At 44.3% G+C, this 144,179-nt stretch overlaps 1 protein-coding gene across 2 annotated transcripts; it reads right to left on the bottom strand.

Annotated features, from left to right (window-relative positions):
• Nucleotides 1-26,347: 26,347 nt before the first annotated feature.
• GOSR2 (golgi SNAP receptor complex member 2) lies at nt 26,348-89,843 on the bottom strand. 2 transcript variants are annotated; one of them, XM_069237980.1, is made up of 6 exons: nt 89,644-89,843; nt 67,091-67,155; nt 65,177-65,285; nt 60,288-60,420; nt 58,833-58,973; nt 26,348-29,053 (listed from the first exon to the last, which is right to left on the bottom strand). In XM_069237980.1, exons 1-6 carry the CDS (start codon nt 89,670-89,672, stop codon nt 28,892-28,894), a joined length of 639 nt encoding a protein of 212 aa, XP_069094081.1. In that variant the 5' UTR covers nt 89,673-89,843; the 3' UTR covers nt 26,348-28,891. The 2 variants fall into 2 exon arrangements, with proteins under 2 accessions (XP_069094081.1, XP_069094080.1); XM_069237979.1 differs by lacking the exon at nt 58,833-58,973 and having other exon boundaries at nt 89,644-89,785.
• Nucleotides 89,844-144,179: the final 54,336 nt, after the last annotated feature.

The following is a 144,179-nucleotide window of genomic DNA, read 5'->3' as shown; positions in this document are numbered from 1 at the left end:
CACTCCTATAGAAGGTCAGGTAACAAGTGAGGAATATGATAGAAAATGGCAATCACGTCCGCGGCGGTCCATACCGTCACCGCCGGTGTAGATCACCATTGGCCACTGTAACCCCATAGGGCCCAATATTAACCAATGAGGAGTTGCACGGCGGTTGCCGACCACCTCCCGCCACGGCGCACAACGTCAGCGGAATTACCTCACTTCCACCTGTCCCTCGACACAGGACAGGCGGATGTGACTTTGGGGGGGAGGGGGGGGCAGCCCTATGGATTCATGCTGCGTCACAGGAGAAATAGACACATACTGGACAAATCACACTGACCCATTACAAGTTTACAGATTGCAAACTCCTGTTATGGCTCCACTATTCAGTTTGTGACAGCCTCCTCACTCTTGTGTCCCTTAGATACCTACCACTGCGGATGAATAGGAGATGGAGACATACCCCCGTGTACAGACCCCTGGTGGACTTGGCAACACTGGAGGACAGGCCTCACCTATAGACTTGACAGGGCCACAATCACAGAGCTGTGTGCCCAATTGGAGCTTGACCTGATATCTGCTATCCGTCACCTGGCTGGGATCCCCCCTCTTGTGCAAGTGCTATCTGTACTCCATTTCCTGGCAACTGGTTATTTCCAAGTGACAGTGGGCTTGGCAGCAGGAATGTCACAGCCAGTGTTCTCAATAGTGCTCACAAGAGTGTTGTCTTCCCTGATTAAACACATGTGGAGCTACATTGTTTTCCCCCAGGTGGAGGATTAGGCCACAGTGAAAGCTGACTTCTATGCAATGGGACATATCCCCAACATTATTGGGGCAATTGATGGTACACATATTGCATTTGTCGAAAGAGTTTTCACTCAATGAATGTCCAGATGGTGTGCTTGGCAGACCAGTACATCTCCCATGTCAATGCTAAGTATCCAGGGTCAGTGCATGATGCCTTTATCCTGAGGAACAGCAGCATCCCAAATGTGATGGCCCAACTACAGAGGCACAGGGTGAGGCTAATAGGTGAGCCCTGGTTCCCACCCAGTATATGTTGGGGTATGAGTATGGTGTGGGCCATATGGGATAGTGTGTGGCTAAATGTTGTCCCTCGATATTTGCAGGTGACTCTGGTTACCCAAACCTATCATGGCTACTGACCCCTGTGAGGAATCCCAGGACAAGGGCAGAAGAACGTTATAATGAGGCACATGGGCGAACAAGAAGGATTATCGAACATACCTTTGGCCTCCTGAAGGCTAGGTTCTGGTGCCTCCATCTAACATCTAACTGTGCTACTCATTCGAGAAGGTCTGCCAGATAGTAGTGGCATGCTACATGTTGCACCACCTGGCCCACAGACGCCATATCCCTTTTCTGTAGGAGAAGGAGACTGGAGATGCCCGTGTGGCAGCAGTAGACCCTGTAGACAGTGAGGATGAGGAGGCAGAGGATGAGGACAATAGAACATCAGTTATACGCCAATACTTCCAATGACACACAGGTAGGACAGTGTAACTTTAGATTTCAATGACTTTGGTTGTAATCTGTGTGGCAATGGCGTGCTGATATTCCCCACTTCTATGCCCACCTACTGTTACCTCTGGCAATTCATTTTGCAGATGTTGGTGACTTGACATATACTCCTGGCGTGATCACTACAGCCAGCTACAGGTCATTAATCCCTGCTCATTCTATGTACAGTTAATTTGCAATGTTTGTACCTGTTTCAAATAGTACATATTTGATATACATGACATACTCCAAATGGATTTTTTACAATGGGTGTTTATTGAAGTGCTAACATATGGGGGAAAGTGCAATGGGATGGGGTGATGATGGAGGAAAGTCCAGGGTATTGTTCCAGTCTGTTTGTAGCACAGGTACATTGTCCAAGGGGACATAGGAAGGGGAGCAATGGCAGTTCCAGGTGGACAGGGTGACTGAGTGGGACACAAGGGGGTCAATCAGGAGAGTCTCATTTCCTGGAGGGGGTCTAGGCAAGTGTCTCTGGCTTCTATCTGAATCGCAGGGAACATTTGCGGGGTGGTTCCCCTTCTGCAGGGGGAGGGGTGCTGGTGTCCTGTGAGTCCTGTGGCGGGGCCTCCTGGCCACTAGTGGCAGCGGAAGTGGAAGGCTGTTCAGATGTCTGGCTAGTGGCAGGGGCCCGCTGGTGTGAGAGTGCCTCCCTTATAATGTTGGCCATGTCTGCCAGCACCCCTGTTATGGAGATCAGGGTGTTGTTGATGGCCTGCAAGTCCTCCCTGATCCCCTGGTACTGTCCCTCCTGCAGCCGCCTGGTCTCCTGCATGTTGTCCAGTATCTGGCCCATCGTGTCCTGAGAATGTTGGTAGGCTCCCAGGATCTCGGAGAGTGCCTCCTGGAGAGTCGGTTCCCTGGCCTGATCTCCCCCTGGCACACAGCACTCCTCCCAGTTTTCCTGTTGGCCTGTGCCTCTGTCCCCTGAACCGTGTGCCCACTGCCACTGACCCCAGGTCCCTAATTGTCTTGGGGGAGAGGTGTGGCCTGGGGTCACTGTAGAGGCGGACACACTGCTGATTGACGTGTCCTGGGGACAGAGGTGTGGGTACGCTGGGTGGGTTCTTTGGTGTTGGATCCTGATGGGGGAGGCTCTGTGGTGGTGTGTGACAGGGCTTGGGTAACTGGCTGTCCAGTGGTCCCTGATGGGCCAGGTAGGTCGTCCAGATCCTGAAATCCAGAGTTACTGTCATCACTGTGGGCCTCTTCTGTTGGGGACTGGATATTGCTGGTACCTCCTCGCCGCTGACATTGGCTGGGGTACCTGTGGGGATGTAAATGATGTGTTATGGTTAATGTGTCTGGCATATTGTACATCCATGGCTTCCCCTTATGGTTGGATTTGCCCTGCAACCTTTCACTTGTGTATGTTAGTGTATGGTGGGATTGTTAGTTCTCTATGGTGTGCATGCTTTGGTGATGTGTGTCCATGCAGGGCTGTGAGGGGTGTCCATGCATTGGTAAAGCATGCAGGGCTTGCCTTTGGGATGAGTGGGATGTGATGGTGGAGTGTGTGGGATGTAATGGAGTGATGGGAGTGAGGGTGAGGGTGAGGGTGAGGGTATGTGATGGCATGCAGGTAGGGGGTGATCATAGTAGAGAGCTGACTTACCAGAGTCCAGTCCTCCTCCGACTCCGGCCAGGCCCTCTGGATGCAGTATTACCAAGACTTGCTCCTCACATGCTGTGAGTTGTGGGGGAAGAGGTGGGGGTCCATCGCTAGTCCTCTGTATAACAAGCTGGTGTCTTGCTGCTATGGAATGTGCCTTCCCCCGTAGGTCGCTCCACCTCTTCCTGTTGTCATCCCTAGTTCTGGGGTGCTGTCCCATGGCGTTGACCCTGTCCACGATTCTCCGCCATAGCTCCATCTTCCTGGCTATTGATATCTGCTGCACCTGTGTTACAAATGGCTGTGGCTCTACCCTGACAATTTCCTCCTCCATGACCCTTAGCTCCTCCTCTGTGAAATGGGGGTGTCTGTGTGGTGCCATGAGTGTTATGTGATGTGTGTTGGTGAGGGTGTGTGGGGTAATGTGCTGGGGTGTGTGATGTAGAGTGCGTGAGTGGTGTATAGATGTGAGTAGTGTGTGGCTCTAGTTGTGTCAGTGGTCTTGGTGCCTCTTTGTTGGCAATGCTTTGTAATCATAAAGGGTTGTGGGTTGTGGGTAATGTGGTGTGTGTTTTATATATTGGTGTGGTGTGTGTATGGGTGTCAGGTGTGTGTTGTTTGAATTGTCCAATGTGGTGGTGTTTTGTATGTGGGTGGCCATTGGGAGCGCTGCGGTATGCACCGCCAATGGTTTACCGCCGTTAAATGTCCGCCATGGTGATTTGTGGGTCATAATGTGGTGGGCGTTGTTCTGTTGGCGTAACAGTGTGGGTTTTGATACTGCCACTTTAGCACTAACCTTTGGTCTGGTGGATTTGTGCATGAATTCTATCGGATTGGTGTGTGTGTGTCATAATATGGCGAACGGATATCCGCCACCGCAGCAGTAAATTGGCAGCCGTCACCATGGCGGTAAGTGGGATTTACCGCCAATGTCATAATGAGGGCCATAGTCTTCGTCATGCTGGTGAAGGTTAGAAGAAGACGGTACTGAAGGAAAGGATACCTGTAGTCACCCAGAGCTTGTAAAAATCACAGGTGGCAAGGAGCATAAACTGAAGCCATGACAAGCATTGAGGCGCCAGGCCCTGACAGCATTACAAGCAATGGCAGGTTTGAAGCACTAATTTGTTTTTTGATGTTGTGACCAAAACAAAGAGAAAAGTAGGAGGGTTTATTAAGTGCTTTTTCATAAAACCTGGAGTGATGTGGGCAGTCAAAAAGTAAAAGACCGAAAAGTGGAGTTTTGAACTTGAGGTTCAAAGGTTTATTAGAGACGCAGTAGAAACGCCAAATGGCCAGGATTCAACACACCATTACCCCGGGGTCTTCAGAGCCCTTTCTACAAGATCTGTGGTGACTACTGGCCACCATCAGTCCCATCCAGTCCTATGCATTTTCCTCATCTTTGAGCAAACCACACGGCTACCCAATCCTCTCATGGGCTGTCTTACCCTCATTCCTGCTCAACCGGATACATAGGACTACCAGTCGACAAAAACATGCACATCAATAATCACTCAAACCCAATAGGGCTGGCAAATGTTTGTTGGATTGCAGTAGTATTTTAAATGTATAGTCAATCAGAGCTTCAGTAAATATTTTATATTAACCATGAGGATGAAAAATTAGACGAGTGTTTAGTTGCTAATATTCAAAAGATAGGCCATGAGAAGGTGTTGATGGTGTATATTTAATTTGTGCTCTGTGGATTTTAGCAACACTGCAGATCGGGTTCCTCGCACTACGTTAAGAAGCAGTGGGGCCAGGTGTTTTTTTGAATATATAGATAAAGTAGAAGACGCATATGTCATGTTTTTGACATTTTTATTGCAGTAAGAACCATTACAAGGGCAATATGTTGTGTTCTCTGTCTGAATGCTCTTTTGCCCATATCTGGAAAGTTCAACATTTGATTGTGTCTTTTTGTTGGTAGAAAATGTGCACGTGTTTAGTGTAGACATGGGGTTATGTAATGTTTAGTTGTACTATTGAAATCTGTAGAGTGTTATCATGTGTTTGTTCCATCTGTGAGCTGGTGGACAGTGGACGTTCAATGAGAGACAGTTGACTTAGTTGTCTCAACCTGGAGCTGCTGTTGAGGACACTAGTGCTGACCAAATAAGAATCAACATCTCCTCTTCAAGTTTAAGGCTCCATTACGTGGGTTTTTCGACACAACATAACATTGGCGACTAGCGAGAGCGGCTGTCAGCGACATACGATGAACCTACGTGTATCTTGCTACAAATAAAATGCGTCCTCGCAGGCCAACCAGATACTTGCTTGACAGAGTGTCCCTTCACATGCGGTAAGGTGACGTTTATTGGATAATTATAGCCCCCTTTGGCTTAAGGGATTCTACAGGAACAGCACAACACTTACTGCTGAACTTCCTATTTATATAGTACTATAGCGTGATATTTTTACTTTAATTCATTCACGCCAGAACGCTTTTGTCAGCTATGAGATGTTTTTATTAGACGTTCAACATGGTTCGAATCACATAATCAAAGGAAGCTGACAGCGCTTGCACTGTGAGAGTAAGTTAGTGCGCATGGAGACTTGTAAGTATTTTAACGCGAGGATCGCGAAGGTGCGTGGATCTTTACTAACAAGGCATTCGAACTGTGCGCACGGACACTCACTCATGTCATGCCTTGATCTGATTGAGTGAGGTAAGTTATTTTCAAGCTAGCGCGCGAAAAGACTGGCTGAGTGAAACTAAGTCAGCTTACGTATTTTCAGCGAGTAACGTTACAGTGACTCGCACACTTGATGTTTCATTGTGAGTCCAATCGCAGTGGCTCGCACACTTTAAATTTAAAACCCACTTTTGCCTCATGGGGAGTTTTGTTTCACTGACGCGCATGCTGTTATTCAATCAAGTGCAGAGACTCGCACACGAAATATTTCATTATGAGTCCAATCGTCAGTGATGTAAAGATGGGGGGCCCTAGGCCCTCATGCTACTAAAATGAGGTGATGCGGACACATGGTTACTGTTCTGGTAACTGGCCTCGGGCACGGCGCCCGGCCCTTTTTATTGGCAGGGTCACCCGACTGGTGACGCCTGTGTTGGATGGGTGTGGGCTGTGTGTGTAAAACCAGCCCTCAGCCCAGTGGCTGGTGAAACACTAGAACAAGTCCAGCCGGACTCTACAAGTGACTTGTACACTGTAAAATTAACTTTTGCCTCATAGTGAGTTTCCCTTCAGTGACATGAAGTTACACAAAAGAAAAGAAGAATACTTTATCCTCCCTTCCAGCTACTGCGATGTCAACCCATAGCATTTAACATGACTGTTGCATTTTTCCATGTAGGTCTATGGTGGGGCATGATACATTGATTTTCATTGGATATTGTGTGTGATGAAATAACAGCTGATTGGGTAAAGTTATCTGAATGTAACTTCAGTTTTTATTGGTGGTTAATTTTGTCAAAGCTTAAAGGACAATATTATAGAATATGCTATTCAGTGAATAATTGTAGTATATAGATGCATTGGTTATTTTTGTTTTAAAAAACTACTTTAACAAATAAACGTTATTGCTTTTACTCTCAAGTCAAGATATATTTTCAGTGTTTTCTCGTTAGGACAGTATATTTCTGCTGTCATGCAAACTGCAAACTTACCGGTCTTTCTTCCTGAACCAAGGATTACCGCACTTAAATGGCACCATTGGTATAAATCCTTTGAAAGTTAATTAATAAGTATTGATGGGGTTAGTTTGCCGGCCAGTAGAAAAAAGGCAATTTTATACAATTGTCTTGGGACAGAAGGACAAGGAATTTTCAATCATCAACAGGCACAACCTCCATCATCAGACCAGTGAGATGTATTTACAGAGGCGGTGAAGAGACTAGAAAACCATTTTAAGGATGACCTTAGTATTATTGTAGAAAGGCACAGATGTTTCAGAAGGAAACTGTTGCAAACTGAGTCAATTGCCAGCTTCATAGCAGAGTTAAGATTACTAGTTTCCACCTGAGAATTTGTAGGCCCATTAGGTCAATATCTCAGAGACCAATTAGAAGTGAATTGTTATGACAGTAGAGTTCAAGAGAAAATGCTATGTTTCAGAAATCCCACATCTGAAGATAGCGAGGGGCATTGAACGTTCCCTAATAGCATCAAAAGAATTAAGCACAATGAAAATTATACAGGTGGAAAATGTAAACTCAGTGGTGTCCAAAGCTAAAGAACCTATACTGGTTCAACTTAAATCAGGAACACAAACAAGGCTATAAATTGCTTTATGTGCAGGTCCGGGTTGCATGTAGCTAATGCTAGTAATTGTCCAGCGGTTGGGAAGATATGTATGAAATGTAAAAAAAAACAGGTCATTTTGCACAGGTGTGTAAAGATTTGCAAAAGGTCATGTTAGTAGAATCACATGAACCTTTATTGCATGACCATATAATTTGGATTTCAGAAAGAAATTTGTATTGTTAGTCAACACGTTATCTGAATGAGAGTTGCAGTGGATTCTGGTTTGCCTATTACTATTACATCATGACATCTTTTATTTGAATTGGTAAAAAGTTACATTGTTACCAACTGATTTTAAAACTACTGCATTTGGGGGTCAAGACATAGATATGATGGGTTATTTTGAGGGAAAAATCATGTATCAGCACAAAACCATAACAAAAGCACAAGTAGCTAAGAGAGGTTACAATATTTTGAGATAGGGAGACCAAGGCAAATTTGGAATGGTACTTAGACCGGGCACAGATCCCCCTATCACATTGGCAGATAAAGTTTAGGTGATGTTAGATTTGCTGCAGGATGTTCTTGATAAGCATGAAGCTATTTTCAGTGACAAACTAGGAATGGTAAAGGGGTACGAACATAAAATCATACTTAAACCAGATGCTGTTCCTGTTGTACATGAAGTACGCAGTGTTCTACTGAGCATGAGATGGAGACTTAAAGAACATTTGCATAATCACTTATCGAACCAGTAGACTCGTCCCAATGGGTATCACCTACAGTGGTGACACTTAAGAAGACTGGGAATCTTAGACTTTGTGTGGAATTGAGATCTCTGAACAAGAACATTCAAGTGAACTGTTTCCCATTGCCTAGAATTCAGGATATGCTGGCACAGTTAGGGGGAATAAAAGTATTTTCCGCAGTTGACCTCAAAGCAGCCTGTCATCAGGCTGAACTCAGTGAAGAATCTCATTCCCTTACAACCTTTATTACACCATTTGGTGCATTCTATTTTTTATGGATGCCCTTTTAACTGGCTTTGGCGGAGTTGGTTTTTGAAAAGCTCATGTACCAACTTTTAGGGGTCAAAAGTGGTGTGTTGGCATAGCGGGTCGATATACTGATTTGTTCTGATTCAGTTTAAGAGCATCTGTACAAATTAGATAAGGTGTTAGTCATTCTTGAGGATCATGGCATCACAGTAAAGAAGGAAAAGTGCAAATTTGTGGCTGAAACAGTAAATTATCTGGGGCACAAAATTTCAGCACTGGGGATTTTACAAAAGGAAGATCTCTTAATGGCGATTGACAAATGTTCGTCACCCAAGACCCAAGGTAATTTCTGGGTCTCAGTGAATATTATTCACGGTTTGTACAAATTTTTGCAATGCTGACTAAACCAATGAGGAAGCTATTGAGTGGAGCAAGGTTTGAGTAGAAGGAAAAACAAGCATTCAAAATGAATGTATGATGGAACAACAAATGCTGGAACCACGCATGCCTGAACAACGCAGCTGGAACAACGACCGCGTTGATACCACAAATGCCTTTACTACGCTGGCTTTTACAACAATTTTTCGTTGTAAAACCATTCCGAGTAAAGGCATGTGTGGGAGCAGCATGTGTGGTTCTAGCATGGGACCCCTCCCACCTGCCCTAAGACCCAGAAGTACCCCACCCCTAATACTAAAACTACCCTGACCCCCCCACCTCTAAAACAAAACTACCCCGATACCTCCCACCCACTCTGAACCATAAAACTTTCCCGTCCGCCCCCACCCTCCTAAAATCAAACAACCTCCCACATAAGCACATAAAAAGGCAGTCGTTGTTAAAGCTAGTTTGGCTCCGCTTGTGTTAACAACATAACCGTTGTTCCAGATGTTTCCCGTTCATAACACTTAAATCTCTCATATTGAAAGCTCCGGCTTTACAACCTTTCAGGAAAGATGTGCCATTTATAGTTACTGTTGATGCTAGAGGAATAGGTATGGGGGCCATTCTCAGCCCGATGATTTAAGGCAAGGAAAACACGATTATTATCAAAATTGTATGAATTTAACATCAGGATGAGATGCAGCTGGGGATAAAAATTGTAGGGTGGATTTTCTTTCCAGGTGTGCTGTATCCTGTGCCCCAGAGGAAGTGAGATGTGATGATGAGGATGTCGTGATTGGGATGATTGATGGGTTGTCTGTGCTGGATGAAGTCATTTCAAGACATGTTGGAAAGAGATAGTGTGCAAGGATTACTGTCAAATTCTTCTTAAAAAATAGGTCTGTGAAGGTTGGCCTGTAGAAAACTGGCTAGCAGAAGAAATAAGACCATATTTCAAAGTAAAAGAGGAGTCGAGTGTGGATATGACCTGGTGATGAGCAGAAAATGTGGCTCCGCCTAGTGAACTGAGAAGCAGGTAAGTGAAACAAGCCCACAAAGGTCTGGTAGGGATTACTGGCACTAGGAAGCGTTTGAGTCTGTATTACTGGTGGCCAGGAATGGATAGTGAGGTAGAGATGATGGTGAGTAATTGTAGTGAATGTAAATGTGCTGACAAAGGTGTGTGTACTTGGAATGTGCAGTTATGTCCTGTACAATTTACTGAGAGACCATGGGAGGAGCTAGGAATGTATTTTATTGGACCTATTGGGGGTCAGTGTGAAGGGAAGAGATATATCCTGATTGATGTGGATTATCATTCCAAATGGATCATATAAAAAATTCTTCAGAGAACTAAACACAGATAATGTGAATGGATTTTTGAAAGAAATATTCCATAATGAAGGAATTCCTGTGTTTTTAGTCACTGATAATGGTGTTCAATTTGTGTTGCATCGTATGGTTGAGTTCTTGAGGAGTTTGAATGTGAAACATTTAACTACTGCTTTATACAGTCCGCAAGGAAACGGTTTAGTTGAGCGAGTGAATAGGATGTTCAAGGAAATAGCCAACTGTTTTGGGAGACGTGTACAAGATGTTGCGGCGGACAGGATTTGGTGTTATAACACGCTGCATTCTACCACTGGAATCACTCCATTTGTTTTGTTGAAAGGGAGACATTCCTTTAACAAGCTGTCTCCTAAATAGGTGGTGCAGGAAACTAAGGGGAACGAGTCAACTCCGGATATCAGAAAAGTGAGGGAGAGAGTGGAGAGATTTCAAGCCGCAAGAAAAACAATATATGACGATCTCAAAAGAGTGAAGGGTGTACAATTTTGTGTAGGAGAGAGTCAGAGTGCGGAAGCCCCATGGAAAAGGAAATTGGGGGTGGGGGGGGTGTCAACATTTTACCCTGATACTAAGGTGGAGAGAGTTTTCAGGCACTCTGTTAAGGTGGAAAACGGGAATTGGTGCAATGAAAGAGATGTTGCTAAAGTTACCTATGGATATGAGACTGATTTTAAGAATCTGCATGCAGCAGTTGTTGATGGGCAAGGATTCAGTTTTGATGTATATATAAGGAGGAGGGAGGATGATTGTGGTGAACAAGGAAATCTGATGATCAGTGGTGAAGTTGGTACTCAGAATATTGGACTAGGTGAAGAAGCTGGTGTACAAAGTGGTCTGCATCAACATGTAAGTATAGATGTATAAGGGGTATATGCTGACAAGATTGTAGTTGCTGCCCCCACTTTGGGGTAAAGCTCAATATGAAATGGTTCACAGACCTAGAAGATATGTTAATAGACAAATATTTAAAGGAGTATGAAACGTTTTAACTTTATGTGTAGGGTTGAGGAGAAATGTGTTAGTATTTTTATTTTATCTTGGATCCCAAACATGTAACACGTATAAATGTTTTAAGCTATTGATTTTGTGATTAGCTTTGTTTTAGTGTTAAGGGGGAAGATTTGTTATTTAATGTTAAATTGTACTATTGAAATCTGAGCAATGTTATCATGTGTTTGTTCCATCTGCGAGCTGGTGGTCAGTACACGGTCCATGAGAGACAGTTGGCTTGACTGTCTTAGCCTGGAGCGGCTATTGAGGGCACTGGTGCTGACCAAATAAGAATAAACATCCCTTCTTCAAGTTTAAGGCTGCATTACATGTGTTTTTCAAAACAACACTTGGTTTGTGCACATTATCATGAAAGTAAAGTTGCTTAGATCAGTGGTTCAGTGGTTCCCAACCTGTGGTCTGGGGACACATTAGATCCCCAGCTTTTATTAATGGCTCAGTGGGGAGGAGGGGGGGGGGGGGCAGATTCCAATAATTATTAAGTGGGGGTCCGGGCTCCAGTAATAATATAGTGGGGGTCCACAGAAGTAAAAATGTTGGGAACTGCTGGCTTAGATCATAGGGGATATTTGCGTTGTCTCGTGTACGTGTGGCTGTAAGGAAGTACTATTCCATTTTGCTCTGTAATTGCTGGTCAGTTAACCATTGTGAGGCCAGAGCTTAGTAAAAAGCAGCTGCAAGCAATGCTTGTGTGCAAAGAAGAGAGGTCTTCTCCATCTAAGCTCCTAGGATCTGGAACAACGTCGGACTGGCCTTACACCCAACCTCCTTTCATAAAGAAGACCCACCTCTTCAAGGAACACTACAGCTCAAAGAAAAGGAAACACGGTCAGGACATATTTACCTCTTGCAAACAATCATGAATTGTGTCCATATGTTCACAACATTGTTTAGAGCTAATTTACGCTCATGAAAAGATTGCACTATACAAATCCACAACACACAATACATGTTTCTGTGAGAAAAATAAAAAACCTTTCGTCTCGATTAGTGTTGGCCTAAAAGGTGGAAATTAAATTGTGCGCATATGTTAAAATAAATAAACACACCATGTTAACAATAGATGAAACAACAACACTATCAACTGAGAAAGTGCTCAAGATTTTGTAAGCTTTTAAAATGCCTATGTCAACAAAGTATCTTCTAAATGTGGGCTATCGGCTTGCAGAGTGGCAGATAGGAGAGTATTATTGCTGTGCAAACAGTAAAGGTCCTGGAATAATAGTGCACTTTGATAGCAGCTTGCGATATTCGGGTCTTGGACGTTCAAATATCAGAAATGCGAAGCAATGTTTGGTGCTGATTCAGATAGCAAAGTCAATAATGACATTCATGACTTGGCGGAATGGTTAATGTAACCAACACAGCAATAACCGGAAGTAGGAGAATTTAGAGTACTTCAAAAAGCGAGTTAGAGGAAGGATTGTCTAAGAACAAGAACTGTCGGAAACAAATTCTGGCCTATGATGTTACGGTTTATGTTGCTATATCAAAGCCTCCAGGGCTGGCCACCATGTGACCTCCTTCAGACTATTGACTCCTTGAGCAGAGACACTACACTAATGACTTATTTGCATGGCAGACCCCAGTCCTAGGGTTAGAGAGCTTTGCATTGAATGTTGGCAAGGTTGATGAGATGGAGTATTTGACCTAAGAGGTGTGTTGGTTTGGTGACATTCTGTATGTCGCTTGATTTTTTTTCAAGCTTGAGTTACCTGAGAGATTGAATTCCTCTAGTACGTCCTTGTTCTGTCTGGGAAATGAAAGGTGGAGGACTGAGTTGCAGAGAGTGTGTAGTGGCTTGTGAGGCGGTTCTCTGAACTGATGGCTGTTTGATTGCTCAACATGCCAGGCTATAGTCTAGTTCCGTCCTTCATATGTGTTAGGACTGCATGCTGGATGTGGTACCCGGTGAGGACAAAGACATCCAGGACGTGATGATGTCAGGGTGAGCCAAGTTTCTGTGATCAAGAGTGCATCAACCCTAGAGTACTGCAGAGTATAAGTTAATGAGCATGATTTGTAGCGTGCTGTGTAGGTTGAGGGCATGTGGAGTTTAGTAGTATGTGTACAAGGCGGTATCTATGTATTGTGAAGATACAATGTGTGTTATTGTGGTTTAGATCTCAGTGGGATTACCAGTGAGGGGTGCTGGGCTAGGTTTCTTAAAACTCGTTACTATCAGAAAGTGTTTTTATCTCAAAATTTGACTGTATTGATAACTTTTTTTAAAGTTGAAAGCAGAAGGATGTAAATAGGCATTTCTGTTCGTGTAAGGTGGTGAGGAATTTGTAATCCACAAGCTGTATAGTACACTGCGAATAATGAGTTGATGGATTGTTAATGTTGAAGGTGAACTGCATTCTTTCCTCAATTTCATGTAACCACTTTATCATAATCCATCAATTTCTAAGCCAATGATGTAATCTGAATGGAACTTCCATCTATATAGCACTTTGTCTTTACCCATTTCATTTCTTGGAAAGTGATCACTTTTGAAATAGTACACAAATAGGTTTGCATGTGAGTGCAACATTTGAGTCCATAGCCAAAATTAGTATAGTACAAACATAAATAAGATATTGTAACACTAACTCTTTACCTCTACGGTACTCGGAGGTTTGTGTTTCATCAGAATCCGTTCAGCACTCTCTATCCCTTCCTTGTGTGTGATGGAGGTGTATAAGTAACTCCACGTTTTCAATTATCAAACTTTACTACTATGGTCTATGCAAGAAGTGAAGTTTCAGATTAAAGGCCTCTGAATTCACCAGGTCTAATATCATCAGTTCAATCTTTGGTGGGTCTTAGTTAATAATTATAGCACTAGAATAGTGTTGTAGAGTTTTTGTAGAAATCCATATCCTTTCTTCTGCTTTTGGTAACACTACTTCCTTGATGCGAAAATGACTTTACAAGTAGTGTAGGTGAATATATCAACATCATGAAGTTGGGAGTCAAAGTTTTTGTGATCAGATGGATGAGACCGGAGGTCAGTACCAAACTATTTATATATCCTTTAGCTTAGAACGTGTGACCATATTCTGACAGATGGATGCAGATATGCATGTGTACGTATTTGTGTATGTTTGTGTCTGTCTGTAAGGCAATTGATGGTAAAGTGCCTGCTGGGTGCCAAGTGGGCATTAATGAGAGCTGCAGTAAGACAAGTTACTCAATGTTGCCTATAAGAATTCTGCTAGATCATCAAATCACAAATTAGCGTATCCTGTGAAATTTATTTAACTCACCAGGAACATGAGTACGAGTGACAAATTACCTGTTGAATTCAAAAGATGGCAACCCATCTGAAGGATCGTACATCTCCACAAGTCACTGTTACACTGAGCTGACTGTAAGTTTGTTCAATGGAGCATATAGTAAGGTACACAAGCACCAACTGAGCAAACCTGTAAATGACTTCGCTGCCACCCCACACAGCCTCTTCAAATTCAGGGTGGAACCATTACCAGATAATGACAGGGAGAGACCAAGCTTGAGACTTAGCTTACCTATCTCTTAGTCATTAGTAGCACATACAATATATGCCCCTCAGTTAAATCCCACACATCTGTACTGTGTGAGATTAAACAAAGTACATTAATGAAAATATAATTTATCCATGGGCTAGGCTTACAAGATGCCAGTGTTAAGATGGGTGCTCTCATGTTATTGCTGTACGAGTAACTTACCTTTGATAACACCTTATCTCATAGAGACTCACGCCGCAGATTACTTCCCTTAGAATAATCCCAGGCGTCAGACGATCTGGATATTTCTCTGAGCAGTACCACTGCATGCCTCTAGGTGGTATCCTTCGGCTCTACGTGGTACCCTCTTCATTGAAGTGACGTGCACAGTCCCGATACAAGCTACCCCAGCGGTCTGTCAGTTTCTTTTTGCAACTTTCCACACCAGGAGTGCAGGGCCACGAAGAACAGTGACCACTGGTGTGGAAAATTAGGGCCCTGAAAAGGTAACAGTCCTGTCCTTAAAAGTTTTTTCACAGAGCAAAGAGGATGGGTGAGTCGGTAAGGAATCTGCGGCTAGATAGAGTCTGTACCCGATGTTACCGTAGGTAAGTGACTTGTTAAACTGTTAAAGACTTCTAGCCGCAGATTCCTTACCTTAGAATAGATACCCAAGCAACACCATCCCTAGAGGTGGATCTGCAGACCAAATTCACATGAGGAAGTCCTGCAAAACGGAATACCCATTTAAAAAAACATGACTATCCAGGCAGTAGTGCTTTGTGGACATGTGAAAGAAAGCCCATGTTGCTGCCTGGCAGATGTCTAGGCCCGGAATTCCGCGGTCTAATGCAGTGGTCACTGCTTTCGCTCTGGTGGAGTTCACAGGAAGCCCTTGGGGTTGCTTCTTAACCAGTGCTTAGCTGATCTTCATACAGAGCATGATCGATCTTTAGATGGCTTCTGCATGGCCTGTCCTTTCTTCGCTCCTACATACCTCACAAAGAGTTGGTCGTCCACCTGGAACTTTCGTGTGCTGTCAAGGTAAAAGAACAATGCTCTTTTTGGGTCCAGACAATGAAGTCACTGCTCTTCCTTGGAGGCATGTGGTGGAGTGTAGACAGAGTGATGTATTAGCCTACGTGAAAGGGAGTGATCACTTTCAGTAGAAAGAAAGCTCTCGTATGAAGCATCAGTTTTTCTAGGTAGATGTTCAAGTAGGGAGGCTTGCATGACAAAGCTTGAAGCTCACTGACCCTCTGTTCACGAGAAAGGCCGTCTTGATGGGAAGGAACTTGAGTGGACGATTGTGCTAGGGCCCATAGGGAGCACACTTAAGAAAAGTGAGGGGGAGATTAAAGCTCCACTGGGGCACAATGAAATGGGAAGATGGAAACAAATGCTGCAAACCTTTCAAGGACCTATTTACTGTAGGGGATTGGAAGAGGGGTGTCTGGTCTGTGCAACAGAAAGGATGAAAAGCAGAATATGAGAAGGGGGGGGGGCAGAAAGGGGTTCCAGTTGTCTTTCTGTACACCATCCCACAAATTTTCCCCAACAGTAGGTGTATACCATCTTGGTGGATGGACGCCTGTCTGCAAAGATAAAATTACAGACTACGGGAGGAAGGTCAAAAGCTGTCAACTGTTGCCGCTCAATCTCCATGCAAGCAGATGGAGAGTTAACAGGTTCAGGTGGAGGACCCTCCACCACTGCTGCAAGAGAAGATCCTCCCAAAGGGGCAGCCTGATCAGAGGACTGATGGCCATGCTCAACATCTCAGGATACCAAATTCTCTGTGCCCACAAAGATGACTTGGGACCTGTTGTTCCAGAACTTCTTGAGAACTCTGTGCAGGAGTGGTATGGTCGTTAAGGCATACAGGAGACCTGAACAACACATAAGACAAAAAGCATCTCCAAGCGACAGACACCTTGAAAATTCCAGTGTGCAAAACTGATTGCATTGTGCGTTCTCAGCAGTGGAAAACAGATCTAATCAAGGCTCTAACCACTGCTGAAAGAGATCTTGCTCCACCTCCAGATGGAAACCCCATTTGTGTTTGACGAGCCATCTTCGGCTGAGCTTGTCTGCTATGGTTTTCAGAGAGCCCGCCTGATGTTGAACCACCAGGGATATGCCGTAACGTTCCAGTGATGTCAAGAGACGCAGGGCCCCTTGACAAAGGGTCCACGATCCTCCCCTGCTGTGTTTGTTGCAGTACCACATGGTGGTGGTGTTGTCCGTGAACACCTGCACTAGCCTTTCCTTGATGGAGGGAAGAAAGGCTTCAGCTGGTTGATGTGGAGCCTTGATTCTGCTGGAGAATAGAGCCCTCTGATCTTCACCTCTCCCAGATGGTTACCCCATCCCAGGAGTGACACATCTGTCACTACTGTCAGATCTGGCTGGGGAACAGAGAAGGGCCTGTGACAACCCAAGGGTGGTTCATCAGCCTTCAATGCAGACCTTTTGCAGTTCCCTCTGAGATCTGGACCATATCTGAGAGGTTTCCCTGATGCTGCACCCACAGGAACTTCAGATCCCACTCCAGAGCCCTCATGTACCAGGGAGCATGTGTCACAAGCAGGATGCAGGAGGCCATGAGTCCCAGCAGCCTCAGAGTCAGTCTCACTGAAATCCAGGATAGAGTGAGGGCGAGGCTGAAACATCAGTATCATATCCTGAATGTCCTGGACTTGCCATTCGGGAGTTGCAACATGCCCAGAACAACTATGACGAAAAGGAGCGTTGATAGTGAACCCCAGCAAATGCAGGAGGTCTGCCATAGTCTGGAGATGGGAGACGACAGCCAGGGGTGTGCCCGCCTTCAACAGCCAGTCATCAAAATAGGGGAAGAATGGTACAACTGAGGTCTGCAAATGAGCAACAACCACTGCCGTCACCGTGGTGAACAGCCAAGGGGTGCACATAGGGCTAAAGGGGAGCATGGCGACGTGAAAGTGCTTGTGGCCCACTGTGAACCGCAGATAACACCTGTAGGCAGGCAGGACGTGAATATGAAAGAATGTGTCCTGCAAGTGCAACGCTACTATCCAGTCTCCCGGGTCGAGGACAAACAAGACCTGAGCTAGTGTGAGTATTTTAAAAAAACTTCTAAAGAAAAGAATTGAGAGGGCACAGGTCTAGGATAAGACAAAGGCCTCTGTCCTTTTTGAGCACCAGAAAGTAGCAGGATTAGCAACCACAACATACTTATGTCATTGGCACCCTGTATGACTCCCTTGGCCAAGAGAGCTGTCACTTCCTGGCAGAGAAGGGACAGGTGATTCTCCATCAGCCTGTTGCAGGTTGGTGACATGGGGGACAGAGGAGTTGGGAAGGGAGTATCCCCTTCAGACGATCTGCAAAACCCACTGGTCCAATGTAATGGATCGCTTTTAGGGCAGGTGATGGTGAAGACTGCCACCTAGTGGGTGCTCATGATGGTAGGAGGACAGGTTAGTAGGGTCCGGAGGCTGCAGCTGCGGGGAAGGGTGGTTGACTGACCCAACTGCTTGCTGGCTGCCTGACCCACGGGGTCTGTGGGTACCCTGTCCTTGGCAACGCAGAGGCTGGGAAGCATGCACAACGCAGTGGCTTGGGGGGGTATACACATGCCTGGAAGCACTTTCTGTGGCCACGAAAGGAGTGAGATGAGATTGTGGGTGGCAAAGGGCCATGGAAAGGCCTAAAGACCTGGCCGTAGACCTGGTGTCCTTAAAGCCCTCTTGCACTGAATCCACCTTGTCGCCGAAGGGACAGGAGCCATCGAAGAGCATGTCCATGAGCGACACTTGGACATCCCCAGAGAAGCCAGTCATCTCAACCAGGCCTGGCGTCATAAGGCCACTGACTATGAAACTGCTCTGCCTAGTGATTCAGTTGTGTCTAGTCCACATCAAATTGTGATCTTAACTGAGTCCCTCCCGTCTGCAACAGCCTGGAAATGTACAGCAAAGGCCTCCTCCTGCGCAACTGTATCCCACACAGCGTGGGAATAGCAGTGTTCAGGGGCCGCAGTGCCAGGCTGGTTGAAGAAAACATCTTCTTCCCTAAAGTGTAAAGCTTCTTGGATTCCCAATCCAGTGGTGCGGAAGGGAATGTGCCACTATTTATGTTGGAGGTGAAGGCTTGGACCACAAAGCTGTCTGAGGTGGAGTGCTGTGAGAGGAAGTTTGGGTTCCTAGAAGCGGGGCAGTGGGCAATCGTCCTGTTCACAGGAGCCCCTTTGGTGGGCATGGACCAGGCCCCAGCTAGGACATCAGTAAGTGCCTCATTAAAAGGGAGAAGCAGTTCTGATGGAGACACTCCCTGCTAAAGCATTTCTGTAAAGACATTCATCTTTACTGCCACAAAGGGGAGGCTGAGGTCCAAGACCTCGGCCACCATTGCAAAGGGCACATCCCCTTCTGTAGTCACAGTAGGGTAAGAAATCATGCCAGTAGCTGGAGAAGTGTCCAGTCCACTGGCCTCACCCAGATCTTCACACCAGTCCATAGTATCATAAAGCTGGTATCCTTCCCAAGTCCTAACCCATAAGAATAGGACTCTGGATACGGCCTGGAAGGCGTGGCTCCAGTCGGCATCGTATGACGACCCTCCTGCTCTGTGTCACAGCCAGGGATTACAATGGTGACAGCGGCGCCAGTGGGTGCAGGGAGCATCAACATCTGGACCAACACCGGGGAAGGTTGAGTTGGCACGAATGGAGTTGGCCCGGATCCAGAAATGGATTCCAGGGGCCCGACTGGTGCTCAGGCCAGAGCCACAGCACAGAACCAAATGAGGCCCCTCACATCCCCGAGAGAACTAGTCGACCAAATATGAGGCGCATGGCCTCATAGATCTCTTAACTGGGAAGGCTCACTCTGGCTCCCGGAAACTCTGGGAGGTGCGGAAGCAGCCCAGGCATTGGCTCTACAGCAGAATGTGCCTCGAATGTGGACGCTCCCTCGTCTCATCACCCAACGGATGGGGTGAAGTGGAAGATCTCTTTGACTTCTTCTTCTTGTGGTGGTACGACATACCAAAGTCACCAGATGACTTAGATTGTGGCAAGGATCTTGGACTCCGCAACTGCTCCGGGGTCCTTCCTCTCGACCGGGGCCTCGATCATGGCGCCGTCGCATGTTGAGCCACCAGGAGCTTGAGGGATCTCTTCCTATAGGCCTTTGGGTTAATGACAAAGCAATCTGCAGAGGCCTTTGGGTTGTAGTTGCACTCAAGGCACCAGAAGCTCACAAAATGCGGGTCAGACACTGACATCGATCGGTGACAGGCGCCGCAGGACTTGAAGCCTTCTTTCCTTGATGACATCCTGCCACAGCAAGAGGAAAAACCTCAAAGACTTACTCAAAAGTCAAAAAAAAAGTTTCTTCAAAAAATAACTAAGGGGTAGCTGTTCACAGATTTGTACTGACTGGCATGGAAAGACAAGAACTGACATAAGCGTGCTGGAGTGGCACCTATATAGGCAGTGCACGTCATATCCCACACGGACGAATCCATGCAGCGTCAAATGATGCCATCTACCGGTGTGCAGGGGAACTGCTCATGAAAAATTTCCAGACCCAGTCTGAAGCCTGGGAATAATTCTAAGGTAAGGAATTTCTCTATCAGATAAAATGTTCAATAGTAATAAACGTGTTATAATTTTGATACACTGCTTCCCATTGAAGATTCTAGTGACACTGTCAATATCTAATAAACTCTACAGTGTGCTCCATAGACATAGTTCGTATAATTGTTATAGGCACATAAGGCGGAATTACTGACATCAGGATTCAGTGTTGTTTATTTAGGTGATTGACTAATGCCGTCATGTATCCTACTGATCTTTGCACCACACAAAGGCAGCTGACCTGCATGCACTTTAATTTATCTTTTATTTAGACACGTAGCCAACTGATGCTCTTTCAGTGTGCACTTGAGAGTAAATAGTGGCTTTAGTGTCATCCTTCATACTCCCAGCTCTGCTACCTACATCTGTCTCTCAGGAATCCACAGGTCTGGTCGCCGCACATTCATCATCGCCTTGTTTTCTGTTGTTAGTCCTGGTTGATGATGATGTATGTCTGGCAGGAGCCAGGCAAGTATTGAAGTTTGGTTAAAGTTACAGCGATGTGTGAGCAGCAGAGCTTGGTGTGTTTGGGTTAGGAGAGGTCACAGCGGAGTCAATTGTCTGTTTGAGTCAATATTAAACTATATTTTTTTCTCTTTGCATTTTGAAGGGAAAAAGGTTCTGTGGCAGAGACCTTGCTGGAGGTGGTTAGCCCTCCTGACGTTGGAATTGTTTCGGCTTGGGACAATTAAGTGGGATATTTTCCTGTACAACGAGTGTTACAATCTACTCAAAATCTCTAGAATTTTTTTTTTTTTACTTTTTTGATTTAGGTAAGGACAAACACCTTTAACTGTCGCATTAACCTCCTCCTGATCACTGGTTCGTTTGCATATTCAGGAAGAATGCCCATCTACAACACTGACACTACTCTGCAGCAAACGCCAGTTCAAGAGGATGTTGTGTAGATGCTTCCTGGCCCCGCCTCCATTCTCCTCACTCACTTTTAACATAACCGAGTAAGCTGCTGCACCATAAAATAGAAAAGGCCCATCTTCAAATGCAGAAAGGTACCAGTGGTGAGGAACATTTATGGTACTGATCGGAAGCAGACCACCACCAGCTTCAAAGCACTACCTTTTCCTCTAGGATATAAGAATATATAAAAGGTAAGGAATTGTCTGGTGATTTAGGAAAGATACATGATGCTAAGGTACACTGGTAAATTAATAAATTCTAAACTTTTCGCCACCAGTGAATTTCCAGCGGTACATGCAGCGCTTACTTATTCGGCATGAAGGCAGAAGCTTAATACAGCACTACACGGAGGGCAGCCAAGACGGAAATTGAATAAGGGGCGAAAGCACAGCCCGGAGCAGAGAAACAAGAAGAAAACATGAATTAAAAGAGTAGGGAAAAGCAGATCTTGGGTCTTCCCTCCTTCTTTCTCAGTTTGAGTAATTTTCCAACCCTGCACTCTGTCCTCCAACCTGGTTCTTCCCCTCTGCCTCGCCAGACACCACTGCTCTTCTGCTTTGGGAGCTTGAACACAAGCACTGTCAAAGCCAAACGTGTTTGAACTAAATCATGTAATTCTCTGTGTACGATATTCTTTATTATAGTATACCTTTTACAAGATGGGCATTACATTGGCTCACATTCTGTCTAGGTGCAACTTGACAGCCTTCTTGGAATAACATAACAGCAATAAACATGTAACCCAAACAGAATTTCAAGATGGCCGTCTTGCTTCATCTACATGAAACATGACGACCATCTTGGAACAGTACAACTATAATAGAGAAAACCAACCATTTACAATTCCAAGATGTTCACCTGACATTATTCGCTTTGTCAAAGCTTGTGCTGTAATTGTATAGGCATTGCCACGGGGATGACAACGGGCTTTGCAAATGCTTGATGTATAAATGGTGGTTATTAGTGGTGAGAGGTTGGACATTAGAATACTAATATGCATTATTTTTGTTGGACCACCCGTTTTCTTCATCTTGTGTCAGAGTAATTTAAAACAGTGGGTTAAAGGTTTTGTTGTAGTTTCGGTTTTATTAATTTGTAGAATTTATCAATAACACGGAATAGCTGTAAGTGGAATATTTTTATATTGAAACTCTATTTTATGAGTTCGCTTTTAGAAGCATGTGAAATTATATTTGCATGAAAATCATGAGTACATTTGTGCTGCAAGGTATTTATGCATCAGGAGACCTATATATTGGTAATCAGCTCGTTATACACAATATTACAAACAAAAGTATGGCTAATGTTTCTGGCTATTGGTGGCATAAGGGACCAGTAACTATTCTACTTCCCCATACGTAAATATCAATCTTCCAGGCTGGTATGTCAGTAAAAGGAATCTGTATAGCTGGAATTATTTAGTAAATCTCAAACTGATTGGGAAATTGAGAATTCAGTGAAATCAGTCTAAAAGTCTCAGGCTCTAGTACCAGACACGATTGTCCATTCAGATTTTTAAGCTCAAACCCGGCTTTCTGGGAATGCTGTTGACATTTGTGGTTAAGGATTCTTAACCCAGTTACTGGAGTACCAGCTTCCTATATGTACGCAGATTAAAAGGAAGCAACTAAATAACGGTGAAGCACCAAATTACATTGTAAAAACAAGCATCTGCAATGCAATGGGTCTTGCGTTTGCTCAAGTTAGAGCTATTAGCGTTGTAAATTCCTAACTGGACTTTTCTTGCCTCTTAAATTGAAATTGGAAAGTAAAACAGTTGACACAAGCGAGCTGATTCAAAACGTCATGGCCGCCATGCGCATGAGCTCGAAGGAGAGACACAAAAAGAAAAAGAAGTTCACTCGCAGTCAGAGGTATTGGCAAACGTGCCATGTAAAAGGGGCAGTCTACAAAGCGGTAACAAAACCGCCCAAGGAGGGACAAACATAAAGCATTTACCAATGATAAAGGATTTTGTAAAGGCCAGCCCACGAGCGAGTAAAAGTGCTGGGCGTGAGGTGGGCTTGGTTAAAAGCCCACAACAGGTCAAAGCGCTTGCTCGACCTAATTATCAAGCTTCTTAAGGGAACATTGTATGTAGCCAGCTGAACTAAAGCATAATCCAGAGCATAACACATTCTAAAGTAAACTACTTCTGTAAAAGTAAAGCGATGGATGGAATGATGGCAGAGTAAAGGGATGGATAGATAGGTGAAACGATGCAGAGTAAAGGGATGAATGGATGAGTGGGTGAAAAGATGAGTATGGCAGAGTGGATGGATGACAGAGTGGCTAGATGGATGAATGTCAGGAGTAATGGATGGCAGAGTGGATGGATGGATGACAGTTAAAGGATGGCAGAGTGGATGAATGGCAGAGTGGATGCACTGACGATTAGCAGAGTGGATGGACGGAAGAGTGAATAGGTGGATAGATAGCACAGTGGATACAGGATGGCAAAGTAGATGGATAGATGAATGGATGGATGGATGGATGGCAGAGTGTCTAGATGGATGGATTACAGAGTGGATGGATGGTTTGAGGGCAGAGTGGGTGGATGGATGGAAAAGTGGGTGGTTGGCAGAGCGGGTTGATCGATTGGTGGCAGAGTGGATGGATGGCAGAGTGGTTGGATGGATGGAAAATTGACGGACAGATGGCAGATTGGATGGATGAATAGATGGAATGGAAAAAGTTTGAATGGTGGATTGAATAATTAATGGATGACAATGTAAAAGTGAAGCAGGTGAATGGAAGGGTAAAAGAATGGATAGATGCATGGATGTAAAAGACAAAGAAGCTGTTCTAGGGAGGGTTCAGCTCACTTACGTGGATTGCTTGGTGCCATCAGCGCTTTTTCTCCAAAGTGGGGGCGATTTAAATTTTCTGGTACACCCTTGATTGGTTTGGTTTGAAAAGCAATCAATGGGAAGCTCCAAAATGCCTGTTCGATCGATTCCTTTCCAACATACAGGTTATACCACTTCGCTCGTTCTAATCAAAAAAGTTGATCACAAAATAAAATCTGTCCAAATTTGGCGGAAGATCTCCAAATGTGGCAAGGGAAAACCCCTTCCAATCGACTCAAAGAAAAAAGTCTAGTAAACAAATTTAGAAGCTTTAAGGGACCACTAACACAACATCTGCTTAAGTTACACACGAGCGGCAAGAAGGCTACAGCTTTTACTAAACTCGACACTTGGAGTCCCCTCCCTCTACAATCGGCTCCTCCGGGCCTACTTTAACTTTGTGTTATACATAATATCTGTGGTCTGTGGTTCCTTTACTACTTAACAGTGTACAGATGACAATACGTGTTGACACTATATGACGCAGGCTCCGGCCGGCTTTAGGGCCTGGTGCTCACTACGCACTGGCCTAGAGGGGGGTACTGACCTCAAGGGGAGGTGGGGTGGGTGTGTGTTTAGCTATAACTTAAGATTTAAAAGCACCTGCTCCAGAGTTCCTTGTCTTCCCACTTTCAAACAGCAATAAAAATGTCATGATAACTCTTATGATTAATGCTCCTAAAGAGCAGAGATGGAGTTTTGTCTAGTGTCAGTTTTGACTCACCATAAAGTAGTGCAGAGGGTTAATATGCCGGCTGCAAAGAAAAGATCTGTATTTCATGTGGATTAGTAAAGTCAGCCTTTACCAGCGCTTTAAAACAAATGAAATGCACGTGAGAGGGACTATGGAGAGATGAGGGGCACTTTTGCTGGGTTGTAGAGAGGGAATCCGAGGAGAATGTCATGGGGTGGGGGCTGCCAAAAAAACATTGCAGCACCAGGCGTCACGAGCGCTAAAGCTGGCCCTGCGTAGACTCCTGCACTACAATCATTTAATGGAGTGGCAATGGTACCTGCAAGCAGCTTTCATTAACGTGTTTGGTTGTTTGATAATAACTGTAACCAATTTTAGTTAAAAAAAAAAAATACCAAACCTAAAAATTATGGAAATTCGCCTGATATGACACCAAATTCCTTATGCCTACATAATATTTTACTTGCACCATCGCCACTGATTGGAGACCAGAGTCCCATGTATGTGTGGTGTCTACTGATTTTCTTGGGTTGCGCCTCAGTCGCAAGTATATATTATGGCTAGTTTTGAAATGATCCTTTACATGGGTTGTTCCTTACAGCTCCTGGACACAATACTCAGAACATATAACATGGGGGCTGCATGCTGCAATTTCTCGTGGGTTCTGTATTCTTAGGTGCGCTCCTGAGAGCATATACAAAGGCAAGCTGCAAAGTGACTCCTCCTTCCGTTTTCTGGCCCTGGGTAGATTTCACGAACCATATACATTTGTTGTTTGTATAATGTCCATTAATATGGATTGCTCTTGCTCCATCTAGGAGAGCCCCAAGTTATATATTCTATGGTTGGTTTCTCCCTTGTTCCTCTTAAGTGGACCCTTCAGAACATATTGACCGGCTGTTTAATGCTCTTTCTCAATGGTTGCTACACGCCCTGCCTAAGGCCCGTGTCAGTCCACTCTTACTGGTCGTTGTACACCACTGCACAAAACAAAGCGGATGAAAAACTGCATCTCACAAGAGCCACATCGGGCCTTACACTCAGTATGTTTCAAACTGTAAGGAGAAAGAATCTAGATAAGTTACCGATGGTCATTATAGTTCCATATGACACATTAGAACATGGAATATGAGAAAAAGGGACAGATCCAACACAGATCTGGTTCATGTCTAAGCATGGTGTGAAGCCTAAGCATGGTGGATGTTGTAAGGAGAGACCAATTGCAGGTAGACAAAGAGCAGATGTGCTCTTTCTATGCCAAATTCGTGAAGAATATTTGCAAAGAATGTGGTGCCAATGAGAGAAACAAAGGGAAGAAGGGAGAGGCATTCAAAAGAACAAGGAGTGTACAACGGCATATGAAGAAGGCGGGAATTGAAAAAAAAGAAAAAGGTTGTTCAGCTGTGTCCTTGGGAAGCTCTAAAAGCCATTTGAAAATGATATTGACAATGGATGTCAACGCTAATGAGTTGGAAGCTATGTTAGGACAAGCTAAGGATGTGAAACGTGTTCTGGGAGTGGTGGTAGCAGGATAGCACACTTTATTTGTGATGTAAACACTTTGTAGTTCATTGGCTTCACAAACCTTTGGGATCATATTTTTCACTTCGTCAGGTGGATTCTAGTAGTCACAAAATATAACTGTGAGCTTCAACTAAAAAGACTGGAAATAAAATGAAGGCGGGACCACACCCCAGACTTAAATACGTAATATATTTGACTCAATAAACAATATAAACGAGCAATAACAACGACTGAAATGAAACGTTATACACAGAGAAAAACTGAGGCCCCGGTTTCCTAAAATTAACTTCAAGGCTTATTGATTCATTTTGCAATTCACAGGTACGAACAACGCTTCCAGCACAGTTTTACCATAGTCGTAGTTCTCTCTTTGCAGAACAATTCAACCTATTTCCCACCGCTTAGCAGAAAGAGGGAAAAACGCATTTTCCACCAACGTTGCTGTCATCCTCCAGTCATTGGTCTCAGCTTCAGAAATTAGCGTCCGTAGTTTCAAGCAACTATCACCAGGTTTTTAGCTGCAGTTAAACAACTAAATATTCAGGCTTGCCAATGGGAATGATCCCTCAGTAAGCACATCGTAGGTCACCCAAATATTGTTGCCCACGTTTCTTGAACTAGTTAATAAACCACTGAGGGCGATCGAGGGAACGAAAAATGCAGCATTGCTCCGTTTACTCAAAACCTACTTTCTTATTTCGAAAATTCCATAAAAGGCAAAATAGTACAAGGATACCTACAGCCTTTAAATCAAGCCAATGAAACACTAGGCAACCAGGATTCTGTTGTGGGATGGAATTAGTCCTTACGGTCATAGTTCATAATATCCATACAAAACTTGATAACCTGTGTCAAGTCCCCAATGCTATTGGCTCTCTCAAAATCCTCAAACAGCGTCAGCTTTTTGAAGTTTGTTATCCCACCTAGCAGAGGCTGGAATAAAATAGATAGATCAAACTTGCTCTAGTTTGATTGCAGTCAGTGGCCCAGCTGCATAACTTGTCCAATTGTCGGTGTCTCAGCCTCTGACATGAAGAGTTCATCAGCATCTTCACAGATGTTCCTTCAGATTTATATCCAGCTCTAACTCAAGTAATGCACATAAACTTGATTGAGCCTTTTAAATTAGGCTGAAGACACGTAGCTCACGCAGCGTCTACAAGGTCCTTGCAGAACTTCACAGGTTACTTGGGAGTCATCAGTGTCTCATGACAGTAAATGATCCAGGATAATACTGCACAAAGAGCACGTATTTATTGTGTGAATCAACGGAATGCTAGTTAGCTGCTTGTTCCACGAGTGCTCCTTACTGCACTTTTTTTTACATATCTGCATATTCCCCGGCACACACTGTCACCCTAGTCCCAAAGAGCACTAAACGTGATGATGACAATGGGGTCTAACTAGTCTTCCCAAATACGCTCCACTGAAAATTCAGTCTGCATCTGCAGAGAAGTTGTTAAACTGCACGTTATTTCTTTTCATTTTGACTTTTTAAACATTGCCCTGATGGGGGCTTTCAACCTCAAAATGTAATCTTCCTCACCTCCCAACTTTCATCAGAACAAGATTTCAATACCTCCTGCGTTCCTCTGAACATCATCTAACATCCAAATATTAAGAGATCTTGCTAGGGTGGGCGCTTATCTTCTTGTCCTTGGAACTCAGTTCTCCAGGTGCATTATAGATCACCTTACCTCCCTGAAGACACTATGCCAAGGCCTTTTTCCTTTGATAATCTAAAGAGACCAATTTGGTATGGTGTCATGTGCCTGAGGGTCCAATTGGGTAATGCTGCACTCCACAAGTGTGACAGATCTATATACATACATATACATGTATGTATACACTACTCTGTTAAGAGGATTCTGTTTTGAAGGCAAGTTCATACACAAACAATTCTCAAGGACACACTTCTTAGATTCTCCTCTATTTTACTCAATTAAAAAGAGGAAATGGCAATACACTACTGTAGTTTTAAGGCCAATACTGTTTTTGAAAGGACCACCACAGTGCCCCCCATTACGAACCCAGTTTGAGTTTAAAATGTAGGAGACCTTAAGGTGCAATTTACATTACTTTCAAACAAAAAATAAGAAAGGAACAGCTTTTTTCACTGACTGGAAAAACAATCTGTAAAATAGGGAAATTAGTTTTTCTGGTATCATTTATAGAATTTCTAGGGTGATTTGAAAATGCGAATGCTCACTTAAATGACACTGAAACAGAACGTCTTTTTAAAATGTCCATCCAATCGAGAAGTCCAAGTGAAGAATAAGACAATCCCGGGTTTTTCACTAGTCACCAAGAATTAGTTCAGTAACTTGTCCAGGTGACGGCAGAAGAGACATTGAGGCATTGACACCTTACACGTGCGGTTAAGATGACTATTACCGAAATGCGATTCTCCTGATGCACGACATGAGTGCAAAACCATTCCGAACCAGGAACTTTTGGCAACAGTCAGATAGCCACTCACACCCAAGTTGATATTTTTGAGATGAGCATTGAGATGCCTGCACACCAGGACAATGATTCAGTGTCCTCCTTTCGATATGAAAAGGTAGCTCCTGTACTCATTTTAACGTTTATCTTCTAAATCACATGTAGATTGTGGCACGTTTCTATAGACTGGGTCCATTTCACAGGTTAGATTCCAAGTTATTGTTTATGGATGAGACATCATCTCTCTAGCCACAGTCAGCGCCATGTGCTCAGGTCAAGTACTTGACGACGAGAAACATAATGACACAGGTGACTACCATTCCTCCAATCATAATGGCCTTGTCCTGGAAGGCACGCTTCTCGATGAGACGCATAACGGTGTTAGAGAGTCCCAGCATGTTTGCGACATCCAGGATCTTTTTCTGAGCACCCTAGAGAATAGGAATTAAAGAAAGTTATAAATGGAGCAATAAAGGCTGGCAAACTAAGATGACACCACCAAATAATCTACAATAACAGTAATTATAAGAGCAGGTACATTTCAGAAATGCATTACACAGGATTGTGACTAAACAGAAGCTTATGGCTGATTGTGTGGATGACTGCCTCCCATTCCTTATATTTCCTTCTGATACTCCTCTGCGAACACTCAGATTTGGACAACTATGAATGTTAAAACCGAACATTCTTTACACAAGTACTCTGCATGTATACCTTAGTTATATATATATATAGATATTAACTGAAACAAAGGTTACAAGGTCATCATAGTTTGGTTCTGAATTTACTCGTACAAAACCTTAGAAATTCAGCAGTTATAGAGTTATTTCAAGTAACTATAACTCGCGCCCTAAGGTAACTATAACTCGGCCCTCACCATGTACTGCTAAATTCCTCAGATATTACAGAACTAATGACAACTTCTAGAATGTTATTAAAATATAAATGAAGCATTAGCTGTCAAATTAATGAAGGAAAAAAAAAACTGTGCATGGCTGGGGTGACCTTGCACCAAACTAGCTACAACTACCTAACCCTGTGCCACGCACAGACTTTGGCTGTCTGCAGCAAGGGTCAGTCGTAGGGCCTGAGGCCAACCCCCTATAACCATCCAACCTTGCATCATACATGGCCTGATTGTTGTGCGCAGGTGGGGTTTGGCCGCATGGCCAGGTCCTGCGGCCAACCCCCTAAAATCTCTGAATGGGGATGTGAGTGGGTGCATCAGTGTGTGAGTGGGTGGATGAGTCTTCGAGTGTATTTAAGAGTGAATGAATTGGTGTCTGAATGAGTCTGTGAAAATATATATATATATCTATTTTTTTGTAATTTTGACATTATTCACAAATTTGTTGCAACATTACACAGGGGGGGCCGTGCTGACAGTCGCAACCATTTCGTGAATATCACACCTGGGGGGTGGGGGGGGGGACTTTCGACATATTCTCTCCATATGAAGTCCCTCAAAAAACCCTATTTTACAGACATGGGGTCAGGTTACAACCAACCTGACCCCTTATGCGACTTTCTGTTATCTAATTTGAGCCCCGGGGACTGTTCCAATCAACTAAGATGGTGGCTGCAACTCTCTTCATCCCTAGATATCCAAATTTGGATTTCGGTTCGTTTCTCTCAAAATACTGAATGGATTTACACCAATTAACAAAAAGGCCTCTTTCTAGACCAATAGCTACCTTTCTGCCAAATTTGGTGTAATTCCGTCCAGTGGTTTTGGCGCGATCGCTGTTCCACACACCTATGGAAAAATGAATGGGTGAAAATGCACTTTGGGATCCACCCACTTGACGGATCACCCCAAAACTTTCCAGACATCAGCTGAAGTGAGAGTAAAGTTTTTGGGAAAATTTTGTGAAGATTCGTCAACGGGCGCCAAAGATATATGCATACACTTTCTACAGAAACTAGGTCCTAAATATAACTACCTAGTGGCGCCCCCTACTAGGCAAAATATATACACACACACAAACGTAAAGTTGTATATATTCCTTAAAGTGCATTTTTTCCCTACATTTAAGCTTTAGTTCTCGTTTTCAGCTTTGTAGATCATTGAGAAGGTGCTATCGTGTATACTGATCTCAAGTTGGCTGCTAGCACTTCCTTATGGAAGGGCTGGGAGCCAATCAGATCTCACCAGGACATGTCCTGTTCAAACTCCTTATGGGAAAGTGCACGGGGAAAAAGTGTTTTGGGACCCTCCCCCCCTTTTTCCTCAGCCTCGCTTGATGAATCAAATTAAAACTTTCAACACTGCTGCTAAACTGACTGTTGTACTAGTTTTGAAAATTTCATGAAGATTTGTCAAATGGCACAAAGTTACTGGCAAAAGAGAAAATTATTTTCCTATTGAAACTAGGTCCTAACAATAACTACCTACTGGTGACCACCAATAGGATATATAGGCACACCCCTTCCGCGTTTCACTTCCTTGGCATACCTTTAGCAGACTAAATTTATGTTTATGGGGCTAACATGATGGAGTGCATGTTTTCCTTGTCGCATGAGGAGTGTGGACATTAATAAGTAACTATGACTCGTGCCCTAAGGTAATCCTAACTCGCGCCCATGCACAGTTATCTCAGCAATAATTTTACTGCAAGTGTTACAGTAACATTATCAATGGTGTTCTAAAAGTTGTCATGAGTGCTGCGATATCTAGGGTAATTAGCAGTGCATGCTGATGGCGCAAATTATAGTTACCTTAGGGTACAAGTTATAGTTACTTGAAATAGCTGACTATAATAGCTGAATTTCTGTGGTTTTGTACATTTAAATTGTGAACCTAACTATAACGTCCCTGTAACCTTTATTTTTTTCAGTGAATTTTTATGTTTTTCTTTAATGTAAAGTAATTTTAATTACTATACGTTAATCCAACCACCTTTCATACTCACCTTAAAACTCCGTACCACCCAAAAACCCATACCATCCCTAAATCCCAAAAATTCCCTTGTCACCCATATACCCATGCCCACCATAAAAATTCCCTTGCCACCCAAAAACACATACCCATCCTAAAATTGCCCTTGATTACCAAAAAACTATACAAACCCTAAAAATTCCCTTGTACCCCAAAACCCATGCCAACCCAAAAAAATTCACTTGCCACCAAACAATCCATACCATCCCTGAATCCTAAAAATACCCTTACCACCCAAATACCCATGCCCACACAAAAGATTCCCTTGCCACCCAAAAACACATACCCATCCTAAAACTGCCTTTCCTTACCAAAAAACTACACCCACCTTAAACCCTAAAAATTCCCTTGACGCCCAAATACCCATGCCAACCCTAAAAATTCCCTTGCCAAGCAAAAACCCATACGTCCCTAAATCCTAAAAATTCCCTGCCACCCAAATACCCATGCCCACCCTAAAAATTCCCTTGATACCCAAAACACATACCCACCCTAAAATTGACCTTGCTTATCAAAAAAACAGACCCACCTTAAACCCAAAAAATTCCCTTGCCTCCCAAATACCCATACCGTCCCTAAATCCTAAAAATACCCTCGCCACCCAAATACCCATGCCCACCCTAAATATTCCCTTGCCACCCAAAAACACATACCTGCCCTAAAATTGCCCTTGCTTACCAAAAAAACCATACCCCACCCTAAAAATTCCACCGCACCCCAAAACCTAATTTAGGCCTTACCACCCCAAAACCCATACTCACCCTAAACCCTTAAATTACCCTGGTCACCCAAAAACCCATACCCAACCTAAACCCTTATATTACACTTGTCACTCAGAAACCCATCCCCACCCTAAACCCTATAATTACCAGTGCCAGCTAAAAACCCATACCCACCCAAAACCCTAAAACCACCCTTGCTTCTTAAAGAACCATACCCACCTTAAACTCTAACATTTTCCTTGCCACCCAAAAACCCACACCCCACCCTAAAACCTAAAAACTCCTTTGCCACCCAAAAATTCATACCCATCCTAAACTCTAGAATTGCCCTTGCCACTCAAAAACCCATACCCTCCCTAAGCCATAAAGTTATCCTTGCCACCCCAAAACCCATACCCGCCCTAAACCCTAAAAAGTCCCTGGCCACCCAAAAACATATACCCACCCTAAAACCTAAATTTGTTCTTTATACCCAAAAACCTAAACCAGGGGTCTTCAAACTGGGGGGCCACAAGTGATCCTGAAGGGGGGAAGGGGGGGGGCGCCAGGCTCTGGCCAAAAGAAGCATTACACAGATAACAGTGTTTTGTTTTAAGCAGAAACATGTTATTGCATTTTTAAAAGGGTAACAGGTCTTAACTGCAATGTTTAAATGTGTCTAGACATATTTGAACATTGGCATATTTATAAAATATTTGTGAAAAATTCAGAGGGGGAGCCCCAATGATTTCTATTTTTCAACTGGGGGGGCGGGGGGGCACAGCATTAAAAAGTTTGGAGACCACTGACCTAAACCCACCCTAAACCCTAAAGTTGCCCTTGCCACTCAAAAAAAACATTCCCACCCTAAGCCCTAAAATTACCCTTACCACACAAAAACTCGTACCCACCCTAAGCCATAAAATTACCCTTGCCACCCCAAAACCTATACCCACCTTAAAACCTAAAATTACCCTTGCCACCCAAAAACTCACACCCACCCTAAGCCCTAGAAAACCCCTTGCACTCAAACAACCCACACCCACCCTAAACCCTAAAATTACCCTTCCCACCTAAAAACCCATACCCATCCTAAGCCCTAACAAGCATTTGCAATGCAATGGATCTTGCATTTGCTAGAGCTGTTAATGTTGTAAATTCGTAACTGGACTTTTCTTGCCACATAAATTGAAAGTGAAAAGTAAAACAGATGACATAAGTGAGCTGATTCAAAGAGCATGGCCGCCATGAGCACGAGTGCCAAGGAGTGACACTTAAGGAAAAAAGTTTGATCGCAGTCAAACATATTGGCAAAAGTGCAATTATCCATGTAACAGGGTTGGAGTCCAAGGGGGTAACAAAATCGCCCCTAGGAGGGACAAATGTAAGGCATTTACCAAAAATAAAGGATTTTTGAAAGGCAAGCCCATGTACGAGTGATAGTGATGGGCATGTGGTGGGTGTGGTTAAAAGCCCATAGATAGATTACAACAGGTCAAAGCACTTGTGATCACCCTAAAAATACAAGCAGGGTTGGACTCGCCTACAGGGCAAACTCACAGTGCCAGAAGGGCTGATGTGACATGTCAGTGTGTGGGGTGGTGTTTTGGCTGTTTATTGGCCTGTTTAAGGTCTGGTGGGCCGGATTTTACTGTTGATTTCCCTGATATTATTACCACACACACTGACTGCACAAATTAATACAATCTTCCATACCTTTCAAACAAATAACTTCTTCACAAGTTCAAAACTGATCCAATTTGCAAATGTGGGACAGTTTAAACCCATGTGATTCGCTAATAGGGGTACTTTGACTTTCTGTCCCAGTCGCCACTGAATACAGGCATTAAAAGAGTTCCCCTTGTTCATAATTTGCTCAGTATTATTCTTTTTCTACTGCCGCCTCAACCCCCGCCTTCAATGTACTAGGATACGAAGTACATTTTAATAATGATGACATGCCAACTTGCACGCAGACTAATCAAAAATAGTTCCCCCATTGCAAGCCAGGGGATTATCACATTACGAAGGTGGCATTTGCCTTAAATAATTATTAACGATATAAGGAGAGGTAGTCAGTGCATAATGAGGATTTATGCAGAGCTCAGTAGCAAAAATAAAAAAAATAAAAACAATGAAATGTCAGTCAGGGGCTATTTAAATAACATAATAGTTTCAGAAGTTATCATTGATTATTGCCATGTACTAGATTTAATTTGCTAACAAGTACTGCAGATGCGCTGAGCATTGAAAATCGTGTTGTATGGAATGGCCATTTTGCAGCAATATTTGCCCAGTTTTACTAGTCTTCTGCGTCTGCGCTCGCATGCCACAAAGCTTTGCACTGCAGGCTGGATCAGATGTTATGTGCAAATGGCTTTACACTGCTTAGCGCCAACCCCCCCATAAATATATGCAAACGGGGAGAATCGATGTTGGACAAGCTCAAATACCGGTAGGCATTTACCAAGATTTACTATTTTAGAACAACCTGACTTTGCAGGAAATCCCATTCGCAAGCTGTCGTAAACAATGGCCGAAAGAAAATGTGTGGGATCACCTCATGTGCAAAATGTTTTCTTTACCGAGAAATTACACATACTACATGATTTACCCAGTGACAATTGTTCACATGCAGAGATCTGTAGTGTCCCTTGTGTACAATTCTCATGCAGTAAACCAGTAAACTGCTTGCTCGTCTTTATTAGCATTGCACAAAAAACAAGTCAATTCAAAGCGCCACATCCGCCATGAGTGAAGGAGAGACACAAAAGGAAAAAGAAGTTCGCTCACACTCAAACATATCAGCAAACATGCAATTATCCATGCAACGGGGTCTGTCCCCAAGGTGGTAACAAAACCGCCCCAAGGCGGGACAAACGTGAAGCATTTGCCAATGTCAAAGGATTTTTGAAAGGTAATCCACGAACGAGTGAAAGTGATGAGCGTGAGGTGGGCATGGTTAAAAGCCCACATAGATACCAACACATCGGAAAAGCAGACCTTGCACGCTGCTATGCTCAGCCTAAAAATTCCCTTCCAAAAAATGCATGTCTACCCTAAACCATAAAATTACCCTTGCCACCCAAAAACCCATACCCACCCTAAACCCTAAAAAAAAAAAAAAAACTATCTACTATGCAAAAACACATGCCCACCCTAAACATTACTTTTCACCATGTATATATCTTTACAACAAATATGCCTTTACCATTCATTCTTTCACAACGAAATTTGTTGTAATGTCATGTGTGGTAATGTCACATGCATGGTTAAGCTGCGTGGTAAGGGTATGCAGGGTTCAGTCTTCGTTGTAAAGGCTATTTCGCCTACAGGCTAATCATAATTTCGATGACAAAATGAATCCCTTAATTTTGTTATTTTTTCAATTAAACATTTAAAGTTTTACTTCAATGGTTTCACGTGTGCCAAACGTTTGTCATATGTAAGACTGTTAGCGCTCTTGTTCTTTAGAAATGGTGTAAATTTACAGAAAATCTTGAGAAAAAGGTTCTCTCTCAAACATGGTGAAATCCCAGTTGGGTAAAATCACCTTAGAACACACCACAATTCCTAAAATTAGTATGGTACCCACAAATGATTTATATTGTAACTAAATTTGTTATCGCCCTTTATACTTTCTCATTTTTGTGACACTATAAAGTGATTACATTACAATTATTAAATATATTTGATTGAATGTTGCACTTAATTACATCACATATATATGTATGTATGGGTATTTTACAGAGTGGCTGTAGCCACGCTCTAGTTAGGGTTACAAGACACAAGGATTTCTTGGATTTTTGTCCATTAATAACTTCACACCCGTTTGACGGATTTCTGCAAAACTTTGCAGACCTGTTTCACTTGTTACATGGTCAAAGGATTGAATGTTTGCGGCGTTTGGTCAAACAAAAAAAGGGGGAGTCCCAAAACATGCTTGAAATCTAATGCATTTTACACAGATATTTGTATTTCACGTAGCGGCAAAATAACTGAATGGATTGTAATGAAACTTCACAGTAATGTGCATTAGACTTTGTAGATTATACTTTTTGCTATAGAAAGTGATGGTATGAAGAGGTTATGAAGTTATAAAGGCCGACAACTTAGTGATATCTTGTAGCACAATACTACTAAAAGTAGAAAGGAAGCTCACAAAATAAACCAGCCTGCATATGTAAAGATTCAGTTTTACTATAAATAGAACTGAAAGGCCGATGTATGGTGACATGCTAATGGAAACCTATAAAAAAGTACATAGAGAACAAAGAACATCTTAAGCAACATATGTGTTCTTTGCAAGCTCTCTGGCTCACAAAATAAAAATGGCCCAACAAGCCAAACAAAAAAACATCTTTCTTATGCACCCCTGTACAACAAAATGGAAAACTGACCTAGTAGTGAGCCATACAAACTACTATTTGGAGGACATGATAATTGGCCATTACGAAAAAAATAATAATCTTACTTTTCATAACAACAGTGATTGTCTTCCATTGACTTTGGCTTCATATGTAGCACAATACTACAAAAAGTAGCAAGGAGGTCCAAAAAATAACACTAGACTGCATATATAAAGTTTCAAAATTACTACATGAACGACACATTTATGGTCACTTGAATATGTAAACCAATAAAAAAATACAATAGATAAAAAGAAAGAAATCACAATAAATAGGTTTGCCGCCATTTAGTTATAGCTAGTATTCCTAAATATTGGAATTCCTCCAATATTAGTTCCATCCATTTGACAAATCACCACAAACCTTTACAGAACTATAACATTTTCTATATTTTGAGATGATGTTAATTTTTGTAGCGACTCTTAACAGGGTACAAAGATAAAAGGGGTTTCAAAATGCATTTTTCCACCAATGCATTTTCCATAGACTATAGTATCTGCCATAGCGCGAAAATGGTTGAATGTATTTACATGAAATTCAGCAGGATTATACCTTATGGTGCAGAGATTATGCTTTGGGTACGACAGTTAAGTAGGGTAAGTATTTTTTAAGTTATAAGGCATTTAAAGAAAGTGATACACTGTGGTACTTTCGCAGAATTTCACAAGCTTTTTGAGAAACTATGGCAGTATATGCCCATAAACGTATTTAAAAATATATTTAAAAAAATATTTTTCCCTTCCTATTACCACTTTATTAAAGTGGTAATAGGTAGAGACCTACTACTTACCTACCTCTAAGGCCCCAACACTGAACACAGCTAAAAAACAATATGGTGGCTGTTTTTAGAGAATGAAAAGGCAATTACCCAATTCTATACTGGCTTGTCATTGCCATGTACCACGGTATACTGCAAAGAATCAGGGTATACCATGACCCAAAATATAAGTAAGGCCTAGCTGTATTACTGGATTGCGGTACCCTTGTGCCACGCATGGTGTCTCATGGGCGCAGATTTACAAAGCAACACAAGGCCACTATACATCCATATGCCAGGCCACTCTAGCCACTCCACTATACGCTATTGCATGCTGCGCCCCTCCACGCTACACCTCTCTACTGTATGAGACTCCACCCTTCGCCACTCCTTTCTACGCTCTTACACTGTACGCAACGCCACTGTAGGCCACTAGACTCTTAAGCACCTGCACTCTACGTCACTCCACTGTATGCCACTCCACACCATTCCAGTGTATACCATTACAGTGTATGGTACCCCACTCTACACAACTTCATTCTATGCTATTTGAGTGGACCCTACTCCAATATACCGCACTTCAGTGTTTGCTATTACACTCAACTGCACGCCAGTCCAGTCTACACCACTCAATTAAGCGCCAGTCCACTGTACGCTTCTCAACTATACACTACTACACTCTTGACCACTCCACAACACTCTGCTCTACACCACTCCACTCTACGCTAATACACTGTACATAACTCCACTCTAAGCCAGTCCACTCTACACTCTTACCCTGTATCCAACTCAACTCTACGCCTCTTCAGTGTATGCCATTTCACTGAATGCCACTCCGCAATAAGCTACTCCAGTATATGCTATTCCACTTTATGCCACTCCACTGTATGTTACTCCAGTGTATGCCACTCCAGTCTACGCTATTCCATTGGATACCATGCCACTGCATGCTATTACACTCTACCCCATTTCAGTGTATGCCACTGCACTATATTCTATTCCAGACACTCTACTGTACACCACTCTACACTATTTGCACTCCACTCTATGCCACTCCATTCTAAGTTCGTCCATTGGATGTCACTCTGTTATATGCTTTTTAACTCTACCACACTCCACTGAACACCACTCTACACCACTCCATTGTACTCCACTCTATGCTATTTCACTGAATGCCACTCCAATCTATACTATTACACTGTATGCAACTTCAATCTTTGTGCCTTCTACTGTATGGCGTTCCACTCCACCCCACTCCACTGTACGCTATTACACTCTGCCCTATGCCACAATACACCACTCTACTGTACGCTATTACACTTACACCACTCCACTGTACGGTACGCTACTACACTTTACACCACTCCACTGTATGCCACTCCAGTCTACGCTATTCCATTGGATACCATGCCACTGCATGCTATTACACTCTACCCCATTTCAGTGTATGCCACTGCACTATATTCTATTCCAGACACTCTACTGTACACCACTCTACACTATTTGCACTCCACTCTTTGCCACTCCATTCTAAGTTCGTCCATTGGATGCCACTCTGTTATATGCTTTTTAACTCTACCACACTCCACTGAACACCACTCTACACCACTCCATTGTACTCCACTCTATGCTATTTCACTGAATGCCACTCCACTCTATACTATTACACTGTATGCAACTTCAATCTTTGTGCCTTCTACTGTATGGCGTTCCACTCCACCGTACGCTATTACACTCTGCCCTATGCCACAATACACCACTCTACTGTACGCTATTACATTTACACCACTCCACTGTACGGTACGCTACTACACTTTACACCACTCCACTGTATGCCACTCCAGTCTATACTACTCCACACTATTTTACTTTATAGTGCTCCATTGTACGTTACCCCACTCTACGCCACTCCAGTGTACTCTCCTCCGCTCTATACAACTCCACTCTACAAAACTCTAGTACACTCTATGCCACTGTACTACACTCCATGTCATTCTATCCCCATACACTGTCCAAATTTGCACTTGACTATGTCTGTAACAGTTTTTCAACACTGTACCGCACAGCACTCTACTGTAAGAGAAGCCGCTCCAATTTACAAGTTTCCGCATTTCTACACCACTTCAATCTATGCTACACCACTATACGCTAATCCACTGTACCCTACTCCACTTTATGCTATCCCACTGTACACCATTTCACTCCATGCTATTCCACTCCTTTATTCTAGACTCCACTGTACAGTATTCCACAGTATGCTACTCCACTCTACTCCACTACAGTGTACACCACTCCACTCTACACTGCTCCACTGTATGACACTCTCTACACTCTATAAATATCTGCCACACTTCATAGCACTTTACAACATTCTATTCTACTTTATCACCCTACACTCCACTGTCCTACTCTATACTCTGCTGTTCTCTACACCACTAGTGTACACCACTCCACTCTACACCTCTCCACTTTATGACACTCTCTACACTCTATATAACTCCACTTTTTAAATGTCTACCACACTTCATGGCACTTTATGACATTCTACTCCACTCTATCACCGTACATTCCACTGTCCAACTCTAAACTCTACTCTGTGCCTATACACTCCAATGTACAATACTTTTCTATGGTACAATACTTTTTTGTACAACATAGCACTCCACTCTACTGTACAAGAACCAACTCCAATTTATAACAGTTTACTACCTATGCTACGCCAGTACACTCCACTCTATCCCACTTTACGACACACCAATACACTCTATTATTCTTTAATCCACACTGTTACACCATTCCACTTGACTCTTCTCCACTGTAAGAGATTTTACCTCACTATATGCTACTATACAACAATCCACCTTACACACCTCCACTGTTTCACCTCCTACTGTCCTCTATGCAACACCACTCTACAACCCTGTATGCCACTAACAGTTTACTCCTGTCTATATCCCTTCACTCCACTGTACAACACTGTAGTACACTGTATGTCACTGTACAACACTACTATACTTTAGTCTACTGTACACAACTCTTTGTATGCCACTGCACCCCACTTTACTCCACTGTACTCTGACACAGTACTTCACTCTACTCCATTCCAGTCTATGCCATTGTTGTGTATAACACTGAAAGCCAATCCACAACACTGTACACCACTCTACTAAAATTAACACTGTACGCCACTCTACATCAATTTCCAATACAGTACGACACCCCTCTCTACTGTACAACACGGTATGCCAATTTATAATACTTTACTCAATTGTATGCTACACCACTCCATTGTTCTGCACTCCACACCACTACAGTCTACGACATGCTACTGCACTCTTGACAATTTACTCCACTCTAGACTACCCCAGCTCCAGTGTCCTCCACGCCACTCTACTAGACTTTATCCCACTCTGCGTCACTGTACTATATTCCACTCTACGTCGTTCCACTGGCCGACATTCTACTCCACTCTATGTCCATCCACACTATGCCACCGTACTACACTGTATGATACTCAACAACATGCCACTCAACTTCTCTCTACGATACACCACTCCACAATATGACAACACTCTCATCCACTGTACTCTATGACACTACTTCACCCTACTCGAAGGGCGGCTCCTTCGTAATGGCAAAGGAGTGTTGCCCCCCTGGCTGATCTAGCAGCAGAAAAATAAAACAATAGTTCACTGTTGTTTTATTTTTCTGCTGCTGGCTCAGCCAGCAGCATGTAAAGGGAGGGGCTGGGTCACCGGAGGGGAAGGAGAGGAGGAGAGAGTGCATCTAAGTGCCCCAGGGTTGTGTCTGAGCAGCAGCCCAAGCCGCACAGACCAATCCTGACGCTGCTTTCATGCTAGTTTTAGCATGAATGCAGCGCCAGAATTGCTGGGGAGCCTGTGCTGGTGTCCCAGTGAATGCTGGGACACCACATCGAGGGAAGTGGAGCGGAAGCCACCAGGAGACAACTTCCGTGAAGGTAATTTTTTTTATTTTCACCCCCTCTGTCTCCGTGCCCCCAGCCCCTCCCCTCCCCTCCCCTCCCCTCAAGATTTGCGGCAGCCACCACTGCCCTTCACCACTCTACTAACCTCTACTCCACTCTATGACATCCTACAAAACTCTACTCTACTGTTCGACATTCCTTTCCACTGTACAACTCGTTGCCCCAGTCTACGATACTTGACTCCACTATATGAGACACCATGCCAGTACACTTTGTAACACGTTACTACATCGTACAATATGCTCCTACACCTTACTCCACTCTATTCCAATTTACAATAGTCCCCTCAATGGCAATAGACTTTACAACACTCTCCCCCACTGCACTGTACAACACTTCACATAACTCTAAACTTGCGACACTGCTCTCTACGATATGAAACACATTTTTAATAGACATTTTTTAAAAATAAAATTCAATGAAAAAAAAAAAAAGGTTAAAGCTTATTTATAATTAGGAAATCTTATTTTCCCTATACAAACCAAGTTTAGACTACACAAATGTTAAAAATTCTAAAGTTAGAACTATAACTTTCATGTAATTTATCCACCACTTTCAAATTATTATAAGTAGCAGACCTCATTCAACACTATTTTCAGCTCACTAACCAGACAACACTAACTGTAACTCCCCACTCTACCATTTACTGTGTTCTCACAAATAAAGATACTCCACTGTACAACACTGCACTGTACGAGACACTGCACCACTCTGATGCACAATACTACACTCAGCACTGTACTAAATGACACTCTACTCCACTGAACTCCACTATACTCTACAACACTCTGCTACACTCTATGCCACTCTACTTTACGCCACCACACTTCATTTTATGACTTTCCACAACTCTCAGCTCTACTGTTCGATACGCCACTACACTGTACAACACGCCCCTCCAATCTAGGATACTACACTATGAAACACCACTGCTCTGTATAACACGTCACTCGACTCCACTCTACGACACTAGACTCTAAGACACTCTCCTTTACTGTACTACAGTCCACTTTATGACACTCCGATAAACAACACTCTACACTGCGATTTGAAACACATTTTTATTCAAAAATAAAAACCATTAACATACAATGGGAAAAAAAGGTTAGACAATTTATAGTTAGAAATATTGTATGTATTCTTTCTACACAAACCCAACTTAACTTTTTTTATGTTTGTGTATTTTAAGTTATAATTATAACTTTAATAATTTATCATTTATGCACCACCTTCAAATTACTATAAGTTACACACCTCTGAACACAATCTTGTCACCTCATTCGCCACACTACATTAACTATAACTAATTTTCCATGCACTGTTTAGACCTTTGCATACCACATCACTTACAGCATGTGAAATCAAAGCATTGATAACAACACTTATAACTTCTCCAATTTACATTATTTGTCACAACACAGTGCAAGGTTGAGAAGCTAGTTATAGATAGTGTTGTATGGTTAGCAAGCTGAAAAGAGGGTTTACAGTGGTCACCTACTTGTAATAATTTGAAGGACCTGGATAAATTGAAAGTTTTAACTATAAAACTTCAGAATTCTTTACGTTTGTGTATTTTAAACTTGGTGTGTACAGGGAAGTTAAGTTTTCCTAACTATAACTAAGCTTTAACCTTTATTTTTTCACTATATATATATATATATATTTAGAACAAATGGTACATTTAAATCGCACACCAAGGGCTGCACATCATCCAATACCAGCTGGTAAAATACTCAAAAAACCACTTTTATCGATAAATTCATCGGCTGCTATTTTATTGAAAAAAGATTAGATTGCAGGTAAATCAAAACCAGCAAAAGTTGGTACAAAAAGCACAAAAAGAAAATCGACAATGTGCCCACCATTCAAAAAGACACACACGCTGTCCCAACCAAATGTCTACGCGTTTCGGCCAAAGCCTTCAACAGGACATATATATATATATATATATATATACACACAAGCACTTGGTCCTAGTTAGCGACGTGCCTTCCTGCTGGTGCAGCGTTAGGGTTAAGACCAAAACCCTCACATAAACCTTCAAAGAAAAACAGCGCTGCACTCCCGGAGGCTGTATTCATGTTAAATCCTTTATTCACGATGTTACAAGCTTTCAAACAGACCCCACGACGCGTTTCGACAAAATGTCTTCTTCCGGTGGTTTCATCTGTTCATTCCACTTTGCTACTTCCATCCTGATTTATATACTGCATTCTGGGATTGTTAGTTCAATTATTCACAACACCTGAAAGCAATTGCGGCATTTTTACTCCTTTCAGCACGAACGTCTCTTAAAGCATGACAAAATAACAGGCATTTCCATTAATAACATTTTCGTGAAAAACTGTGCTTCCTAACTATCATCCCTATTCCTTTCCTCTGTAGACACATTTCTCAGTATTTAGAGCACGTCTTTCACTTTCATATTGAAATTAGCAAAAGAGTTCGCCTTTCACAAAAAGCACGTCGTTAACAGCACGTGCCGTCCAAGCCATTGTTCCAAGTGTCTCTCAGTTTCAGGTTAAATAAACAATCCATTCCCTGTTTAGTATACATCCGATGATATGAACTAAGATAAAGCATGTAGTCTCCGGACCCTATATTTCGGGCCGCATCAGCAACATAAGAAACTTTAATAGGCATCTGCTCACCATGTTCCGACGAGGTAGTGCCTTGGAGCAGCACCAGGCGCTTTTGGAAGTCCAATCTTTATAAATATAAATCCTCCAGTGTACTGTGCACACGCAGAAAATAAGTATTTCCTTGCTAACTCCATAAATATATATATATATATATATATATATATATATATATATATATATATAGAGAGAGAGAGAGAGAGAGCAAGAAACAATATTTACCAACCTAACCCTGCAATTTGAAGTACTCGATGAAAGTACTGTGATGTAATGTTACTCCTATTGTAATGACCGTGATGTGATGCCTCCCAAAACCATAACCTGCGAAAAAAGAACTGATATTCCTTAAACAACTCTGCAACTCTCCACACTGTCCATAGAAGGAATGTGATGCAGGATTATTCTTTAGTTACCAAGGTAAACACACTGGACCATGAATGTTTACACAATGGTCAACAGAGCAAGACAACAAGAATATGAATTGGTATGATATGGTATGATGAGGCACACACAAAAGACTGATCTCGGTTTGCTCATTGTGCTATAGATATCATCACACTAGTCAGTGAAGTGCTAAACATAACTTATGAACTCCACTTCGGTTTCAGTGACCATTTTTCTGGACTACACTGCAGAAGTGCTAGGACGAAGCGGCTCAGTTATGCAGATCAAACAGAAACTTTGCTAGGAGGGATTGCAATATTCTCTTAGGGTCGGTCAAATTACTTGTCAGACTCTGGGGCAATGCTCTTCTTTATAGCACTGGGGGAAATCAAAGGGGGTGTCTCTGGCGCTCGTGACTCTCAGTCAGAAACAAATTCGTACAGCCAGAGATCTCAACAATGCAGAGCTCCCAGAGGCACACCCACGAGGGAGCAGGTGGCAAGAGGACAGGCACAGGCGAAACTGGAATCCTGCCACAGCCAAGACACAGGATCTCCTGATCACATTACCGGCTCCACCAACCGCGAGTTGGCCCTTGCCTTGGAGAACATCTCAGTGGAACTACACACAGGACCTGAACTCCAATGATGGCAGACCAAGTGATCTGAAAACTGGCACCATATTCTTTTAAGGAGGGCCACCGCACACACAATGGGGAGCAAGGGTTTTTTTTTCCGTATGAACAGGGGCAGAGGGAACTCACCAGGTATGTGTCACGAGAGTGGATTGTACCTGCCTTTTCACTACCCTCGGCTGCTATACCCAATTGATTCCACATGGAACAGACTCTCGTCATTTGTCAAGGTTTACATTTGGTCATGGGCTTGCCTGACCAGGGGATGGGATTTGGGGTAAAAACTTTTAAACTTTCTTTTGGGAAACTAAAACACCACAGCACAGTCATAGGGTGGGGGCCAGACGTGCAATTGGGCTCTGAGGGCCAATGTATTGGGGGTGGCTGGGGGAACAGTGTCATTTCACCTCACTGAGATACTTCACCTGTGTAGAACATCTAGATGTAGAATGTCTGAGGCACGGCCACCCCTAGGCTGCTCCATCAGATATACCCCTACCTGAGAAGCAGACAAACACAGATTGCATAAATCCAGAAACTACCAAAAGAAACTTCTTTGGCTTCTACATTCTCCTACCACGGAGAGCTTAGACAAACTATTGGACTTTATTTTGTGTGCATTTGGTATTTTCTGGATTTATACTGTGCAGTGGACTCTTCGGGCAACACCGACTACCAGCCCTTTGGCAGTAGGGCCTAAATCCCAAAATGCACCCAGGATTTACTATTTGTTGTATACTGATTTGCCCATGACTTGGCATGCCAAATGAATAAGGATGTGCGATTGTCATACCACTACTGCCATTTCAAATATTGTTTTAGACACAGATTGCATACCTGCAGGTAATGCATATGACTGCAGCACAACTACCAAAACTAAGTGTGGAGGCCTAACTATAAGGACCTCCTACTCAGCATATGCCAATGGGATGCTCATTTAGGTGGCACCCCAGGTGCCGCTGATGATAAACCATTAAAAATTGGACCCGGGAGGGTGCAATGTAGTAGCTGACTATTGGATGAGGCACCAATTAGTCTGGTGGCACTCTACGCATCCAACAGTAACCAACAACAATTCCAAGCAAACCCGGCTGCTGAGCATATAACAGTGTTCATGACACCACACTAGACATGTCATACCCCCGTGGCAGGGAAGGGCAGTGGCTAGGACTGCTCAGTCCTTCGAGGAATGGGTCTGGTAAAGACACTTCCACAATATGTGGGGTACCCTGCACCCTGACACAAAAGGATACTCTTTCTTCTCAGCAGTCTGCCAACTGCATACCAGGATAGATCTCTTTCTCTGCAACCCACACATGACGCTGTATATCTCTTCGCAAAACTGTCAGCACACATCAGAGCCATTATTGCATGGACAAGGATGAGACCACTTTTGTCAGGGGGATAGAGTGGGATGCATTTAAGACACTCATCTAGTAAAACATTTGGTGTCAAATGCATATTAGGCATGCAGATTTAAATATAGAACGTGCCATAAGGGATGCTGAAATGCAGGTGGAGGAGATGTGGGGAATGAATGTGGCATCACGCCCTGTAGGAAAGGTCAAAGGGCGCTAGTGGATAGGTTGGGGAACTGGACTACATGGACTATGTGGCAACAAAACACGCAAAAGGGGACACAGTGGGGCTTCTCAGATCAGAAGTTCAGGTCCCATATGAATGCTATTAGATCCTATAACAGGGAGATACTTAATGCACAGGTTGACATGAATAGACTCTTCATCGACTAATACAGCTTCCTATATGAAGGGATGGATATACAAGGATGGTGCCCTACTATGCACAAATCCTGTGTGTCAATCCCAAGACACAACCCCCTCCAAAGACAAACTCTTGATGAACCACTGACGCTAGAATAGGTATGTTTTGTGATTGACCGAATGGCACACAATAAGAACCCTCAAATGGATGGACTCCTGACAAGACAGACAATACTGGCTCCGAAGCTCCTTCGGGTGTTTCAGCTTGCCAGCCACAAGGGCACTTTCTCAGTATCTATGCAGTAGGCACTGATTACGGTCCTCATCACACCAGGCAGATATTCACTGGAGATGTGCTCATATAGACCACTGTCCCTCCTCAATACTGACTGTAACATAATCTGGAAGGTCATTGCGAATAAGCTACTCTCATGCCTTATCAGGCTGGTCTATCACTACTAAAAGAGTTTCATTCTGGGGAGGAACACTTAACTTGAAATGCCTTTTTAGACTTAAAAGGAAAATCCACAGGCGAACACACCATACAGGTTTATCTTTGGACATCGGAAAAGCCTTTGACACCCTGGGGTGGCCCTGTCTTATGGAGATGGGAATGGGATTGGGACCCGAGAAATTGCAATGGGTAAGCCTACTATAATGGCCCAGGTACGCACGGGAAGGAAGATCTCTGATGCCTTCAAAGTGTACAGGGGCACCAGGCAGAGCTGCCCAATATCACTGATCATATTTGCCCTGATGGGCCTCTTTCGGATGCAGAGACCTGATGGGGATATAAAGTGGGAACTCCTCAGAGGCGATCTCACTTTACAAGGATGATCCACTAGTATATAGCTGTGAGATGTTCACAGGGCTCTACCCCAAGTGATTGGGAGACTAGAGGACTTTGGAACTGAATCTGGTCTGAAATTAAATTGGGCAAAGTCTTGTCTGTGCCCCCTTTCGAGACTCTGACCAAAAGCGCAAGACTATTCCTCAAACAGATCTGGTGTGGTGGCCTAACACCTTGAGATACTTGGGGGTGAATGTCTATCATTCCAAGGAAGATCTAGTGCAAGGAAATCTGGGAGCAGCGGTAGCTGGCGTGCGCAGTTCCCTCACCTTCTGGAAGTCCCTTCCGCAGTCACCAATGGGCATAGGGGGAATAGCCAAACTGCGGGAGCTGCACAGATTGGGATCACTGAGAAATGATATAGCAATCTACCTACTCAAAGGCCTATCCTTCCTGATTTGATATGGGGTGTGGGGACAAAGAGTGGTGCTCCACAAATTATATGCCCCATTAGAATATAATGGGTTGGGGGCAACCAACTAAGAGCTCTACTATGCAGCAGTAGAACAAGAGTGGCCCATGCAATGGCTATAAGGTACCCCTAAGACTGAATGGACAAACATTATAAGGGAAACAGGGGGTCGTAGGACATTGGTCTGGCTGCAGGGTGCTTGTCGGAATGTGCTACCCATGGGTCGTTGGCCAAGGCAGAAAAACACTGCTTGCATGTATATGTACAGCCCAAACATAATCCCCGCTGTACTCACAGAACCTTTCACTGTGGAGCTCCCGGACTTTCGCAGGGTACCAAATCAACACCAGACTAGACTATGGACAGAGGCAGGGTCTCAAGGGCCGGGGTCGGCGGGAGCACCGCCAACAGGCTGGCGGTGCTCCGCAGGGCATTCTGACCGCGGCGGTATGGCCGCGGTCAGAACAGGAAAACCGGCGGTGTCCCACCGGTTTTCCGCTGCCCTGAGGAATCCCCCATGGTGGCGCAGCTTGCTGCGCCGCCATGGGGGATTCCGACCCCCTCACCGCCATCCTGTTCCTGGCGGTTCCGACCGCCAGGAACAGGATGGCGGTGAGGGGGGTCGTGGGGCCCCTGGGGGCCCCTGCAGTGCCCATGCCAATGGCATGGGCACTGCAGGGGCCCCCGTAAGAGGGCCCCGCTTTGAATTTCAGTGTCTGCTTAGCAGACACTGAAATTCGCGACGGGTGCTACTGCACCAGTCGCACCCTTCCCACTCCGCCGGCTCCATTCGGAGCCGGCTTCTTCGTGGGAAGGGGTTTCCCGCTGGGCTGGCGGGCGGCCTTCTGGCGGTCACCCGCCAGCCCAGCGGGAAAGCCAGAATGGCCTCAGGCGGCCGGCGACCGCCGCCCGCCGGCCTCAGAATGAGGCCCTTAGTGCTTAGTATGCACACAAAGCCCAGATGACATTTCATGAGCTCAGGGAGCGTTATGAACTAGAAGAGAGGCAGTTCCTAACCCATAATGGATTGGTGTCCATGATCAGGTCTCTGTGGGAGCCAGACCAATTCGAACATGCTTTGTCTCCACCCCTCCAAATTTTGATTAGCCATGTGGACGACTGAAGGACAATCAGTGACCTACAGGGCACTCCTAGACTCCCACATCACAAGGTTCCCTAACCTGAAGGACAAAAGGGCCCTTCCTTGGCCAAGATCTTATGGACAATTATCATTCACATTGAAATATATCAGGAAAGTATCCAGAAACACCTGCCTGAAATATATACTTAATTTAATTATTTACATCAGACATCTCCAACTCCCGCCTGTATCCATTGCATGTTCCTAGGGTTGGCCCCAAATGCCCACGATGCCTGTACCTGGTCAGAGACAGTGACATTATTGACTGAAATCACAGGAGGTCTACAGGCAGGACTCAACCTACTTTGCCTCCTGGAGATTTTACCATACACACACAAGAATAAGTATGCCACCGAATTCATAGACCTAGCTTATGTTCTGCTAACATTGTATGGAAATGACCTGGAAACTCTTGGTTGCCCCCTCAATACCGCTCTGGCTATATGATCTTTCTAAGTGGGCTGCCACATAGGTCACGATCTGGCACTTGTTGGCAATCTGACAGGGGAGGCATATCTGGAGAGACTAGAAGCTAAGACAGATGACGGACCACTATTAGAGCCCCTGAGTGCCCCAACTATGGGCACCGAGTCTCAGAGGAGTTTTCATCTTCACCACAGATAAATAAGGTGCGTGTTATAATATACTGGGTCAGACATGCACGCTCTCCCCCACAACCCCTGTTAAGAGCCCAAGAATCTATCGCTATCATCTCTGCACAGAACCTGGGAGGCCCACACACAGAGTCAACGAGGCCGGGGGACATATTATCTCCCTTGTGCGAGATGCCAGGTCGTTTTCACAAACACTAAACGATATATTTCAAGCCCCTGATGGGCATTATCACTTCCTGTAGTTAATTAAGGTTCATAGCAGTGGAGTTTAGATGAGTGATAATTGCAGCACTTTTTTTATAACTTTGAACTGTTGATCATAACTGTCTATTTTGGAAACTGTCAGCCTAATAGCACCAGGTACAGGCTCACTTCCGTTGTGTTGTACAACTCACAACTGATACCGCTTTACAGCCATATTATGTATTCGTGTTCCCATGCAATTGTGTATGCTCTTTAACACTCAATAAACTAGGGAGAGCTGTTGGTCTTCAGACTGAAAATAACTGGGACAAAACAGAACTTGCACATCCATACATGTCGCAGGTGAGAAACGGAACACTAGGACTACGGCAAGTCAGTGTGCGGACATTTTATTTGGGGTTCTCTTACAGTGCTCATGTCACTTCACAACTGCTTTAGAGGAAAGGGGGTGGTGGGTGCTTCGTCAGGCATTGTTTCATTGGTGATGTATTACTGTTGGTGCACAACTCCTTAGTCGCAGACCAGAACAAGCATAGGCAAAGTCAATATGTCTCACATATGAAACGAGAGCTCTTTGCTAGTCAATGTTAAGTCATGTTGTATGGTAGCGTGTTTGTCATGAAACATGGCTTTAAAAATAAATTGGCAAAGCCAATAGATCTCATCTAAAAGTATAATTGACTTTGTTAATATTTCAGCCATATTGTAGAAAAGCGTAGCTGCTGTGCAGCAAGGCTGAAAAAAACACAAAGCGCTTTGACCAGTGCTGGCCGTATCATACATGTTTTTCTTATTGCACAGGGGTTGCAGCTACAAAGAAAGATGGTGGGAGGCAACACATAGGGAGGGCGTATGGGGTGGCAACAGGGACAGAGCATGTGGAAAGAAAAAAGTGCAATAACGTGGCAGGAGGCAATACAGAAAGAGGAAGTAGAGGAGGGGGGCAGAGCAACAACAGCAGGTGAGGCTGGAGGGAGAGCAAGAACACAGACAGCGGGTGAGGTGGAAGGGGTGGGAGGGAGAGCAACAACACTGACAGTGGATGGGGAGGGGACGCGAGGGAGAGTAACAACATGGACAGCGGGTGGGGGCAAACAACAACAAGCATTTACAATGCGACGGGTCTCGCGTTTGCTCATGTTAGAGCTGATCGCGTTGTAAACTCTTAACCCGACTTTTCACCTATCGGGCAAAAGTACATTTATGTACATAACCCGAAAGAGTGAAATCAAGTATGTAAAGCGCTAGACTTCTGCCAAGCGAGATTGCGCTCTAAATTAGAGGAAAAAAAGTCCACGAGCCCGATGGAAAACAGCGAGCCTCGCATGTTTTCTGTACTTGGTCGCTGCGCTCGAGGAGGGCTTGCCACCGGAAAAGGCATGACCTATGGGTGCCTTCGACTAATGAAAGCAAGCAGATTTTATCAGGGAAGCCCACGAACCAATAAAAAGCACTGACGTGAAGTTGACAGGGCTCCGAGCCCTTTGCTAAATACAAAAGAGTCTCCCTGCGATACGCATGCGCGAGCGCATGCAACGCAGGCTCGACCCTAAAAACGGACAGCAGAAAGGGACAAGAACAGACAGGAGCAGGAGCAACAACTCAGCAGGAGGGTGCAAACAACAAGAACAGAGGGAGGGCAAGTAACATGAAGGGCGAAGCGACATGGAAGGCAGGGGGTGGGGGCAAGTACACAAGAGAAACTACTGGAAAAAGGCCCTCACTCTAGTCGAGTGCTTAGACAAAAAGAAAAAAAAGTATCACCCGGTCAAGGAAGCAATAGAAGGCCACAAGTACTTTGGCCATGCTTCAGAGGAGGGACAGACAGAAGAAGTGTAAGTGAATGCTGCACACGCCAACCATGCAAACGAAGGTGACAATGAAGCCAAGCAGTGTCTCACAACACATGCGCTGTCTCTAGCGAGAACTTGAAAAAGGAGGCACATTTTCAGCACAGGTGGAACCGAATGAAGTTCCTTTCACCTGCAGGGTTGGAGGGGAGGTTCAAGTGGGATGAGTCTGGAAAGTGAAACCATCTCCCCCTCATCCTTTCGTCCTTCACTGGACGTACAGCGACTAGGGTTTAGACTCCTGACCTCAGGAGCCTGGCTGGCTGTTAGGGTTTAGATATCTGCCTCATGTAAGCAAAATGTAACTATGCACCACTTACCAGGTGATAAAACCTGGACACATTCAGTCCATCAGAGCTCCACTGCCTTTTCTCTAGTTTCGCAGTACAGAAATAGCACATATATAAGGACAACTGCTGCAGAAAATTCAAGAGCGGGGTACTATTGTCCCTCCATTTGAACTCAAAAGTGGAGCAAGCAGCATGGTTCTGGGCTCTTTCTAATTTAGTACATGGCTCGGCTGGAAGACCTGTGTAAATGACGTAATTGCAGGCCTGGCTCCAGTGACCATGGCTAGCACAAAGTTCTCCTTTGATGTAATCATTAGTAGTACACCCCCGTGCTGAAATCACAAGTAATAGAAGGTAAACCAAAATAATGGCAGCAAAACGCCTTGTAGAACTGCAATTTGCTTGTTTTAAAACTTTTTGGGGCCAATTGTTTTTTCCATTCTAAATTGCTGCTAAATCTCATCGATATCACATTCTAAAAACTATTTTCCAATCGAACTGACACTGACTACTGTATTTATATATTAGCTCTGATTCCATACTGTTGCCATATTTTGCACAATAGTTCAACATTTGGTTAGGAGCATATATTTCACCGCCACCAGTCCAGGCTTGTATCTGACATCCTTTTTTCGTCTTAAATGCATTGCCACTCGAAACTTACTTTGCATGATTGTTTGATAATGAGTGAAAAGAATAGTTAACAAGCCACATTCAGAACATTTCATTTTTTTATACTAATTACATAACCTGTAGCTACGTTTTAAGTCGCGTTGGCACCTAAATGACCCCTTCTTCCATTATGGCTGGGAGACTGCTTGCCACCGAATGGGTAATTGAAAGAAAAGAAAAAAAAAAAAAAAAAAAAAAAAAGGAGGAGGATGCACAACCGCAAACTTTCAGAAAAAGGTTAGAAGGGGACAATAAAGAATGCAACAATTTATGCAAATAATCTAAACACAACAATCACAATTCCAAACGAGTTTGCCTTCTTTTCGGTGTAGTCCACTAGATGCTTAACACCAAGTGTTTGGGGATTGAAAGAGAACAATTATTAGTAAAATATATATTATATATATATATATATATATATATATATATATATATATATATATATATATATATATATATATTTTTAAACCTAAAGAAAAATGCACGAGGGCCGCGGTGACCACTTTAGTTTAAAGATAATGATGTATTTTGGTGACAGCATTTTTTGGTATAAGCAAGAGATTTGAGGCCTATTGCATTGCAAATGCTTGTTTTTTTATAGTAGGAAGTGGCCTGTGGGACCACTGCCTGCTCTTAAAAAATGTTTTTACAAACATTCATAATGGGGAAGGGGTTCCTTAGGGACCCCTTCCTATTTGCAAATGGGTTACCACCTACCTGAAGTAGGTTTTGCAACCGCATTTCTGTCGCAAAACATTCTTACATACCACTGCGATTCAGTATTAGAAAGGGACACCTCAAACATGCCCCTTCCTAATACCGAATCAGTATGTATTCACAATTCCAAACGGCAATTCGGTAACATGCGACCGAACCATAATTTGGAATCAATACATACGAGAATGCATTTTTTCAGTCGCAAACAGCGAGTTCTGTGAATCGGCCCATTTGCAACTGGAAAAATACTTGATACATCTGGCCCTTGGTCGTTAAAAATGCCGAAAACTCAGGAATCTGGCCAATACACAAGAGTATGCTAAAGATCAGGGCCACATGGCTGTGGAGTTTGGTCCATTGCCTGGTCCTCAAAGTCGTCCCATTCTGTAGCAGCCTTTTTTCCAGATTAGGGTCAGGCGTAATTGTTTCTGTTTATATCAAATGGATACCAGGGCCTCTGGCAAAAACCTATGTGCACTGCCAATGATGCGAGTCTCTCCTTATTGGAATAGAAGGGGTGGTGAATTAGCACAACAGTAAATCAGTTTATAGATTTCAGTACAAAAGTTTCAGAAGTACTGCAGCCATTACTTAGGGCACCAGAAGGTTTATGTAGGTGTTTGGGCACTTCTGTACCATATAATTTGAAGATTCGATTTGCTGCACACCAGTAGGTCCATGTACAGTTCTCAGTACTAGAGAAGCGCCTGCCCTGTGCACCTCCAGTATAGGCGGTTCTGCACTAAGGTCAACTGGTAAAGCTGTGCTTGTGAGCATCAGGCTTGGAATGGCAGAAAGTAGTGTAAATTTGGATTAAGGGGCACTGGAAAATCGATTTGTTAGGCGTGGAATGACAGATGTCCCGCAGGCTAGCGCTGTGGTGCGCTGGGCAATCTGTACCTGAGTGTTCATACTAGGCTGGCAAAGACTGGAGTGCAGCGGCTGATCCGCCTGTGCATGTAGACAATGGCAGGCATGGGTTCTGCAGGTAAGAACAATATGCATTGGCATCGGTTTACTGTTCATCAGCATAGTAGAGATTCTAAGATACATTCAGGTGTGCTGGGAGAGCTATGAAAATGTCATGAAAACTTGAATGACAGGGGCATTGCAGTGCTGGCCATGGTCACGAGTAACATGCACGGTCATGACTGTGTGGCAGTGGTGGTAGTCAGTGAGCAAAGGTTATCCTGAGACTCAAATCGGTGCCTAAGGACAAAGTAGCAGAGTACTGCAGGTCAATCTTGATGCATTTCATCAGTTGCCGCCCCCCTTTATGTACATCTTATGTTTGGGAAGGCACCATCTCCACGTCACATGTATTTAACAACTGTAAACCTTGCTTAAATGCAGTGTTAAATCTCGCGAGCCACCCCTTCAGCCCAACTCTCCATTCTCCAGAAGCTATAAATCTATTAAACTAAGCTACAGAAAGGTCTGTTTAAGCAGAGCTCATACAGGGAGTGCAGAATTATTAGGCAAGTTGTATTTTTGAGGATTAATTTTATTATTGAACATCAACCATGTTCTCAATGAACCCAAAAAACTCATTAATATCAAAGCTGAATATTTTTGGAAGTAGTTTTTAGTTTGTTTTTAGTTTTAGCTATGTTAGGGGGATATCTGTGTGTGCAGGTGACTATTACTGTGCATAATTATTAGGCAACTTAACAAAAAAAAAATATATATCCATTTCAATTATTTATTATTACCAGTGAAACCAATATAACATCTCAACATTCACAAATATACATTTCTGACATTCAAAAACAAAACAAAAACAAATCAGTGACCAATATAGCCACCTTTCTTTGCAAGGACACTCAAAAGCCTGCCATCCATGGATTCTGTCAGTGTTTTGATCTGTTCACCATCAACATTGCGTGCAGCAGCAACCACAGCCTCCCAGACACTGTTCAGAGAGGTGTACTGTTTTCCCTCCTTGTAAATCTCACATTTGATGATGGACCACAGGTTCTCAATGGGGTTCAGATCAGGTGAACAAGGAGGCCATGTCATTAGATTTCCTTCTTTTATACCCTTTCTTGCCAGCCACGCTGTGGAGTACTTGGACGCGTGTGATGGAGCATTGTCCTGCATGAAAATCATGTTTTTCTTGAAGGATGCAGACTTCTTCCTGTACCACTGCTTGAAGAAGGTGTCTTCCAGGAACTGGCAGTAGGACTGGGAGTTGAGCTTGACTCCATCCTCAACCCGAAAAGGCCCCACAAGCTCATCTTTGATGATACCAGCCCAAACCAGTACTCCACCTCCACCTTGCTGGCGTCTGAGTCAGACTGGAGCTCTCTGCCCTTTACCAATCCAGCCACGGGCCCATCCATCTGGCCCATCAAGACTCACTCTCATTTCATCAGTCCATAAAACCTTAGAAACATCAGTCTTGAGATATTTATTGGCCCAGTCTTGACGTTTCAGCTTGTGTGTCTTGTTCAGTGGTGGTCGTCTTTCAGCCTTTCTTACCTTGGCCATGTCTCTGAGTATTGCACACCTTGTGCTTTTGGGCACTCCAGTGATGTTGCAGCTCTGAAATATGGCCAAACTGGTGGCAAGTGGCATCGTGGCAGCTGCACGCTTGACTTTTCTCAGTTCATGGGCAGTTATTTTGCGCCTTGGTTTTTCCACACGCTTCTTGCGACCCTGTTGACTATTTTGAATGAAACGCTTGATTGTTCGATGATCACGCTTCAGAAGCTTTGCAATTTTAAGAGTGCTGCATCCCTCTGCAAGATCTCTCACTATTTTTGACTTTTCGGAGCCTGTCAAGTCCTTCTTTTGACCCATTTTGCCAAAGGAAAGTAAGTTGCCTAATAATTATGCACACCTGATATAGGGTGTTGATGTCATTAGACCACACCCCTTCTCATTACAGAGATGCACATCACCTAATATGCTTAATTGGTAGTAGGCTTTCGAGCCTATACAGCTTGGAGTAAGACAACATGCATAAAGAGGATGATGTGGTCAAAATACTCATTTGCCTAATAATTCTGCACTCCCTGTACTTATAACGATAGAGGTTCTATGACAAGGCTACATCACTAAACGTTCTAGTATTCCACTACAAAGGGGCTTCAAAACATCCAACTGATTAGATTCCAGAATTTCAAGTGAAAAAAAGCTCAAATCTGAGCAACTTGTTTGCAATCAAGAAAGTATCGACCCCCTGAGCAACCAAGGGCAATCCTTTTTCAACTACCTCAGATTATTTACAAGCCTCAATCCAAGAGTCTAAAGAATAAGCAGTTTCCTTTCTCAAAATACAACTTGGTAGAAATTTAAATAGCAGACTCAGTCGCCATAAATTTCATCCGATTTACCAGCGACAGGACACAAAGCTTTTGCTGAGCAGTTTATGGAAATCATAACGAAAATACAGCCCACTTCATATAACCACATCTTCCCGGAGGACTTCAATTTACATTGTGGACACCAGAAAGACATTTTGCCTTTCAATTGGCATCTTTTCTGCGGAGTTGTTCCTTATTCAAATTTCCTCCCACTCATGAAGACGTTTAGCTCTGAGCCTCTTAAATGAAGTAAATTTGAACCATTAATCATCCCACTGTATTACAATTCTTTAACGACATAATAGCAATGAATTGAGCAATCGTAAACAGGTTGCCCTTGTACCTCAACAATAAATAGCAATTCATACAAATCTCTGATTTCCTGTCTAAGCTCTCTCGCAACAAGGAGTACCTCAAGGATATCTCGGACTCTCTTCAAATATATATGTGGAACGCCTTGCCTAAGTTTAAAAACACTCAAACATCTTCGCTGGTGATACCAGCTATAAACAAGTGCTCTGCCCCAGACCCCTGTCTTACATTCGCAAAAAAAAAAAAAAAAAAAAATCATCATCCTGGGCGAGCCATCAATAACTAAAACTAAACTTCTTGATAGCTGCATTCCAGGAGATTTTTTTCTCTTAAACGCTCTACACCTAAGGAGATTTAGTTGCATGCACGAAGAATACTGGAAAATGCTTGTCCATCACTGAATCTGCCAAATCCCTTGGCTGCATGCTAGACAAAAATCTCAAGCTCACCTCAGTTCCATATCAGAAGGTATGCTGTTTCAAATCAGACGGATGAACATTTTTAAAAAGTTCAATCAATAGTCCTACCTAGATTAGACTATGCCAGTTTCTTGCTCAATGGAATTCCAGGTACTCTCTAGAAAGTACTGCCTGCAGAAGTTAACTACTAGCCACAAGCTCCATGAAGTACAATCACATTATTCCAATCTTGTTCTCATTGAGGTGACTTCCAACTAAAGCTTAAGGGGATAGTCAGACTGGCCTGTATTATCCACAAATATATCCACTTTGGCCATCAAACTATCTAGCATAAACTAGAGTTCAGGTATTATCTTGCTTGACTCTCTGACACTGTAAAAATGAAAGACTTGTTTAGCAAACCTTCCTAGGGAGTGCACACACAGTATGGAACTCCATCTTACCTGTAATCACAGCAAACCCTTTAAAAGAGAGATGAAAGGTCAACTGTTTCAACATAACTTTTCTATTAAATATGAAACTCTGTTTCCTCTTAAAAGTTATGCTTGCTTACCTCTATATCGCTTCATTTCTGTCTTCACACCAATTATAGTTGTATTTGGCTAGGAGTTACATATAGCTAATCGGTTACAAGCTTGTGCATATGTATATTTTTATCCTCTGTTCTATTTTGCACTCAGTCCCCCACCTCACATCCCCTACTCACAATTACTTTTCCTTTAAAATTTCTTATTTATTTGCCTGGCATTTAAATTACCATGGCTTATCTTTAATCTGGCACTTCTTTAATTCCGATACCTTGTAATTGTGTGTTCTTATGGGTGTCTTCTGTAAAGGGTTGATACCCACTTGGGTCTAGTACACATTTCATAAAACCACAAATAAAAGAGGATGATTTGTGTACAAGCGACATTGATATTGGTTCTTCATTCATGTACGATACAGAAGAGATAATGATGCTGCATGATGCCATCATGAAAAAGGTTAACTTATTTAGCCAACACCTGAAATAGGTAATGCACTTGGCTAAAAACATCGTTGTGTTTTGCCCAAAAAAAAGGCACAGACTACTTCCAGTCAATGGCCAACAAGAAAACTGAAATACTGACAAAAGAGCGATGCTACGGGGCATAGCTGTGTCCGTGGCCATCCATGCCCTTTCCCCTGGCTGAACAATGATCAATCCTTATTGATCCCCTTAGCAGATCTGCATATTCAACAAATGCCCCCACCTTCAAGGTTTTTCTCTGGTCCCTCAGCCCTTCCAGGATGCTGGTCCCACTGCCCAGCAGTTCATCCATGCCCCGGTGGGCATTATGCAGTGAAGAATTAAACTGTAATGTCTCGTCGATCGGGATGGTGGTCGCCGAATCCTGTGTGAAAAATGTAGTGTTGTGGTTATCGTGCTGCAGTATTAATTAGTGCAGTTCATCTCACTCTGGTGAAGAGTGTCAGAACAAGAATTTCTTCAATCTATACTCCTAGATTTGCGTTTGTGCACAACACAATATAATAAACTGTACTTCCTATTAGTCCTAATTTAGCCGTGAAGTACCAGTAGAACAGTCCTGGTTGATTACCCTTTTAGGTAAGTGTGCACCATCTGACCTCTCCCTTCCCAGCCACCAGTGTCACCCATCACTCCCTGAGAAGAAACTTCAAACACTCAGCCCCAGACATACAGCTCTAGTTTAAGATCTTGTTCTTCAAAGTTGTGAGGCTGAGGTGTGCCTTGTACAATTCCAACACATACACAGGTTAGTCAAATTTATTAAGGAGACGTTGTTATATCCATATCGTCGAGGGTGACTAACAAACATGAAGCCATACATAGTGATTACTAAGCAATAACCGTTCGGTTAAATAATATCCTCTAACATTTGGTGTCAGAACTGCACAAATAACACAATAACATCTGTAAACATATCTTGTATGTTCTCTCTGTATGCGACAATGGTCTCCTCCTAAGACAAGACACTGATTAACTGATCCATTATCCTTGGTTACTGTCAGGTATAACAGTACAGACATTGCAGATACCCCTTGTCTATGTTACTGACAACCAGGTACTAGTCATGGGTGCCTCCTGGACACACAACCGTATTGCCAGAGGAAAAAACAACCATGAATTCTCTGCATAAACCCCAATATTAAGATTCAATTCGGGTGTCTTGTGGCCTTCATTCCATCCTTTAATCTTCTGTGTCACTTGCAATCAACCCCATCACCTACAAGTGAGTAGTTATAAAACAATCCCCTCGTCAACTGTCCTCCTTGCTCAAGTGACCTCTGCAGGTCAATCCAAGAGTGATCATGAGATCCCATGACTGCACCTCAATAACTACAGTTAGTTTAAGTAACAATTCAAAGGGAAGTTTTTTTTACTGTAGGCCAAAATAACCCTGTGTCGCAGCAGAGAAAAAGAGTACATCTGCTTAGACATTAAAAAGATCCCCCTAACTGCTACACTAAACAAAGCTTAAAAAAAAAAAGAAAAATCTAAAGTAACAAATCTTCCCACTCCTTCCTCGGTGTTTGTTGTTACAAAGCACATCTGTTTTCTTCCAAACAAATACCTTGTTGGACTCTTTCCCTTTTCTCACTCATCCTTTTGTTTACCAAAACACCAGTTCACTTGGAAGCTCCCTGGGGTTTTGAGGTGCTTCTGCTCAAACTTAGATGCTTACATTAGTAGTGTATGTCCGCGTCATCAGCTCCTCTCGCTCTCTTTCTTGCTGCTCATGTGCATACCGCCGGTGTTGGAAATTCCGAAGCCCCGTCTGCAGGTGTTGAACATCATATTTCAACTGGTCAACTCGACTGTAGAAAATAAAAAGAGGGGGCAAATAGAGAAATATATTATGGGCAATTAATTTTAAGTCCAAGTCTCACCACCGGGCATACTATTTTATTTTAAAAGCCACACATTCGAGTGAAATGGAGATCCGTGGAGTCCCACTCTTACAGTCACGAAAGATCCCCATACGATTAAGCATATTTCTTCAGCTATTAAATCCCACAAATTACGAATGATAGCTCGGCTGGAGATGAAAGACGCAAATACTTGAAACACAATAACCTAATGCCCTGCAGTACACTGCCCAAGTCTGGTTTTAGGGGCATTCACATGTCGATCACAACAGTGACCTCATGGTCACTTTCTTTTCAAAGTTCAACCCACATCTTTCGAAGTCTAATCTATGAAGAAATAACAGCTTGCAAGGCCGACATCTTCATGCGGATCCCCAAATATAAAACAGAGTCACTTTTCCATGGAGAACAAAAGAATGCCCTGCACAATCATCTTGACAAAAGAAACTTGCCACAGTAACACCCAGCAAAGCCAAACTCAAAACTACAAGACACTAACAATATCATGTGCTGCAGTCTCCCTACTATAACACTAAGAAACGTCACCCCGTATACCACTTCTCCACATTACGAAATTGGAACACTCTACATAAACCAATACCTACTTTGAAGCTAAAGCATGCTACATAGTCTGATATCCACTAGAGTGCTCAAACTATACCTTGCAACAGCCATCAAATCTAAGTGATCCCAACAGCCTCCAGTCTTGCTTTACGCTGTGAAACTCAAACACCCACATAAATTGATGCCAAGTATACCATGGAAAAGGCGTTCTGCACAGACCAGCTAAGTATAAAGCGCTTCAAACAATGTCTGAACCATTTCTCATTAGGCTGTCAAAGTACTAACTCACAGAAAGTCAACCCCCGAACAAGAGGACTAAACAACTGCCTACAAATCTCAAGTCACACAATAATGTGAAAGCTACACTCTGTAGAACTGGATACTCACTAGTCACCATAGTCCTAGCCCTACAAAAAGAATCAAACAATTCCCTACAGTGTCCCATCTCCAGTATGAGACTTAATCAACAACAGGTACAATTCCACCATAGAGAAGGCCAAAGAGGTCCCTGCAGTACTCTTTGGTGCCTATTCCAATTACCTTAGACAATGCTCTTCCTCACTGCGGTGTCCAACAAGTGCCACGTAAAAGCATGATCAATATGCAGACAATGATAATCAAAGAACGCCCAGTTGCCATCATCCACTGTGGAACCCAAAAATGTCCTTCACATATTCAGTGTCAACTCTGATGCCAAAGTAGTGTCAAATACAAACGTACTACGATCCCAGCACTGCCCTGCACTTTATCAGCTCAAGCTCCACTTCCAATGAGACCTAAACAGTGCCAGTTACATGATACATTCCCTACAGCGTGACCGGCACAGTGTCTTGCAGAGATAGCATCTCCACCGAAACCCAAGCTCTGCCATGACAGTGTCCACTCAAATATATTATGTGCTTTATAGATGTCATGGTACACACCAATTGAGTTGTGCAGTAGTTCACCTCACCTTAAAAGGTTTTTCAGTGGGCAAAGGTTCATTGTGAACTGCCAGAAATCTAAACATCTTTGCCATCATCCATGCAAACAGACAGATTATACACTAGCCAGACCATGTTCACCTGCACCAAATACAATCAACTTATAGGAGGTTAAAAACAATGCCAGGATTATGATGGACACAAAGCTCCATCTCTGTGCCAATGGCCTGCTCTATCACTATATACATGGGGCAGTTCTATCGCTGGTTGCACCCTAAAGATACTACGCAAATATTAAGTATGCTTCAGAGGGAGACGGTCCACTATACCCATGTCAATCCTGCATGCCAATCTTGTGAGTCAATCCTGTGCTTAACATTGTTTCTGCATTTATCTCTTAGGGTTCCCTTCTCCTAAGAATGCATGGATATGAGAGTCAATATAAAGAGTATCCTACCAACGCTGAATGATAAAAGAAAGGAACATTTTGGAAACCAGTACTCTAGCGTTTTTATGTTACGTCTCTGCTCGCCCTACCTCGATCTAACAGCTAAGATACTTGCCTGTCTTATGGCTACTGCGGATCATAAAGGAGGAAAAAGCCACTGAGAACTAGGGCTACTGATGCACATGGATGCCAGCAACCATGAACAAATCAATGCTCCCAGCAACCAAAAACACAAACACAAACTAAAAATCTAGGCCAGTCAATGTATCCTAATTTGCAATACTGTATATAATCTTGTGGATAAGCAATGCAAATACTCAATGTCTGTCGTTTTCACAAGTATCTCTGTGATGTGTTTATTACTACATATGAGAAAATTGTGTTTCTGACTGTATAGTGTTCTAAAGTTTTTTTAAATATGATAACACTATATAACACTGGGAAAAATTAAAAATACCTCATTCCACCCTAATCGCAACATAGCACCAGAATGCATTACCACATTCCAAGAAAGATATATAAAAACAAAAAAACAACAAAAAAAAAAAATTTGTCTAGATACTAGTTTACAAGTGTTATGTGGCCATACATCCCTGTCCCAACCCCGTCAATCAGTTTTTGATCTTTTTCCTATCTCAGTCTTCTACTCCAGCTGCAGATCACTGCACTATAAATTTAACAATCTCCTGCTACCAAAGATGAGCCACTAATTCCTACATGCAGCAGACAATATATAGACAATATATACTCAGTGTCATTACAGTAAGCTACCACTTTCTTCTGAGCTTAGTATGTGCATGCCAGTGACACTTTCCTGAATCTAGCCAGACCACAAAGAAAGCATGTGTTATTTTTTTAAACCTTCAACTCGCTGATTCTGTAGGACTACTAAAAACTCAGGCAATCCAATTCTCTGCTCAACAGAGACCCATCTCATTTCAATTATCTGGCATAATGTGATAACAGAGCAGATCTAGCTTTCAGAAGCAAAGGCGTTCGCTTGCAGGTCACATTGTTTTGTAGCAGATGCAATGCAAATTTAAGATCACGTATATTAAAAATGATGATGTTTGGAGTCTTGTTATGACCAGATTACAGAAACCAGGCTGTCATGAGGAGTGGGGTGGGGGCAAGAAATGAAAACATTAGATTTAAACTGTACCTCACATCACACTGTCTGCTGGGCTTTTCGGTTACACATTTAAATCACATTGTGCGAATGCATCATTTGAGACACAGTGATATCAATTAATCTGTCCAGAATCGCGTGACCTTTGGTCAAATGTCAGATTGAGGATTAGAAACCAGGTCTCAAGGTCACAAACTAGACCTTATTCTCCTCCGGAGACTCGGGGGAAGGCACAGCTTTGAGAACATCGTGTACTAGTATCATCTGATACTATTTGTGCTTCCACTGGTGGAAAAGTCCCGTAGGTAAATCTCATAATCGCTTCAGTACTGTGTACCAAACCCCAAAACGCGGTCACACCTGAAAGACAGGCTTCCCATGCAACAATACTCGAGCCATTCAACGAAGAAGGTGGGTACTGCACCTTGGAGAAACCCTGCTGACCACCCATGTAGAACCCTTTCTGCGTTCGTCATGGGAAGCCTGTTCCATGAACTTCAAGCCACCTTTGCTTTTAAACTTCCAGTAAGGCCCCAGGACAGTGGCGGAAATAAGAAAATATTTTGAGCCACTTTTATTTTCCAATTATATTTTTATTGCTCTGAGGTCGGAATTCCATCAAGAAATGAACCCTGCGCAGGTGATAACATCTAGCACTGAAGGTTTGAAGGCAGGATCAAATAGATCTTTAACAACTGCGGCAAACCTCAAAACCAGTCGTCAGATGAGAACAGGTATTTGCTGGAGCAGTGTGGGAGTAAATTATTTCCTTCCTCGAGTTCTGCTACATTCCAACAGCGCATGGCTCTAGAGGCAGCTTTTAGCTAGACCCTTTCAGTAATAACAACACAAACAATAACAAGGATTTATACAGTGGACAATAAACTGAGTGGACTCCTGACGCTTAAACCGTTGGTGTCCTTACCCAGCTCGACGGTACCCCTTTTATCAACCACAGAAGGGCTAAAGTTGGAGTTTGACGTGCCGGTCTATGGGCCAGCACCTACCCTACTGAGCCATCTTCACAGCTCCAATCTGGCCCCTCCATTTCTGTCTGAGCAAGAAGCATCCATTGCAGGGCTGCCACAAGGGGGGGTGGGAAGTGGGGGCTTTTTTCATAAGTTCAAATCCTAAGCTTCAAAGTAAATGTAAAGGCTGTGGTTGTAGTGTCAGGATGCAAACTGTCTTCGGATCACACCTTTGAGCACAACGAAGTAAAACCGTCAGAACTCATACAGAAGTTGTAAAGAAGGTGATACCGACCCATGTGTACATTAAGAGATTCAAGCCCTCGTTTCGCAACAGCTACTAGCTAGAGCAGTGGTTCCCAACCTGTGGTCCGGGGGCCCCTGGGGGGGGGGGGGGGGGGTGTCCAATAACGATTCAGTGGGGCATCCCTGGGTTCCAGTAATGATAAAGTGGGGGTCCACAGAAGTCAAAAGGTTGGGAACCGCTGAGCTACAGGGCACGTTGAACACTGGCTACACGGTCACCTGGGGAGCAAGGTCAGGTGCAGATTCTAAGCCTGGTGTACCCACAAGTAGTGTGTGTTATCCTGTAGCAAATCACTTGTGCTTAAGGGGCCCTGGAAGTCCTATCTGCCAGAGCTCGTTTGTGAATCGTACCATTTTATTAACTTACAGTTTGGCGTGCTGGCGTTTGTTCGGTGGCTCTTTACTGGACAATATTTCAAGGCGCTCCAAGTTACTGAAGATCTGGTCTATCCTCGCTTGGATTTCATTTTCAACCACTGAAAGACCACAGAGGCTTTGGGTTACGCATGGAAATCAATCACAAGTGCAACACGATACATTTGTTCCAACAACACGCCTACATTTGCCGTTCTTCACAGCTTTAATCAGCAATACGCTTATTTCTACTCATTGAAAAATCAAACTCAAATATAGTTAAACCGAGGCACACGCATGCATCCATAGCAGCCAAGAGGGACAAAAAGGTAAGGTCGCTCTCTGCGGGATGGGGCAAATGTATGAAATAAAGATACAAACTCACTGTTCACATTTTTGCTTTGCAGCATCTAGAACTTTGTCCAGCGTACATCCAGAAAAGCAGGATATAGGCAATATTTTCAGGATAGCCACACACATTTCTATATCTGAGATTATTCTGAAAGTCTGCATGGGTTCGGCCCTAGCAGACTAACAATGGAGACCTTTCATCTGGAAGAACCTGGAATACCAGGAGGATTTTGGGTTATCCTTCTACTTGCTGCCTCCCCCAGACCTAGCTGTCTACGGCTTTACTTCTATGGGCCTACACCTTAGCCAGGGAGTCTTTAACGACACCTGCCAGCAAACAGTAATGCTCCAATAAACATGTAAAAAACGGTACAACTCATTGGCATGTGCAAGAAACACTGCATAACACTATGTACTGGTAAGCATACACTAAATGCCAGATTCTTCAGAGTGGTAAATAAAGTAACTTGTCAGATTGATCTTATTTATTATTATATATTTTATTAAGAGTAATACAGAGTATATGTACTATATACATAAACCAAATTATATTTGCACATACGTAAGAGATGTACAGACAACCGTTCCAAACTATTATGACCCTTATGAACCTCAGAAGAACAGAAGTATGTGCTGACCGTACTAGGGCCCTATAACTACCGCCTTCAACCAGTCTCACTATATTATTAGAATACAGTGATTCTGAAGACATGGGAAGTCTAGATGCCACTTTCCATCAAATGTTGCCGATGTAAGATGTGTGTAGGTTTTTCATAGTAAGACTACGCCAAGCAGTAAGAGCTGCAAGAGAACAAAATTGAATCTAAAGTTGCATTCTAATTGTTATGAAATGGTGGGCCAAGTGCATGCCAAATACATCCTTTAGTCAGTCACACACCCCAAATCAGTATTCTGTGCATGGTAGGACTCCTGATAGTGACAAGTGCGACAATTATAGTACATTGCTTTAGAGGAGAATGATTTTGAATTTCACACCATGTGTGGCATACGTATGTTCAGGGAATTACCACCAATGAAGGGGGCAAAACATCAGATTTCCAGTGCAAGTTGAATGGGAGTGTAGGAAATAGCTGAATGTTTCTTACACCTACCCTTTCTATTCTCTTGCAAACACTACATGCACAACCTCTTCCAGCACAATCTCATTCAAGCTACTTTTTCCAGTAAACCACTCACTACTGCTTCCCAGATTTTCCTCATACAACCTCACCCGCCGTGGTGCCGTCAGAGCGCCTCTCTCTCTCTGCAATCTAATCAAAGCAGTTTCGTCCATGTAGTGTTACTGAACCTTGCACGTTGCGCTTATGCCACATCCACTCCACACCTTCGCCACATCCTCTCCAGATACCCTGACGGTACAGGACATGTAAGCTACATTATATCTACTGAACGGAACATTTTCAGCATTACTCAGATTTACATTTTAAGGCAAAGGAATTAGCATTTGTTTGTCAAGAATAGCATAAAACCATGGTTAGAAGACAGGTCTCCAGGTTCTAAGTCAAGCTTTGTAAACAACAGACAACATTTGCCATCTTCTGTTAAAATTACTCACAGTGAATTGACTGCTTGTCGGATGTTTCCAATCTACTCATGTGACTTTGCACATCGTGCACTTGCCTGGAAGGGAGGAAAGAAAGAAACTGTCTTGAACCACATAAACAGCTCTAAAATATTTTTATTTGAATTATAAGAAAATCTTACTTATTTCAATACTCAGAGTTTTGCCTTGATTCACTTCACCTGAAAAGAGGACCTATGGGAAGATTCATAAAACATGCTACTAAGAGCTTGCAAAAATGTGTTGGAACCCCAAGTACAACCCCTTCAGTGCTTGACTCTCTGGCAGCGAAGGTCAAGCAATTCTAGGCTACTCAGGCAGAGGGGATGGAGGAGCACACAGAGAAACTCAAAACAGAAACACCAATAAATGAACGTACTGCCAGACAGATACTTGCTTTTATGAAAAAAGTAGTATTGTATATGAACACAAAGTTAAATAAGGTATACAACAAGTAATATACAGTCTTCATAAGGCCGGCACTCTAGCGCTGTCCAGGTGTGTCCAGCGTCCCAATCCCTTACCTGAGGACAGTGGTTATTCCCCATCCACGTGATGCGATCATTCAGCTTAGGCACTGCTAGAAAGTACAAGTGTTAGAAGTTCCCTGATGGCTTTTTAAAAGTCAAAGTGTTTCAGCGCAGTAGCACTTTTAGTCAGAGCAAGTTTCCCTAGAGGCTCGATAGCCCAGCAATCAGTCTCCCCCGCTCTTGTTGGGATCTGCAGTTTCGCAGGCCTGGGCACGTGTAAGCGGCCCGTTGGTAAGCATCAGTGTGGATGCTTCAGCAAGGCGGCAGGCATCCACAGCTCTCCTTCAATCATGTGGGAAGTCTTCCCGAGTCTGGCGGCCAGTCTCGGGTGACATAAGGTTTGTGAGATGGAATCAGAGCTCTACACCTGCAGATTAAAAGGTGCTATGCTGCTCCAGTGCGACCGCACTCTTCTTCACCGCAGCCCCCTCCTGGCATTAGGGGTTTCAAACAGCAAACTCAGGGTGACAGCACCTTTAGGTCAACAAAATGCACAGGCAATGGCCCCCTTCTTGCACAATGCTGTATTAGGGCAATGGCCCTTAGCTCCATCGTGGCCTCCACCTGGCAACAGGGTTTGCAGGTCACAACAGCACACATAAGGCAGCAGCCCCTTCAGGTCACAATCCTGCACAGGGGGCGGCCTGCTTCATGCCACCGAGCTGTACAGGGTTATGGCCCTTACCTTCACTGCAGCACCCACCAGGCAATGGGGTTGCAACACTACACATAAGGCGGAGGGCCCACCCTTTGGGTCACAACACTTCATGGATGATGGCCCACTTCTTGCCACAGGCTGTACCATGGCAACAGACCTTACCTTCACTATGGCCCCCACCTGGGTACAGGGAGGTCGCAAACAGCAGCAGTCCGGCAGATGACCCAATCGGACCAACGGTCCTCAATGTGGACCCAGAATCTTACTTGCTGCTTCAGGTATCTACCCAAAAGAATTCCCACTGGATCTTGCTCCTTCCAGGAACTTTCTACCGCCTTACAGGGTCCTCTGGTATTGGCAGGCAGGCTGATGCTGGGACTCCAGGGCGAGTGATCTTGAGTCTCCTGGGTGATGTCCCCTCACCCAGCTGCGACACTGGCAGACCTCAGTACCCACTCATGGGCACAACACGCAGAAGTTGTGCTGAGCTTCCCCACTCAGATCTACAGCTCCAGTTTCACAGTTTGGTGAGGCTCAAGCTCTCCTTTTTACAAACAATTTTCAAAAACAGATGAGATTTAGTGCCCGAGTCTTTGAAGGGGAAATGGAAGCCTTTGTTCAGAAAGCCTTCTGTCACAGTAGGAGTGACTCCAAACTTGATAGCCCCACTTGCAGGCAATGAGAGTGCCTAAAGGATCACACCTGGGTATCACCTTCCATAATACATGCCTATCAAAAGGTAATCAAGGGCCGCAGCTATATTCTTTATGATTCCCTTATCAGCCCCATATCTTTCCTAAGATGTGCCTAGGCACCACTGACTAATGACCTTTATAAAATCAAAGAGCCCTTTTTAAGTGCACAAGAGAGCCCGAGTCTTCCTTCATAAAATGTGTGTACCCCAACGAGCTCCCAGGAATGCAAGCAATCCACAACCTGTTTGGGATAGCTCCTCTGCCTCCAAATGCCTCTCTGAGGCCCTGGGATTCCAATATGGAGCCCACAGGCCTCCATGTACTGTACCTTACACAGGCACCCATCACAGCACGCAATCACACGTGGGCTGGTAAGTGATACATACCAACATGTTGTAGGCCAAGGGCAAGTTAGGTACACAGCAGTGGAACTTTAAATGAATAGGTCAGTAGTGCCCACTTCAGTGACATGGGTAAAAAAGTCTGTTCACATTGTTGATCGCTGTCACAAAACACAGTATGTTTCAACCACCACAATCGTGTTACTTAACTCTGGGTAAGGGAAGTAGACTTTCAACATTACCAGGGTAACGCTTTGTGTGTCTATCCCAGACTAACAAGACCACAATCTGTGACGCAGGCTTAAGTCATGGTGCACACGAATGATCCATGTTCACCAACAATGAGGGGGAACAAAAAAAATCAGTATCAGCGATCAAGAAAACATTTTGTTCCAGGGCATAATCCCTTCTCATGCATTCTCGTGTAAGCTTAAAGGTTATCTCTTCCTTTATTCACTCTGGAAGGAATTTGCAGTTGGGGCACTCAAGGTAGGAGTGCATGTCATAATCATGCAGGGGACTTTTCTGTCTCAACCAAATGTTACTTTTTTTATTTATTCACAAAATGAGGATCAGATGTATTTTATTAATGGAAATTGCTTCGAACATGAAGTATAACATATACATGCAGATTTTCCAGCAGCAGAATATCCATCATTTTGAAGTCAACATGCGCACATAAATCTACAGTTTTTTATCAATTCAGAAGTGTACGCTTTTGTAGTTCTGCAAAATCTAGAGTAGTTGTAAATATACCTACATTCGAGGAGAAAACCTATAAAAAGTAGATTTAAAAAATCTGCGTGAATTAAAACAGATGTATTTTCATATCACAGCGTATCATCCCTCACTTGTGTTTTAGTCCTTCAGCTTTGGACCTACGGATGCCTATGCTGCCGCACCCTGGCATTAGAGACCCAGATGAGCCACCAAATGAGGGAATACTTTGAACATATTTTACATGCAAGGCTAGGAACTGGATAAACAACCATTTGCAATGCAATGGGTTTCACATTTGCTCGAATTAGAGCTATTAACGTTGTAAATTCCTAACTGGACTTTTCTTGCCACTTAAATTGAAAATGAAAAGTAAAACAGTTGACATGAGCGAGCCCATTCAAAGCGCCATGGCCGCCAGGAGCACGAGCGTGAAGGAGAGAGACAAAAACAAAAAGAAGTTTGCTCGCAGTCAAACTTATCGGCAATTGTTGCATTATCCATGTAACATGGTAATCTGCAAGGCGGTAACAAAACCACCCCAAGGAGGGACAAACGCAAAGCATTAATCATTGATGATTAAAAAAAAAATTGAAAGGCAAGCCCAGGAACGAGTGAAAGTGAAGGCGTGCTGTGGGCTTGGTTAAAAGCCCACAATATTTACGAAAGGTCAAAAAGTTTGTGCGCTCGTACTAAAAAATGAATGTGAGAACAGTGGAAATAGTGCCTTTCTATCACTCATCAAAATCATGGGTAACTAATGTATTTCCTGGAGGGCCACACCCAGGCCACATTTCAGGACATCCACATAAACTTGTTGTATACAAACGTATATTAAGTAAAAATCAATTACACAGACAGTAGTTCTCCTGAAAATGTGACACAAATTTGCCCGTCATGGACAGACATGAACACCCCCGAATGTAGACCCATGCTAATCGTGATACCTTTCTATAAGATATGAAGTGTTTTATTGACCTTGGACAAGCACAGTAGGTAGGGTGCACAGAAGGCATAGGAAGTGCTACAGGAGAAAAGTGGAAAAATAGTTTAGGAATTGTTGGACACGGACCTTGAGAACTCCGGAGATAAACAGGTTGGAAAGTGTGCGTGGAGAAATGCGGACTTTAAAAGATCAATGTTCAAATGACCTGAAGTGCAGGGCACACCTGTTGGTCGAAACTGTTCTCACAGTGATGCACACTCACTGGAAGAAAAGGGAGTAATGGAACCCCTCGCTGAGAGATCTTGTTATTCAAGCCGTGTACAGGCTATAACTAGTAAACATGCTGATAGGAAACGTGGAACTGGTGCCAACTCCAGCTTCAGTGCTGCCGAACAGACTGCGATAGGGAGTGTGCTAAGATGCCAACCACTTTCCACCTCGGCAAGCAATGGCCATGAATAATCTTCATGAGAGAAGATGAAATAACGAGTAGTCCTTCCCATTTCGGTTATGGTTTTTTATTGTGTTTGACAATTAGATTAAGTAAATCATCTGCAAATGGGTCATCCTTCAAATGCAGAATTCCACAAACGTGTGCCACAGCTAATAATTTCAAAAGGGGTTATTTGTCAAGCAGAACGATTACAAAATTCTACACAACTCAAAACATTAATTTAAGGTCACAAATGATTCTACGGTGACCACAATATTTAGGTGTGTAACACAGGGCTGAAGAACGTGTTTGCTATTCCAGCTAGTTGGGGTGAGGGGGATGAAGCCTCTACCTTATAGTTAGATTGAATCCTGGAGTCTAGCCACCGGCTGTGCGTGCTCAGTAACTCAGTAGGAACATACGAGACCTGCAGGAAGAGACTGTCATCATGTAGCAGGAGAAATTCCATTCCTCAAACAAGAAGCATAGTTCTTGTGGAACAGAGGGAGACAATGGCCTCAGAGCCGTGGCTGGAAGCAGACTAAAGCGGATACACTCCCCCAAGCCACATTCTAAGTACAAACCAGGAATTCTCTAGGAATCCTGCCTCTCCGGATACCACCAACCTCCACTCAGCAGTCGATGTCCCTCACTCAGCAGTCAATACGAGATCTAAACATAAGGGACTGGTTCACAAAGTCATTTTCGGTTATAAACACAGGTCTGTGGTCGAAATTAGCTTCATTTACGCCTGTCAGGAATTCACAGAAGGGTCTGTGGCATACGTCACAATGGTTTTACTACGGAGTAATTTTTTTTCCACAAGTATGAAGAAATCTTCATTCGTAAACCTGACACTTGAATGGGGAGTGGGCTGATCAAGGTGTGGAATGCCTTCACAAGCTTTGATCGCACCCACTTTCACAAAAGAAATGGTCAGAGTTTTACTCCAACTAAGGGCTAAAGAAATGTCCTTACTTAATGGATAGGGGAAGAGATCACTAGAAGGGATTCTACCTTGGAAGAAAACCTTTTCCTCCGTGGAGAAAAAAAAATGAGAAAATGTGCACTGCATGGCTGTCTCTGCTTAAAGTACAATTGTACACAAAGTAAAAATATAGAATGGGGAAATGGGAGTCTCGGGAACATGGCTCATGGCATTCCGTGTGGCACGCCTGGAAACGTAAAGTTGGCACAGCTTTCCAGGCGCACTATGAAGTCCTAAAAGTAGAAAATCTGCACCCAGGCTTACGTATTCAATAATGATCTACAGAGAACCCTACCGTTAACCTCGCACGCTGTATAGTTTGCTCATAAAAATTAGACATTTGCTTGACAAAAAACGTCAGTCGAGCTAACTAGGTTTAAAAGAAAAGTCCTTCTTAAAATCCTGGCTAGAACTCAAATCACTCGGTCTGAGATCAGAAATGCTGCCGGGTTAATTTCCTGTTGTCCAGTCTCCTTTGACAAGATTAGACCCCCTCACAGTTAAGACACCAGCAAGTGTTTTAGAATAAAAACAAGAACCTGGGGACTGTTTGCAACGTAGATTTAATTGTGAACTTCAAGCCAGGGTTGGTAATGAAAGGAGCGTTCCTCGAGCTCTATCCGCAGAAAATAATTTTACCTTGTCTTTTCACAAGGAAAGAAGAGTTCGAGTTTATAATTTTTTTTAATCAAAACTTGACTATATCAATGCAATATACCCTAGCATCCTTTCTGATTTGAATTCAGCATTGTCTGATATTAGGAACGTATTAGACGGACAAAAGTCCAATTGTCTGAAATGTAAGATGTTGCTCAACTTGGCCCCAGTCCATGTCAAAACTGCCCTTTGGCCAAGAAAATGCATAAAAGCATTAATAGGAAAATGGACGTCTTTATGCATATTCTTTCTGATCAACAGGACTTATTTTGATACATAACAGGCTTATTAATTTTGAAACTATTTTTCTACATAAATGGATTTATGAAAACATTTGTTACTTTTGTGTGATGCATTTTTTATTTATTATTTTTTTGCAGAGAATAAGAAAAAGGCACTGTCGGAGCACTTACATTTTGCAACATATCCACATTGTAATTTTCCCCTTTAACTTAGAACTTGTATAAACTTGCGAGACAGTGATCGAGCACATTTCAGTGTATTACCAACCACCCATAAACACACTTTTCCAGACAGCCAATTTTAGTTACTCCCAATATCGTGTTTCATTTTCATCCACCAAGGTACCCATGTTTTTCACAGATGTACAAGTAAATAAGTTTAGTGTAGGTTTCATGGGCGTTTCATGTTTGTGAAGTTCAGCATGACCTGGTTGCTGTCAAGACTAGTGAAGTACACTGGGGACAATGCGATCTGTCTAGACCGCAGTCCAGGGTGGTCTATCATCACTGTCCCTTGTGAGTGGAGGCAGTATCATGTCCTATCTCGTTAATCTGGAGGCTGCCCCTCCTCTAACCAGTTACCCTTATACAAAGCACTTCCCATCTCTGCCCACCTGAGCAAATCCCACTTTCAGCTGGCGATTAATGGTGCGCTGGATGATTTCCATGCAATTGCCAATCTTCTTATCACAAAAGCAGGGGGTGTTAATGTAAATGCAGTCAATGAATCCCACTAGACACTCTCTTAGGTAGCTGATTTATGGCCCAAGTAACCTCATGCCAGTATTTCTGTGCATTGCCAGAACATTGCATTAAATCTGAAACACCTTGGCCATAAGTCTCGGAACCCTTGGTACACGCTTCAAGGGAGGGCAGAAGGGTCAGACCAGTCATATGACTAGTAGCCGTGTCTAAAAATTTACAACTCTTCTGCCCGGTCCCAGCTCCAGCATGGCTTCTACTACCACCTGTGACTGCAGCATATGTCTGGAACTGACCCGAGATAGGGAGTAGCGGTCTCCAACAGTTACGACCCCTGCATCTGTCAATTATTGCCTTCCGACGCCAATCTCAGTTTCACCTTGCCTCCTCTGCAGTGACAGCGTAGATTCATATGCTAGCATCTCTCTCTATATTTCTAGCCGTGTTCCAGCCACCCTACTTTCTACCTTCCACATAGCGATGATCGGAAGTGTCTCACTCACTATGCTTTGCAACAACTCAAGTCCTGTAGTCAAATTTACCAAGACTGTCTATTGTCTCTATATCTCTGCCATGCATGCACTTTTACCACCCCAGTTCCCACGTCTACCACCTAACTTTTCTCCAGATGTCAGAACCTGTCTTCTCACCACCCTCTTCAGGATGTCCCTCGCCCATACTGTCACCTGCTTGCATATTCCCCTCAGCATACTTCATGGTCTTAGCTCCATAAGGACAACATCCAATGATACCTCACTGTCGGCATAGAATTGTTTAATGTGTGTTTTGTTAGTATTTCTGTATAATGTGTCATATAGGAATGCCGATTGTAGCCTCTAAGTATTAAATACAGGTGGGTGTCTGCGCCCATATGTGTCACACGGACCAAGTTGTGATCAGAGAGTATATGTCCTAAATATGTGCTTCTCTCAGGTGTTCTGCACAAAGGACCAGATCCCCAAGAGTGTACGTCGAAGGTGAACTGAATGCCAAGCATACAACAGGTTCCAATGGCCCATCCATGCTTTAATATCGTCAGTATTTCTCACACTAGCGTGCCTGGAAGGGGTGTCTAGGCACATGTCCATCACCCAGTTATAATCATCCACCCTTCCAAACAAATGTAACATATCTGTTTAGTCGTGTGCAAGTTCAGCACATTTGGATACTTTAACTGCATAACACACCTCCCTCCTGGATCCATTCGGTGATGAAGGGCCCCCTGTTTTTCCACATTAATGCCCCATGGCATATGCTGTATGAGTTGCGTGCTTCTACTGACCCTATTCCCTGGATCTGAAATGTATAAGGCTTAATCTTCGGCATTGTATGGCTCTGAACTTGGGGTCCTTGTAATTTGAGTAAACTGAAAGTTTCTGAAAATTATTTTAGCAAATTACTACTACAGTTACCTCCCAGTTCACCATCGACCTTTTCATTTGGATCCAGGGATCAGATGTGCAGATCAGATTGTGAAGCTGAGATCCCTTTGTTTTTGGTTTCCAGTATGGCGTTAACTCGCACTTTCTTCCTATAAGCAAGCACTCAGCAAACGTTTGAATATTACGGGTGATAACAACTTTCTTTTATTTACCTATACGTTTGAGAAACCAGCTTCAAATGCTGGTTTTATTGATGCCTTCCATTCCATTAAAATATACCTACATTTGAAGGATTTTTAAATGAGATTACCCCCTGGGGTTCAAAGACTTAGTTTATAAAAATGTAGATTGTGAATTTTGCCTTTGGCTGTGTTTACCCTAAAATGAACTGCAAAAAATTTGCAAAGAACTCGCTGTGTAGTTTGTCCTGATATGGAGGAACCTGAGATACACTTATTGTTGATTTGTCCATTTTATCACAGACCCAAATTCAAGTGTTTCTTCCTTTATTTACGGAATTTAGGCATCATTAGATATTTTACTGACTTCTGAACTCTTAAGTTCAACATTACAACATCATTCGTCTGTTCTATGCTATAACTCGCTTTTAACTTTCTGCATGCAATATTAGATTACACTATCTTTCAATAGCTTAATGAATTGCAATTTATTGATCATATCAATTTAATAATTTTATTATTTTGCTCTCTTTGGAGATTTTATATTTTTGTCCTACTTTAATATAACTGCTGTTATTTTGATGAAATAATTTAACTTCAATGTTGTTATTTATTTGTTACTGTAGGAGGCTGGCCTGGCTTGTAGTGGGTACCAGAGGTACTTACACCTTGTGCCAGGTCCAGTTATCCCTTATTAGTGTAGAAGAGGTGTTTCTAGCAGCTTAGACTGATAGAAGGTAGCTATGGCAAAGCAGCTTAGGCTGAACTAGGAGACATGTAAAGCTCCTACTATACCACTGGTGTCATATGCACAATATCATAAGAAAACACAATACACAGAGTTACTAAAAATAAAAAGGTACTTTATTTTTATGACAATATGCCAAAAGTATCTCAGTGAGTACACTCAGTATGAGGATAAGTTATATACACAAGATATACAGGGAGTGCAGAATTATTAGGCAAGTTGTATTTTTTAGGATTAATTTTATTATTGAACAACAACCATGTTCTCAATGAACCCAAAAAACTCATTAATATCAAAGCTGAATATTTTTGGAAGTAGTTTTTAGTTTGTTTTTAGTTTTAGCTATGTTAGGGGGATATCTGTGTGTGCAGGTGACTATTACTGTGCATAATTATTAGGCAACTTAACAAAAAACAAATATATACCCATTTCAATTATTTATTATTACCAGTGAAACCAATATAACATCTCAACATTCACAAATATACATTTCTGACATTCAAAAACAAAACAAAAACAAATCAGTGACCAATATAGCCACCTTTCTTTGCAAGGACACTCAAAAGCCTGCCATCCATGGATTCTGTCAGTGTTTTGATCTGTTCACCATCAACATTGCGTGCAGCAGCAACCACAGCCTCCCAGACACTGTTCAGAGAGGTGTACTGTTTTCCCTCCTTGTAAATCTCACATTTGATGATGGACCACAGGTTCTCAATGGGGTTCAGATCAGGTGAACAAGGAGGCCATGTCATTAGATTTCCTTCTTTTATACCCTTTCTTGCCAGCCACGCTGTGGAGTACTTGGACGCGTGTGATGGAGCATTGTCCTGCATGAAAATCATGTTTTTCTTGAAGGATGCAGACTTCTTCCTGTACCACTGCTTGAAGAAGGTGTCTACCAGGAACTGGCAGTAGGACTGGGAGTTGAGCTTGACTCCATCCTCAACCCGAAAAGGCCCCACAAGCTCATCTTTGATGATACCAGCCCAAACCAGTACTCCACCTCCACCTTGCTGGCGTCTGAGTCGGACTGGAGCTCTCTGCCCTTTACCAATCCAGCCACGGGCCCATCCATCTGGCCCATCAAGACTCACTCTCATTTCATCAGTCCATAAAACCTTAGAAAATCAGTCTTGAGATATTTCTTGGCCCAGTCTTGACGTTTCAGCTTGTGTGTCTTGTTCAGTGGTGGTCGTCTTTCAGCCTTTCTTACCTTGGCCATGTCTCTGAGTATTGCACACCTTGTGCTTTTGGGCACTCCAGTGATGTTGCAGCTCTGAAATATGGCCAAACTGGTGGCAAGTGGCATCGTGGCAGCTGCACGCTTGACTTTTCTCAGTTCATGGGCAGTTATTTTGCGCCTTGGTTTTTCCACACGCTTCTTGCGACCTTGTTGACTATTTTGAATGAAACGCTTGATTGTTCGATGATCACGCTTCAGAAGCTTTGCAATTTTAAGAGTGCTGCATCCCTCTGCAAGATATCTCACTATTTTTGACTTTTCTGAGTCTGTCAAGTCCTTCTTTTGACCCATTTTGCCAAAGGAAAGGAAGTTGCCTAATAATTATGCACACCTGATATAGGGTGTTGATGTCATAAGACCACACCCCTTCTCATTACAGAGATGCACGTCACCTAATATGCTTAATTGGTAGTAGGCTTTCGAGCCTATACAGCTTGGAGTAAGACAACATGCATAAAGAGGATGATGTGGTCAAAATACTAATTTGCCTAATAATTCTGCACTCCCTGTATGTACACAAACCAAAATTAGGTAAGTAATAGCAAGAAAAGTAATGTAAACAGTGTAGAATTACAATAGATTGCAATAGGAGCACATAGGTATAGGAGCAACACAAACCACATATTCCAAAAGTGGAATACGAACCACAAATGGACCCCAAACCTATGTGAACTTGTAGAGGGTCACTGGGACTGTAAGAAAACAGTGAGGGTTAGAAAATAACCCACCCCAAGACCCTGAAAGGTAGGTGTAAAGTGCACCTACTACCCCAAGAGAGCACACAAGTCGTGATAGGGGGATTCTGCAGGAAGAACAAACACCAGCAATGCAACAACAGTGGATTTCCGGACCCGAGTACCTGTAAGATAAGGGGACCAAGTCCAATAGTCGTGACAGTGTCGAGAGTGGGCAGGAGCCCAGGAAATGCCAGCTGAGGGTGCAAGGAAGCTGCCACCGGGTGGAAGAAGCTTGGAGTTCTGCAAGAAAGAAGAGGACTAGGGACTTCTCCTTTGGAAGACGGATGTCCCACGCCGCGATGAAGCTTGCAGAGGTGATCCCACGCAGAAAGACCGCAAACAAGCCTTGCTAGCTGCAAGGGTCGCGGTAAAGGTTTTTGGGTGCTGCTGTGGCCCAGGAGGGACCAGGATGTCGCCACTTGGAGGAGGAGACAGAGGGGGTGCCCAGCAACTCAGGGAGCCCTCACAGAAGCAGGCAGCACACGCAAAAGTACCTGAACAGGCACTTGGAAGGAAAGTGAACCGGAGTCCACGCGAAGTCACAAAAGGGAGTCCCACGACACCGGAGGACAACTCAGAATGTTGTGCACTGCAGGAAGGAGTGCCGGGGACCCAGGCGTGGCTGTGCACGAAGGAAATCCTGGAAGAGTGCACAAGAGCCGGAGCAGCTGCAAATCACGCGGTACCCAGCAATGCAGTCTAGCGTGGGGAGGCAAGGACTTACCTTCACCAAACTTGGACTGAAGAGTCACTGGACTGCGGGAGTCACTTGGACAGGGTTACTGAGTTCCAGGGACCATGCTAATCAGGATGAGAGGGGACCCAGAGGACCAGTGTTGCAGTCTTTTGATGCCTGCATTAGCAGGGGGAAGATTCCGTCGACCCACAGGAGATTTCTTCGGAGCTTCTGGTGCAGGGTGAAGGCAGGCTACCCCAGAGCATGCACCACCTGGAAACAGTCGAGAAAGCCGGCAGGATGAGGCGCTACAATGTTGCTAGTAGTCATATGGCTACTTTGTTGCCGTTTTGCAGGAGTCCTGAGCAGTCAGCGGTCGATCCTTTGGTAGAAGGTGAAGAGGGAGATGCAGAGGAACTCTGGTGAGCTCTTGCATTCGTTATCTGAAGAATTCCCAAAGCAGAGACCCTAAATAGCCAGAAAAGGAGGTTTGGCTACCAAGGAAGGAGGATTGGCTACCAAGAGAGGTAAGAGCCTATCAGAAGGAGCCTCTGACGTAACCTGCTGGCACTGGCCACTCAGAGCAGTCCAGTGTGCCCCCAACACCTCTTTTTCCAAGATGGCAGATGTCTGGGACACACTGGAGGAGCTCTGGGCCCCTCCCCTAGGAGGTGCAGGTCAGGGGAGGGGATCCTTGAACCGGTGTAGACTGACTTATGCAGAGATGGGCACCATCTGTGCCCATCAAAGCATTTCCAGAGGCTGGGGGAGGCTACTCCTCCCCAGCCTTCACACCTATTTCCAAAGGGAGAGGGTGTAACACCCTCTCTCAGAGGAAATCCTTTGATCTGCCTTCCTGGGCCAGGGCTGCCTGGACCCGAGGAGGGCAGAAACCTGTCTGAGGGGTTGGCAGCAGCAGCAGCTGCAGTGGAGACCCCGGAAAGGCAGTTTGGAAATACCCAGGTACTGTGCTAGAGACCCAGGGGATCATGGAATTGTCTCCCCAATACCAGAATGGTATTGGGGAGACAATTCCATGATCTTAGACATGTTACATGGCCATGTTCGGAGTTACCATTGTGACGCTATACATAGGTAGTGACCTATGTATAGTGCACGCGTGTAATGGTGTCCCCGCACTCACAAAGTCCGGGGAATATGCCCTGAACGATGTGGGGGCACCTTGGCTAGTGCCAGGGTGCCCACACACTAAGTAACTTTGCACCCAACCTTCACCAGGTGAAGGTTAGACATATAGGTGACTTATAAGTTACTTAAGTGCAGTGGTAAATGGCTGTGAGATAACGTGGACATTATTTCACGCAGGCTGCACTGGCAGGCCTGTGTAAGAATTGTCAGAGCTCCCTATGGGTGGCAAAAGAAATGCTGCAGCCCATAGGGATCTCCTGGAACCCCAATACCCTGGGTACCTCAGTACCATATACAAGGGAATTTTATGGGTGTACCAGTATGCCAATGTGAATTGGTAAATTTAGTCACTAGCCTGTTAGTGACAAATTTGGAAAGCAGAGAGAGCATAACCACTGAGGTTCTGGTTAGCAGAGCCTCAGTGAGACAGTTAGGAATCACACAGGGAACACATATAGGGCACATACTTATGAGCACTGGGGCCCTGCCTGGCAGGGTCCCATGACACATAGAATAAAACTACATATATACAGTGAAATATGGGGGTAACATGCCAGGCAAGATGGTACTTTCCTACAGTTACTCTGTGCTTTTATTCTATAAAACGTTGTCTGGATGCATGCCTCAGAAATAAGCCTGAACGAATTGATTACTGGCCTCCCCACCTCTTGTTCAGTCTTGCAGCTTCTGATTTTGTTGGGCGAGTTCCCTCCAGGTTAAGTGACTTCCACCCGTCTCCTGCACAAATAAGTGTGGATTTTGTATATTTTCTCTGTGTTACCAGATCCACTACATTCCATGTTATAAACCTTGCATTTTTGCACACCATAGTTACTGATGGTGTACATATGGACTTCACTACACGTCGTGCTACATTGACTGTTGGGTGGTGGGCATCTCACATTAAGGCAACCCAGGATATTCTGTGAGACCAGCTTGAACCATTGTTTTAGATGTTTGGTGGGTAAACTGTGCCAATCTGTTCAATCTCCACTAAACAACAACACTTCCAACCCATGGAATGCCATGGAACTTGATCATACCTATTCCCAAACCAATGCCTTGTAACTAACCCAAGCATCACTCCCTTATAACCACTCAAACTTGGGGGACAGTGGGGTGGGGTATAACCACTCAAACTTGGGGGACAGTGGGGTGGGGGTGAGAGCAATTTGTGGTTAAATGTCAGTGGGCTCCCTGCCTACATTTCAGCGAGCCAGCCGCATTCTTCTATACTTTAGCAGACACTCATTATGAACACTGAGACTACATTGCAGACTATATTAAATTATCCACTAAAAGGGAAGCCTTCAGTAGTTGAGCGCTGTCCCTGTCTGATTATTCACTGTCCATTACTGCCTTTGACTCTTGTGGCAAAACTTCTGTATTCAACGACAAAACTCCCCCTCTAGGCACTCAAGTTTGACACAGCAATCCAATATTTGCTGTTGTTTCTTGTCTCTCCACCTTTGCCTAATCCCTTGATGGGTTGTGAAATTAAGGCATGCAAGGTTTCTCGATTTTCTTTTGCTGTTATTCCTGGTTAGCAGGATAGATTTATGATGAGTTTCTGTCCATTTGTTGCACATTGCATTGCAGCCGCCAGGCCTCTGTAAAATAAAGAGTGCACCTCGTTTCCTTCTATATTTACAATTTTGCAGAGAACATGAGCATTTACTTCTAGTCTAGGGCCTCGAGTATAAGCTTTACTTCTAGAAAGGTATTTTGCTGTTGTTGCACCACAGCGGTGAAATCAAAGAATATTTTGCCCTCCTGTAGTATAAATTGACTTTTATGTCGACTGTAGTGAACACTCCCCGTCTCCGTGAAAAGTAGCCTAGCCAACACAGGTCATGTGGACTCCACATTTTTGGGAGGGCTGGAGAAACTCTGTGTACTGTCTCCACTGAGAAGCAGTTTGGCAGACGTCGAGTGCCACTGCAGAGCAAAGCCATTCTTATAGGAACAATTCCATGCTGGGTGCCTCTATTTTCTCAGGTAAGTTTACTACTCTAACATTATTTCTTCGAGAGCATCTCTCAGCCTTCTTAGCTCGGGAGTCCAAGCACTGTGTGTTCTGTCATGTGCGTTTGCAGTTCTTTAACAGAGGGTTACACCAACGCCAGTGCCAGCACTTTCCACCACCCTGTTAGACATCTTTTGTTGATCACCTCTTAGTAAGGCAAGGTAGAAAGCCACAGGGTCTATCTTTGTTTACAAAGCCATGGGTTTCACACATTGCAGACATAATGGTGACAAACAGTTCACTTTTGGGATCTAATGTATTTTGTGCCAGTGTATGAACATCGAGAGCATCAGTTTCAACAGGATTCGCTGTTTACATGGCTCATCTCTCAGTCCTTTGTGTACTTGGATTCAATGAATGAGGTACTCAGGACAGCTATCCCGCTACAATGCTACGCTGTGTGCTGTTTGAGCTGATGCTCTAACTTCACGCTTCCCAAACACAGTCCGTGCCCATCTGTGTCCAAAGAAATTCTTAAGGTTACCAACTGGACTCTTCATGGTACAGCGGCTGGCAGTTAGGTGTGCCCGGTGCACTAGGAGGAGGTTGGGGAGCGGTTGCCTACCCTGTGTTCCAGGCAATTCAGTAAACAGTTTGTCTTCCATTGCAACACAACGTATTTTGACTCCCTATGCTGGGGGCTAAGTAAGCACCACTCCTACCTTCAGCGTAGGAACAAAGGAGTAATGTTTTCCGTTAAGCGTTACATTCCATCACCATACCAAATGCACAGTCTTCAATGCAGCTACCAGCACCACTCCTACCTTCCGTGTAGGACTGAATGGATTCAGGTTCGAAGCAAAGAGTTACGCTCCATTTCCATAGCAAGAGGGCCCACTGTCTCCAACGCTGCCACCAGGATGGAGAGAGGTAAACGGGTGGGATTCGATGGCAGAAGACAAACCCTCTCTCCTCTACTGTCAGTTTTGTGAGGCTGTGATCAGTGACCGCATCCAGAAGGGGACAGAGTCCAAAGTGTTTCAGGACAAACGGTCCTCTTTACTGTGCCAGGTCTTTTTTCAAGGCGGGATGCTCACTACCTCTCTCGCCTAGTACCCGATCATAGAGAAAGCTCTATTGCGGCCCGCATGCCCACACTGCCATTTCTGTCTGTTTAAGTGGTGACAGCTGCGGCTTCTACGTAGTCACAATTTTTTTTTTTTTTTTTTACACTGATTCAGTCGTGCAATCTTCTCTTAGCTGTGAATCTGTCCTTCAGGTTGCGGAAGGATAGCTGAATGAGACACTTTCACCAAACAAACAAAGTAGTAATCAGTTGGTAACAAGTTGGAATCCTTCTCAGCCTTCCATCCTCCCGAATACTAGTTAACTGAGTACCATGAACTGGGTAATTGTTAACATCGTTTGTTTAAAGCGCATGAAGCACTGTTCAAGGCGGGTTAGGTAGGCTGCCAGGCAAGTGTACAGGTTTAAGACCCACCAAAGGGAAAATGCTACCCACCAAAGGTGAGCAAGTTAAGAAGTGTAGAGTAGGTGTTGTCCTTGTCTCAGAAGAGAAGGCAGCATATACCCAGATTATTTAGCGGTAATCCTGTTACTCCAGCTCTCCCCTCCTCATGTCTGGTCTTACTTGGGGCCTCATTACGAGGCTGGCCGTCTTAGGACCGCCAGCCCTGCTGGGGCGGTCCGACTGCCACATTAAGACCCTGGCGGTCAGATCGCCAGGGCTCCGACGTCTCTGCCGGGATCAGTGACCCTGACGGGTTGACGGCGGGTGGAGATCGTAATCCGCTAGGGCAGCACTGGGACCAAACGCTCAGAGGCCTTACGAAAACACACATCAACCTACCCACTCAACAGAAGAACCACTCAGTCTAGAAAAAGAAGACGTGCTGGAGAACCTGGCATGGCAGGAAACCAATTCGCCAAGACTCTTGGAAGAGGTGATGGCAACCCCAGAAAAGTGTCTCATGAGACAAAAAATAAAATCAGAGACACCTCCTCCAAAGGCTCAAAAGAAGCAGTCTGAACAACAGAGGGAACCAGAGGAAGATTTTACATAGAAGCTGCTCCTTTAACCAAAGTCCGAGCCGAGGCAGGCCCTCTGAGAAAGAAAAAGAGAAGGAGTCAATAGCCTTCAAACCCCCTTCATCTTACTCCGACAGGAACTTGAAGCTGAACCCTGGACGCAAGGCATTAGCCAGGCCCATGAACAAGTACACCATAAACAAGTAGATGCAAAGTTGGTTCCAACTGGACTTGGCCAAATGTCTCAGCAATACAAAGGAACCCCGTAAGTGTCACACCATCTCCACATCAGAAACCTCCTGGGTCCTGATAGTGAATATATCACCCATGGTTGCGCAAAACTTTTACCACAGGTCAAGCACCTTGATAAACTGCCTTGGGCAGACTTCATAACAAAGGTGATATCACTGTGCTGGAAGTGCAAGGGCAGGTTAGCAAACCTCATGAATCGCCAATATGACAAACCAGAATGGGGAGATAAGCATTTTCCAAGTTTTGTGCCAATATAAAAGTCTCCAGGCACGACAAAGGAAATGCCCCTACAGGGTGACCATTTTTAAATGGATCATCCGGACAAACTCGTTCATACCTTCCAATTTAATGCTGACCCTTCCAATGATCATTAAAAACATGCTAAATTAAATCCCCCAGATCCTCTTCAACCAGGGAAAATAGGCGAGATGGGCTTTTTGCCCCAAAACAACTAGACTCCTGTTTGTAGAGAGCCTCCTGCATGCCTACAGACTGCAGCCATGGAATCACTAAGAGCCCAGAATCTGGTATAAGAGAAGATAATTCAATATGGTACCCTTTTTGAGAAATCAAAAGCACCAAACCATCCAAGGCCAACTCGTGACGTAATCACTCAAAGAACTGGCTAGAGAGAAGTAATAAAAAACTTTTAGGAGCGTCAAAAGCAGATTTTGAAGCTTGACTTCAGACCTTCCCCTGAAGCATTGGATGCATGACATCTAATATAATGTCTCAGATAGATCAAGACAAGTGCCAACCCTTCTTATCCATAAATCGACCCATGAGATCAAGCAGGAGAGAGGCACTGGAACCCTCCTTGTACTCTGGGGACATCCAGGAAGAAGATGAAGCAGGTGAAATGTCACTGCTATTACCATTTGAATGCAAGCTTCAGACAGCACTTCAGATCTTGATGCACCATCAGCAGTCTCCAGCAGGAAAAGCTTCATGCCTGTGCTTCGCAAATAATTGCCCCTCCAACAGTTCATAACAAAATGGAATGGTTCAAAAAGAACATCTTCAACAGCAGTAAAACAACAAGATCATAGCCAGAGCGCATGCAGCACACCACACATGTATTGATAGCAACAGAGGCTCCTTGAATGACTAGACCATTTACCCAGTACAACAATGTATATCATAGAGGCAATAAATGTAACAAGAGGTACTTCTGAACAGCTATTTAACTATCGTAAAGCAACACTGTTGCAAGTCCGAAATACATTAAGTGAGTTTTAATTTTAAAAAAAGAACCATAAATCAATGCACTTAGAGGTGTAAATTAGTACACTGAGGTCTTATATGCATAAACACAGGGAAACACTAGAACCCAGCAAACAGATTCAACCCTCTGTACATCTGGTGTATAGGCAGTGGTGGCTCCTCCGCTATGGTGGAGAAGCGTCACCCCCGCCCACCCACCGACCAGCGGCAGCAGCTGCAAACCTTTTACTACAAAATGATAATAAACTATGTTTATATTTATTTTGTAGGAAATGGGTCGGGCATTGGGGATGACCGCAATGGAGGGGAGTGCATAGAGCACTCCCCTCAGTGCACATGTATGTTTGGCCGGCCATCTTGGCCGGCACTGTTTTACCGGGCTGGAGAGAGCAGACACAGGCTTCCAGTCTGCCTGGGAGCGCCCTGGCTGGACACTCCCAGACAATCCTAACGCTGCTCTGAGCAGAGTCAGGATTGGCCACAGGGCAGGCTGGGAGCCTGTGCCTGCAGTGTGCAGCAGTGGAGCATGTGGTGGTGGCAGCAGCAGTGAGTGAAGGTAAGTGTGTTTTTTAATTAAATTAATTCCCCCCACAAGCACCGCCCCTTCAAAGCCCCGCAAGCTGCTCTTGTGTATAGGCCCAAGTGTTTAGATGAAGCCTAGATAGAATATGAATAAGAATGCATGCCAAACCCAGTTAGGAAGATTTCTCCAAAGTAATTCATGGTCTAAGCTATTGAAACCCTTGGAAAAGTCAACAAATACAGACTGTTAGTGCTCTCCTCCCAGTTGTAAGGCTGCCAACATCCTGCGATGTCCTAAAAGATAGTAACGCTGTGCTATACAAGGGCTTCACTGCACAACTTCTAGTTCCTCAGTGCAAACTCGATCCTAGAGCCAACTGAACTTTAAAACACGCAGCACTTCACTACTTTCATACATCTACACCAATGGGGCCCCAGCACAGCCAACACCTATGCTCCTCCAATTCTAGATCTAAACACTTAGCGCACCTACACTACCCACCAGTCCTTAAACCGCAGTTAAGCACACTCATAACAGGAATCCCTCCAACTTGGACTCCAGTCGCACTCTCTTACCTGGAGCCAAATCTAAATACACCAGAATCTAACTGCACCCCACATGGGTAGATTTTCTCCAGAACAGCACACTAATGGACCTCTTATGCTCAATTTCATTAAACACCAGCTTCAACACACTTGGCTTTTTTACTCCTCCCTCACACTACATTGCAGGTGGCTAACTGTCCTGCATTTTGCATATTTGTCAAACTGCCTGACCAAAGGCACTGAGGATGCTAATGCTCTCTAATTTTGGTTTCCAACACTCCTGACCCCCTTACACGACATGCAAGAGGAATAGAGCTGTAAGGCAAGACACCATGAGTGGCCTGGTAGGGTGTCCAACTCTCACTCTTTTAGTCCTTTATGAACTGTAAAAGAGGTGCCTATTGGTGAGTGGGAGGGAGGAGATGCAGCACAGGAGAAATCCTGCACAACGCAGCTTCAGGCACAGGTTCAGCTACAGGAGTACAAATCCCACCACACCCGCTGTTAAACAGCCCAGAATGTATGAATGAAAATCATGCTGGGTCCTATACTGGGAATGTGGCTTTAGGATTAATTCAATAAGCCTATTTCAAAGTGCTCAGATGTTGCATGTTAGTGACAAGAGGGCCAGAGAAACTAGGTTTCACTCAGGATTAAACAGACTGTCAAACTAGGAGCCCGAGGCTGCAGCACACTTCCACTTGCTCCACAGGTTATACATTTATGGCCATAATCAGCACTGTCCTCACTCCCCCAGATAATATCCAGCCCATAATATTTTAATCAAACCCTTAGTAGGAGCTTTTACATTCATTATAAGTACAACCAATCTTGCCAATAACCGAGCAGAGAAATAAAGTCAATAGGAATGTGACCACAAGCACAAAATGTGACCACATTGGAAGGCCTGAATGAAAAAACGTGTCCTGGTTCCACAGTTTCCAGCTGGTGCGCCATGCCACGACTGGGCTGGCAGTGACTCCAATAGCAAGGCAAAAAGACTACCCTTCCCAGTGAAATGCCACCATGATTGAGCCTGCTCAGTTCTAGAATACAGTGTTTATTTCCAGCATAATTAGGTGAAGTGTAAAGTTCAGATTAGATGTTAAAAATCCCAGTTCCAGGGATAAAATATCCCCATTATAACATATCTAGTGTTGCTGGTTGTCCACCCAATTACTTGCCCACCCAGTTAGGGGATCTTAGCAAGTTTTTTGGGTTTTTTTTTTTTTTTTAATAGCACTCACAACCGATATGAAACTAAAGGATGATGGACGGAGTGTTGAAACCCCCAGTCACAGATCTGGGTTTAATCCATGTTCTTTTGCTCACCATGCCACCCTAGGTTGGACCCAACCATATGCAAATCAGTCTTGACCCTGTTCCACTTGGGAACAGTGCAGCCCAAACTGCCAAGCCAGGTCCTCCCTGGACCGGAAATAAGCATCCTGGGACCAGTTTCAGGGTATCACCCTTCATCCGCCAGGCTAGCTTGAATCCAGTGGCACAGTGAGCAAGGGACCTACGTCTGGGCATACTCTTCCCACTTAGGGCAACTTTAGCAACACAAAAGGATGATGGACAGAGTGTTGAAACTTTTCAACCACTCACCCCCAGACACAGATCTGGGTTTAATCCATCGTTCTTTTGCTCACCATGCCACCCTAGGTTGGACCCAACCATATGCAAATCAGTCTTGACCCTGTTCCACTTGGGAACAGTCCAGCCCGAACTGCCAAGCCAGGTCCACCCTGGACCGGAAATTAGCATCCTGGGACTGGTTTCAGGGTATCACCCTTCATCAGCCAGGCTAGCTTGAATCCAGTGGCACAGTGAGCAAGGGACCCGCGTCTGGGCATACCCTTCCCACTTAGGGCACCTTTAGCAACACAATATTTTCATATTATGAGAAAAAGGCAGGAGTAGATTATGGGACCTTTTCTTTGGGTTTTGTGGGCATTAAGTGGTGGCTGGGCACCATCCAAGGTGGATGCTGCTATCTACGATTACTGTTTTAAGGCTTAAGACTATTTTGTTACATTTGAATAACAGAATTGTTAATTTTGTAAACGTGTTTCTCAAAAGTGACAGTAACGAGCAGGCAATGTTTGCCTCGGGTGGCTTTAAAGTGAGCGGAACACACTATGAATAGTAGTAACATTTGATAACCTCACAAACTGGCTGTGTTTTATCTTAATCTGTCTGATTTATATGAAGAAGTGATATAGAGTGAAACCCCAACATGCACTATATAACTTATTACATAGTTCCCCACGTTCCCAAACATCTTCCGATGTCTCTGCAAACGTGTCACAGCAGGTGTTCAACGTGCCCTGAAAAGTGATAATGGAAAGTTAGCCACCCTCCGCTAAACCCAAATCTATGTAGATATAATAAGCATCCTCATAACTTGCCTTTGAACTCATCTGCTGCGGATCTCCAGCAACCTAACTATATATTGACATCACTTCTAAACTCCCATACAGTTTGAACCAACTGTTGAGACTTCACAAGACGAGGTTTAAGGCAACAGGAAAGAAAATGTACCCAGTAACTTGCTTTAACATGAAAGGGGCACAGGAGACAGCAAACAAAGAAAAATATCAACAGGCTGCCTAGGCGGCAAAGAAACAAAAATATCAATAGGCTGACAGTATCCTCTGTTGGATACAGAGAGCTGCCATACAACCACATCGCATACAGAACCCAGCCATTTAAACACATCACTTCAGGCTCACTAGATTTAAAGCCCACCGATTCTATCACCCCCATAACAGAACCCCATTTTCTCGTTATCCCCGTTGACTTTCATCACCCCCTTTCACTCATGGTAAAGATGCCTCTAAGCACTGCCACTCTCTCGGCACCCCTGGCCTTTCCTACACCCCCGCCCCGTCCCCCCATGTCCTGCAGCACATCTACGTCAGGGGCAGTTACAGGTACAATCTCGCCCCGCCCTCACTTGTTGGTCTGGTGGTACAGCGCCTCCATGCTGCTCTCCCGGTGCTGAACTTCTCCGCTCCACCTCCTCCTTTCCACTTCGTGGCGGCAGCTCAGACTCCAACTCTGACAGCACACGTCACCATAAGCCAGAGCATTTCCGGGCCGGCGTCGGAGCCAGTTCCGGTGCAAAGGGCGTTGCGACGAAGCAAGCCGGAGGGTCAAAGACCGGCGGGAGCCCACGAATTAACCGTGCTTTGTATTGCTAACTATTGCAGGAGAAGGGGTCACTCACGGGGTCATTACTCCATTGGCTGCATTTGAAGAGGCGCAGTCTTTCTGCGATGCTTGCAGCAATGATCAGTAATGTCGCGTCCCTTTTCTGTTTTTATGACTTTTCATTGCAGGCTCTGTGGAACTGGAATTCTCTTGGGACTTCGTTAGCGCCTCGTAGCTGCTAAGTTTTCAGATTGCTTATAAGTGAAAGTTCTGTGTTCTTAGTGTGCTTGCATTTGACATTTAATTGCCTTATCTGCGACACACGGTGTGACAAGCAGATGCAAGAAGTTGACTCTTGTACCGACGTGCACACACACCTAACGTGAGCTGTGTGTACGTGTCTGTATTAATCGCCGGTATTCATTTACATGGGCGTTAAGAGCTGAAACACAGACGATATAATGGTGCTTTAGAAACATTTATTTGTATTGAAGGATTGTGATTGCATGCGCATAGCTGTTCTAAATCGGTCTTACTGTGAGATGGTTAGGAGCCACTCTGCCTATGGGAAAAGTGCAATTTTCAGCTGGGGAATATAAAACACTATGGTCACCTGATAGCTATCTCGTAACCATACGAACGCTGCATTATAAAGAAAGATTTGGGCCTTCATTACGAGTCTGGCGGTCTTGAGACCGCCAGACTTGCCATGACGGCCTCACCACTGCAGAGCTGGCGGTGAAGACCGCCGTATTGCGAGTTGTGAGCTGAAGCCAAAACTCCACCTGGCTCGCCGGTGCGGTTGCACCACCGTGGCTGGCAGTGACCTCCTCCAATCCGGCGGCAGGCCTCAGGCTGCCGTCCGAATTACGAGGTTGCAAACCGCCAGGCTTTCTATGGCGGCCACCTCCATTCCTGTTGCCAGCACACACCTACACACGTCCCCACAATGCAGACATCCCCCCGCCCACCCACACACTCACGAACCCCCCTTTCATTCACGCATGCATGCACAAGCACACACATGCAGCACACGCATACATCCACTCAGACACCCCAACTCACTCGCATGCATCCACTCAGACACCCCCAATCACTCACATGCATCCACTCAGACACCCCCACTCTCTCGCATGCATCCATTCAGACACCCCAATACGGACGCACGTACACGCACGCACACACCCATTCACATTCATTTGCATACTGCACGCATTCACCACCACCCCCCTCTGCAGACATGCACCCAAACAAACAGACGCCCTCCCCTCCCCTTTCAGACGCTGCTTACCTTCTGAGACGAGGAGCATGTCCGGGAGGGGATGGATCCTGGCGGTCTTCCCTCACTGCCGCCAGCAGGACACAACCGAGCCGTATTATGGCTCGTAATACAGCGGGCGGTGCCCGTGAGGGAACAGCCTCTGCACCGCTGACTGCCAGATCGAATGATGGCTGCTTTCCGCCTCAAAAATGGGGGTGAGCAGCCACCACTCGTAATATGTCACTCTACTGACTGCCAGCACTGGCGGTCGTCTGGCAGGTTTGGCTTTGTCAGTCAATGAAATTGACCGCCAGAGTTGTAAGGAGGGCCTTAGTTTGAATAACGTTCCCATGATCAGACATATCCATTTTAAATATGCAAATGGATTCATTTACTTACATTAGAATTAAAAAACGAACATTTGGGCCCACAAACAAAAAAGGATTATAATTCTTCAATGAGTCTAGTTTTAGATTCAGATTGCTGGAGCAATCACGATCTGCTTCTACCACTGCACAGTTGAAATTATTGACTGCTGCCTTTGTAGCATAATTATGTTATCACAAATCGGGATCGTCGTGAGTAGCTGTCATGCATAACTGCCAAAAGAAATCATTTCTTATTATGTATAGTATCTCCAAAGTCAGATTGCATTCTGGAACTTGCAGTTTTACATTTCTAAGATGGTCTGCTGGCCTACATAATATGAATTTGTTACTAAAATGTAAACGCTATATAAATGCAATTTAAAACTTGAGTGGGCATCAGAAGAGACTGCAGCAGGTTCAAAACATCTTTCAAAAACAACCTAATGGTTATTTATATCCGCATTATCGCTCATGCTTCCTTTTCTACACTGTTTTAATACAGTTTTAAAAATGCTAACATTTATGCAGTTATACTGTTTGTGTTTGCTGGTCTTTTACAGAGATAAGAACACATGTATGTTCATTATTTTGGTTATTTTTCAAACTGCTTTGTGTAAGCAGTTTGTCAAAGATGGCATGCGTAGTTTGTAACGGAGCTGGTAGTGCTATAATTGGCCCAGGGCCATGAAGCTACCCAACACGCGTTGTAGTCGTATTACTGAAATTGAAAGTAAGTCATCTTGTTAAGGCTCCTGATACAAGAGAGACATTAAGGGCCTCGTTACGACCGCCAGGGTCGCAGTGGCAGTTTGACAGCCACATTATGGCCGTGGCGGTTGCACCACCGTCGGACCACCAGCACTGCCAGTTTTCCTCTACTGGCGGTCCTAATCCGTCAGGGTAGCGGTTTATGCAGCACCGCCCTGGGGATTACGACCCCTCCCCTGCCAGCTTTTACATGGCGGTTGCACCACCATGTAAAAGCTGGCTGAAACGGGGTGCACGGGGCCCCTGCACTGCCCATGCACTTGGGCATTGCAGACAGTGAAAAGTGCGACAGGTGCTGTTGCACCCTATGCACCGCAACTTTGCCGCCAGCTCAATTATGAGCCGAAGTCAATGTTGTGGGCTTCTCCCCAAAGGGGGTCAGCAGGCAGAAACACAATTTCTGCCCGCTGACCCAGCAGGGAACTCGTAATGGGGCCCACAGGAAGGCAGCCGCACTGGCGTGTGCAATCTGACAGCGCCAGTTTGGCGGGTGGCCTTTTCCGCCCTCCAAACTCAAAATGCCCCCCTAAATATGGTCTTCTGGAACCGGCAACCATAATTGTGACTTTTCAGGGGAAAACCAAAGAGCACTCTGATCTTCATGGCTTTGAATAATTTTTGAACAATTTAGATGAAAAGGACTCAGAAATGTAACATAAATCTCCTTGTCCGCTGCCAGTACGGGGTCCTTCAACTACTTCTCCTTCAGATGCTGATCGTGCAGAATGGGAGACAGTTCAACGGACCTGGTCTCATCATAAATTAAAAGCATGGAAGAAATATCAACCTAGGGACAAATCTAAATCACCCTTGAAATTTTGATTATGATTGATAGCTGTTTTTTGAAATCTCATTGACACCTGTTTTTTCCTCTTGTAAAAACATACAATTTGCTAAATATCTAGTGGGGAGGTGGATTTGTTGGGTTATCTTTGTCTCTCCTCCCCCCTTCTTTCTTTCTTGTATATCTTTTTTCCTTACACTTTGACTCAGACTGTTTCATATTTATAATCATTCCTATGTAACCTTTTTTTACCTCATGTGCTTTTATTTTTCTGAAATGTCGGGTATTCTATTTAAGATTTGTTGTTTAGAATTGGCGCAGCTGTCCTTGTCTCTGTCCCTCACTCTGTGGTGCCTGTTGTCTACTCCCTCAGTCTAAAGATTACGTTTGTTAAATGCACATCGTTGCCTTATCGCTTTGTGTTGGACAACTTACATGGTATTGTTTGTCATAACTTATAATCATTTCTTATTTACTTCTCTCATTGATCTTTACTTTTTTCATTTGGTTTCTCTTCTCCCTTTTTTTCTATTCCGCAGTTTTGTAACATTTTTTTCGAATAAACTTTAACCTTCTACCCACTTATATTTGAGAGGAGGGTAGATAAAGGGAAGAGGGGACTAATTTTCATATCCTTTTTATACTGTTCTTTCATTTTTACCCCAACTCACTTCCTACTTCCCTCTTTTCTTTAGTTTACAACATTTACCTTTCTTGTTATCTGTCTTTTTACCCCTTTTTGTGTCTTGGTGTGCAGGGCTTTTTCTTTCTGGTACTTTATTTCTTCTTTTCTTACTCCTTTGACCTTTTATTAATTTCTTTTAATTTCTTTCTTGTTTTTTTCTTCTTTTTACTCTCTTCCTTATGCAATCCTCTATGATGAAACCTCTCAAGATTGTTTTATTGAATGTTAATGGTTTAACACATTTTATCAAGAGAAATAAAATACTTAATGTTCTTGGCCAGCATAAGCCTGATATTACACTGTTGCAGGAAACTCATCTTATTGCACTAGAAAGTGAAATATTGAAAATATATTGAATTGGTCATGTCATACATGCAAGTGTAACTTCCAACAAAATGTCTAATGATACTAACCCTATCTGTAAATGCGGTGTCACTATTTTTTTCTAATAGGAGTTTAGCATATACAATTATTCAGACATGGGTGGACACCAATGGTAGATATATCTTTGCCAAAATTCATATACAAAACTCTTTTTTGAGTGTTGGTTCTATTTATGCATCCACTGACTCCAAAACAAAACTTACTTCTAAGATTAGTAGATTGTTGTCTTCTTTGGGTCCTACTCAATTGGAAATGGGGGGAGACTGGAATGTGATAAATGGTCCATTTATAGACAGATCAGGTAAACCAGACAGTCATCATACCAGTGATAGACATATTTTAAAATATCTCATTAAAGACTTTGCATTACAAGAGCTGTTGAGATTATTACATTCAGATAAAAAGGGAATGCACCTTTACATTATGCTCACATTTAATTTGCTCAAGAATAGATTACTTTTTGATCTCTCCTTCACTTTTACAAATAATATCGGAACCTGAAATTACGCCTTTCTGATCATGATTTCATAGATGTTCATGTAAATGTAGGACTATCGCATACCCCAAAACCCATTTGGAGATTTAATATCTCTTCATATAAAACACCTCAGGAGAAACAGAAGCTATGCCATCACGTTGAACAATTTCTTAAAGAAAACAAGAATTCGGTAACTGCAGCAAGTAAGTAATAGGGTGCTGGCAAAGCTGTAATTAGAGGTATGATTATGAAAGATTTCGCTTTTCTAAAAAACAATTAAACATTGATATGATAACCCTGGAGGGGAGAAAGCCGGATGACTTTTAGCATATCAGTTATGTCAGCAAGAGTCCTCCAGAACCATTCCTGCCATTAGAAATTCTAATGGTAATTTACTTACACTTCCTTCTGAAATATTGTCACAATTTCAAAATTATTATAAAACATGCTACTTCTCACTAAATTGCTTAGATACTAAAGAGGAAGATGCTTTCGTTGCAAATATAGCTGCCCCAAAACTTTCTTGAGAGCAAAGAGACCGCTTGGAAGAGGAAATTACAGCAGGTGAAAATATGAAAACTATTGATTGTTCCACTACCGGAAAAGCCCCAGGGAATGATGGTTTTCTTATTGAATTTTATAACACGACCAAGACTCACACACTCCACAGTTGCAATCTTTCTTTCTAAAATTAGGGCATCTTCCCACTGATTTTCTACATGCCCGTATTACTGTTATTCCTAAACCGAGTAAAGATCCACTTGAATGCTCCAGTTATAGACCCATTTCATTAATAAACTCTGATGTTAAAATCCTGGCTAAGGTCTTAGCCAATGGACTTACTTCAGTTATTAGGTCGCCTATTCACCCGTCTCAAGTTGGTTTTGTCCCATCCCATTCTTCTTCAAACCATCTTCACAAAATTTTACATTTATTGTGGCTTCAGCAGAATAAAAAACAAGAAGAAAGTGTTTTGTTATCTTTGGATGCAGAAAATGCTTATGCTAGAGTGGAATGAGGACATTTGTTTAGAACAATGGAAAGAATGGGATTTGGGAAAGATTGTATTACCCTAACTAGAGGAATGTACCACTTCTCAACAGCAGCAATTACGTGTAACAGATTTACCTGTTCCTATTCTAAGGTTCATCGTGGCACAAGACAAGGATGCCCCCTTTCTCCCTTATTTCTCTTTGCTTTGGAACCATTGGCTATTGCCATTAGACAAAATGCTAGCATTAGGGGTATAGTATGTCCTACTGGTGAAGTGAAAGGATTTTATTATGCTGATGATATTTTATTGACTCTTTCTAATCCTGAGTCTTTGGCTACCACTTTAAATTCTCGTTTGAATACCTTTTTCAACTTTTTTCAGAATATAGGATTAATTGGTCTAAATGCAAAGCTTTACCAGTGAACTTTACTACCACTATAGCTTCTCTGGGCAATTTACTGTTTACATGGAAATCTTCTAACCTTAGATAGCTTGTGATTTCACTTAATCCAGGATTAAAGAATATGATGATGGACAACTTGAACCCCATCATTGAAAAGCTAAAACAGAATTTTCAACGTTGGTCCCAGTTAAGTTTGTCATTATGGGGTAGAGTTCAGATTATCAAAATGAATACAATCCGTAGATTCAACTATGTATTTAGTATGTTGTCGTTATCTGCAGCAACCGCTTTAAAAAAAAGAGATGTCATCCATGATATCTCGCTTTATATGTGGAGAAAGTAGACCACGTATAAATAGTTCAAAATTACATCTATCCTCTTTGAAAGGAGGCTTACTCCTTCCCATTTGGAAAAGTATTAGATTGCTCTACAATTGGTGCACGCCATATATATGCTTCCTACATATCGAAACACCCCATTGTGGGTTAATATTGAGCAATTTTATTAAACACGGCTACTCCCTTGGCTATTTACTACACCAAGAATCCAAAATACACGCAATCTTCTAATCCAATTGTATTCTCCCAATTAGCCTGGCTTAAAGCTCCTAAAATTACAAAATCCCATACATATTTACACTTTCAGGCCCCAATTTGGAATAATACCTCAATTACTCATATGGATAAAGAACGTAACTGGGATGTAAGGAGTAATCATTAAATAAATATTCTATCAGATTTGTTTACACAACATAATACTTAAAAATCATTTGCACAAATACGAGAACAAGACAACCTCCCACACTCACAGATCAAAAATGTTATTCTGTTATCCTCTATATTAAACTCCTTAATAGATGCTTCACCAGACTGAATTAAACACTCACCTCTTGCTCATTATTATATTCATACATGGCAGAACTTTAAACCAAAAGTCTCTGGTATATATTCTGTATTAACTGATAGATCATTTTCTATTGATACATCCAATAATTTAAGAGTGTGGTGGTCTTCGCGACTTAATATTACCTTTTCAGATGAAGAATGGCCTGACCTTCTAGAAACTTATAATAAAGGCCTTCGAGACTCTTGTTTGAAATTTAATTACTTAAAAATACTACATCTATGGCATTGGTCGCCTGCAAAATGTAATTCTGCTAGTTTAAGTCCTAATTGTGACTGTTGGAGATGTCATGAATCAGATTGTGATATTGTTCATATTTTTATGGGAATGTTCCAAAATTCGTGTGTTCTGGTTACAATTCGAAAATTGTTTAACACAGTCTTCATCTGTTTTTGTTTCTCTTACACCCCACTTATCTTTATTGCATATCTCTACTTATGTATATAGATGGTTGTCCACAGCACTTGGTCTGGCTAAAATTAATATTTTATGTTACTGGAAGTCCAATAATACACCAATGATTCAATCTTGGATAAAAGATATGTTCGAAGTAGTGCACTTTGAGAAGATGATTTATAAACTGAATGATAACTTATATCAATGTTATGCTATTAGGGTTTGTTTTTTAAAGTGTAAGATTTATGTTCTCCATTTATCTTATTATATGAGTCTTTTGGAATTCAAATTGAATATTTTGACAGCTACTTTTTTCTATTGATGATGTAAACAAATTTGATGACTAATTATAAGTCTCTTCTGACTGTTATGTTATATTTGTGCGCAAATAATTTTTCTTGGTTTTTTTACCTGTTTCTTTATTTGTCATTATTTGCATATTTAGAAAAGATTGTCATTTCTTATCTTTACACTTTTGATTTATGTAGCTGGTTTACAATTTTCATGTATGATATTGTTTTTGTTTGCTTTTGATAAAGTTAATAAAAGAATTGAAGAAAAAATATTTCCCCGCTCGGACTGCAGTTCTTGAAGTGCCCCATGATGTCCACAGTGTCTTAGGGTGCTCAGTATGCATGACTTATGCATTTTAGTGCAGTGGATGTGGACACCAGTACTAAAACACGTTAGTCTAATCACTGATGCATGGGACTTGGCAGGTTTGCATCCTACAGTTCATGGAGTTTATTTTGTTAGATGAAAGTATTTTTTGCTGTGTCTTCATTATTAATACATGAAACTAATTAGGTGTTCTAATAAATATTGGTCCGGTTTACAAGCATTTGCAAAGACACAGGTCGGCATTGGAGTCTGGTGCAATGGTTATTTTTAGGTCTGGCCTTTGAAGCATCTTTAGCTGTTTTGCCAAACCATTAAAAAAATCATGAATGATATCATACATGCCGATAGACCAGATTCAGGTGGAACACTCCCGATTTTTTTTTATTTTTTATAAACAAGTTTTTATTGTTTTTAAAGAGAACACCAGGTAAGGTACACAAATAACACACATGTCTTGGCCTGTTTGATACCGACTGGATGGTCAATTCTAATCTGTCTCTTCTGTACCAGGAGTACACTGGGATTTCCAAAGTTACATATCCAAATAATACAGAGAAAGAGGAAAGAGCAGGCACACACGGTCTCTTTGGCCGATTTAACCTAGTAGTCCCATCCACTTCCCCCAAATCTTCTCATATTTATGGGGGCATCCCCTTGAATCGTACACCACTTTTTCTTAGGCTGCACACCACCTCCCGTCTCTATTTCTGAAGGGAGGGGCCTATGGCGGTATTCCAAGCGGCAGCAATGTCTCTCTTGGCCACCAGTGTGGCTGCTCCGACCAAAGTCTTGTCCACTCTGGCCCCCTCTATGTCCTCCATAACGCCCAATAGAACCATTTTTGGGGTCAGTAGTTGCGATGTTCCCAAAGCACTGTTCAGCTCTTGGTTTACTCCCTCCCAGTATACTCGAATCACGGGGCAGGACCATATCATATGGAAGAAGTCGGCCGGGCCCCCGACGCACCTTGGGCACTGGGCAGAGCATCGGACACCCATCTTGTGCAGCCTATCTGGATCCAAGTATGCTTTGTGTAGGAAGTAGAATTGTATCGCCCTCAACCTTGCCGACACCACCAGCACTCAGGGAGCCATCAGTGCCTCCGCCCATTCTGTCTCTTCAAGCGGTCCTACCCACTTCTCCCATCCATTCCTAAGGTGGCTTAGATCCCTGGGCGCATTATTTTCTAACATTCTATAGATTTGGGAGATGCCTTTCTTCCCCAAACTTCCCATGAGTGTTTTAGCCTCGATTGGATTGAATTCCGGCAAGGGGGCCTCCTCTTTCAGGTGTATACCAAGGGCATGCCGGAGCTGGAGATACCTAAAGAATTGATTCGGGGACAATTGGAACTCTTGTTGTACTTCCTGGAAGGACTTCATCATGCTACCCTTCCACACGTCTCCCACCAGAGATATGCCCAGCGTGTCCCACCTCCCGAATCCGCCCAGCTTGGCTGTTTATCTCAACCAGTTACATGCCACAATGGAGTTTGCAGAGTGATCACTTTGTTCCATCCAGTATGTCTTCGAGGCGCTCGCCATGCTAAAAAAAACGCCTTGGTGATAGGCTCTAGCTCTCTGGGGATCGGCGCCCCATAGAGAATATCTAGGATGCGGGGGTACCCTAAAGTGTCCAATTCTACCTGATATGCTGGGTCCGACCAACCCCCATTGAACCAATCGTGAACCACCAGGAGCTGCGTCGCGAGGTAATACAGGAACGGATCTGCCATGCCCAGCCCCCCGTCATACACCCTTCTGCAACAACTCCGGGATGCTACTCGGTGTCGTGTTCCTCCCCATGGGAAGGAGATAGTGATACCGTCTTAACTTTCTAAACCACGAGCGAGGGATCGCGAATGGCAGATTCTGGATCACATATAAGAGGCGCGGCAGGACCATCATCTTATACAAAGCTACGCGGCCCAATACATTCAGCGGCAATGATTGCCACCGCCGAAGATCGTCTCGCACGCGAGACGCCAGTGGGGTCAGGTTCAGGGACCAGGATAGTTCCGGGAGCAGCGCAACCCATATCCCAAGGTATTTAAAACTTAACCTGCGCATAGGCACCACCTCTTGCCAGTCAAAGCAGTCTCGCGATCGTGCCAGAGGGACCAGCATCGATTTGGCCGGGTTCATCTTGAGCCCGGAGGCTTCCTAAAAACGCCGGAGGAGGCGGAAACTTCGGGGACCGGTCACTCCCGGATTTTCCATGTATAGCAGGACATCGTCCGCATATAAGGCCACTCGGTCCTCACACGAGGGGCCCCACTTCCATCCTCGATATACTGGGTCTTCCCTTATCATTCTTGCCAAGGGCTCAATGGCCAGAGCAAAAAGGAGAGGAGAGAGGGGGCAGCCTTGTCGTGTTCCCCGATGAATCAGAAAGGCCAAAGATAAGACTCCATTAACCTGTACCCGCGCTGTGGGTTTTGTATACAGGGCCTGGACCATTCGACAAAACCTTGGTCCAAAACCGGCCCGCTGGAGCACCGCAAGGAGGAACCCCCAGTCAATGGAGTCAAACGCCTTCTCGAAGTCGATGAATAGGAGTGCTAGATTCTGGGGCGATCGGTGTCGCCCTTCGAGGGCCACTTGGAGCCTTCGTATACAGTGACGCGTGCTACGTCTAGCCATGAATCCACATTGATCCGAGTGTATCAGCAGGGGCATCACCCTCTTGAGACGGGAGGCAAGTATCGTAGCATAAATCTTTACTTCACTGTTAATCAGAGATATGGGTCTATAATCCGCGCAGTAAAGGGAACGGGGTTGGGTCTTAGGTAATACGACAACGGTGGCAACATCCAGCCCTTCCGGAAAAGAGCCCTTCTGGTCCACTTCTGCATAGAGATTCACTAGGTGCGGGACCAGGTCTTCCCTAAACATCTTATAATATGCTGGAGGGAACCCATCCGGTCCGGGAGTCTTTCTCACTCCCATCGCTGCAATGGCTTCACCAATTTCCGTTTCAGAGAAAGGTTCCTCCAGTGTCCGGGCCTCCACGGCGGACAGTTCTGGGAGCGGAATGTCCGCCAAGAAGTGGTCGGAGGTGTCCGATCTCTCTGGATTAGCCACTCGATACAAGACCCTATAGTAGTCAGCGAACGTCTCGGCCACTTCCTGGAGCTTATATAGACCTTCCCCATGCTCATTGCAAATTTCAGGGACGATTCGGGAAGCCTATGTTGGGAAATCAACCAATATAGTAGTTTCCCTGTCTTATTCCCCCATCCATAAACCCGAGCCGTGGAAGCGTGCCACATGTGTTTAGCCGCTTCTAAGGATTGACTATGAATCTCCTGAATTAGCAGGAGTTGTCTGGTTATTCGTTCGTTCGGGTGTGCCTCCTGCTCTGCTTCTAAGTGGATGGCACGGGCCTCCAGCTGGGCGATTCGAGAGGCCCGGGAGCGCTCCCGTGCACGGATCGGGCCTTTGGCTGTCCCTCTCAACACCACCTTGCTCGCCACCCACAGAGTCCCAGACGACCTCACTGAACCCTCGTTAATACTGAAGTATTCTCATAACGACTCTCTTAGGCTATCGACGTATTCCTCGTCTTGTAGATACCAAGCGTTTAGTCGCCACATGGGGCGGATCAACAGGTTTGCGTGGCCCACCCTGAACTGGACCGGCGCGTGGTCGGAGATCCCACGTGGTAGAATCTCGATGTGGGAAAGGTGACAGCATTCAGTGGCCAGCATGAACACCAGGTCTATCCTGGATTGTGTATTGTGAGCTGCGGAGATGTGCGTGAATTGCTTGCGCCCCGGATGCCAAGCTCTCCAGGCGTCATAGAGCCCCGCCGACGACATCCATCCGGATAGGCTAGTGGCCAAGGCCTGTCTATGGGCCAATGCCCCCCACTCATGTCCAGCCCTGGATTCAGGACTGCATTAAAGTCGCCCCCTATTACCACGACCCCGGGGGGTAACTCTGTCAATAGTCGTGTCAGGTCTCCTAGGGTCCTACGCACCATATTCGGGGGGCATATACACTCACGACGTTCAGTGTTCGACCCTCTATTGTCCCTGAGATCGCCACATATCTCCCTTGCGAGTCTCTCCATTCTTGTCTCACCACCATTGGTAGTGAGTGATGCAGCACTAATGCCACCCCGTGAGCCTCTCATGAACCCTGCGTGAAACACCCTGTCAAATCCTTAACGGCCTAAAAAGGGGCAGTGATTTCCAATGAGATGTGTCTCCTGCATCAGGATCATATTGGGTGTGTGTCTGTGGACGTGAGCAAGCACTGCTGACCGTTTAATCTTATCGAGGAGTCCGTTGACATTCCAAGATATAATGTGAGTCGTCCCCATTTATTTCATTTGTTTGCTTATGGACAGACCTCATTCTTCCTTACCTCGGCTCCCCCTGTGCGACCCGGAGTTGATGTAATTCGTCCTGTTCTGTGTGTGTTCCCTGCTTTGGTATCTTACCACTGCTATTTCCAGCCGGTATGTGAGGCCACAAACCAACAATAACTTCAGATAACATTAACAGCAGCCTGCTGGCTGAATAGAACCAAACATACCCCCCCAAATCCCCCTGCCCCATACTTCCCCCTAGAAGCATCTGTCGCCCAATACAAACAGCTCACTCCCAAACATAGGGAGCTGATAACTCCTATTGTCTGAGCTGTGGTGGACCCCTCCATTCTTGCGGATTAAAAAGTGTTACGTTATGAACATATGCAATGTGACCCCATCCTGGCCACAGGCCCTCCTGGGCACGCCCTCCCCTCTCCGGAGGGGAGTCACAACACCGGGCTCCGGGAGAGATCAGTATCGTCTGCTGCTGTAGGGCGCAGCTCCCCAGAGTCCCTGATCTGCGAGTCACCTCCTGCGCCCCCCAGCACCTCCGCCGCTGCCGGCCACAGAGGCAGGGTCCCCAGGGGGAGCCCGAAGACGAGCCACCTCCCTTCCTGCGCCTCCTGGAACCAGTCCTCCGGCGGGACCCCTTCCTCCGCTGCGTCTGGCCGACCCTCTGCTGTCCAGTGAAGGCCTGCCGCTGTTCTCCCCCAATAGGGCCCAGCGGGGACCCCTCAGTTAACCATGTCCAGGCCTCCCCGGGGGACTCGAAGAAATAGGTCCTGTTATTATGGACCACCCGTAGTTTAGCCGGGAAGAGGAGGTGGTAAGGCACATCCATCGCTCTTAGCTTTTGTTTTACCTCTATGAACGAGCGGCGCTGCACTTGTACGTCTCTTGTGTAGTCTGGGAACACCATGACTTTGGTTCCATCACAGTGCAGTCTCCTTTTGAGCGTGCCGCCTGAAGTATTGCAGCTCTATCTCTGAAATTGAAAAGTCGGAGAATCACCGGCCGCGGCAGAGAGCCCGGCGTGGGTCTGACCTGCAGGGCCCTATGGGCACGTTCAATCGCAAACCAGGGTGTTAGACGATCCCGGGCATCCAGGATCAGAACCACTCCTCCAGGAATGTGGCCAGGGAGGAGGCCGCGGTGTTCTCCAGTAGTCCCACAATTCTGAGGTTATTGCGGCGGGATCTGTTTTCGGCGTCTTCAGCCCTGCGGTATAGCTCTGTTGTGCGGGCTGTTAGCGCTGACACCTGTGTTTTGAGGGCAGCCAGGTCGTCTTCCGCTGTAGAGATTCTGGACTCCTCTTCTGTAATCGTAGCTGTAGCTTTGCGGAGATCCTGGCGTACTAGGGCCACATCCACCCTCACCTCTCTGATCTTAGCCTCCACCGCTTCCTGGGATGATTGGATAGCCTGAAGGATGACCGCCAGATCACTGTTCCCAGCCTGTTTCCCATCACCACCCTCCGCCGTTCGATCTTCTTTTCGCGCTCCACTGGGACCCATGGCAAATTGGTCTATGCGCGTCTGCACCGCGGCCAGGCGGGTCTGCCTGTCCTTGCCCATTACGTCTGCCTCGCCCGAGTCTGCCTGTGAGTTTGCTTCAGTGCAGCACTTCTTGCACCACCTTTCCTTGGGCCTCGGGGCTCGGTCCTCACCGGTTCACCCCCAGACGCCGTTACTCTGTGTCCACTAATGCCCCAGGAGGGGGGTTCCCACCTTTGCTGGCGTGCCTTTGGTCTTCACTACCTCCACCTCCTCTTCTGAGGCGCAGATCGCCAGTTTCTGACTCTGACGTCCCTGGGCCTATGTCCGGCGCCCACTTTTAGCCACTGGGGCTCCCTTACCCCCTGGGGCCTGCGCCACCGTTCGTCATCCATACAGTCCAACTCCCGGGGCTCTCAGCGTCCGGCAAGTTATGGGGCGGCAGGTGGGAAGGCACCCCGTCCACAACCTAGGAACTCATCCCCGAGGGATGAATCTTCGCACTGACCTCGCCTCACCCACGTCCTCCAGTAGGCCCCGGACCACACCCAGGGCGGAGGGGGGTCGAGGAAAAGGGGTAGAACCCCCCTCAAAGCAGCTATCACTCACCAGTGCCCCCCTGATCTCGAGGGGGGGGGAGCCACACGCAGTCTCTTTGCTTTGTTTCCGCCCGCCGGGGCGCTCTGTGTTGTGTTTGTGCCGCCGGCCCCGCCTCAGCCGCAATGCCGCCCGCGCTCCTCACAGGTCTGGCTCCTTTTCCTCTTCTTTCAGGCCAGCGAGGGAGGGGGGGCCGTGTCGCGCAACCAAAGCGGCCACCAACCGTCGCTTCATTCAGCTGGAGCGCCCGTCATTTTGTGCGTGGGATGCTCCATGTGGTTTTCTCCCCACCGGGCTCAGCGGGCCCGGAGCGTGGACCGGACGCCGCCGGTCTCACTCACAGCACCCAAGGTCTCCCTTCTTTCTCGGGGAGGGCCGCCAACAGCCTCCGCCGACAGCCTCCACCAACAGCCTCCTATGCAGTCGAAGCACCCGCCATTTTGAACGCGGGACGCTTCGTTAGATCTTCGCTCCTCCTGGAGCCACGGGCTCCGGGACTCGAACCAAAACGCCCCAGGAGCCGCTCACAGCCATCCGAGGGATGGCCAACGATGGGTGCATTTTGAGCGGATGACGGAGGGGCCCGGAGCACTACGATAGTGCGGCCGCCATCTTGATGCTCAAGCCATGCCCTCTCACACTCCCGAATTTTGAACCTAAAAAATGATTTATTTTGCCTGTCACGCACCTGAAATTGCCACTGCTTAAATGCAAATTATTGGGAAAAATACATTTTCCTGATTCTTTTTCAAAATCTCTCACTTTTATGTTTTAAAATGTTACCATGTCTATAATATAATTACAGAGATGATTTTGTTTAGCCTCCTTCTTCTGTTGGTCAATTTATGTGTCATTCACATTTTGCTCCTGCCACTACAGCTTACAGCGGTCAGCCCACTTCAGACATTAGCTTGGTTCTCTGTGAGTGACAGCATTTTGTTCTTGCACGTGGGCACATCCAGTGGTTGAAGTGAGCAGGATTTACCAATGTAATGATATCTGTATTTTACCCCCAGCTCCATCTTGACCACTGACTCCGTTTTGTGTTTAGCTTAGCTTCAAACACCATCATATTGGTGGTGCGGATATTTTTCTGCGCACAACTTATGCAACAGGGACATAACATGGAGGAGTGAGGGAGAGCTAAGGATGTACCAAATAATGTTTATGGTATGCAGGGAACAGTTTGGTCTTGGGAGCGCACCTTGCGATGTGGCCAATCTCTAAACGTGCTCTTTCAACAAAGACCTGGTACAGCCAGCGTTTGAACAACAACTTACTGTATGGGAGGGGGGAGTTTCTAGAATTCTCCTCTCCAGCTTGTTTAAAGTATATAACAGGTAGCTTGACCACCAGGGCTAGACAGAACTAATTTCTGGTAGGGGGACGCCTTTGCCCGGATTCCCATTATGGATAGTTCTGTCTTTTCATTGTCGTTTGGGTGCCCTGCTTGCAGCTGGCAAAGACATGATGTCTATGTCACGCCCCGTGGTGAAGCATTTTTTATTCTTATTTTTATCTTTGCGTTGTGCATGAATATATAATCACTATATATAGATATATTATCCATGGTTGAAGTAGTGTATTTTCTTTGTTTGTTTCTGTGATCATTACTATTCTACTACTGTGATTATTTTCAGAAGTGAATTTTTGTTGCTACATTTGAACTAAATGTTTATCTTGTACGAACCTTGAGAAGTGCCTTAATAAATTAATTACTCAGACTAAGAGTGCTGCATTGTTCATTTTGTCTTCTCTCAGTCTGAAGTATAGCAAAACAATCAGAAATTGCGTTCCCTATCTTTTCTCATTTTATAAAAACAATCTCCATTCTTTTTGATAAAAAAAAATGTTCTTAAACAGTTCATGTTGATCTTGAGGTGCCTCTGGCCGAAAGGAAATGTGGGGTCTGTAAAGCCAAGGGAGTAGTAGACATTGAACGAAGAAACAAGCTTTTTCGCTAGGATGCCTGCTGCCTGAAAAAAATATAAACATGTGGAATTTATTAATCAGCATCTCTTAAGGGTTCTTGGTAGACATTATGTGACTCTAATTGATGGAGTAATTTAAGGCTTCATGGCGACATTCTTTATGAGAGGCAATGTAAAGGTGTTGTTACCAGCTGAATTCTGGTTTGCATTATTCTAGTAAAAACTTAAAAAGATTTGCACTATGTACAGTCTCTTTCATTTGCTGGGCTGAGACATTTTTTAATTTTAAATACTAGTTAATTATCCACCACTGTGCCAAGCAGTATTCTGTTCTGTGACTCTTTACACACATACATATATCTGCAGTGAGCACATTAACCAACTAAGCTTTCATAACCTACAGCTGCATTTCCCACAAATTAATTTGCATTTATTTTTCATCTAGGGTGGCTGCGTCATTTTTTTATATGAATTTATCTAAAAGTGAAAGGCCGACAAAATAGTTATAGAAGTCAGAAATAGGAATACATTTCCTATACTTTTTTACGCACCTCCACTGCTATGCATGTCAATCTAGAAATCAATCCACTTCAGTGCTAGAGCTGGAAAGATAATCTCTGATTTCATTTCTGCTTAATTTTAATTTTATTTTCCTGAGGGATACTTTTTGTGTGTTATGTTTTATTTACTTTTTTTCTAAATATATGAATGTTGTCTCCAGATACTTCTTCAGCTTTAATTACTTTTATGATGCTATTTCACTGTTAATGTATATGGCGTGTACTTGCCAAGGCCAGACCTATTGGCTTTGCCAATTCTTGTTAAAGTTATCGTTATAAAGTCTTTGATAGTATTGTAAAAAGTTGGCAACCTGTGATTTGAGTGTTTCATTATTTGTTGATATATTATGGTCTCCTTCATAAATAATAACGATAAAATACACAGCACAGTTGAAAGCCTTGGTAGTTAAAACCATCACCATTGAAACTGCCACATATGTACATTTATTATTGCAGGTATATGGTGGCCACGTTTAGGTGGTAGCATGCCCAGAATCTTTGTTTTTGCCAATGCTTTTTTCCTACTGAAAACATATGATTCAAAAACAAAAAGAAAAAAACAACGCTGCTACTTAAAAGGGTGGCCATATGCATAGAATAACTGTCATAAATTAAACAACAAGTAACAATTGCATATATTTTAATGGAACAACATAGATCCGTATTGGTGCAAAAAAAGTACTATTAACTTTGAATTACTGTAATCTAAAGGCATGGTTTAAATACATACAGATGAGGTGGGACATGGCCAACTTCCAACTAAAAAGGGTGCTAACTCTGGAGCTCCACGTCTTGACCCTAAAGAGTCATCAAAATCTGGTAGTTACCTTCATCATTGGACCCCACTTCATGGAGGATCACATGAGGACCTTGAGCCGACCAACCCCGCAACACGTTTTCCTCTATTGGAAGGCTTTCCTTTGCTGGGCGTTTCACCTGGACTGGTGTGTTGTGGCCTATCCGCCAGGGTTGCAGAGGCCGGGGATACTACCCACTTGACTTGCAGCAATTTCCCCATTTGCTGTCCTCCCTTGTTGGAAGGCAGCCACAATGCTGGTCCTGGGCTCTACGGTCTGGCCGTGGTCCTCTTGCATGCAACCTGTGATCCTGTTGCATGCTGCTTCACCGCCCTTAGTGTTGGTGTCTGCCTGTCTTCCAGCACTGGTATAGCATGACCTTTGTGAGCGGTTGCTTTCTGGCTCTGTCAGCACTACGAGCCAGGCTTGTGTGTGCTCGCAACAGACTGTGGCCTCATCTTTGTCTCCCTCCACTCCAACAAGCATTCAGGAGGGGGATTGCACTTGAAACCTCTCAGCCCAAAGCGCCTGCTGACCCCCGCTCCTGATCACTAGAGCACACAATGTGGACTCTGCTTCTGGCTGACTGCTACAGGCCTGCTCTGGGCATCCGTGCCTCACCTGCCTGCATCCTGTTCAGAACAGATCCTAGGCGGCTCAAAATCACTTTTGACTACCGGTGCTCTTCACAACACCCTCTCAGAGAGTGGGGCTGCTTCTCAATGGCCAGTTATGGAGGGGTTCATCCCTGAGGCGAGATTCAAGGATTACTTCGCAATACAGCCTTGAACTGATCAATGGCACGCTCTAACATTCAGCTATTCTCCTCAACCAAATGAAGGAGATGGTAGGCAAACAAGGAGACCATTTAGATCAAAGCACAGAATCTCCTCTATAGAAGATGGGGCAGATGAAGTGAAGGACAGTGAACACCAGCTCGTGGCCGACATGACTAGGGCCGCAGGGAACAATGAGGACATAGATTCACTCTTGGTGCAGCATCTTACGTGTAATTGGCCTGGCAGAATCTACAAAAACTGGCAAAATGGAGACCTTGGTGGAGCTGCTTCTCAGAAATGTGCTGGTCAGGCATACATTTTCAAACCTATTCATCGTAAAGAGGATGCATAGATCTTTAGTCCCAGGCCCTCACCTGGTGTCCCACCACACCCCATTGTGGCATGCCCTGTCAACTGTAGAGACCGGGATGTGGTCTTGCAGCTTTCCAGAGTAAAGGGGCACTTGGAGTATCAAGGAACTGCATTTTCCATTTAACCAGACTTCACTATTGCTCTACAAGAGACAAGGCATGCATCTACTAAAGTAAAAAACTATTGCGTTCAAGGACATCAGCTATGCCGTGTTCTCTCCTGCCAAGTTGAGCCTTCAGTTCAACAGCCGCACATTTCTTTTACCTGGGCCAATAAGGACATGAAATTCATCAAATCTAATCTTAAGAGGCACAACAACACCCACGTGGGCCTGCCCAGAGCCTGATGACTTCGTCACTGTGGCGGAGAACATAAAAGTAAAATGGAAATTCCTTCCATTCTCCCATCAAGGAGGCTTTTGTGATTACTTTTTTGCTACTGTTGTTTGTATATGCTGATCCTTAGTTAGTGCTTCATTTCTGCTATGCTGTCCACCGACTCATATCTTGCACATTTGGTAAGATAAGCGGTTCACAAACATGACAGTGATACCCATCCTTACACAATTCTGACACTATTATGTTGATGCATGTTTCACTTGTTTATTGCAGGGTTGGGGTGGCTTATGAAAGTCCTTTCATCTTGGATTATTCACTAAGTGGATTTTTGGGTGAACAAGGGGGTTTTCTCTCAGAGATTGGGAATTCAAAGTTGGTGGGTGTTTCTAAGTCACATGCTTTTAATGTGCTGTGGGTGTGCCCATTTGGTGCATCCTTAAACAGGCAATGCACACTTCCATATCACAATCTGCAGTTCTACAATAGTGGCATCTGCTTTGCATATCTCTACCTTATGCCCATGACAGGAGTCATTAAAATGATACCCACGAAGATCTGAGGTCGTAGCAGCCCAAGAATTGGCAGTTGGTCATGGTGTATCTCGAACTGCACAACATCGAAGTCGCTTTGTTGCAGGAGAACCACATTGCTCCCTCAAAATCCCGCAACTTTGCAGGCCACTGTGGCAATTCAACTCATACACTCACAGAATGGGGCTCTTAATATGCAAAATATTATGTTTTAAACCAGAATATGTCCATGTGGCCTCCTAGGGATGAAGGGCCAGATGTACAACTGTTTTTGGCGGTCGCAAACGGAGATTTGGCCAATTTGTGACTGCCAAGACGGTCTCTGGCATGTACAAACCCTATTTTGTGAGTCGGTAGCCTATTACAGACTCTCAAAATAGGGTTTTCGAGTCGCTATTAGCAAGGGGAGTGCCAAGGGTGTCCCTTCCTAATAGCGAATCGCAAAACAATCACAGTTTACCGCCTACTTCAAGTAGGTGGTAAGCCAATGGGAAGGTGTCCCAGGGGACCCCTTCACCTTTATGAATGGTAGCGAAAATGTTCCGACCACTGCTACCCTTAAACAAATAAAACGTAAACGTCCTTTAAGGAAAACGGGGAGCATTTGAAAAAAAGGTTGCTTTATTTAAAAGCAAACACAGACATGGTGGTCTGCTGTCCCCAGCAGGCCACCAACCCTGTGTTGTTGCCCATTCCCAATGGGGCCCAAATTGCGACCTGCCTCATGAACACTGATGAGACAGGTCAATTGCGACCCCATTGGGAATCGCTAAATGTGTCTGTGACACATTAGTACATTTCCTTTTGCGAGTTGCAAAAATTCGCAATTTGCTAGTCGAAAAAGGAAATGGTCATACATCTGGCACGAAATATCTCTGTGTCAGGGACCCAGCAAGACTGCCTCCTTACAGCTATTGCCTCATACTCCTGAAACACTGACTCCCCAAAGCTTTTGAGAATATTGTGTCTCGTGCTACAGTTCGTTTAGGGGTGATTTTAGTCTCACTTTAGTAACCTGGCAGCTGACAGCCCTTTTACTAAACGACCGACGGACACTGGCAGGCCAAGAGGTGGCTGGAGAAAGACCAGAGAAGACAAAAGAGCCTGTTCTATTTACTCATTGGCACATGGCACATACTCTTGCACAGTCTTCTGGTTGTTATCTAGCAAGGTACTGCCATGGGTACAGACCACCAAATACTTGCCCGGTGTCTTATCAGATCACACACGATGCCTCTGATTATAAAACTCCTTGACCCCTTGCAACATCAGCGTGCGTCTCTCAGTGACCCGTGTTATTGTGCTGATATTGCTAATGCAATAGAAGAATTCTTTGACTCTTTGACATAAACACTGGCTCATTTCCCTCCTTCTTGATGGAAATCTTTAAGGTTTACATCAGGGGCATATGGATGGCTAAGCAAACAGGCTTTCCTTAATCCATTTGTGCCCAGCTAAATTGGCTGGGAACGCCTCTGCAGAGCTGCGTTATGAAATCTCACGCAGTGCGACTTCCATTAGAGAATTCAATGATTTGCATGGTCGGTTTAGGCAGGCTGCTGAGCGGGAGATAGCTTACCTAGGTAAACATGCACAACCCCACCTCTATAGCAGATTAAGCCTTACTAAGAGGACATTGCGCTGGCCTGGTTTCTGGGTGGGATGCATGATTATATGCTTCAGCCAATATCCTTATCTGATATTATATATGAAGTAGACAGATTTGCCATTGATAGATCTCCTGGATCTGACACGTTAAGGACTGAATTATTTAAAGCATTCAAGGGTAGCCTGGCTCCTCAGCTACTGGGAATCCTTAGATACCCCTATATACTTCCCCTTACTGCCAGAGAAGCCTTAATTTCTGTTATCCTAAAGCTTGGCAAAAACTTGAAAGACACTTAGGAGGGCATTTTGAGTTTGGCGAACGGAAACCTCGTCAGACAAATTCCTGACGGTGGCCGCTGCCTATGCAGCGACCTCGCCGCCTGAGTTATTAAGAGTTTCCTGCTAGGTCGGGGGACAGAAACCTAAGTTTCCTCCCGCTGGCCTTGCAGGAAACAAGCTACAGCATTGTCTCCGGGTCGTAATTGAGCTGGCGGCAATGCTGTAGCCAGCAGGGTGCACCCGCACCCTTGCAATGTTCACTGCAAAGCACACAGTGAACACTGTGATGGTGCTGGTCAGGGGGGCCCCAGAACTGCCCATGCCAAGTGCATGGGCAGTGCAGGGCCCCCCTGTGGCCCCCTGCATCTATTCTCCGGCAGCCTTTTCATGGCAGTGTTACGCCACGCTCGTAATCAGGTACTAAGACCGCTACACCGATATGCTTGTTGAAGGTAGACAAAACATTTCTAGCCTGTGTCTTTACTACCAGGTTGAACCCATTGCTGAATATGTTTATTTTGCCAGACTAGGCTGGTTTTATAAATGGCACTATCATGTTTAATAATCTGCATCTGCTTTTTCCGCTCATCCATCAAATCTCTCCTCAGCTACACACTGGATGCTGAGAAGGTATTGGATTTGCTTCTTATGCAAAAAGTGATTTGCAGAAAGAGACTTGGCTGCTATTTCCTTTGTCTGTTATATGAGGACCCCACTGCAAGAGTACTCATTGTTACACCTCAGGAAAGGCGAAGACATGCAACATTGGTGCCCCCATCATTTCTACTTTTTGCCATTGCCATAGAGCTGGTCGCCTCATCATTTAACATAAAGAAATAGCAAGAGGGGCATCATATGCCCCTTATGGACATTTCTAATATTGTTGTATGCTGATGATATCTTATTGTTTGTTAAAAACCCTAGAGAAAATGTTGAGCTTTTAATCTGAGTTATTGTTTGATATGGGGACTTCTCTGGATTTCAGATCAACTGGAGAAAGTCTGAGGTATTCCTCTTACTGATAACATTAATAATCCTGCACTTTATACCGGTTTGCCTGGAGGGAGGATTCTATCTGCTACCTCAGCATCTGTTTAAATAGAAATGTGTAGCTGACCCTCCAAGACAACTATTGCATGGCAATTAATAAACTGACCGCTCAGGTGGAAAATTGGGTTCAGCTGCTCCTGTGTTGAGCAGTTTTATGGTGTTTGATTTAGCGAGATACTTCCTTGCTGCTTGATCACACTTTGCTTTCTGCTGAATTCGCTTGCAGAGTACTGCTCCACGCTTGCCACAGAGAGAGACCAGAATGAGTCAGGGACATTGATTACTGTCTTTGCCATTAAGCTACCCAAGCCAGGCAGGTTCATAGAGAAGGCACGGTGTACACATTCAGCGATGTGGTTGATTGCCAAAAGTGCTGGCAAGAGAGCAGTTTACTCTCAGGAAATATCCATTGCTGATAACCCAGCTTTGTCGCTGTTGTCTGAGAGGTCGTGACACTCAGACTTTGGGGGTCATTACAAGTCTGGTGGTCACTTGACTTCAAAAGTCAAAATCATGAAGATCCTATTTCTAAAAAAAAAATCAAAAGAGTTGTAAAGTAACAACAAAACAAGTATTGGCAAAGGCAATAGTTTTCGCCTATGCCTTTTTTCCTTCTATGTAACTGGCTTGCAAATATTAGAGAAATGTTATAATAATGCTTGTTTTATTAAATTAAAAACAAACATTATTATAACATTTTTCTAATATTTGTAAGCCAGTTACATAGAAAAAAAGACAAAGGCGAAATGAATTGGCATGCATGTTAGAGGAAAGAAGACAGAAGGAATCAGAAGACAACAGAAGACGGCAGAAGACAAAAGATGGGAGAAGACAGAAGGCAGAAGAAGAGGGAAGAAGACAGAAGACGGCAGAAGACAGTAGGTGGGTGAATACAGAAGTTGTGTGAAGACAGAAGATGGAACAAGACAGAAGAAGACCGCAGGCGGAAGAAGACAGAAGAAGACGAAAGGCGTGGGCAGACAGAAGAAAGAAGAAGACAGAAGACAACAGAAGACAGAAGGCGTGAGAAGACAGAAGACATGAGAAGAGTGCGGACGTGAGAAGAAAGAAGATGGCATGCGGTAAAGAAGACAGCGAAGACAGACGACTGTATGCAGAAAGAAAAAAGAAGACAACCGCAATGAAGAAAGAAGACAGAGAAGAAGGCATCGAAGAAAGAAGATGTCAGCGAAATAAGAAGACAGCATGCTGGAGAAAAAAGAAGACATCAATGCAGAAAAAAGACAGAGAAGACCGCAACGAAGAAAGAAGACAACATGCAAGAAGAAAAAATAAGTACCTTAAACATTGCAGCCAGATACTGGCCAGTGTACAATAGGAAGTGACCAGAAGGAGTACTTCGTCCATAGGCAACTTGCCGCCAATCCAAAGCAGGTAATTCAGAGTGACATTGGAGTAAGCCAATGGTAAGTAAGGTAAGTAAGGGGCTGGTTCCAAGCCCCTTTTAAGATTTGTTTTTACTAACAAAAGATTTCGCAAGCATGCGCGTAGGCGTGGGTGGAGGAAAAACCTAAAAAGAATGTTATCAATAACAAAAGTAAAGCATGTCTAAGAAGAAGGAGCCATTTCTAAATAGCTACCAAATTAGAGGACAACAGATGAGGCTTACAAATGCAAAGAGACATGGCCCGCAAAAAAGAAGCAGGAGAAACACAAAAAGAAGTCCTTTTATTGAAGTGATAAAGTAATACAAGGATGTACATCTTAGGTCTAGGAGGTCCACATTCATGGCTACGCTTTATATCTGTGCAAGATACAGTTATACATAGAATTTATCTAAATGGAATTGTTTTGCAAAATTTGGCATTGATTTGTCTTCCATTACTTCTGTTGGGCATCCTGGAAGTAGTAACATCAGAAAAGAAAGCAGAACACGTGCAATTGCCTCAACCAATAGTGATTAGAGGTTCCACCATCCGGGCTGAACACCACAAGACAATACTTTTTTTAATAAAGTTGCAGCAGAAAACATTTCCCTCGAAACCACACAAACCTCCATGCGCACACATACACATACCACATCCACTTGTGCATACTTACATATATTCCGTCTAACATTCACAATTACCCTGACACCACAAGGGAACGTTCCCAGCCCAATTACTCCTTGAAGGACTACTGAAACTATGCCAGTCTCTGACTCACCCTTTTGTGTCCCTTATTGTTGCCTGTAACTCCACTACTGAAGGACCAAGTAGTTACCTAGAGACATCATCCTGCTACACCTTTTTGTTTTTCAACAAACTGACTGAGCACACACTCAGGCAGCTAGAAAATCTTGGAATTATTCCACACTTTCTCGTCACTCAATTCCAGATTCCACTCCCACTTTTACTGCATGTAAAGGAAAATCCTGATGCACGACTCTTATTTAATTTTGATGACTTCACATGTACCCATTCTCCTACCATAAATCTCCTTCCAGTCACATGCTGTTCAACGGTGCCCACCATGTGTTTCTCCACAAATGAATCCCTTTTTTTTCAGATCGTCTTACTTATCTGATTCAGCACACTTTCCATTCATCTCTTCAAAAGGAACCTTTCCTGAGCAGTTATTGGACATAGTGCAGTATACTGTTGGCAATGTCCTCACACCCTCTCTCCAACTTTCCTCATGCCATAAAGCCAACCACAATCCCTTTTTCAATGCTCTGTTCTATTTCTCCACCAACCCCTTCCTTAAAGGAAAGTCTACAGATGTCCTCTGATGAGGTATCCCCTTCTTTTATAGATATGACTTATCTTTTTGGAAACAATTGGCGCACCATTGTCAGTAACTGGTGAACCGAGGTACCCCTCTCTTAGGAAACCGTCATCCTTAAAGCTAACACAGTCCTTGTAATCATTTGCTCCTCAAACTTTATTTCTGGCCAACCTGTACAGCAATCATAATGGACCAAGTGCAAAATACCCCAGACTCCAATGTGGCGAATGAGCCAGATATACACCGCACGATCTTGTCTCTTAGCACATCTAGTAATTTTAAGTGCAAATGGTACCTCACTTCCCCTCTGCAACATGTTGCTCAATGTGCACTGAAAACAATTCCTTACTAAGGTGGTCATTATGAACATGGCTGGAAAGACCGCCGACCGCTGTGGCGGCGGTGAGCAGAATCCCACCGGCGGCGGCGAATGGAAACCCACCATATAATGATAGAAAAACCCAACCCTCCCAAAAAATCTCAGACCACCACTCCCCGCAAAGACCCTGTCAGCGGGAATCCCGGCCCACCCCACCCCGTCACCGCCAAGCACACCCATATCCCGCCCTCCAAATAATGATGCACAAATCACCTCGGCAGACAGTGGAGGCTGGATGACCATTGGCGGCTGCGACCGCCACGGGCGGCAAGTGGGCCCAACAGCAATCATTGGCTAGGCCTAGCACCCACACACCTGACACACATCCAGAACACCATAAAACACCCCCAGACACACCCCACAATCCCTTGCAACGAAACCAGGACCAGAAAATGGAGAGCACCAGAGCCAGACAGAGAACGCCAGCAGACAGGACACGCATAGCGACCCACACAGGAGCACCCAAACCCCGTCCCCAGTCCCGATGCCATCCACCACCCTCACCATGTCCCCCCAAAAAATCCACGCTTCACCGAAAGGGAGCTAAGGACCATGATGGACGAGATCCTAAAGGTGGAGCAACAAATATTCGGGTCCGAGGTGCAGCACACACCCATTGCGCGGAAAATGGAGCTATGGCAGACCATTGTCAACAGGGTAAATGCAGTGGGACACCATCCACGCACCAGGGACGACATCCGCAAGAGATGGAATGACCTGCGGGGGAAGGTCAGGGCCATGGCATCCAGGCACCACATCGCAGTGCAGAAGACTGGGGGAGGACCGCCACCGCCACCACCCGACTACACCGACTGGGAGAAGGCACTCGCCATCCTGCACCCAGAGGGACTCACTGGAGGAATGGACTCGGGTAAGTCATCTACAATTACCCCATATACACCATACCTGTAATGCATGCACCACCCCACCACACCCACCTAGACCCACACCCCACCCAGCCATTACCCACCACATCCACCACCCTGCATCACCCACAACTCACTACCAGGCCCACATCACTCCCGCTGTGCACAGCCACCCACCCCTGCACGTACCCACAATGGAATAATAGCCCCCAACACAATGTAACCCCACCACTGCCACTAAACGCAATGACCACATCACAAAGGCACCCTGGAAGGCCACTGAAAGGCACACCAGCACAAACTTGCACAGTTCAGTACACCTCAAACCCTCATGCATATGTAACAGACATGTCTATGTCCCCCAACAGGCACCACCATCCATGCAACCCTAATGGAGGGGACAAGGAGTGCCACAGCACTCCAGGGAGACAGAGGCACATCACAAGACCTGGGTGAAGGACCCCTGGACACTGATGAGCAGACAGGCCCCTCACACAGCCCTGGATGCTCACCATGCAGCAGCCCCACCCAGGAAAACACTGTCACCCCTAACACCCATTCAAGACCAGCAGGCCAGGGGAGGCGTACCCACACAAGTGGACCCAGGGTACAGACAGGTGGAACACAGCTACAGAGGCCACAGTCTCCCACTCCCAACATGCAGGAAGGCGAGGGCCCCAGTACAAGTGGCACGTCAAGACCTGCGCAGGGGACACAGGCACAGGGGGACAGGCCAAGGTCAAGTGCCCCAGTGGGTCAGGGGGTAGGGCACCGGATGGATGCAGCAGCCTAGGACGTCACTGCAGAGGTATTTGGGGCCTACCAACATACCCAAGACAGGTTGGCACAGATTGTATCCACCTTGGAGCAAAGTCAGAAGATGCAGCTGGAACAACACCAACAGGCCATGAAGCAGTGGAAAGAACACAATGCCACAATGGCCACCATTGCTGGAACACTGCTGCAGTTGGTCAACAAACAGTCAGCCACCCACACCGGACAAGAGGCCCCCACAACAGCCCTGGACAACCAGCAACAGATGACCCAATCAGCAGAAACAGCACAGGAAATACCCTCCCAGGAATCACAAGGGCCAGCTATGCCACCTCAAGAAGCTCCACAGCAGGCTCCCAAACTTAGTCTTAGGCCAAGATATGGCACTTAAAACCCAGCTAAGAACAAGCCCCACTCCAACAATTGACACTGCTACTACTGCAAAGCAACCATCCCACCCATTCACCAACTACACTTAGCCGAGGGCTAAATAAAGTACTATACTACAAGTAGGACCCACCTATGACAACCAACAGGGCTGCCACCAAGTCGGTTTTGAGGACGCCCAACCCTTACGACTTCCATCACTGTACATAGCACTTTTCACTGTATTCGACCAATAAACAACATTTCTCACCTGTAACACTGTCCCCTGTCTTCAATGTTGAACAAAGTGGAGTATGGATGCAACTGGCAGGGAACAACTTTATTGTCAATTTGTGCTTGGCGATGGTAATGTGTGTTTCAAATTAGGCAAGGAGGCAATGCATATATTGTCTGTCAGTACCATACTGAAGAGGTCCATGTCTCACCTATCATGACCAATCCCCCCTATCTGACATGGCACACTTACAGTATCAGTCACTAACCACAATTACAGGCTTAAGTCCCACACAGTTATTGGAATTAGAATTGTATCAGTTGGTTCCTGGAATTGACATCTTCCCCTTCCTCATCCTCACCATCACTCTCCTCACCTCTCTGAGGTAACTGATCAGGACCTATAGCACCCTCCACCTCCAAAAGGGGGATAGAATGTCTCACAGCCACGTTGTGCAGCATGCAGCAGGCCACCACTATTCTACACACCTTATCAGGCCATAGGCCAGGGAACCTCCAGAGATATGTAGGCACCGTAATCTAGCCTGCCGGAGACCTATAGTACGCTCTATCACCCTCCTAGTACGTCCATGGGCCTCATTGTATTGCCTCTCTGCATCCGTCCTGGGATTCCTCACTGGTGTCAGGAGCCAACGCAAGTTTGGATAGCCAGAATCACCTAGAGAAATGGTCAATACAGGGTCGTTATTGTAATGTCCCTTAGTCAGACAGGCTGGTTTTCTGTAATGTTTCAGTTAGTGACAGGCACACTTACCTATGATCCACCCTCTGTCCTCTTGTAGTTGTTCCATCTTCTGTGGCACACTACTGTTCCTCAAAAAACAAATGAATCATGGACAGAACCCGGACACATGGCATTCACATGGGAAATGTACTGGTCTGCAGTACATACCAATTGGATGTTCATGGAGTGAAAGTTCTTCCTGTTTCTGAACACCTGTTCACTCACTCTTGGGGGGATGATAGCTATGTGGGTGCCATCGATGGGACCTATGACATGAGGAATGTTTGCAATGGCATAGAAGTCAGACTTGATGGCTGGGAGGTCAGCACTTTGGGGGAATCGTACATAGGATTGCAGATGTTGTACAAATGCATTCAGAAATCTTGTCAGTACCTGGCTGAACATTGGCTGTGAGAAACCAGCACCCATGCCCACTGTCACTTGAAATGAGCCTGTGGCCAGGAAATGGAGTGCGGAGAGCACCTGCACCTCAGTTGGAATGGCATGCTGATTACGATTTCCGGGAGTCAGTGCAGGATCCAGTAATGCACATAGATCCTGAATAGTTGCACGTGTGAGTCTGTAGGTGATTATGATCTGACGCTCCACCATGGTCCCCATATCCACAAATGGTCTGTACACCAATGGTGCCCTTCCTCGCCACAAGGATCGGTACCTATGAGGGGTACGAAAAAGGAGTGATGTGCACACATATACTGACCGATTTGCTACATACATGCAGTCCATTCTTCATAGTAGTGTCTGTACAGTAACTGCAACCTGACAGATGTACATGTACATCATTAGGAGGGAACGGAGTAAATCATGTGTGATTATATACTCAGTGGAAAGAGGCCTAGGTGCTTCATATGGCTAGTAGGCCCAGCATTGTGAGTATTATGAATTTCAAGATGCGTAGGTGATGGCAAAATGTCTGCCCACTATAGTTCTGCCCCTTCGTTGTGGAAGTGACCTAATACCGCTAGCGGTTGACGTCACAGCGTACAGCGTTGTTGACCGCTGTTCGCACCCTCATTGGCTAACATGGATGCCAATGGGGAATCCTGGCGTATCATGATCGCCGCCGGCGGTGACGGTTTATACCACCGCGGAACGTACACACATTCGTCATCGTTTGATCACTTGACTCCCTGATCTTGTGTGGACAGGTACTCCATTCTGTGTACTGCTGTGGCCTGCCTCTGGCTGTGGATGTTCCACGTGGTGCAGGGGAAAGGGCCCCGGCCTTCACCCAGGAAGAACTGGAGAAACTTGTGGAAGGGGTCCTGCCCCTGTACGGCAAACTCTACGGCCGGCCAGAGGTACAGGTGAGTCCGGGTTTGGGGGGCACTGTGTGAGTAATGGATGGAGTGGATTGCACAGATGTGTGCTCCTGTGAGCCAGGATGGGCCTTGGAGCATGGAATGCTGTGTGCCACTGTCCTGCATGTCTGGGAGTACTGTCTGTCATATGTCTGACAATCTGCCAGCTGTTGCCATCGTGCAGGTGCCTGACCTCTGTGTTCCATTTCTGTGTCACCCTACTAGGTCAGCGCCCACCAGAAGATGACACATTGGCATGCCATCTTCAAGGAGGTACAGACCCTGGGGGTCTACAACCGGCGGAGCACCCACTGTCGAATGAGGTGGGAGGACCTGCGGCGCTGTGCGCGGAATATCACTGAGTCCCAGCTGGGGAAGTCCTCCCAACGTGGAAGGGGTGCCCGTCGGGCACCGACCCCCCTCATGCGACGGATCTTGGCGGTGGCACACCCAGACCTGGATGGACGCTTGAAGGCTGCACAGCAGTCACAAGGGGGTGAGTACTCACAGCCCATACTTCAGCCTGGAAGGATGTGTGTGCGTGCGATAGGGATCATGATGCTTAGAGCAGGGAATTTGACTGGTGTCCAGCTACTGTCTGCTCCCGAAGGGGTGTAGGGGTGTCCCTGTCAGGTTTCACCTACCTCAGCTCCAATACAATTTCAGGGGATGGGTGTAGGTCAGTATACTGCTCAGTAGTCAGGGCCATGTCCATGGCCATAGTGCACGGTGCTGCCTGTTAGGTGTGTCTGCTGGGTAGGTGTATGTTTGGCCATTGTGTATCAGCATTCAGCTACTTACAAGTGTTTCTCCTGTTTTGTCTCCCCATCCCTGTTCTCTTGTGTTTGTTTGGTTCAGCATCAACATCAGGCGAGGGAGCTGAGGCACCGGCAAGTGGGGAGGCAGTGGCCCACAGATCCTCCAAGGCAGAGACAACGAACGCCCTGGGGACCAGTGGGTGGGAGGGCGAGGGGACTTCCACTGGGGAGGCTACTACCACAGGAGGTAGTGATTCTGAGATCTCCTCCGATGGGGGTCCTCCGGCCGTGGCAGACCCTAGTGGACAAACCACTACTGTGGGATCTTCCACCACCCCTCCCTTCTGCTCCCCACTGAGTTGCCCGTGCCCGCCCACCCAGAAATGTGGGCATCTTGTTCGTCCCAGGCACCTCCTCCCCTGCCCCAGTCAGCCCTGCTGCCCTCACAGAGGAGGCTATTGACCTCCTGAGAACCAGCTCTGTAGGGCAGACAACCATTGTCAGTGCCATCCAGGGTCTGGCTTCTGAGGTGCAGCAGACCAATGCCTATCTGGATGGCATTAACGGTGCAGTGTCTGCCCTACAGAGATCTTTTCAGGCTCTGGCCTCCTCTTGGACGGCAGCCAGTTTCCCTGGCCATTCCATCCCCCCTCCAACCTCCTCTATCCCTTCCAGCACTCCACTCCCTTCACCCGTCCAAAGCACACAATCAGACCCGCTTACAGGCACATCAACACACAAGAAGCACACTTCCAAACACAGGCACCACACCTCCCACTACAAGCATTTACACAGCCAACAGACACCTGCACACACAACAATGTCCACTTCCCCCAGTGTTCCCGCCTCTTCCACCTCCCTGTCTGTCACCTCTACATCCACACGCTCATGCACTGCACCTTCACTCACTGTTACTGCTCCTCTTCCTGCACTCACCACAATAGCAGACATCCATACATGCACCCCATACACCACACCTGCACTCACCACCTCCACTGTAGTTGACACATGCAGCACCCTCACCAGACTTGGAGACACCCACCCAACATACATCCACGCTAGCTGTCTGTCTTCTCCCACTGTGTCCACCCCCCCACCTCCCAAAACACTCAAAAGCACCAAGACACCCACCCATCAGACATCCACCACACCACAGCATACTGAGCAGTCACCTGCACCCACTACACGCACACCTACACCCCATACATCAACTCCCTCTGCCTCCACTCCCACGCCCTCATCCACAACCACCCCAATTGCTCCCCAAAAACGTTTCCTCTCCCGTGCAGACCTGTTCCAACCCACTGGCCAACCCCGTCTTGACCCGAAACGTGCCCACCTCCTTGCCCTTTCCGCTCCTTTCACATCACAGCCCACCCCGGTCCAGCCTTCCCATTCCTGTGCCCCTTCTCCAGTGAAGAAGAAGGCCCGCTCAGAGCCTAAGGCATTCAGCTCCACCCGAGCCAAACAGCCCCCACCCCCTTCAAAGGAGAAGCCCACCCCCCCTCCTCCTCACGTAAGTCAGAGTCCACCCCGTCAGCAATCCCCACCCCCACCCCCCAACTCCCCTTCCATGAGGTACCTGGATCCCCATATGGTGACCCGTTCAGTGGAGTACCCAGCACTTGTGGGAGTCAGGTGTGGCAAGTTGTGGCCAAGGACAAATTACTTTTTATGGACTGGCCATTGGCCCTGTTGGCACTGTTTTGCTCAGTGAGCTACATATTAAAGTTTCTGTGTGGCCTCTGTTTGGGCTGCACGCAGTTCCACCCTGGTGTTTGTTTTAATTATTTATGGTATGGGGCAATTTTATGTACTATGGTCAAGTTGCAGTGGCCTTCGGTCGGGTACGTCCCTCTTGGTGTGGGGTGTCTGACTTGTGCTGCTGGGAAGGGTTGGGGGGGCGTTGCAGAGTGGGTGGAGTGGGTGGGTATGTAACTTTGCCCTTTCATCCCTTGTGTCGAGGGTTGCGGTACTTACTGTCGTTGTCTTCGTCGGCGGTCTCGGTCATGTAGATATATGGCAAGGAGCAAGGCTGGCATGATCTGCAGCTCTCTGTCCATGGCTGCCGCTGCACGTTTTGTGGAACTCCGGTGAGTGTCTCCTTCTATTTGTTTCTTTTCCTCCTGGCTTTGTGTGGCAGTGGTTCCAGCCCCGGAACTGGCGGCGGAATGGTGGTTCATAATCTGATGGGCGGGTTGGGCCTTTCCGACAGCCCATGAGCGGACTCTGTCGTCGTCAGCGGGACTCCTTTGCTGGCTATGGGTGGTGCGTGGGATGCGTGTTTTTCGTTTGCTTCATTATTTGGCAGTCCGGCCCGCTCCTCTGTTGGCGGTTTCTACCGCCACCGCCGGCAGAGCGGAACGGACCGCCATGTTCATAATGAGGGCCTAAATGGTCAACAGACTTGTCAAACACCTGCTCCCAGAATTCAAACACTACCCTGATCTTCAATGCCTTAATTCCATTATGGCTTATGTGCATCCACAGCAATACCCTATTTCTCCACCACCTCCACCAACAGATCTTTCTAGCTGTTACTTTCCAGGTCAACTGTCCATGAAAAGTCCCATAACTTTCTATAGGACCTAATCCTCTTCCATGAAATGTAACAATTACTCCATGGTCAAATTCCGGGTTAGCTTACATAACCCGCAGCACAGTTAATTCATCTTCATCAACCTGCTATGTGCTCTTCTCTAACAAGGTAAACAAGCAATCAGTCATGACATTTTGAAATCCTAAAATATATACTACATGAAACAAATCTTCTTGTCCTCCTCAACAACTTGGCTACACAGAGAGCTGCCTGCCTCAAACCTAGTTGTCAAAAACTTAACTAAGAGCTTGTGGTCACATCTTACTACAAATTCAGATTCCTAAACATATTGGCTGAAATTCACAAGAAACACTCTTATGTAATAGACACACTCAGTTTGGGACATGAGGCACACATTGAGCACCACTTAGAGTTTTAGAGCTTACATCAGTGTGTATGAAAGGATGGAGGAAGGGGAAGCCCAGAGGTGTTGTTCTTCGCTCTGTGATAACTACTACAGGAGCCTCGGCATGCAGGCACTTCTGGGGTTCCAAGGATTGAGTTAGTTCAAGAGCACACTTCACCCAAAGCACATGTGACTGGTGACACAATGTGCTGTTGTGGCTACTCCGTTGCTTAGCTTCATGTCTCACCTAGCTACATTTCCCCTATCTTTGTTATGTTTTCCAAATCTTTTTCACTTGGGACTTCCGATTGTTTGTTCTGTGATCCCTGCTGATTGATTAAAATCCTACACCCTCTGGCATGACTTTGTGGTGTCCTTCCAGCAGCTCTTATTCAGCTGTTTTATATTCTGGGTCTTTTTCTTAGTATCACATGGGGTTTGTCATTGCCCGTTCTTGGAAGAAGCTGGTAAGAAACCATCTTCCTGTATTCTGTAGAAAAACATCGTCTACAATTGACTGTGCTGAAGTGGACCTTCTTTTATCTCTGTTGGGGCCTGGAAGACTTTACCATGCTGCAAGTCCGCTTCAGTCTAGAGTTCAAATGCCCCATCAGACTATTAATATATCTTACTGAATAGTTACTTCAGTCCCTAATAGCGATGTTGAAGAAAATGTAACAATTTTCTCTTGCCCTTTGTTAACATGGGTAAAAGGTAAAGTACAGTATCATTTATGATACTGCTATTCACATTACTTCATAAACCTTCATATCCATTTTTTTTTTTTTTTTGGTAGTAAAGGGATTTAGTCGTATACATTATGGTAGTACTGTGTGTGCTTGTGCCGGTATATATAATGGAAATAGTGTAACACCTGAAGGCAACTGGTTTTGCACAGTGAAAGTTATATGATGCATAGTTTACCAACCAATAAAGTTCTGTAAGCAGTCTTCCATATTAAATAAGGTAAGGGCTGGGTGCACATGATGTGCATTGCATAGGCCTGTTTCAAAATAGGTTGAAGCTTAAACCCAAAGATGAGACCTAGCAAGCCTTGTGGCTGAGATTAATTCTAGCATTCCATCCATTACTTTTTTGTATAATTTAGTGTGTTGCCCTAAGTGGGATGGGTATGCCAAGATGTGGGTTCCGTTCACCCATAACTATAGTGAAACTGGTCCTGGGTTCATTGTGTTCTGATTCGGACAGGCCTGGCCTGGCAGTTCGCTGCATATAGCTGAGTCTAAACTGAGGGGGCATGGTGTGCAAAATAATGATAAATTGTGATAAGGCCTGAGTGATTACCTGTGGCTGAAAGTAATTCAAGCATTCCACCCATCACTTTTTTGTATACTTTAGCTAAACACAAGGCGTGTCGCAAAAAAAACTGAGGAAAGCCAAAGATTATGTTCACAATATGTTATCAATCAGCTGATGTCTGGGCATGTGGTCATGTGAAATAGTTAGAGGGTCCTATAGACAACGTCTATGTACAGAGGACATGTTTAAAGCTTTACCTGCACCCTAATACAGCCCAGTGAACCAGAATCTTAGGAGTCTGGTAAGAGCCCAGACTTTCTGTGTATTCTTGTTATTTGTTAAAAAGTGTATTTTTCCTACTCATGCCTGTGTGTATTAAACTCCCTGTGTTTCAGCAAACTTGGTGCCTTTAAGCTTCTGTTTTTTTCACCCGTGACTGTTTGAAATTTCCCTCCTAATTTTTTCACAAAGACTGCCTCGAGCTTCTCTCCGCCCCCTTTTTACATAAGGCTACATCCACCTCAGTAACTAACTAGAGTGTGTTTAGGAGACTGCTTAATCTGCTCTGTGATTCAAACTGTGTTTGGAAAGTGTATGCACCACTTGTTTTTGCCTGGAAAAAGCCATATTTTGGAGTGCGCGACGAGCAGTATTTCAGTGCTTTCTGATTTGTCCCTTCCCTGGAAAATAGACTCTGGTAGCTTAGAAGTGTGAATTCTGCCTGTTTGTATCCCAGCAGATTATGAATAGAGGAGCACCTCCCTTCCACAGGGGCTAGGGCTTTGGGTAACTAGGCCCTTATATAAGGTTCTATAGTTTGCTGCATATATTGTTGTGATAGGTTGCTTGGGTTAGTATTTCTATTGGCTTAAGGGATAGGGTTTGTGTTCTGATTGGTGTAAGGGGTGGGGTTCCTATTGGCCTAAGGTTTCTAGGCTTCCTGTTGTGTTTGGCTGTCAGGGCAGGGGTTGTGCTTGGTGCTTGGGCTAAGGTTCCTATTGGTCTAAAGTGTCTAGGGTTCTTGCAGTGATTGGCTGTCAGGGCTAGGGTTGTGATTGGTTAATAGGGTCAGGTTTCTCATTGCCTCCAGGGTTTAGGGTTAGGAATCTGAATTGTTAGGGGTAGGGTTCCATTGGCCAATAGGGCAATTGAAGCCAAGGGCTCAGGCATCTCAGCCTGGGCGTCGAGGCTAAGGGCGGAAAGGACAAGGGCAGTTGCCTGTTTGGGCCTGTTCAGGAGGTGCCGGGCCTAGGGCCAGAAATGCTGCCCAATTTTCCATTTTTCAAAAACTACCTTAATCCCTCCACATCCTCCAACCTCCAAATACAATATCAGCAAAGGCATCCAACTTATGCACCACAAACAAACATCGTGCAGATTTCAATGTCTCATCAACAACCACCAAACCCCACATACCACACCTATACACATACCCATCACAACTACAACATTAAGACACCTTCATTCTCATACCAAACTAAAGTCTGTCAGTTACCGCTAACACATCCACACATCGCCCACACAACACAAAGCCACATTCTACATAACTTGCATCCATTCAGACACAAACTCCCTGTCCATACAAAACACCAACACTATCCTCTATTTGCTCCTACCAGACCCCTTTTTATCATAACAACACCTATACTCAGCCTTCCATCACAACATCTACCAACACCCTCCTCAACTTTTTACCAATCACACCAACCATACAAACCTTACATTCCGCTCCACCACACATATTACCTATTCCAGCAAGCAGATCTAACACAAACACTCTTAACTTTTGTCCATTCCCTCCAACACACCTCATACACTCTTGTCAAAACCACGTCATCAGCAACATACTATTCAAACACCAGAAGTAACTCACATACAAATCCTTCAAAGGAAACCACTACATCAATTTCTCCTCTCACTACTCGACAAAAAGTAAACAAACCACACACATCACCACATCAAAATAACACAAACTTTCTTAATACTTTCTGTCACACCCACTTCCACCCTCATGACTACACAAATAATATAAATCCTGACTAATCTTTACTCCAAATTGCTCACTCTTCAAAAACATCTACCACATACACCCTTAAACAGCAACAATCATTCACCCCCCTCTCATCCATTGCACAATTTAGAGGCTTAGATTATGATCCAAATGCTCCTCCACCACCCCTAGCCCATACTCCTTCCACCCAAAAGAGACGCAAACGAAATAAACAACATACCAAACTTAATAACTTTGCATCCCCCTGTCTATTACCCAACAAGGCTACTCTACAAAAAAACTATACTCATCATGCTCATCATGTCACTCTCAGCCATCAAGCCCACCACCAACACACACAGACCCAACAAAATGCCTCCTAAGCGTCCTGGATGAGGAACACAATATAGAAAAAGAACACAATTCAGAAAAATAACACTATTGTGACCCTCATATAGTTATCACAACTAATAACACAGCTGCTACAAACTCAAAATATATTGCTCATCCTTCTTCAAAATAAAATGACACCACCACCAAAACACATCGTGTAAAACTGCTTTCTCATAAATGCTCGGTAACTCTGAAAAAACAAGCACCACATCTACAACCTGGTCACTGACACACAACCTGACTTACTATTCATAACACAATCATAGTTGGGAGATGACATGGCCTCAGGGTTGTATGAAGTAATTTCTCCAGTCTATCAAACCATCACACAGAACCGTATAGGCAAAAAGAGGAGGTGGACTAGCTATTATATTCAAACAAGCAATAAATCATAGCAGAACAGAAAACATTTCCATACAAGGTTGTGAGGCCCTCACCACCAGATGCAACCCAACACCAACTCCATCCAGTAACTTTCTCCTCCTTTACAGAGCTTCCCCTAACAATTCAACATTCCCAGACACATTTCTAGACACAGTTTCAAACTTTACAATGTTATACTCCAACCTCTGCATTCTTGGAGACTTAAACATTTGTTTTTACAAACCCAATATGCCACATCCAAAAACTATCACCACTGGCCTAGCCACATTGACCCTACATCAAATTGTACACAATCCCACACACATCGCTGCACACATTTTAGATGTCATTTTTGCAAACCCCGAACTAATTACTGTTCAAAGCATCTCGCCAGTTACGTGGTCAGACCACCATTTGGTAACTTTCCAACATAAGACACCACATACCAACACACCCAAGACCACCTTACATCCATCCATCTATCAACCAAGGAACAAACTCAGTTTTGAGGACTTACAGCCAACACAGATCTAGACAAAATAAAGTCTGTTCCAAAGCTTAATGAGTGGCTACAGGAAGCTTTTGGTATCCTAATACCACTCAAAAAAACTAAACAGGACAAAAGAAGTCCAACACCTTGGAGAAATACAGAACAACAGATCAGAAATCTGCAACAAACCTGGCTCAAAACAAACAACATTTAAGACAGACTTTACCTACACAAACTTAACAGAATATACAAATCATCAATCCAAAAAGCTAAAAAAGGGTACTACTCAGACAGAATTCAAATTGCTAAATAAAGAATTTCTAAAATTCTCAACAAATTTTTAAAACCGAAATGTATGGAAGGAACTCATCCCATTACTCAAGAATTTACAAACAAACTGGCAAGCCATTACACAACTTAGGCAGACACATTGGACTCCTATTTAAAACAAAGGAAAACCACCAGCACCAACTTGTTTCCTAAAATCCCCTCCAAGAGTAAGCCAACCCATCATCTGCACACCTTCAAAATAATATCACAAAGGGAATTTATGAGTTTGGTCAAGGCAAGCAGGCCTTCCGGCAACCCTTCCGACCCTTATCCAGCATACATCTTCAAGAACATTCTTTTATCTGCTTCTGCTGCCACACCAGTAAGAAGAATCATCAATAATTCTTTAACTACGGGAACCTTTCCTGAAGGCCTTAAAAAGGCATACACATGCCTGTTATCAAAGAAAACAAACCTGGACCCACAGAGCCTCAACAACTATAGGCTGATTACAAATGGACCTTTCCTGGGCATACTGAAAGAAAGAGCAGCATTCACCCAGATGTCACTATTCATTGAAGATAACTCTATACTTTCAGACTACCAAACTGGATTCCACCCAAGAAGAGGCACTGAATCTGCACTCATCGCAATCTGGGATGATCTTAAAAACACAGTTGACTGCAATGGAGTTGCTGCACTACTTCTCTTGGACCTCTCAGCTGCCTTTGACACTGTTGACCATGACACTCTAATTCAAAGACTCCACAAAACCGGCATAGACGGAACTGCTCTCAACTGGATCACATCATACCTTCAAAACAGAGCAAATGTCATCTATTCTCCCCCTTTCTTGTCCAAACCCTACTTTACAAAAGTAGGGGTCCCTCGAGGATCAGTCATCTCACCTATGCTTTTTAACATCTACATGATGTCATTACCAGAATTGACCAATGGATTTCAACTCACATGCTACAACCATGCAGATGACACACATATACTCCTTAAATTGCAATGCCCCAAAAACATGGGAAACTCACACATCTTCACTCGCCTCAGAGTTGTTGTTCAGTGGATGACTTGGAGCTCAAACTGAATGCTTCCAAAACAGAAATACTCACATGTGGCGACTGGCAAAATTATGATCCACTGTGTGCTTGGCCTGACAATCTGGGACCACCTCCTCAAGTATCTCAGGAAGTTAAAAACCTTGGAATTACCATGGACTCCAAGTTAACAGTGAATGCCCAAGTGGACAAATTAGCATAATCAAGCTTCTTCACCTTGAAAACTCTGTGATGCATCTTCCCCCACCTCGGATTTCCACACAAGGTCCAGGGTACTATTTCCCTTGTACTATCTAAACTAGATTACGCCAATGGCCTCTACCATGGATCATCTCTATCTACTATGAAAAACTACAATACATTCAGAACTCACCTACTGGACTACTACTACATATAAACCCACAAGCCCACATCTCCCCTGCCTTGAAGGCACTACATTTATCACTGGTTGCCAGACGACCCACTTTTAAGTTGTCTTATATCACCCACAAAGCAATACATGCAACAGGACCACTTTTCATCAGGATTGAAATCATCAAATACATTTAAAAAAAGGTAACCTCAGCTCAAGATTGGCACCCTGCCTTAAAACACCACCATACAAGAAAAAGACTATAGGTAGTACATCCTTCTCTGTTCAAGCAGCCAAACTATTGAATTCATTACTCCCAAATATAAGATCCACGGATAACTATCTTGTCCTCAGAAGGCTACTCAAGAGTTGGCTCTTTCCTTCATAACCACCATATCCAAATAGCAATGGACTTCATATGCCTGTGTTGGTAAACATTTATAATCTGATTATGTGTATATATTTAGATATGTGTATTTCTTTAGGAACTATGTATAATTACTACATACTCTTTAAGCTTGTTTCATAAATGTATATTTACTCACGGTTAAATGTATTTGTGTGTGTGTGTATACATAGATGTGTGCATATATGTACATACAAGTATGTATACAATGTATGTGTGAATGTGTATGTAGACATATATATGTGTATATTATTCTATACTTAACATGTTCATATGTCATTGCATAGTTCCTAGATAAATTGTTAGATTAGATTCTTATGAATCCCTGCTTTCATTTTAACTATCACAATGAGCAAATGTTATCCTAACTATTTTATCATCAAGCATTTTGCTATGGAAACTGAGGAAAGATAATATAATGTTAGAAAAGTACACAAATACATTAACCTCAAATATTGCTAACCTTGAAACTCTGTAAAACACAACTTTAAATCTCAAAATATTGTATCCATTAATATATTCTTTACACATATATTCTCGTGCTATGTATTTATGCATCTATTTATTTATTACTTTAGTTCTTTTTTTTTTCATCTCTTAAATGGTGACATACCATTTTGGTTTAAACATTTAATCATTATGAGCCAAAATCCAATCCTGAAATGCCCCCCATATTGCCTTCCTTTTACTCCTCGCATGTTTCCCTTTACGTTCATACAATGCTATCTCCAGATAATATACAGACAATAATCTGGCCAACCATTGCTGCCAGGACGGAGGTCGGACATTAAGCCAGGCGGATGATATACACAATCGAAATACTGCCATGGCCACTAAAATAAATGCTTCATACACATTGTCCGTTTCGCCAATAACCCCTAGAACCATTACCTCAGGGGTAAAGATTAAATCAAATCCCAGAACTTCTTTCAATACAGATTGAATGCCCTCCTTCAAATCCTTCAATTCCCCGCATGTAGCCATCATGTGTACAATATCTATTCCATACATCCCACATCTTGGACAGCTTGTTCCCAATAAGCTGCCCCATTTGACAAGATGAGCTGGGGTATGATACAGATCAAACACGGTTTTATAATGTTGCGTTTGGAGGGAGGAAGAAAGTAGAATAGTGTGTCCCAATTCTAATGACCTTAGAAAGATTTTACTCCCGTCTTCCAGTTTCTTACTCCACTTTTCACAATTCTTCTCTAGGTCATCGGGCTCTTCTAGCATTAGTAATCGATAGATTGACCTAATTGATATATTAGGATTAGCCACTATATCATCCAGCAATTGAACACTCCTAAATCCCTGCACCCCCCCCTGTTTTCCTTAAAAGGAAATCTCGTATCTGTAGGTATTTAAAAAAATCCCTACGCTCTAAACCATAGCACTTCTGTAGATCAACAAATGCCTTAACCCCAAAATTATCAAAGAGATTCCTACTATACCTACAGAGACCCAGCTTGCCATACATTTATCCTTAAATATGTTGGGGAGCAATGGATTCTTTTCAATCATGGTATAACAATTATATCTGCCAAATCCTTCCTTTTTATACCATGACCGCCAGCACTTATAGGCCGCCTCCAATACCTTATATCGAGTTTTCTTGTAATACCCGGGCTCGTGAAATGTTACCAGACACCCATTAGCTGTTGCTCCTATCTGCAGCTCGTATATGTTAGGACAATCCTCTTCTGGAATCCCTCCTTTCTTACAACCCCATAAAGGGCGCATGTACTGAAAGGCTGCTGCCATTTGGTATAATTTTATATTCGGTAGAGACCAACCCCCCCTTTCTCGGGAAAGAGACATGAATTTACTTGCTCTTCTACATTTACCATATGCCCAGATGAATCTCATAACCACTCTATCTATCTCTTTAAGTTTGGAATTAGTGAAGCTCAACGGTACAGCCCGAAACAAATACAGCAGCTTAGAGAGGAAAATCATTTTTACCATATTACACCTCCCCATAATAGTTAAATGTAGATTGTTCCATCTGCACATATCTTGTCTTGCTTTAGCAATTATGGGATCCAGATTTAACTTAACAATTTCTCCTACTTGTGGCGTAATATCTATGCCCAGATATACTGCATGATCCACCCTTCGAGTATCCTGAGTGCTGGTGTATTGATTAATCAATATCTGCGTTTTATCTCTGTTTAGAAGATATCCAGAAAATCTTCCGAACTTCATTGACACCTTTTCAACCTCTCTCAATGCCGGGTCAGGGGTGGGAGTTAATATAGCAATATCATCTGCATAAGCTAAAACGTTTATATCCCATCCCTGCCTATGAATTGGTGGAATCTTGTTGTTATCTTCGATCTGTTTAAGCAAGGGATCTATATATACAGCAAACAGGAGCGGAGAACATGGACATCCCTGTCTAGTACCTCTCTTAACCTGGACACTCTCCGATTGTCCCCCCATTAGTTGTATTTTTACTGCCGGTGATCTATATAGGGCCCTTATTGCTGCAATACATTTCTTCCCTAGCCCATAATGCTCCATTACATGCCATAAATACTTCCAGCTCACCCGATCAAATGCCTTTTCCGCATCTAATAATGCGACTGCCATCGGCTCCTCAGCCACTTCTGTAGCGTCTAAAAGTGCAATAACGTTTCGAATATGATCGGTGGTATCCCTTCCTGGCACAAACCCATGCTGTCTAGGAAAAACTATCTTCCTGATCACAAGAGATAGTCGAGCGGCTAATATCTTTGAATATATTTTAGTGTCGCTATTGATTAGTGTAATTGGCCTGTATGACGGCGGGTTTGATGCGGGTTTCCCTTTCTTCAAAAACATTACTATATTAGCCATATCCCACGATGGCGGAATTGCCCCTCCATTCTGTACCTGAATAAACAGTTCTATCATTACCGGAAGCAGTATGGCTTTGAATGTTTTATAAAACTCTAAAGGAATTGAATCGGGGCCTGTGGCTTTACCAGTGGCTAAATCACCCAATGCTTTATCAATTTCCGAGATATCTATCTGTTCCCCTAGATATAAAATATCACTCTCCGATAATTTATTGACTTTAATGGGGCTTAAAAATCTTAACATTTCTTCCTCTGAGTATATAGATGTGTCATCATATAATTCTGTATAATATCTGTGGAAAACCTTCCTAATTTGATCCACTTCTACAACCATTTGTCCTTGCCAATCTTTAATCTCTCTAATAATCCCGGATGCTATTTCCTGGCTTGCCCGTATTGCTAATAAACGCCCGGATTTTTCTCCGTACTCGTATCCTAATGAACGCTGCGCTAGATATTTCTCTGCTATTCTTTGGGTCATAGTTTCATTAATTGCGGCTTTAGCTATTACAACTTCCTCCTGGACCTTTTTAACATCACCCCCCGTTTCTATCGCCATAACCAACTGTCTTTCCAACAACCTTAGTTTCATTTGAAGATCTTTAACTCTGTTTTGGGTGCTTTTTTGCTTTTTCATGCTAAAACTCAGCGTTTCACCACGTATTCCGGCTTTTAAAGTATCCCAGACTATCTCTACCGGAGCTGTCCCTTGGTTAAACCCCAAGAATTCGCCTATCCACTTGCTCATATGCGTACAATATTCCGGGTCCTTAAGAAGCCCTCTTTCAAATGTCCATCTCCTCTCCTTTGGTTCTAACCCATCCAATTCCAATTCTAGTACTAAGGGATTATGATCTGATACAACCTGCGGATATAACTCCATCTTACCCTGGTTTAATAATACAGGAGAGATCAGAAAATAGTCAAGTCGTGCTACTTTCACATGCGGGCCGAGTAATAGGTATATCCAGGATCTGGCTTGCATAATCTCACCCATGCGTCCACTAATCCTAGTTCTTTCTGAATAGCAACCATTGCATTATATACTCGAGGTTTCCGCCCTTGGTACTTCTTTGTAGGCGCTAAAACATCCTGTAATCCCTCCCAGGATCCGTTAAGATTACAATCACCACATAGAATATACGGGGGAGCCCATCCTATTAATTCTATAGCCAGGGTATATAAAACTATTGGGTCATCCATGACAGTGCCATATACAGAACAGAGTGTAAAGCTACCATGTCCATAACTACATTCTACAATTACCCATCTCCCTCCCCTATCCGCCTTCTGCCTAGTAAAATTTTATTTATTAGTCCGATCTAATATCGCCACCCCTTTAGTTCTAACCTCTTGTTCTGTTCGAGCAATTACTTTCATACCAAGTGTACCCAGAATTCCGGCATTCTTATATTCCACATGTGTCTCCTGTAGACAATAGATGTCTGCTTTAAAAGTTTTAAGTTCCTCCGCTACTCTACTTCTTTTACGAGGGTCATTGAACCCACAAATATTAATTGAAGCGATTCGAAGTCTAGCCATTTTCTATTTTAGGCTCCCTTTCTCTCTTTTTGTTCTCCCAAATTTTTATATCTGACTGCGTTTTCTCTTGAATTTTCCACTCGATTTGTTCCCCTCCTTCTGTCTCTCCTGCCCCTGCTTTCTGTTGCTTCCCTTGTTGCATTCCTACTCCCATTCCTTTCCATTTTACTCCCTCGTTTTCTATCCTTTCCCCCCCTTTCCTCTCCTTCTTCTCCTCATCCACAGCTCCTCCCTCCTTTCCCCCTCCCCAACCTCCGCCCCTCCTCCCTCCCCTCCCCTCCCCGGACCAGTCCCTTCCACCCCCCTCCCGTGTTACCTTCCTCCCCGAGACTGGCCCACCATTCTGTAGAGCAATCAGACCACTCCTGGCCTGAATGTTGGCGTCGTGTAAGTGCGAACCCACCCACCAGTTACCGGAGCACTTTTGCTGACCAAGTGACTCTATTTCGCTATCTGACCCCCATCACATATTCTTTTGCTTTAATTTCCGACGTGAATACTTCTGTTTTCCCATTCAATATTATTTTAAGGCGAGCCGGGGCCAGCAAATACGCTTCCCCGCCTTTCTCTAAGACTGGTTTAATAAGTTGTCGGAGCCGCCATCTCCGTTCAACAGTGGCATGACAGAAATCAGGGCGGGTAAAAAAAGTCACCCCATCCACAGTGCGAGGGGCATTTGGACGGGTTTTATCCAAGATCTCCTGTCGCAGTAAATAATTCCCAAAATAAGCTAAAACTGCTCTAGGATATTTAGAGTCTGCGCGTTGGCCCCCCTCCCGCCGGTTTAGCGGAAACCTATGTACACGCTGCAGTTCATTCTCCCAACTCCAGTTCCCCAATTCCGGGAAAGCACCACGCAAAAAATTTATCATATATGTCCGTATATTGTTTCCTTCTAGCCCTTCCGGTATACCCAAAATTCTGAGATTATTCCTTCTTTGTCTATTTTCTAAATCTTCCAATTTCCACATTACATCCGTCAATTGTTCGTCCCTCATAGTATTCTGTTCCTTAAGATTAACAACATCCTCCTCGACCGCTACGATCCTTTCTTCCATTAAGGATAGCTTAGTCTCAATTTCTGTACATGATTTTGCTACTTTGCAAACTGTTCCCTGTAATCTCTTCGTAGCAACCCTTGCACGTCGACTTTCGATCCTAGTTTCTGTTTGCAACTCTTTGATTGAGTTATAAATTGACTGCAGCATTCCTGCCTCAGCCCCCATTGCGGATGGGCTATAAGTGGGGGGGCCTATATCTGATTCCTTATTGCCATTAGCTGAGCCCTGGTTAGTAATAGATGAAGAATCCGTGAGTCCAATACCTGAATAGTCCCATTTTAAAGTCCTACTGCCCGTGGATGACGGATTTTCTGGGGACCCCTGGGCGCAAGGCCGTGTTTTGACCGATTTACGCAGCTGTCGCACTGTAGGTTCATTGCTTGAAGTTTTGTCTTCCGTCTCCGATGTTTCACTATCCTCAGACCCACCAAGACTGTGATCGCCACTGCTGAGATCAGACTCTTCTGTCAGAGAATAAAATTTAGCACTATTGTCCTTCCCCCATTCCACCGATTGAGGGTCTTTTCCTGCTATTTTGCCCAAGGTTTTAGTATATGAGAGAATCTTATGTAAGTTCTCTCCTTCTGTTGCAGGTCTTAATATAGACGCACCTCCTTCCCCATCTTGATGTTCCAATCGCTCAGACCAGTCATATTGTTGTGCTTGAGGTTGCTTAATTTCGGTAGAAGAGCCAGACTTCTTTTCTCTTGCCTCCCTCTGATTGTCTTCTGACTCTGGCATACTCTCTATGCCTTGCTTAAAGTTCACAGGAGGATCGTTGTTCATAGTACACCCGCTTATATTGCTACTGCTCGGAAGGGATTCTATCCCTACCACCTTACTTTCAGGGGGGAGGGTTAAATGTGCAGGCCGCATATCCTGTGCTCCCCCTGCAAGAAACGTTATGATAGTAGATTGACTTTTGCCCTTGACCTTGATTTCAGTCGGGGGAGTAGTAGTAATATTCTCACTTGTCTTAACGCCTCTCAACATATTTTCCACGGCTGGTTTAGCTACAATTGTCGTCAGGCGTTTGTTTGCTCCCGTTAGCTCTCCTTTGCCTCGACCAGCCCGTGTCACTTTCACACCTTCAATCTTTTCTCCAAGATTCCGGAAGGGTTTGGGAGGCATCTTGATCTTTAATGCATGTGCCAACAGCCTAAATAGTCCTTTTACCCCAGACGACACTAAGGCTGTATCCGCGGTTATTTGTTTTGTCAGGTTTTTCCAGAGCCATAAGGGGGTATATAAATGCAGACCTGGATTATTTTGCGCGCCTAATACCAACATCAGAGGTCTCAGATATTCGTTCTCCCTTTTTTTTTTTTTTAAACCACTCCCCTCTATTTAATATTTTTATCCTTTCCCCCCTTACTGCAGAAATAGAGTACACCTGGCTCTCCACCTGTCTGTTTTCTCCTGTTTTCCTGTTTTCCACCCGAGCTCTTGTCCTGTCTGCTTTTCTTCTTGGTTTCCTCCTAGTGATTCGCCCCTCTGCTCCTCCGGGTAAAAGCAGAGTTTTTAATCCTGATAGTCTTTACTCCTTAATCCTTGCAGCTGCAAGCATAGTTCTCCAGAGAAAAGACCTCTCAACCCCATATGCCTTCCTTACAGAGGACTGTCCAACGCTTGTGCAGCCTTGCCCGTGCAGCCTTGCCCGAGCGCCACTGGCTCTATGTAGCTCCTCACTTCCTCCGTGCGGGGAAAAGGAAAAACAAAAACCAAAGACCGACAAGCCAAAATCAGCCCGGTTCCACTGCTCGTTTCTGCCACGACCGCCTCGGCTGCTGCCCTCCGCTCCCCCCGGCAGCTGAACCGCGGGGGAGAGAGAGAGAAGAAAGCGGGCCGAGTTCGGCCCCAATCGCCGTCCGTTTTGGCTGTCTACTTGGCCGCTCCGCCACGGCCGCCGCGACCGTTACGTTTTTAGCTCCCTCGACGAGCACGACCGCGGGAGAGGAAAAACGGGCTGCTCCCAGGGCAAACTCGCCGCCTGTCCGGCTGCTCCGCCGCGGCCGCCTCGGCCGCCGTTCCTTCGGCTCCCCTGGTGGGCGGAACTGCGAGAACGCAGTTACGCTGACGCCGACGCCATGTTGCCCTCTACGCTCCTTTCTATTACTTTAGTTCTATTGTACAAGAGGAAAAAAAATACTAAAAATAAAGAAAAAAGTATCTCTTGTAAACTTTACTCTGTCTCCCCATCACCCTATGCCTCTAACAATTTATCCTCCATCCCCACTCTCTGATTTATCCCAAACCCATTCTACTACGATGATCTCCAAAATAACCCTGCCTATGCTCTTCCCTCCTCTACCACTCTTTTTATTTATTTTACCAAACCACAGTCGGTTCTCCATAGTGCCTGACCGCAGGTGTTTTTTCAGTGGCTATTGCATACCTGTCAGTCTCTTGACTTAAATTGCTGGTCATTTGAATTCTTTAAACAGTGATCCCTCTAAGGTGAATAAAGAGCAAACTCTTTTTTGGAGAGTGTTAAAGGTCTAAAAAGTGGGTTATCCCCATAAAGTATATGGGAGATTTTGTTTGTTAAGTAGGTGAATACCAGTAAAAAGAGAGTAACATCCACCAAGTGTGAGTGAGTTGGTATATATGCTATGTGTCCAGCGTGTAGGCAAAGATTATGTTCATTAACACTTGATTGGTGTTCCAAAATTGGGCTCAGGTGTAGCTTGTTGAAATACTTGAAGTCCAGAAAGCCTATATGACACTTTTACAATTATTGTACAATGTCATTGGTGATGTCATTTAACATGTCGTGTGATGTAAAATGTAAGGTTATAAGCAGTGCATGACGGGTGCACAAATTGTAGTTAATTCACTAAACTATAACTGGCGAATTTCAGGTGTTTTGGTTTTTAGTACTGATATCATTTCAACAACTTTGTTTTTTATGTAAGCTAAGATTTTATTACCATACCTAACTTTAATGTCAATTTAAACTTTATTTTTTAGTGAATGTATGTGTTTGTTTATCATATTCTAAATTGAGCATACACCCAGACCTCTCAAGCAATCTGCGTTCAAACCCATGTGGAGCGGCTATCACCTGCTACACACAATCTTTGGCTGTCCACAGCAGGGGTTTGACCTTTACCTAATATCCCAGGAGTGACATGCATTCTGTATGGATTGCATCTGTTTTTTTTTTGGATGCCTTTGGATTGTTACTCCGGCTTTGAGGTACATGGCTATCACTTGCGTAAGTTCTGTCACTTTTATTTGCATTAAAAGTTGTGTCATCTAAATATTGGACTATGAGGGCCAATGACATTTCCACTAAAGTGCAGAGGAGGCGTTGACATATTGCCCAGAAGAAAATATAAAGGGGACGACCGATCCTTTCAGCAATAAATGAGCAACGGGCAACTTTTTAAACCAAATAGGGATGCTTCCTTTCTTTCGGGCAGCAGAACACCATGTTTCCAGCCCTAGGCTTACATGTGACAGTCAAATGCAGTGATACTCAAAGTACGGCCGCATGCGGCCCTCCTGACCTTTACATGCACCTCCTGGTCAGTTGCAGCGAAGGGCTTCTGCTAACTCACTGACATTAAAATGATTTTAAATAAATGAGTAAGCATTAACCAGCGTGTTCTGCTCTGCTTAACTTTAAACATATTTGAAGACATCTTGCAGAAAATGTGTGATAATATGATAAATTCTCTTCAAAATTCAAAAAGTGTATTTCATGAACATCTAGAACCATTTCAGCCGTTAGCACATCCAACTGTATCAGTGTATTGAGAAATATTTCTTTAAGTGATAATTTTCAAACCTGAATTTAGAAACATTCATGCTTCCCTCCACTCTGACAACAATGGCAATAGTGGCCTGAGAGGCCAGTCAATTATGTGCACCCTCTGGGTGGCCTGTGTTGTTATTATACATGGATAACATCATAGTTTAATAAATCTAACAAATGATGAGGTTTCGTACAGCACACATCTTGAAGTCATGTCTTTCAAGGTCCTTTTATATGTGATAATGAAGAAAAAGGAGGGAAAGTGAAATAAAACAATTGCCTAGGATCATGCTATTTGATAAAGTGGAAAAACCGGGATTGATCCCAGGTTTCTAGTTTCACATTGTGCAATTCATCCACTAGATGTACATGGTTCAGTTCCCTCAAAGCCCTCCTCCCTCCAGTCACCTCCTGACTGCCACCCTGGAGGTATCAAAGCGGCCCTTGGTGACACCACAGAACAAACAAGATAACAACCCTATCCAATTAGCAGTGTATGGGTTCTTCCTAGCAGGGACATCTTGAGCATTTTGGGGTCCCTGGGCCAAATGTATTTTAAGACCCCTAGTGTGAGACCGCTTTGACTTTATGATCTAGTTTCACCCCTTTCATAACCCTCTTTGGCCAGGTGACTGAGTCCACAGGCATACCCATCCACATTCTAAATGTTTTTATATCTAATACTCAAGGATACTCCATGTCATCACGAACACAATTTCAGCGACCTGCCATTGTTTGTCAACATAATGGACACGCCTGATCGCAATGATTTGTGGGTGAAAGTCCAAGGACTGGAAAGAGTGCCAATGGAGAGAGTTGGTGACCCTAATTGGACCCATTCTAGCTCTTCCCTATGAGGCAATTCTGTTCTCTAACTCTAGCAGGATCGTCTGGTTGATGGCACTGATGGTGCACAATAGGCCAAGGAGAAAGTGGGCTGTTATACCACCTACTCAATAGTATTTCGCTAAGGGCTGCCATTTTGTGGCAGAAAATCCGTATGCCGCCTTTGTTAAGCTATCATATTCTGTCTGAGAGGCAGGTGGTATAATTCTTGCGTCGGTATGCAGTGGGCGGGAGGCAAGATGGACATCCGAGAGAAGTGAATACATAGCCGCCAGCTGTTTTGCAGGAAAATCATCAAAACGTCTTCCTGCATCAAATTGTAGTGTAAACGCTAAACACACACGAACGTCCCGGATGAAAGGACTTCCAGAGGCGTTCCCGCCGCACTGCGTTCCAATGCGGAGAAGTCAGCTCGTTCCGGGGCTCCTCGGCGCTTTATCCCGCCTGCCAAAGCTTCAGCTATCGGGTCAGGCACGAGGCAGCGTAAGAGGACAAAAATGCAACACTTCAGGTGAAGAAACTGCGAACTGTCACTTATTCCTGCTGATAGGCAGGTGTAACGCACAACACTGGGGACGCAAACATAAAACAACTAGTAAAAACTGCAGGGGGCTGATCTGACGGCTGGCAGTCAGACTCCATCAGCAAATTGACTCTGGTAGCCACAACAGCCAGAAGCGAATAGGGAAAAGGAGGCTTTCCGTGCTGGGAAAGCTGCTGTATTGTAAACAGGATAAAAGGGGATAGAAAGAGTCAGCAATGCTGGCTGATGTGTCCCGGGGTTATTCCTGTGCTGGGCCCATGCCAGCCGGTCCCACTGCAAGAATTCCACCCTCCTTCACGTCAGGCTTCAGGCTGTCGCTGCAGCCAGGCCCTGCTGTGTGAAATGCTGACCCTCATTGGAAATATCACCACCTCTGTTTCTGAGAGACCACTCCGTCATGGCCCCGCAAAATGGCGTCGTTGACTAAAGCTTGCCAATGCTCCCTTTAGAGCGTAGTAATAACCGAAATTCCTCTTATTTGTGGAGAAAGCTGTTGATAAGATGCAAAGGGCCCCCAATGTATGACATTTTATTTTGCGACTCGCAATTTGCAATCCATTTACGAATCGCAAAGTGCGAGTCGCAAAACAAAATGTACAACAGTGTTAAAAACACTGGTTGCAATTCCCAAATGGGTGGCAAGAGACCTGTCTCATGAATATTCATGAGGCAGGTAGCAATTTGCGAGCCATTTGGGTATGGCCACACTCACAGGGATGGTGGCCTGCTGGGGTCACCAGACGACCATGTCTGTGACTGCTTTTCAATAAAGCATTTTGTATTATTAAATGCAGCCCGTTTTCCTTAAAGGAAAACGGGCTGTATTTAAAAAATAAAAATGAACAGTTTTCCTTTCATATTTCAGAGTAGGCAGTGGTCCGTGCGACCATTGCCTGTTTTGAAAAAATATTTTCGCTACCATTCACAAAGGGGAAGGGGCTTTGTGGGGACCCCTTCCAGTTTGCGGATGGGTTAAAACCAATTTGAAATTGGAGATTAACTGCGATTGTTTTGCAACTACTTCCACGGTCACAAAACAATCATTCATCCTCCTGCGAGTATCAATTAGGAAGGGATGCCCTCGGAACGCCCCTTTCTAATTGCGAGTCGCAATCCCTATTTTGCAAGTCGGTAACTGGATACCGATGTGCAAAATAGGGATGGTACATTGTACAAGGCCATTTTGGGGTCGCACACTTCGATTTTTGCCTTTTGCGACTGCAAAATAGCGTCGTACATCTGGCCCAAAATGTCCTATATTTTTCGCTGAAAATTCACGGGTGTAGCTTCCATTGGTGCAGCAGGTGCTGTGGCGCAATGGGCCACAGAGACCAGAGGGGTTGATTATTGCTTTATTTTGTAATTGAAACACCTGCTAGGATGCCCATTCCCTTCCTTATACTAGGCCCTATGAATATCTGCGTCAACTACCAGCTCTGTCCTGCTAAGATTGAAATCCTCATTTTGAGTAGGCAGTAAAAGGACGTATGTGCGTTTTTTAAAATGCCACACTTTTCTACTGCATCTGGGGAATTAAAAAAACACTCAAGTTCTGCATGTTGTAAAATCGTGCGCCACAATTTTGCATGCAGAAAAACACCCACATATAAACTGCTTAAAAAACTTGAAATTACCAGTTAGTAAATCCACACATAAATGAGATAAACTTTCAGTGTTTAATTTTTGGTCCTCGGTGACTGCTGTGAACCACCATGGTACTACCACAACATGCAGTAAAACAATTATGGTATTATCAACGCCCTTGGTACATTTTTACCGCATACTACGGCCTAGTTATGAATTTCGAAATACTGCTATTTTACAGCATGTGCACTACTGAAATGCAGAAATAACTTATTATGCATAACTTATTACAATGCACCACCAGCAAAGGTTTAGTGGTAAATTCTTCACACACAAAAGCCGAAAACTTTCAGCATTTGTGTACTTTTAGGCCATCCGTTGATATAAAACGTGAGCGCTGTTGAAGAGCTTAAGGTGTGAATAGAACAGATGTAGCATTAGCATCTCCCTACCTAGTTTCACTATATATTTTACCATGGTCAAGATGGAAGTATGTAAATATTTAGCCAATATGTGGTACTGTTTTTACCATTTTGTAGTTGTGTGTGGATTTCTCCCAGAAGTAAGTGAGGGCTTCTGGAATCAGCAACAGGGAGCATTTGGTTGGGGTATGTGCTGTGCCTCGCTGTATTCCCTACAGTGACTTTACCACACATAACCGTCCCTATGTGGCCATTAGAGCAGTACCACTTCAGTTAAGCCCTCTTGTGACACTTTTACAACCAAAAAAAGCATGTAAGTCTCTTAATCAGGAGTCAGGAAGACAAATACATCCATAAATTAAATTCTGTTTAAAATATTATTTGCAGTTTTAGCATCTAGGGTGGTGCAGTGGAAGAAAAATGAGTTGGAATGCTACCTTGCGTGATTGCCAGTGGTATAAACTATTTGCAAGTATTACTCCCATCACCTTTTCTGGGTTTGGTAAAAAGCCAGTGTTAGTGTATGTTATGCTCAGATGTCGGCCCCTTGCTTGCTGTGCCACGGGATTCAAGCTATACCTCACTAATGAGGCCTAAAAGGGCCAAAACTGTTCAGGAGTTGTTTCTGTTCCCTTCTGGACAAAGGCCTCATGAGGATGGGCTGTTCTCATGGTAAGCAGGGTCAGTACTGGTTTTAATAAGGTTGACCTCTTTCTTTGGTGGCATAGTTAAAGTTCAGTAGGGAAAGGCTGCCAGCGCTGTCCAAGGAGGAGGTGTCATCTTTGGGGAGCTACTGGATGGAGTGGCAGGGAAGATTTTTACGTTTATTTTTATGAAGTCTAAAATCTCCAGCAGGATGAAGCTGCATGATGTAGCTAAAGAGGGCTCCACGGGGCCAGCTACCCCTTTCGAGAGGAGCTGCTGAATATGATTTGCCGCTGCAGACAAGAACATAGCGGAAGCTACCGCAAAGTCACGCTGACTGGCGATGCACCTCGGGGGTTTTGGCAAATAGGTAGTTTCCGGTCTTCTGTTGATTCTCAGGCCACATTTTGGTGGAAAAGTTTTTAAGTCCCAACTTTTATAGTTAGGCTGGTAAACTAAATTTACCACCACTTCCAAGGGTCCATAACTGGTTGACACTACTTGAATTCACTTCAGGCAGGGTCCAAGTGCAGGGTTCAAGGTTTTTGGAGCTTGTTGCATCGCTCTACTCAGAACAGGAGGCAAGCAGCAAAGTGGTTCTCAAGAAGTAGGGCAATCCTCTGAGGGTACAAGGCAGGCTTTACACAGCAAGGCGGTCCTCTGGTAGCAGCAGGGCAGTCCTCTGAAGT

The sequence above is a fragment of the Pleurodeles waltl genome, chromosome 6, assembly GCF_031143425.1.
Source record: "Pleurodeles waltl isolate 20211129_DDA chromosome 6, aPleWal1.hap1.20221129, whole genome shotgun sequence".
Taxonomy (NCBI): Eukaryota; Metazoa; Chordata; class Amphibia; order Caudata; family Salamandridae; genus Pleurodeles; species Pleurodeles waltl.
The sequence above is the reverse complement of the archived record's forward strand: the minus strand, read 5'-3'. Positions and strand labels throughout refer to the sequence as shown.

Excerpts from the sequence above, each read along its gene's own strand:
- GOSR2 (XM_069237980.1), bottom strand. The coding sequence starts at position 89,672 with ATGGAGGCGCTGTACCACCAGACCAACAA. Across the intron at positions 60,421-65,176 it reads AAACGCCAGCACGCCAAACT|TCGAGTTGACCAGTTGAAAT; the intron begins GTAAGTTAATAA and ends TATTTTCTACAG. Across the intron at positions 29,054-58,832 it reads ACCAGAGAAAAACCTTGAAG|GGTGCTCAGAAAAAGATCCT; the intron begins GTGGGGGCATTT and ends CCTATTCTCTAG.